Source organism: Coenobita brevimanus, chromosome 101 (genome assembly GCF_032717465.1).
Source record: "Coenobita brevimanus isolate Jiangsu-jjx chromosome 101, ASM3271746v2, whole genome shotgun sequence".
In the NCBI taxonomy this organism is placed as follows: Eukaryota; Metazoa; Arthropoda; class Malacostraca; order Decapoda; family Coenobitidae; genus Coenobita; species Coenobita brevimanus.
Window position 1 is genome coordinate 6,178,987 of NC_137054.1, and position 113,722 is coordinate 6,292,708.

A 113,722-nucleotide genomic window follows, 5' to 3' on the forward strand; every position below is an offset into this window, starting at 1 on the left:
TACGGTGGCTAATGTGTGAATACTATACATGGGCATGACAAAAATGCAATATATATACACATCAAATTCAGTAAAGAACCAAGTGAGTAAGAGAGGATGATGGAGGATTCATGCACAATATTTTAAAATAAATAATGAGTCTATGATACAGGGAACATCATTATGTAAATAACTCTCAAATAAGTTCCTGCAGACAGAGGTGCAACACTGGACCAAAGGGCTAAATTATTCTACAGGTAAAATATCATGAATCTCTCAAGACCAAGGTCTTGAGTGCAACGAACAATTATTTGTGCACGTATAATACACAAATTCAAATAGCAAGTGCCAAATTCTAAGAAAAACTACTTTTTTCCTATAACTGTTGACTAAATTATTCTTCTGTTCTAAAATAGTGGTCCTTGGCTTCACAGCAGGTACACTACACACGTCCATGATTACTGAAGTACCTCCGCAGAGGTGTCATCTACATTACACACAGCTTACTGGGGAGAAGAGCCATAATCTGCAGGAGTCCCAAGCACAAGACTCTTACACCTGCAGTGTCCTCTCTTCTCAGCACCTGAATCACAACTTTGTAAAAAGCCACAATATGCACAAGTTGCTTCACTAACTTGTGAGGGGAAAGGCATTGTGACATTAAAAATGCAACAGAACCATTCCTTAGTTACAATAATCCGTGCGAATTATTTAGATGTTGGAGGCTTCCTGTCAACGCTAACAGGTGTCTGTTGACTGGCAGGAGAAGCAGCGGTGATATGGTACACTTTCACAGTACACTGACACAATACTCACCTGTTCATGGTCAAGCCATAGCAGCCCACTGCAGTCCACGCACTGGTTACACTTAAATTATACCACTTACACAAATTTTCACCATGTTACAGCATTTTTGTGACAATAATGAAGCTAGAGCCAAATAGGTTTTACTAAGAAGCCACTTAAATTTCACTCCTTCCAAAGGCTTTGTTCATTCATGCCATTACTAAATGTCTTCTACTTTATTCTTATGAATTTGCACATTCACACAACTACTGTTCATTCTCAGTTCTTGCTACTCCTTGTCATCTTTACTGTCCCGGCTTTCGTCATCAGAGAATGTTTCTTCAAAGGACTCTGTGCTTTCTTCTTCCATTACTGCACAGAGCCGCTGCACCAAGTTGTTTGGAATGAGGGTACCTGTATCAAGATTTGGATAATTCAAAATCACTGAAACTTTGCGACATCGTGAAAAGCATTAACAGCAGAAGAGACAGGGAACAGGAAGGAAATGAAGGAACTGCATTAGAATGGCATGGACAGAGGTACCATTATATCTTTTTGTACTGAGTAGTGACATAATAACTGTAGAAGCTTACTTTACACAAATAATAGGGTCAGATAGAGTGGTTGCATCACTCATCTTGCTTGCGGCATCAGTTTTTAACCATAGCAACTGCCTCACAGTTCACATGAAAACTAAGCATCCTTTTCTACAAGAAACTCTTATCACAGAATCACTTACTTTTCTATTTAATTTCTTGTGACAGAACCTCATTACGCAAAAAAGTAGATCGTGCAATAAAGCTGGACTTGAAAACAGTGTAATAAATAATCAAGTCTACAGTATTCACTGTTCTTCACTGCGCCACATGCCTAAAGGAAGACCCATCAAATTACTAACATTATCAAGTTCAGCAATGATATTTGCCCAGGCAAAGCTGCAGCACAGAATATATAATATGCATACAAACCAGCCAACGATCTTCGTGTCTTTAAACTTGTCGACTGTGGCTAACTACATGTCTAGCAAACTGACAAACAAAAAAATCTTCAATTCATCACTAAGTGTGAATGGGGCACCTGGTTTTCATGTGTTTCATTTTTGTCAGTAGAACAACTGATATACCTGTGTACTGATCATTTCGAATGTACAGTATGGTACAGAGATCCTTTGGGTATAGCATTTTTCATAATCACTCTGAGGCGAAGATCTGCACACCTGTTATTACAGTGCATTTTTTGGCTCAAACACATTGTTATCATGCACCTGAGCTGGTTTCAGCTGACAATGATGGTGCGGTGTCTATGGTTTCTGATGGCTCTGAGGGATTCATGGATGAGGCCCTACTCAAGGAGTTAACCCGCCCCATCCCAGCAGATTACTAACCAATGACTTTCCCCAATCCCAACAAATTTTCAATTTTGTTTTTTCTGGCTAAAACCTCTGCTTTTCATGAGAAACATCGAAAATTCATAGAGAAATCGCTCACCTGAGGTTTAAAATACCAGATACAGGTAACCCTACCCCTTATCTAACTGTGTTTTCTATGGGGCTGGCTCCAGAGAAAACATGTTCTATGGGAGGGGTAACTATTCCACACCACTCATAAAAGGTATTTATTTATTTATTTGGTACAAATTTATATGTAGTACAAGAGTATACTGGTTTTCACACAGAACAGTAATAGGCGATATAAGCATTGTTTCACTTACCGAACACATCAACATACCTCACCTTTTTTGGCGATCTGATCATCATTTCTGACTGTTTCTTCCTCCACTGCTACATAAAGTTTGTCCTCCACATTATCATTGATTGGGGAATCACTCTGGCCTTGAATTTCGTACTGTGGTGCAATATGTCTTTACTGGCCAGGTCACTGGTAACAGGTGAATTGCCGAGACAATGGCATGGGGGGGGGGGGTAATGCATTGTCCCTGCCTGGCATCTGGTAGAGGGAGGTGTCCCGTGTATACGTACCAAAAATCACGCACGAAATTTGAAAAATGTGCAAATGATGGACCTTGCATTTGTGGCGCGTTTACATACGTCAACGGGAGTCACAGTGACAAAATGTTTGGACGTATATATACGTCAACGGGAGTTGGCGGGTTAATCCCAGGTGGTGGAGACCACTAACTCTCCATTCCTTAGCCTCAGAACCCTTTACCTCAAGCCCATTCCAGGTGTCTCTGCTATATGTTTCTACCTTACTGTGCCCTTTTCATCACTTTTTCTTAATCTAACCTTGCCTATGTGTGCTTCAGATACTTACCATTACAGTATATCTGTATTTAATGGGTCTTAATTGTTGTAAATGGGAAAATTTGGCCTTGGACTTAGGATGCTTGGTACCACTTAGGGCTGACCCCATAGGTTCTGTGCCTTTATTACTGTGCAAGTATGTTATTATGTGCGCTGCTCAATACCAATTATGCGCAATAACTTGGGGATCACTGTTTATGATTTACCAGTGCTTGGACTATTACTGATGTAAGGTATGTACTTTTATGGTCTCGGTTTGGCTTTAGCAAGATCCTGTCTGCTGCTATTAAGGCAGCTGTCCACTACCATGCCAGTGTCAATTTTCAACTTTTCTATAACTATGGTACATGGGCTTTAAATTTATGATTTCTATGACTTCCAGTCTTTTATAAATGCAAGTGTTCCCTGGCATCATGAAATGAACAAACTTTGAATTTTGCTCTCTGTTATCTTGTTTTTATTTACTTTTATGGAGGGAACAACCTTGTGGGTTTCGGCCTTTGGGTCCTACTTCCTCACATTACAACAAACAAACACACACACACACACAGTTATACAAGTCTGTTTGCTGATGATGCAAAGATCTTGAGAGCAGAGGTCAAGGAAGACTGTAAAATGCTGCAGGAAGACCTGCATAGGATTCATCATTGGAGTCGGATGTGGGAGATGAAATTCAACACAAAAAAATGTAAAATACTGGAAATCGGTAGAAGTACCAAGAGGCTATCACTGAATTATATGATGGGTAATGAACCAATCACAAAAGCGAGAGAATGGAAAGACCTGGGAGTGCTGGTATAGGATAGTTTGTCACCTGAAAAACACATTAACAAGACAGTTAGAGAGACGTACAATCTCTTGACTAATATAAGAGTGGCATTTCATTACATGGACGAGATGATGAAAAAATTGATAGCGGCCATGATCTGCCCCAGGTTAGACTATGCAGCAGCAGTGTAGTCCCCAAACAAAAAGATATAAACAAGATCGAGAGAATACAAAGAACAGCAACCAAGATGGTCTCCAGCCTGGCAGATCTGTTGTAAAAAAAGAGGCTGGAAAAGCTGGATCTCTCTCCCCTAGAAGAACGGAGAGAGAGGGGCGACATGATTGCAGTGTTCAGAACCATGATGGGAGTAAATAAAACTGACAGAAAAGATCTGCCTGTATGGGATGGGAGAGTAACAAGAGGACATGGAATGAAACTGAAAAAGTCAAGTTGCTTGAAGGATATCAAGAAATACAGTTTTTCATATACCGGTAGATGCATAGACCTGTGGAATGGCCTGGACAAAGATATCGTCCAGACAAAAAGCTCAAACGAGTTCAAAGCAAAATTTGACTTACTGAGAAAAAAGTCGGGACCCCATGAGTGTAGCTCATTTCGTGTATATCACAACTAGGTAAATATAACTAGGTCACGTCTTTTCATCTTTTATGGTGTATTTTTATATTTATAAAAATTACAATTCATCCACTCACTTGATGTAGTGCTGCCTACTTCTTCCATAGCCTTTACAATTCTTTTTCTGTGCCTGCCCTCGTCTCTTCCTATTTCTCCCATCTTTCCTGTCACTTCTTATTGCTTTTCTTTCCTTTACAGGTGGCTTTACATTGAGTGACAAGCCAAATGGTTTCATGTAAGCCAAGAAACCATTTACAACGCTGGGTGGTAACCATATAACCAGACCATACGTGCTCCCTACGTGTCAACAAGTGGGTTGGTGGAGGGTTAGTGCCCCTCCACGTAAAACAAATAACTCAAAGTCAAATGAACACCCCTTACGGGATTATGGTGTCTGGCAATAGATAGATAGACAGACAAGTACTGCACATGGCCTGAATAGATTATAAGTAAACTACAGAAGCAGAGGAGGAGTTAGAATCAGTGAATTGGAATGAAATGGATCTGGACAGCTTGTGGAATGCATATAGTGATTGCTTAATTGGCAATACTAAAGCAGTGTGTGGTGTGGCAGGAGTAACAACAAAGAAGAATGGTACGACATGGTAGGACGAAGAGGTTAAGAGAGCAGTGCACGAAACGAGGAAGAAGTGGCTAGAATGGTTACAGGAAAGGGGTTCAACTGAAATAAGAACTGAATATATTGAGTGCAAGAAGCACATACAGAGAATAGTAAAGAGGAAAGAGGAGGAGGTAAATGATGATCCAGGAAGAAAAATGAATGCAAATTACTCTGAAAATATGAAGTTATTCTGGAAAGAGGTGAGGAAACGTAGATGTGACAGCGGAAAGAAAAGGGAAAGTGTGAAGGATGTAAGTGGTAGTGTATTAACCCATGGGGATGAAGTAAGGACCAGATGGAAAGAAAATTTTGAAAGCCTGATGAATGGGACTAGAGCAAGCAGAGCAGCTGTTAACATGATTGGTTTTGGGGGTGTGCAGAGAAGGAATCCAGTGCTAGGAGACGTGACACTCACACAGGTGAATAACGGTGTGAAGCGGATGAAAAATGGGAAAGCAGCTGGGGTTGACGAGGTGTACGGAGAGATGATTAAGGCTGTTGGAGAGAGCGGAATAAAGTGCTTGTTGCAGATATGTAAAAAGGCATGGATGAGTGAAACTGTGCCATAAGAGTGGAAAACGGCCGTGACTGTACCTCTGTACAAAAATAAAGGTAAGAGAAGTGAGTGCAAGAATTATTGTGGCATAAGTTTATTGAGTGTGGGAGGGAAGGTACATGGAGAATTATTATAGAGATAGTAAGAGAGATATCAGAAGTCCTAGTGGCTTTAAGAGTGGTAAAGGATGTGTGGATCAAATATTTGCAGTAACAGATAGTGGAGAAGGCTTGTGAGGACAATAAAGTGTTTACGGCATTCATGGATCTGGAAAGAGAAGGAATGTGGAAGGTTTTGTGCATGTATGGTGTAGATGGTAAGCTGCTAGGTGGTGTCAAGAGTTTTTATAATGGTAGTGATGCATGTCTAAGGGTAAATGGGCATCTAAGTGAATGGTTCACAATCGGTGAGGGCGTGCGACAAGGTTGTGTGATGTTCCCATGGTTGTTCAATATACAGTAATCCCTCCACTATCTGATGTAATAGAGCCAAAGGTATGTCCAGAAAGTGGTCCTGTCCGGAAAGTGGGCCTCTGGCTCCTGGACTGGTACTTAAGGACCCTAACCCAGCCTAACTTTGAAAGCCACCTAAATAACTCCCTACCAGACATGCAGAGCACCTATTTAAACCTGTGTAAGACCCTATTCACACCAATAATGGACATAAAGCATGAAGTAAATGACAAGGAACCAAAGAATGAGGAATTAGAAGTGACTGTGCCTCAGCCAGGGTACTTACAACACATCTGTGGCCACCTTCTCTAAGGCTTTGGCAGCGGTGAAAATGCTCTTGAAGCACGTACAGTAATCCAGTGTTGTGCTGCACTTACAGTAATTCTTCGCACTGTGAGTTATAATTGTTTAACACTGCACATTGTTAACTGCACCACAACAGTTTCAACTGCCAGTTTGCACTCCACAGTTAATCCTTTGCACTCTAAATTCTAATTTCTTAACACTACACAACACTAAATTTCCGTGTGGTCTAGTGGCGAGGTATTGCAGTTTATTCACTGTCTATTAAAAAAAAAAACGAGGACGTGCACTATCCACTGCGATAAGCATCTACTCATAATCGCAGTTAGGCAGAAACTGGTGGTGAGGAAGGAGCAGTGTTGCCAGATCAGAGCTCGGCCACATTACCACACTCCTCAGTTTTCATTACCAAATTCGTAAAGCTAGCATTTATTCTTCACTAATTATATATACAGGTGGAAATACATTTAATCACTCTCCTAATAATTAACAGCATGTTGATTATTTTCAAGCTATGTAGGGTAGCAAATTAATCAGAGAGAGCAAACAATCCACCATCTCCATCCTGTGTATCCTCATACATGTGAAAAATCCATTTGGTAATGCATTATTCTGAATCATTACCAAACGAATTTTTCATCACTAAATTGGCCCACATTTGGTAATGAAAAATACCAAGTGGCAACCCCGACAGGGGAGGGGGGGAGGGGGGAGGAAGGAAGGGGTGAAGGGGCCATGGTGTAACAGCTGTTTGGCGCTGCGCCGCAATTTCAAATTACGAGTGGGAAAAAAATTGGATTTGGGGGGGATTTTTTTTTTTTTTTCCGGCCGTTTTTGGGTTTTGAAGGTCCAGGCCCACAATGTCTGGTAAGTGGTGTGTCCGGAAAGTGGGCGTCCGGATAGTACTGGGATTACTGTATATATGGATGGAGTGATGAAAGAAGTAAAAACACGAATAATGGAGAAAGGGATGGCGTTGGTAATGAATGGTGATGGATGGAATATCTCAAATTTGTTGTATGCGCAGTACTACTTCCAAATACCGCATAAGAGCTTGGTAGACCAGTGCAGAGTTAAAGTCTGTGAGCGTCGTGCCTTGAGAGTAACTGCTGAAAAGAGTAAAGTTATGGTAATCGAGTGAGGTGAATCCCAGGGCAATGTTACAGTGAATGGAGAGAGACTGGAAGTGGTGGGAGTTCAAATACCTGGGTACAGTGATAGAAAAGAGAGGAATGTGTGTAAAAGAAGTGGAAAGTAGAGTGACACAAGGAAGAAAAGTAGTTGGTGGCGCTATGAAGGCCTAGATAAGAAGCAGAGGCTTGAGTGTTGCAGCTGCACGAGGCTTACATAAAGAGGTGTTAGTGCCAACTTTAATGATTGGATGTGAGACTATGGTGTGGCATGAGCAGTGGAGATGAGACTGCTGAGGAATGTATGTGGAGTAAAGTGAGTGGACAGGATACGAAATAATGCGATTCGTGAAAGATGTGGCGTGAGGAAGTCTGTGGACACCTGAATCAAAGAGAGTGTACTGAGAAGGTATGGTCATATGGAGAGAATGGATAACAACAGAGTAGTGAAAAAGGTATATCTGAGCGAATCTGAAGGAGGGAGGAGGCGAGGTAGGCTAAGGAGAAGGTGGACAGATATGGTGGATGAGTGTGTGAGGAAGTGAGGTATGGAAGTCGGTGAGGCCAGGGGACTGACAAGAGATTGAGCTGGCTGGATGAATGTTGTGAGAAGTGCACGATCAGGGATTTGGAACCCCTTTTAACATAACAGCGTTCAGATTGACTCTATCAGATACGTTTATGTCAGGGGCGGGTAACCTTTTCAGAGCAAGGGCCAGATGAGACTTTTGAGAGCAGCCCGCAGGCTGGAGTGACATATGAGAACACAAATGTGACTATATACAAGCATTTTATTGGAAAACATGGAAATTAAAACTATATCAGGATACAGACTTCTACACTTGAAAGGGTGGAACGTGTTTCACCTGGTGGGTTAAGATCTCAAAACATCTATGAACTTGAAAAGTACTACATACATACATGGATACGCAACAAGTGTGTACCCACATTGAGAGTGACATACCTCCTCTCAATGCGGAAGTCCTATGGACACGGGCGTCTGGCAGGATGGCAGAAAGATTGTACTGTGCGGGGTGAGGGGAGTGTCGAGTTGCCAAATAGCATCTGCCAGCTGTATGTGGCCGGCAGATGCTATTTGTCAGAATTTAATTTGATTTGGCTGGGGTTCCGCAGGCCGGATTGCTATGTTCATGCCGAGCAGGTTGGCAGGCCGGAGGCTGCCCGCCCTAGGTTTGTGTGAAGTTACAGAATGTGGTGAATGTTTTTGGCATATCAGATAGAGTCACAGCTCCGGGGGCCTGAATGATGAGTGAATGGAAGCGTGGCCCATTGGACTGGGCAAACTTAGGCTGTCTCGACATGCTACTCCTCACCCTGCCCGAGGGTGGGAAAGGTGATCCAGATGATGATGATGTAAACCGCAGAATACAATTATATTCCATGAGGAGTATTCACAGCACTTTGGGGAGCTTCACCCCATGAATATTATGGTGATATTTTTATCTGTTCACAAACAAATGAACAAAAGTAGGCTAAAACTTGTCTAATAAACACATACCAAAGTAAGTTTGTTAATATTTCCATTACATGATTTACTCTAACTGCAAGTCCAGTTTCAAATTAGTAGTTAATGAAAAAGTATTGCTAGATGAAAGTGATTTTCAACATAAAAGCAGCAGCTACTACTGTACATTATTATTCCTTTACTTCTGACACTTGATACAATTAGCTATGCCTTAATTAATTAATGTAAATAAAATAAGCATGAGGTAACTGACCAACGAGCTTAATTCCATCGTGTGTCTTGAGTCTGACGACCTGCATTTTGGAGGCAGTGGAGTGGGGAGCTGAAGACAGTACATCCTCTACTCGAGCCCACACATTCAACACAAGCCCACACAGCACATGGTAGGTCCGTCGTCGCAGCCCAATCTCACACTCCAACCCACTATTCACACGACGGCAGTTCCCCTGCCTGGAAGGTTGGGCATGAATAACAGGTGTGAAATGCAATGATTGTTTCACTTTTCTTACATATTTATATGATTATGAATATTATTATACGGGTACCGTATAAAGAAACATATTAATGTATATAACCTAGACATTACATATCACTTTTGAATGGTCTTGTCCGTTTGTCAGGTAGAATATGGAGTCCCTTAAATCCAAAATCCCTTAAATGGAGGTCCCTTAAATTGAGGTTTGAGTGTGTGTGTGTGTGTGTGTGTGTGTGTGTGTGTGTGTGTGTGTGTGTGTGTGTGTATATATATATATATATATAAATATATATATATATATATATATATATATATATATACTGTATAGAGAGAGAGAGAGACTGTATATATATACTCACCAATATGCATGAGAGCAAATGTGACTAGAAGCCTTGAATTGCTCCTCCCAGTGTTCCTGAGCCTCATCAGGTGTCACTTTCTTGTACTTCTTCTTGAGATCAGAGTAGGACTCCTGTTTCATCTGCATCCCTGTGTTAGGCCGGTAGATGATGAACATCCGGTTGTTCTTCTCACGTTTCTTATTTGCCTGAGATGGTTCCAGCACTGCCAGTACTGCCGTTTTCTTATTGTTCCGAACCTAGTGATGGAGATGTGTGACTCTTAGTTTGATTTAGGAGAAAATGAAGAAAGTATTTATAAGAAACATGCAAGATCGCCTGGACAGGCGGAGTTGTACGAAAAATGAGGGAAATTTTTATAGGAAATGTGCATAAAAGCAGATATGTGGAGCTGTACCACTGATGTGGAAAAACATTCTAACAGTACCTTTGCTACAATAAAGGTAAATGTGATGGAAGTGGGCAGAATAATTACTGTAAGATAGTCTGGTGAGCTCTGCAGAACTGTAAAATGAATGAATAACAGTAGACAAATAAAGGAAGCCATTACAGTGTGTGAGGGGTGACAAAAAGGGTGATTTTAGGATATATAGTAGATGTGAGGATCAAATATTTGAGGTAAGACAAAGCCCAGAAGGAATACGAAAATGACTAAGAAAATTATAGCATTTATGGATCTGATCATATGTGAAATATAGCAGTCATTTATTTAATGTAGCATTATCACTATGTAACTGTACAGGGAGTGACAAGCAAAATGCTTTTCTGAAACCCAGTAAACCATTTACTGTACTATGTTGCACGTAATCATTCATTCACCAAACGAACACCTGGTGTTTCAAGCGGATGTGATCCACACAGTTTTGATTCTGAGGGAGAGTTAGCATCTATGGTTCACATAATTATGCTCAGATGAGCAACCAGTCACTCATATGAGAAGCCAGGCTCTAAGTCTCTACACTTCTGATGGAGTAATGAAGGACTGGATGATGGTTGGATTGCTGAATACTTGGAAACCCAATAATACTCACATAAAAGCTATGCATAATACAATTATTATAAGAAAACCTGACTTTACAGTATTTTAAAAATTAGATGAATTAAATCTGGGATTACATCAATTTGCACTGTACCAGTATTAATGGTGATACCATCTTCTGGCTTCTTAAATAAGGCTCTCTATGAAGATATGAAGCCTCTCTAACCATCATTCTGATATAAAGGCTCTCTGGCATAATATTATTTAAAAACCTGCAGCATTTTACTTACGGTTCATATTCCAAGTGGTTGTTAAGTTAATGCAACCTCTCTTTCCTAGTGATTTATTCTGCACATTACAGCTCAACAGCCTCTTGCATGTTGCCGATAAATACTATTGACCGTAAATGTAAAAAACATAGAGAATGATCAAAACTGATAAGCAAAATAAATCACTATGGAAGGGATGCGAAGCCTTATTTGTCACTTAAAATACAGGCTTACTACTGTAATCTTCTATACCAAGCTGGAACTAGGCACCAACATCTTGTTTACCTGGTGTGAAACGTAGAATCCCTCAAGATCACCAGTGAGTTCTGCCCATTTCTCGTGAACCTCAGCCCAAGAAAGCCCCCGCTCCACCAACACAGTGTGCAGCTCTGTCTTGGCTGTCCCTGTTACATGTTTACCTACCCAAGTTCTGGTCTTTGTCTTGCGGCAACCTTCACCACCGATACCCAAGTCTGGTACACAAAAACAAGTATATAAATTTAATATGCTTACAAATACACATGAATTTTAATACTGTACATCTTTAATTAAAATTATATCATTTATTAAATAATATTTTAAAATTAAACTAGTCTGAAGGTAAAATGTAAAACTTCTGGAGATGAAACATGAATATCAAAACACTAATACTGCACTCAGCTTAAAAAACCGCCTCTTGTTCCCATCCACAAGTGGGGTGAGGCAGGGCCAGGGGAAAGAAACATAATAGAGGATAAACAATCAACATCATGTCTATTGAAATGGGACACATCCTCAATTCACCCACCATTCAAGCCATGAAATAGCTTTACCTAACAAGCATGACCTTCCACACACACAATGTACTGCACAGTAATCATCATCACCATCCGGACCACCTCTCCCACCCAAGGGCAGGGTGAGGAGTAACACGTCCAGACAGCAGTTTGTCCAATCCAATGGGTCACGCTTCCATTCACTCATCATTCAAGCCCCCGAAATCCTGGCTCTATCTGATACACCAAAAACATTCAGCACATTCTGTAGCTTCACATAATGTGTAATAATACAAATTTTTTTCATTCATTCATTCATTCATCATCCAATGCTACGTTGCCCCATGAGAAGCATAGGAGCCTGGGGCTAAGCAAGTTGGTCCTGACATTTAAGATGTGAGTGATCAGCCTCACTCATCACTGTAGTTTCACATAATGTGTAATAATAATGCAAATTTTTTTCATTCATTCATTCATCATCCAATCCTAATTTGCCTCATGAGAAGCGTAGGAGCCTGGGGCTAAGCAAGTTGGTCCTGACATTTAAGATGAGAGTGACCAGCCTCACTCATCCCTGAGTAGCATTACGTGAGCAATAAACCCAAACCACCCCTTGGATAATAATAATAATAATGTATGTGGAGTACAAAGAGTGGATAGGATATGAAATAATATGATTTGTGAAAAATGTGGAGTGAGGAAGTCTGAGGACACAAGAATTGAAGATAATATACTGAGATGGTATGGTGATGTGGAGAGCATGGATACAATAGAGTGGTGAAAAAGGTATATCTCAGTGAATTTGATGGAAGGAGGAGGTGAGGTAGGCCAAGGAGAAGGTGGAGGGATATGGTGAGGAAGAGTGGTATGAAAGTCAGTGAGGCTAGGGAACTGACAAGAGAACGACCTGGCTGGATGAATGTTGTGAGAAGTGCACGGTCAGGGATTTGGCATCCCTTTTAATGTGACTGCATCCAGACTGACTCTATTGGATATGCTTAAGTGAAGCTACAGAATGTGGTGAATGATTTTGGCGTATCAGACAGGGCCAGGATTCCAGGGGCTTGAATGATGAGTGAATGGAGGCATGGCCCACTGGATTGGGCAAACATGGGCTGTCTGGACATAGCTATTCCTCCCCCTGCCCCTGGGTGGGATAGGAGGTATGGATGATGATCATGATATTTATGACGACAACGATGATAATAACAAGAACAACAACTGATGACGATAATAATAATAATAATAATAATAATAACAATAATAATAATAAAAATAATAATAATGTGGTAGGTGGGGGCATCCATCATCCACTCACTGAATGTAGGGATGCCGTCTAGCCTCTACACTGAATGACAAGCCAAACGGTTTCCTGCACCGAGGAAACCATGTACTATTCTGAGTAGTAACCATATAACCAAGATTTTTGGCCAGGTTAAGTGTCCCCCAAATTCCCCTATCTAAAATTACTTAATCATGGCAGACGTTTCAGAGAATCTCGAAGTGCCCAATACCTGCACAGGGCCCTAACCAAATAGTCAGATTCACATGGCCATGTGGAATGTAAGAGGTGTGAATGAGGAGAGCAAGAGGGTGGAAGTGGTGAATGTGTTCAAGAGTGTGAGATATGCCATGATGGCACTGTGTGAAACAATGATGAAAGGGTGTGAAATGGAGGAGTGGGAGGGTGTGAAATGAGTGAGATCAGGCATGCATGGGCAAGGGAGATGCAAGGAAGAGGTTGCTTTGTTGATTAATGAGGTGTGGCACAGTGGAATGGGAGATTACAAATGTGTCAGCTCGAGATGTACTCAAATTTAACGTCAAGTTCCAGTATGAGAAGGTGAAAGTGGCAGTGACCGTAGCGTATGCACCATGTGATGACAGGAATGGGAGAGAGAGAGAGTTTTGGGATGAGCTAGATGAAGCAGTGGGAGAAATGCCCAGGAGCTATAAAGTGATCATAATGGGTGATATTAATAGAAGAGTAGGCACTGGTCCTGAGGATGACAATGGGTTGTAATGGAGTACCAGGAGAAAATCATAATGGAAAGCAACTGAAGGATATCTGTTAGGAAAGGAGGTTGTGCATTTGTAACTCATATTTCAAAAACAAACATGCACATAAACATACACGATACAGAGGGAGCGGGGATTGTGTTGAAAGGAACCTGACTGATTACACGCTTGTAGAGATGTCAATGCTGGGAATGGTTGGTCTATGGGCTGTGTTTATGAGAAGATAATGTTTCAAAAGGAGTCTGTTAGTGTGGCCTCATATATGAGTGGTGAGTACTGTATATAAAGCAATGAGAGAGTCTATGTATAAAAGCATATGTCAGATACCTGGGAAAAATCAGAAACTGGGATGGTAAACTACCCAAGCATCCTAGTTAGCTGGGATTGTACTGTAATGATAATAATGATGATAATAATAATAATCCATCCATTCATCCATCATCCAATCCTATGTTGCCCCATGAGAAGCATAGAAGCCCAGGGCTAGGCAAGTTGGTCCTGACATTTAAGATCAGAGTGATCAGCCTCACTTATCCCTGAGTGGCATTACATGAGCAATAACCCCAACAACCCCTTGGATATAAACCTTCACCGGCTCAATTCAATTGGATAGCCGTAATTACCCACTAAACCACCAGGCGCAATAATTTTGTTATATGGTTACCACCCAGCATAGTAAATGGTTTCCTGGTGTACAGGAAACCATTCAGTTTGTTACTCAGTGTTGAGTCACTCACATGCAGAAGAAGGAGGAAAGACTGAAGAACAGAAAGACAAAAAAGGGAGTGTAAAGTCACCCGTAGGCAAAAGGACGTGAAAAGAATAAAGTAATGAAAGACAGAAGAGGAAGGATGGAATGGAGGGAGGAGAGGACAGGGCAGACACCCGAGAGCAGGATTACATCAAATGAGTGGATGGTGAGTGACCCCACCTACCAGTATAATAATAATAATAATTAATAATAATAACAATAATAATAATAACAATAATAATAATAACAACAATAATAATAATAATAACTAACAATAATAATAATAATAATTATAATGATAATAATCCATCCATCCATCCATCATCCAATGCTACGTTGCCCCATGAGAAGCGTAGAAGGCCGGGGCTAGGCAAGTTGGTCCTGACATTTAAGAAGTGAGTGACCAGCCTCACTCATCTCTAGGTGGCATTACATGAGCAATAAACCCCAACCACCCCTTGGATATAAACATTCACCAGCTCAATCCGAACGGAGCGCCGTAATTACCCACTACACCACCAGGCACCAAAATTTGGCTATGTGGTTTCCACCCAGCATAGTATATGGTTTCTTGATGTACAGGAAACCATCTGGCTTGTCACTCAGTGTAGAGTCACCCACAGGCAGAAGGAAGAGGAAAGACTGAAGGAAAGAAAGACAGAAGAGGGAGTGTAAAGTCACCTGTAGGCAGAAGGACGAGGAAAGGAAAGAGCAGACACCAGAGAGCAGCACTACATTGAATGAGTGGATGGTGAGATGACATTGTGTGAAACAAACATGAAAGGGTGTGAAGTGGAGGAGTGGGAGGGTGTGAAATGTGTAAGATCAGGCATGAATGGGAGAGGAAGATGCAAGGAAGGAGATGTTTTGTTGATGAATGAGGTGTGGCGGAGTGGAATGAGAGATTACAAATATGTCAGCTCAAGATGTGTGTACAAATTCTGATATATTCCATCCATCACCATCCATTACCAATGCCATCCCTCTCTCCATTACTAGTGTTTTTGCTTCATCACCCCATCCATAGATATATTGAACAACCATGGGGACATCACACAACACTGTCACATGCCCATACTGATTGTGAACCATTCACTTAGATGCCCATTTACCCTAACACATACCTCACTACCATCAAAAAAACTTTTGGCGGCACTTAGCAGCTTACCATCTACACTGTACATGTGCAAACCAATCCACAATCCTTCTCTGTCTATTTTGTTGTATGCTTTTTTTCAGATCCATGAATGCCATAAACAACTTACAGTCGTTTTCACAAGCCTTCTCCACTATCTGTCTCACTGTAAATATTTGATCTACACATCCTCTGCCACTCCTAAAGCCACTCTGTTCATCACTCACCAGGACTTCTGATACCTCTCCTACTTTCTCTTCCATACACCTTCCCTACCACATTCAATAAACTTATGCCATGATAATTCTTTCACTCACTTTGCTCACCTTTATTTTTGTACAGGGGTACAATGACAGTCTTTTTCCACTCTGCTGGTACAATTTCACTCATCCCTGCCTACTTACATACCTCAAACATGCATTTCATTCCACTCTCTCCTCTAAACTTAATCATTTCTGCATACACCTCATCAACCCCAGCTGCTTCCCAATTTTCAGCAGCTTCATGGCATTCTGCACCTGTGCGAGCGTCACATTTCCTGGCATTGCTTTCCTTCTCTGCACACCCCAAAAAACAATCACGTTCACGGCTGCTCTGCTCTCTCTAATCCCATTCATCAGGCATTCAAAATATTCTTTCCATCTGGTCCTTACTTCATCCCCACGGGTTAATAATCTACCACTTACATCCTTCACACCTTCACATACCATTCTGCTGTCATTTCTACATTTCCACACCTCTTTCCAGAATAACTTCCTATTTTCAGAGTAGTTTGCATTCATTTTTCTTCCTAGTTCATCATTTACCTACCCTTTTCCTCTTCACTGGTCTCTTTAAGTACTTCTTGCCCTCAATATATTCAGTTCTTATTTCAATTGAACCCCTGTTCTGTAACCATTCTAGCCACTTCTACTTTTCCTCCACTGCTCTCTCAACCTCTTCGTCCCATGCTGTACATTTCTTCTTTGTTGTTACTCTTGCAACATCAAACACCGCTTTAGCATTCCTAACTATGAAATTACTATATGCATTCCAGCGGCTGTTCAGATCCATTTCATTCCAATTCACTGATTCCAACTCCTCTCCTACTTTGGTCCTGTATTCATCTGCCATTTCTTTGATCCTCAGCTTCCAGACTTTCAGGCTTCCTCCCTGACTGCTCCTCTCTCTCCTGATCCACCTCACTCCTCTCAGCTTGATCTTGCACACCACAAACATATGATCTGACAGACCTCCACACTGTCCTCTCATGGCCCAGTACCACAAGGGCCATGAGAGATACCTCATGCACTTTGCCAACCTCTCAACTCTCTTGTTCCACAGCCACAAAATATCAATTTCTGACCTCTTCAGCCTTGTTATTGCTCCTCAACGAAATACCGAACTTAACTGCCACTGAAAATCCTTAAGAGTCTTATCTTGATATTCCTCCTTTAAATATGTTATTTTTTCTTTCTACATCATCTTCCTCCTTCTCCTCCTTTCTTCCATCATTTCATTACTTAAATCACTTCCCCTATACTATACAATACTGCTATATTTGCATTCACTATTTCTCTTGCATGCTAATTTCACTATTCTCTCCATTTCTCAATCCTTCACCCTTCTCTCAACTCAACAAACCTTTATATTGCTAAGTGATGTATTTGAAAAAGTAATACTGCATACAGTTCTTACCAAGAATTCCCATGTCATATTTTCCAGTTCGTTTTGCTTGATTAACAATAGCTGCCAATGTATCGGTAAAATATTTGAATAACCGGTTCTGAAGTTCAACTGGCATGCCCAGTATCCTGTTTAGGAACTTGCTCATATTATTATAGTCCTTGTCTAACTGGTAGATACTATCTTCCTTGAGAATTATACCAACTCCAACAAGGGCATTCTGGATGTCTGAAAAGAAGTCTCCCTTATAATCATCAGGTGGAGGAACGATGGGGTGCTCATATCCCATCATTGTCTTCATTGTAGACTCCAGTGCCAGACGTCCGTATTTGTTGTCGATGTTAAAGGACGACAGGTCTCGAGACTCTGTCGCTCGACGATCGCCATGGGTGAGTGCACCCTAGTGAATATACACAGGGAAGTTAGTAAATAATCAACTGATCCTTAAAAATAAGGTAATTCCAACAGCAACAACTTTCAAAATTTGTAAGATTAACTAAAGCACTTTACACTGTACTCTGCGGATTAGAGAAATCAACAACCTCACTCCACTATGTATATCATTATCATCATCATCCGGACCTCCTTTCCCACCTTAGGGCAGGGTGAGGAGTAACAATATCCAGACAGCCATATACATATATATCATTCTCACCTTAAATGTCAGGACTAACTTGCCTGACCCCAGGCTCCTCCACTCCTCATGGGGCAACAAAGGATTGGATGATGAATGGATGTATGATAAATACTATATATATATATATAAATATATATATATACACACACACACACACGGTCAGTCCACTACTTACGAAGGATCGAATTATGAAAAATCCACAGATACGAAAAAAATTGTGGGGTGGGGGGGGTCAGTCAAAGCAAGGAAGGATGAGATCAGACAAAGACACTGAAAAGGAGGTGAGGTGATAATTGTAGTTCAGGGAAGGGAGAAGTGGAGACAATAATGTGTTTCAATCAGAGAGAGAGAGAGATATGGGGTGCCCATCATCCACTCACTCAATGTAGGGATGCCTTATGGTCTCTCCAATGAGTGACAAGCCAAATGGTTTCCTGTACCCAGGAAACCATTAACTATGCTGGGTGGTAACCATGTAACTGGGGTTTCTGGTAAGGATGTGTCCCTCAGATTCCTCTATCTAAAATCACTTAATCATGGCAGTTCTAAAATCACTTGATCACGGCAGTTGTTTCGGAGAGCCTCGGAGGGCCCAATACCTGCCCACAGCCCCAACCAAATGGGCAGATTTGCATGGCCATGTGGAATGTAAGAGGTGTGAATTAGGACAGCAAGAGGGTGGAAGTGGTGAATGTGTTCAAGAGTGTGACATATGCCGGGACGGCATTGTGTGAAACAAAAATGAAAAGGTGTAAAGTAGATGAGTGGGAGGTGTGAAATGTGTATGACTGGACGTGAATGGGTGAGGAAGATGCAAGGAATGGGTTGCATTGCTGATGAATGAGGTGTGGCAGAGTGAAGTGAGAGATTACAAATGTCAGCTCAGGGTGTCTGTATGTCAGGTTCAAGTTTGAGGAGGTAAAAGTGGCTGTGATTGTAGTGTATGCACCATGTGAGGACAAGAGTGAGTAAGCGAAAGATAGGTTTTGGGATGAGCTGGATGAAACAGTGGGAGAAATGCCCAGGGGTTATAAAGCGATCATAATGGGCAATATGAATGGAAGAGTAGGCAATGGTCCTGAGGATACCTTAATGGGTTGTAATGAAGTACCAGGAGAAAATGATAACAGGAAACGACTGAAGGATATGTGTCAGGAAAGGAGGTTGTGCATTTGTAACTCATATTTCAAAAACAAACATGCACATAAACATACACGATACAGAGGGAGCGGGGATTGTGTTGAAAGGAACCTGACTGATTACACGCTTCTAGAGATGTCGATGCTGGGAATGGTTGGTCTATGGGCTGTTTACAAGAAAATAATGTTTCAAAAGGATACTTGGGGTTTCATTCCCTCGGGATTTATCTTGAAAAGAACATAACACCTGTCTCGTAAAATCTGCTTCCAAGAGATTAGGTGTGCTATGCTGACTCCATGCCTTTTTTTACCCCTGCACAGTTCTTGACTTTATAAATGGGTTATATTTGCCCCTGTGTTGAGTATATCTCTCATGTGTGGGGAGGCTTTCCACATACAGCTCTTCTCAACAAGGTGGAGTCAAAGGCTTTTCATCTCATCAACTCTCCTCCTCTTACTAGCTCCTTTCAACTTCAGTACCTTCGCCGTACTGTTGCATCGTTATCTCTTTTCATCTCTTTTCTGTCGCTACTTCAATGGTCACTGCTCGTCTGAACTGTCTGCTTGCATCCCTCCTCTACTATTTATATGAATAACCAAGGTTTGTAGAAATAAACTTTTATTATCATTATTATTATTATTACTACTACGGTGGGCACGTACCAGTAGCACCAGTCTAGCAACAAACTCTCATTCCTTTTCTGTCCAACTCTCTAATGCAAGAGTTATCTGTTACTCCCAGTCCTTCATTTATGCAACAGGTCAATACTGGAACTGTCTCCCTCTGTCTGTTTCCTGCTTCCTATGATCTCCAGTCTTTCAAACGCAGTGTGTCCAGGCATCTCGAAATGATTGGATCTTGAATTTGGCTCTCTCTTGTATACTGTTTTTCTCTTGGAAGGAACAATAATAACGGGCTCGTGGCCTTGGGTTCCTTCTTCTTTGCATTAAAAAAAAAAAAAAAAAAAAATATTATGGAGGAGTTCAGAAACGATACAGAGACAGGCAAGCAAGCAGTCTGACAGACCAAAGCAGTGATAATGAAGAGAAGATAACCCAGATGAATGAAGTGATGCAAAGTTACAAGGATGATGCGGAAACTACGTATGCTGAAATCGTGAAAGTAAGGAAAGACTTAGAAACAAGAGTCGAAGAAAAAAGCATTAGAAAGGAAGTGAAAAAAAATAATCCAAAACAACCCACAATTGGTCAAAGATTCAGCAGATATCAACAAATTTATAGTAATCACTGGTATAGATGAAGAAATAATAAACAAAATTTTAAGGGACAAAAAGGAGATGGCAACTATAATGAGCATATTGAAGGATGTATCAGAGGAAATATGTGATAAAGCCCATCAACCATGTGCGAGGTTTAGGGGGACACTGGTGGGGGACTGGCTGAGGCTGGGGGCTAGTACTGAGATGCGGCCTCCCAACGGCTAGCCGCTCGTGGCCCGTACGTCCTTCTGCCATGTGGGAGCAGACTTCCTCTATGGGTTTTCAAGGCCTAAAACACGCGACACTTGCCCATCTGCCAGCCAGCGATAAGGGTTCTGTTTGTATGTAGCATTATACAGGGAGGATCTACAAGGCTCCACCTACATATTGGCAGGAATAACTCACCATCGGCCATTTTGGCGCATACATCACTCTGCCGCTAGACGCCTCATACACTTATCCAATACTGTTTTTTTTTTTTTTATGCGCCCAACTCTGGGCATAGGATTCACAGCCTCCTCCCATGGCCCAGTAGTCCTCCTAAATAGCGTACACCGCTACATGTCACCACTACAGCGCCAACACCCACCATCCATATTAAATACATGCTAGGGCTGTCTCATACAAGACTGGTGTATTGGTATTAGCGGAGGTATTTTTATGACACGTCGGCGGGCCTTCTGGTAAATCAGTAAAGTCTGCTTCGATTAAATTCAAATCCCTAAACTGTTCCCTGCCCCAGTGGGGATTTGAACCTGGGTCCAGTAGGACTGCAGGCCACCTCTCTACCGACTGAGCTACCGCCTCCCCCAAATCTGAACCCTGTCACGTTAATAAGGGGTGCCTAATCAAATAATAATATACATCTTACATACATACATCATCAACATCTATGTTGCCCCATGAGGAGCCTAGAAGCCTGGGGCTTGGCAAGTTGGTCCTGACATTTAACCCATGGATTGCGCAATTACCTTTTTTTATCCCACCCTATGGTGTGCAAAAAATGAAGGATATTTTTTTTTTTTTTTTTTTTAAATAAACTTGAAGATAAATATCCAGGTCATCATCTGGTGGGGGGGAAAAAAAAAAAAAAAAAAAAAAAAAAAAAAAAAAAAAAAACTCTCCGTCTTTGCGTAGGGCCATGCGTAAGTCTGCGTAGGGGCGGAGTGGTTAGCGGTGATGCACAGCCTGAGTTGTGGCTCGCAATGTAACACTACCCAGCCTGAGCTGTGGCTCGCAATCCACAGGTTAAGACAAAAGTGACCTGCCTCACTCAGCTCTAAGTGGCATTACGTGAGCAATAAACCCCAACCATCCCTTGGATATGAACTGGCACAGGCTCAAGCTGGTTGGAGTGCCTTAATCACCCACTAAACCACCAAGCCCCATAGTTTGGTTATATAATTACCACCCACCGTAGTAGATAGTTCCCTGGTGTACAGGAAACCATTTGGCTTGTCACTCAGTGCTGAGTCACCCATAGACAGATGGAAGAGGAAAGAGTGAAGTAAGAATGACATACGAGGAATGAAGGAAGGAAGAGATGCAAGGGCAGCCACACAAGAGCAGCACTACACTGAGTGAGTGGATGGTTAGTGCCCCCACCTTCAACCATTTAATAAAAATAAAAATAAAAATAATAATAATAATAATAATAATAAAAATAATGATAATAATGTATAAATCATAATCAATGAATAGCTGTACAGTGGGGCACCAATTTTCGCGCCTAATTGGGTCCAAAAATAATGCGCGAAAGTGGAATTAGCAAAAGTTGGGGCATTGTCTTTATGGCAAAAAGGCTAATTGGTTCCCGGTTATCCTAAAGTAACATCAGATTTTCATTTTCACTTGCAATACAGTACATCAAATCACTATTGTACATTGCATTGTGAGATACAAACAATAAAAACTGTACAGTACACATTATATGAGGAGAAACATACCACAGAGACCAGGTTGAGGTGTTTAATGGATGTTGGGGGTAAGTATCCGAGGCGTGTGGCGGGCTTATTTAGCCACGCCAGACGTATTGGCGCCACCTCTTGCTGCCTCGCTACCACTCTCTCTCTCTGCCTCCTCAGATGCAACTTGATGCAACACTTCCACTCTGTGCTGAATTTCCCTTTGTGCTAGGTTCTCTTGAACAAATCCATTGAAATCTTCATCCAGGTTAAGCTCCTCTATGGCATTGTCAGTAGGGATAGCACCATGGTCGGCTGCCCCCTCGGCTTCCAATGGTACTTCCACCTCCGTTATTTCCTTAGTCTTCTGCAGGTAGCGCGTGATAAGAGCCATTGAACCGTGAGAATCCAACACAATGGAGCTAGCACGCTCGTACACAATGGCGGGAATGAGTGGACAGAGTGTTGACATGACGTCATTCAAGATGGCGGTGGGTTGCGGGCGGGCGGTGCAGGAAATTCAAAGTTCAAAATATTGTCCCAAACCCAAAATTTGTGCGCGAAAATCGATTTTTTTCAAGCGAAAGTGGAAGTTAGGGAATATTTGGTGCATGCCGCGAAAGTGGATTCCGTGAATCCTGCTGTAGCGAAAGTTGGTGCACTACTGTATAAGGAATATTACATCAGATATTTCCAGGTTAATATCTACTGTACTTAAGCAAAACCACACACATACATCCCCCCAAATAATTTTAATCGGTCTCTATTTCACAGTCAGAGCCATATCTTCTACTGAGGAATGCTGGAAACATCTATTTGAAAAATTTGTGGAATGCATATATAGGGTCTTTGGTTAGAAATGCTCAGGCTGTGTGTGGCATTGCTTGGGTAATTAGCTGGATAAAAACAAAGAAGGAGTTGGGTGAATCCAGTGAAAGAATTCTACTGAAAAAATGAGGGAGTATAATGAGTATAAACTTACCAGACTTTCGAGTCTTTTGGCCACAATGGAAGCAAAGCGACGCTCTCCAGCCAGCTCAGATATGAGGAACACGTACTCTGGAGCATTCACCTGATTACTTCTGTGTGTTCGACCTGCAACAGACATCATTATTAGCCTCTTTTTAGTATATTTTGATTTATGACAAACATCTGTCTTCTGTTCAACCCCTCAATGGCCATGAGGCAAGACATTTGTGTGCATACCAGGCTGTCAACGGGACCATTTTTCAATGTCTAAAATCCAGTTCCATTTTTTACAGATGTGAAGAGAATATTAGGTAGGTGTGGGTGCCCATCATCCACTCACTCAATGTAGGAAAGCCTTATGGTTTCTACATTAAGTGACAAGCCACATGGTTTCCTGTACCCAGAAAACCATGTCACTATACTGGGTGGTAACAACATAACAGTGATTTTTGGCAGGGTTAAGTGTCCCCCAGATTCTATCTATCTATCTATTGCCAGAAGTCTTAATCCCGTTTGGGGTGGCCACAAACAAATCGCCTCCACATCGCCCTGTCCCCTGCCATTTCACTGCCCTGCTCCCAACTCACGCCCCCCCTCTCTTATATACCTCTCCACTCCATTCCTTTATCTCATCCTCAGCCTCCCCCTCCCTCTCCCCCTCTCCACCTCACTCACATACTCTCTCCTCGTCAGCCTCTCACCCTCCATCCTCTCCAAATGGCCAAACCACCTCAGTGTGTTCCTCATAACGCTTCCTATCACATCCACATCCACACCACAACGCTCCTTTATATCCTCATTCGTCAGCCTGTCTCTCCATGTGACTCCACAGGCTCCTCTTAAATAACTCATTTCCATTGCTCTCACTCTTGACTTGTGTCCTTCCAACAACGTCCAAGCTTCACTTCCATACATTAGAGTTGGTATCACAATACTGTCATGTAGTAACTTTTTCACTTCCATGCTCACTTCCCTGTTTCTTATCACTGCTTTCGAGGAACCAGCAACCTTTCTTCCCTGCTGTACCCTTTCAAGCACTTCACCCTCCAACCTTCCATCCTTGCTTGATTCACTCCCCAGGTACTTAAACGTACTCACATTTTCCATTTCCTCATTATCCAAACTCACTGTACATTCACTGACTTCACCTCTCTCAAAAACCATCACTTTACTCTTCCCTAAATTCACCTTTAGATTCCGTTTCTTATACACTCTCCCAAACTCATCCTCTTCGTCTTCGTCTTCATTTAACAACATAGTATCATCTGCAAACAACAGTACAGGGAGTTTCCAAACACTATCCTCTCTCACTAGGGCCACTCCAACATCCACTACCCTCAGAGAAATTACCAATATGCCGGGAATCGAACCCGGGACTCTCAGGTGAGAGCCAGGCAGCATACACAGGTTCTCTCTTCATCCACTACCCTACCTTGTACCTCTTTTATTACCCCATCCTTGTACAGATTGAACAACCATGGAGACATGATACATCCTTGTTTCAACCCAACATTCAAAGAGAAAAATTCATTCAGTTCCCCATCCACACACACTGCAGCCTTAGCACCATCATACATACTCTTCACAGCATTCAACAACTTCCCATCTACTCCATATATTAAGTGATTTTAGATTCTCCTATCTAAAATCAATCACGGCAAACATTTCGGAGAGCCTCGGAGGGCCCAATACCTGCCCAGGGCCCCAACCAAATGGGCAGATTCCCATGGCCCTGTGGAATGGGAGAGGTGTGAATGAGGAGAACAAGAGGGTGGAAGTGGTGAATGTGTTCAACAGTGAAAGATATGTCGTGATAGCACTGTGTGAAACAGAGATGAAAGGGTGTAAAGGTGAGGAGTGGGAGTGTAAAATGTGCAAGACTGGGCATGAATGGGCGAGGAAGATGCAAGGAAGGAGTGGCTTTGTTGATGAATGAGGTGTGGCAGAGTGGAATGAGAGATTACAAATGGGTCACCTTTAGATGTATGTATGTATGTCAAGTTCAAGTTTGAGATAGTGAAAGTGGCTGTGATTGTAGTGTACGAAAGGAATGAGAGAAAGGTTTTGGGATGAGCTGGATGAAGCAGTGGGAGAAATGCCCATGAGCCACAAAGTGATCATAATAGGTGATATGAACGGAAGTGTGGGCACTGGTCCTGATGATAACTTAATGGGTTGTAATGGAGTACCAGGAGACATGATAATGGGAAGCAATGGAAGAATATGTGTCAGGAAAGGAGGTTGTGCATTTGTAACTCATATTTCAAACATAAAGATATACATAAATATACATGGTATTGAGAGAATGGAGATCATGTTGAAAGGAGCCTGACTGATTACGTGCTCGTAGAGAGGTCGATGCTGGGAATGGTTGCTCGTATGAGGGAAGTGAGAGGACAATGTGGAGGTCTGTTAGATCATATGATTGGGGTATGCAGCAAGCTCGGAGGAGTGAGGTGGACCAGGAGAGAGAGAAAAAGTCGGAAAGAAGGACTGAAAGTTGAGAAGATGAGGATCAAAGAAATGGTAGATGAATAAAGGACCAAAGTAGAGGAGGAGTTGGAATCAGCGAATCTGGAATGAAATGGAATTAGACAGCCTGTGGAATGCATATAGGGTTTGCGTAGTTAGGAATGCTAAAGCGATGTGATGTTCCTAGAGGTTGTATGTGCAGTACAATGAATGTTAGGTATGATCATGAGAGGGAAAAAATTTGTCAAGAGGCCCAAAAAGAGGACTTTGGAAAATTTTTAGGATTTCACCATACCAATTAGTTATATAACATGGGTTTCTATGGTACACTTTGCATGTTCTGATTCGCACGGTCAAATTCCCGGAAGCATTAGCAACACAAGTTGGGGATCTACTGTAAAATGAATCCTTTAAGAATCAGGGCAGGTAAGGCTATTTACAGTACTGACCGAACTGCTGGATGGCCCTGTCAGCAGACCAGGGCAGCTCAAGTGTGATGTGGACTCTTCTCCGCTGGTTAGCAACTCTTCTGTCACTCTGCAAGGAGATACCTGAGCTGGCTGCCTCAGAGATAATGGCTATGTCCTTCTCTGATGCCATGAACCTTTCTTTCTCTGTAACAACAAAGGACACTGTAACAACTGAAAAAAGTACATTAATTTTGACAAATATCTCCACTATCATGATAACCATCATCCCAACTCTAGTTTCAACATAAGAACATAAGGAAAAAAGATAATTACAGGAGACCAGCTGCTGCATGCTATACAGCTCCTGTAAGAATGAAACCAGACTACACACACACACACACACACCATCCATCCATCCATCACTGAATCGTATGTTGCCCCATGAGGAGCGCAGAAGCCTGGGGCTAGGCAAGTTGGTTCTGACATTTAAGATGAGAGTGACTAGCCTCACTCATCCCTGAGTGGCATTAAGTGAGCAATCAACCCTACCACCCCTTGGATATACACTTTCACCGGTTCAATCCGATTGGAGCGCCATAATTGCCCACTAAACCGGCAGGCGTCAAAATTTGGTTATATGGTTACCACCCAGCATAGTAAATGGTTTCCTGGTGTACAGGAAACCATTTGGCTTGTCACTCAGTGTAGAGTCAACTACGGGCAGAAGGAAGAGGAAAGAAGGAAGGAAAGAAAGATAGAAGAGGGAATGTAAAGTCACCCGTAGGCAGATGGACGAGGAAAGCATGAAGAAAAGTAAGACAGAAGAGGATGGAAGGTAGGATGGATGGATGATAGGAAAGGGCAGACACCTGAGAGCAGCACTACACTGAGTGAGTGGCTGGTGAGCACACCAAACACACAAAAAAAAGGACCAGAATAGCAAAGTAGGTTATCGCCTGCCCATCAATCCCTCTGGGGGTTAACTCATGCAAGAATCACTGGTCATTCATTACAAACTGGTGAGGCCATTATCCAAACTTTTTAACCACAAACCTTGTTGGGGGAGGGGGAGGGGGGGGGGAACTGCATCAATGCATTTTTTACTCAGATACAGTACTGTGAAAGCTGTCATAACACTATCAACTTGTCTATAAATCATCCTACACATCATCAAAATGATGATGATGAACCCACATACCTTTATCTAAACCCTAACTCTTGAGGAAGTTTTTTTTTTTCCCCCTCCTTGAGAAACAGAGTAGAACTGACCTCTTCAACAACCTTTACCACTGTGATGTGGTGGTATACACTACATCACACTCATAATAAACATGTACTGTACTCAACTTTCATATGTGTTTAAAACATGATCAGCTTATAAAATTATGACAAAACTATGAAGATAATCTTAAATTACTCATTTCTTATATCATCATCATCATCATCCGGACCTCCTTTCCCACCCAAGGGCAGGGTGAGGAGTAGCAATGTCCAGAGAGCAAAAACTTGCCCAAAACAAATAGGCCACACTTCCATTCACTCATCTATCAAGCCCCCGGAATCCTGGCTCCACCGGATATGCAAAAAACATTCACCACATTCTGCAGCTTCACACAGGGTATCCGACTGAGTCAATCCGGACACTGCCATGCTCACAAGGGGTGCCAAAATCCCTGATCACGCACTTCTCCTCACAAAATTCATCCAGCCAGCTCGATCTCTAGTCAGTTCCCTAGCCTCACCAACTTCCAAACCTCTCTCCCTCACACATTCATCCACCATATCTTTCCACCTTCTCCTTGGTCTACCTCGCCTCCTCCCTCCTTCAAATTCGTTCAGGTATACCTCTTTTACCACTCTATTGTTATCCATTCTTTCCACATGACCACACCATCTCAGGACACTCTCTTCGATTCTGGTGTCCACCGACTTCCTCATTCCACACCTTTAACGAATCACATTATTTCGTATCCTATCCACCCTCTGTGCTCCACATACATTCCTCAGCAGTTCCATCTCCATTGCTCTTACTCTTGACTTTTCATTTTCATGCCACACCATACTCTCACACCCATATGTTAGAGTTGGCACTAACACTCCCTCATGTAAGCCTTGTGCAGCTGCAACACTCAAGCCTCTGTTTCTTATCAAGGCCTTCATTCCAACGGCCAATTTTCTTCCTTGTGTCACTCTACTTTCAACTTCTTTTGCACATTTTCCTCTCTTTTCTATCACTGTACCCAAGTAATTAAACTCTCTCACCAATTCCAGTCTCTCTCCATTCACAGTAACATCACATTGGGAGTCACCTTCTCTCTCAATAACCATCACTTTACTCTTCTCTACATTTACTCTCAAGGCATGATGCTCACAGACATCAGCAAAACTCTGCAGTAACCTACTGAGTTCTTGTCTGGTACTTGCAAGCAGTACTGCATCATCAGCATACAACAAATTTGAGATATTCCATCTATCACCATTCATTACCAGCACCATCCCTCTCTCCATTACTCATGTTTTTACTTCTCTCATCACCCCATCCATATATATATTGAACAACCAAGGGGACATTACACAACCTTGTCGCATGCGCACACCGATCGTGAACCACTCACTTAGATGCCCAATAACCCTTACACATGCTTCACTACCATCATAAAAACTCTTGACAGCACCTAACAGCTTACCATCTGCATGATACACGCGCAAAACTTTCCACAATCCCTCTCTGTCTATTTGTCGTATGAGTACGTTTAAGTATTTGGGTAGTGTGATGAGTAAGGATGGAGATTTGGAGGGTGAAGTGCTTGAAAGGGTACAGCAGGGAAGAAAGGTTGCTGGTTCTTTGAAAGCAATGATAAGAAACAGGGAAGTGAGCATGGAAGTGAAAAAGTTACTACATGACAGTATTGTGATACCAACTCTAACGTACGGAAGTGAAGCTTGGACATTGTTGGAAGGACACAAGTCAAGAGTGAGAGCCGTGGAAATGAGTTATTTAAGAGGAGCCTGTGGAGTCACGTGGAGAGACAGGCTGACGAATGAGGATATAAAGGAGCATTGTGGTGTTGATGTGGATGTGATAGGAAGCGTTATGAGGAACACACTGAGGTGGTTTGGCCATGTGGAGAGGATGGAGGGTGAAAGACTGACGAAGAGAGTGTATGTGAGTGAGGTGGAGGGGGAAAGAGGGAGGGGGAGGCCGAGGATGAGATGGAGAGATGGGGTGGAGAGGTATATGAGAGAGGGGGGTGTGAGTTGGGAGCAGGGGAGTGAAATGGCGGGGGACAGGGCGACTTGGAGGCGATTTGTTTGTGGCCACCCCAAACAGGATTGAGGCGTCTGGCAATAGATAGATAGATAGATTTTTCAAGATCCATGAATGCCATAAACACCTTATGGTCCTTCTCACAAGCCTTCTCTGCTACCTGTCTCACTGCAAATACTTGATCCACACATCCTCTACCACTCCTAAAGCCCCCCTGTTCATCACTCACTAGGGATTCTTACATGTTTTGTATATCTATCTATATAACTGTCCACTGCCAGACGCCTTAATCCTGTACGAGGTAGCCAAAAACAAATCGCCTCCATGTCGCCTTGTCCCCCATCATTTCGCTGCTCTCCTTCCCAGCTAACACCCTGCTCTCTCATATACCTCTCCACTCCATCCCTCCATCTCACTCTCAGCCTCCCCCTCCCTATCCCTTCCTCCTCCTCACTCACAAACACTTTCTTCATTAGTCTCTCAGTCACCATCCTTTCCACATGGCCAAACCACCTCAATCTATTTCTCCTAACACTTTCTATGACATCCACATCCACAACACAATGCTCCTTCGCTTCCTCATTTGTCAGTCTGTCTCTCCATGTGACTCCACATGCTCCTCTCAAATAACTCACTTCCACTGCTTTCATTTTGACTTCTGTCCTTTCAACAAGGTCCAAGCTTTGCTTCCACATGTTAAAAAGTTGGTATCACAATACTGTCATGCAGCAACTTTTTTTTACATTCATGCTCACTTCCCTATTTCTTATCACTGTTTTCAAAGAACAAGCAACCTTTCTTCCCTGTTGTACCCATTCAGACACACTATCCTCCAATATTTCATTCGTATTCATCATACTACCAAGTACATAAATGCATTCACATTTTCCATTTCTTCATCATCCAACCCCACTGTGCATTCAGTGACTTCATTTTTCTTGAAGACCATAACTTTTACTATTCTCTACATTCACCCTTAGATTTCATTTCTTATACACACTCCCAAACTCATTCACCAAGCCTTGCAGTTCCCCTTAGTCTTCACTTAACAATACAGTATCATTTGCAAACAACAGAAGATACTGTTTCCACACAGTGCCCTTTCTCATTAGGTCCGTTCCCACATCTACTGCCCTACCTTGTATCTCTTTCATAACCCCATCCATATACAGACTGAACATCCATGGAGACAACACATCCCTGTTTCCATGCGACATTCAAATAGGAAAATTCACTCAGTTCACCATCCACACACACTGCAGCCTTAGCACCCTCATACATACTCTTCATGGCATTCAACAGCTTCCCATTTACTACATACATTCCTAATATTTTCCATATTCCTTATGTATCAAATCTGTCATGTGTTTTCTCCAAATCCATGAAGGCTTAATACAACTTCTTTCCCTTCTCCAGAAACTTTTGCACTAAAGACCTAAGGATGAATGTCTGATTTACACACATCTTCCTTTACTAAAACCTCCCTGTTCTTTTCCAATTAATTCTTCTGGTATTTCCCTAACTCTGTCAATAAGTATCCTACCATATAATTTGCCTATTATACTAAGAAGACTAATGCCCTTATGATTACCAAGCACTTCTTTTTCCCTCTTTTCCTTTGTACAAGGGAATGATTATAGGCTACCCGACTTCCAATCCTCTGGGACTCGGCTTTCCTCCCTGGCAAATCTGCAAAACTTCCATATCCATTATCCTACTATCTCTCCCCCATGCTTCTGCTTAAGCATTTCACCACACACTGAATCATTTCCTGGGGCTTTCCCCATTTTGACTTTCTTCACTGCTTCCACTACTTCCATCCTACTGATCTCTTCCTCCTTTCTTACTTCTCTCCTCCCAGCCACTTATAATTGCATTACTTTCATTCTTCATGTTTAACAATTCCTCAAAATGTTCTCTCCATCTCCTCACTTTTTCTCCCTTCTCCACTATCAATCTATCATTTTTATCTTACACTCCCCTCCTAACTTCTTCATCATCCTGTCCAACTCACTTTACCTCCTTCCAGAACATTTTCTTACATTCCCTCCACTTTACACTTAAATTCCTTCCAAATTCCTCATCCAATCTCTTCTTACTTACTAATCTTTTCACCACTCTCTCCCTCTCTACATAAAACTCTCTTCTATCTCTGAACTTCCTCCATGTACCAACAACAAATTACAGCTGCAGAGCACTTTTAGCAGAAATATATTTGTTTCCCACATGAATACCGGTGAGAAAATGAGTGGCGAGTAGGGAGCAAGGACAACTAAGGGAGCCTCAGGCTTGCTTTACAAACTAAAACTCATTAAATGGTTTTAATTCAAGGTGCTAAACCTAGCGCAATATACTGTACACGTCACTCAAAGCATCTACCTCAGTTGTTTCTGCAGTACATAAACTGCACCCTATGCGAAGGTGTTACTTTTCAACACTTTCCTACATCCACAGAACGTTCCTACATAATCCTAATGGAAATTATACTAACTCTGTATCACAGTTACATGGCTCCAATGTACTGTACAGGAATGAACAAAGAGGGTAACTAGTGAACCATCTGTTGTGTGGTGTGAATGAGAGACCATTTCAGTTTCATTTTGCATGCTTGCATGCATATGCCTTGGTCACCTAATGGTGGCTGTCCATGTTGCTCAATCTCTATTAGCCTCCCTCTTCAGTCCCTTAACCCTGAGGTCACATTCAATGACGTGGTCCCAGGACTTTTTCGGTCTACCTCTTGCACCCTACCCCCAACGTTAAAACTTCTCAATTTCTGCACCCAATTGTCAACCCCAATCCTCTCCACATGCCCAAACCACCCCAATCTACCCCGTTTCATCACAACACCAATACACTCCAGTCCCATCCCTCTTAACTCTTCCATTATAAACCTAGTCCCCCCAGGCCTCGCATTCAAGGACGCACTGCACATCCACCTAATCACTGTCATTGCTGTACACTTGAGCCTATGAATATCCCCTTCCTTTACTGCCCAGGTCTCACTACTGTACAGCATTACATTCCTATCCAGAGTGTGAGAAATAATCATACATTAAGTAAAAGTGCCTCACCATACATGCTGAACCCACCTCTGATGTTTAATATTTCCAGGGGCACATCAGCCTCAGAACGAGATTCATACATGACCTGCCCATCGTCACTCTGCACAACTCTTCCTTTGCGGCCTGTCATCTCTGCAACGTTCTCTGGGCCACCTAATTCATCAATTAACTGATCTAAAGTATTGGGTGGCAGTTTGCGGCCCAGATTGTCAATGGCCTTAAGCAGGTCTGATTTCAGTTTGTTGGCTTTCTCAACATGGTCTCTTGGAGGAGGTGGGAGCTTATCTCCATTCTCTTGCCGTCCTTTCCCATTCTTTTGTTTGCTATGGTTCTTTGGTCGACCTCGTTTCTTGGGGCGGCCCCAATTATCTGTTGATGAAGGTACAGGGGGATTGATTTACTTCAATCACTTGTGAGCTATCTTATGCACACCCATAAGGTATGTAAATACTGTAATAACTGTGTGTATATATATATATATATATATATATATATATATATATATATATATATATATATATACGCTAAGCACAACAACTTTACTCAATAAACTGAAGAGAAATAACAAGCAACCTGATCTTATGCACACCTATACAGTATGTATCCTTTTATTCAATAAACTGAAGAGAAATAACGAGCAACCTGCTGAGACTGAGCCTTTACATAAATAAGAAAAGCAAAACAACATATTTAATTCAATGAATGGCTGGGAATTACATGGATAGTTTTTCTACCTCATTACTGAGTAACAGCCTCACCTTCATCATCAAAATCACTAATTCCTGAGAAATCTGAAGATGCTTCAGAAGAGTACATGTCGTCTTCATCATCCTCTGCTCCACTCTCACCTGCAACACAACCTAGCATCAACAAGACAGTACTAACAGCACCAAGTAGACACAAATAACCATTTCACATTTCAAATCTTACTTCCACTTCTGAAAAACTACTTATCACTAAAGCAAAATTCAAAGGGCATTTTTACACTTAAAATTATTCTCTTAATCCCTTCAGCCCAAGGGATCTTTACTTAGCAGAATAAAGTTGTCTGGCACTAGCCAAAATAAACAATGGCATATATCATCAGGCAGAAAGGATTAAAGGCATGCAATCATGTGCATCATGTACAGTATACTCAGCACAGTGGGACAGCAATTATCCAAAATGCTTGGAAAACTGGACTTCCCATACCACTTATATTTCAAGTTATGTGAATCATACTCTGATATAATCAGAGCTAATACTCCATGTTCAGGTAGGCATACTGTATTACCTTCCTATACAGAGTTTATATCATCAAAAACACATTAAAACTTGATAAGCTACTAGTATGGCATGTATGGGGCATCAGCATTACCAATGTTATGTGGCTTCTGATTTTTTTTTTTTTTTTTTTTTTTTTTTTTTAGATGGTGATTTATACTCCGATATAATCACCACTAATATGGCATGTTTGAATAGACACATAACTTTCCTATACAGAGTTTATATAACCAAAAACACATTAAAACTTTGATAAGCTAGCAGTCTGGCATATATGGAGCATAAGCATTACCAATATCATTTTTTTTTTTTTTTTTTTTTAACGCAAGGAAGAAGGAACCAAAGGCCAGGGGCCTATAAATTGTTTCCTCCAAGAAAAAACAAAACAAAAATAAGAGAGCCAACTTCAAGAACTGATGATTTTGAGATGCCTGAACACACTGCATTTGAAAAACTGGAGATCATAAGCAGTAGGAAATACAGACAGAGCGAGACAGTTCCAGAGTTAGCCTGTTGCATACATGAAGTACTGGGAGTAACGGTTAACTTTTGCATTAGAGAGTAGGACAGAAAAAGGATGAGAGTTTGTTCCTAAACGGGTGCTACTGCTACGTGCCCGCCGTAGTAATAATAATAATAATAATAATAATAAAAGTTTATTTCTACAAACCGTGGTTATTCATATAAATAGCAGAGGAAGGATGCAAGCAGACAGTTCAGACGAGCAGTGACCATTGAAATAGCGACAGAAAAGAGATGAAAAGAGATAACGATGCAACAGTACGGCGAAGGTACTGAAGTTGAAAGGAGCTAGTAAGAGGAGGAGAGTTGATGAGATGAAAAGCCTTTGACTCCACCTTGTTGAGAAGAGCTGTATGTGGAAAGCCTCCCCACACATGAGAGATATACTCTACACAGGGGCAAATAAAACCCATTTATAAAGTCAAGAACTGTGCAGGGGTAAAAAAAGGCATGGAGTCAGCATAGCACACCTAATCTCTTGGAAGCAGATTTTACGAGACAGGTGTTATGTTCTTTTCAAGATAAATCCCGAGGGAATGAAACCCCAAGGATGTTTAAAGATGATGCAGGATTAAGCTGGACACTGTTAAAAATTAGAGGGTACTCCTGTGGAGAATTCTGTCGGGTTGATAGATGTAAGAACTGAGTTCTTGATGTATTAAAAACAACACGATTGCTTTTACCCCAATCAGAGATATAAGCCAAGTCAGACATTAGGAATGCCATTGCCTCACCTCTTGTGTGTTGAAGTAACTGCTGAGATGGATGCTGTGGGAAGAGAATAAAAAGTCAAGGGTGTTCATCAGTGTATGAGTGGATAGGGTTAGATGTACAGCTTAGAAGGCCATTGATAAACAAAAGAAAGAGAACTGGTGATAGGACAGAGCCCTGAGGAACCCAACTATTGATAGCTCTTGGAGAAGAACAGTGGTCGTTTAATGCAGCAGCTACAGAAGGACCAGAAAGGAAGCTGGTGATATGACAGAGCCCTGAGGAACCCAACTACTGATAGCTCTAGGAGAAGAACGGTGGCCGTCTACTGCAGCAGCTATAGAACAACCAGAACGGAAGCTAGAGATAAAGGCACAGATAGAAGGATAGAAACCATAAGAGGGTAGTTTGGAAATTAAAGATTTATGCCAGACTCGATCAAATGCTTCTGAGATGTCAAGTGCAATGGCAAGCTTTTGCCAAAGTCCCAAAAGAGGATGACCAGGAGTCTGAAAAGTAGGTGAGAAGATTGCCAGTAAAGCATCCCTGGCAGAACTCATGCTAATGATTGGAAAAAAGGTTGTGATGGGAAAGATGCTTTAAAAACTTCTTGTTAAGAACAGACTCAAAAACTTTTGAAATACAGGATGTTGAAGCAATTGTGCAATAGTCTGAGGGTTGGGAATGGTCACCCTTCTTTGGGACAGGCTGAATGAAAATAACTTCCAGCAAGAAGAACAGGTACAAGTTGACAGACAAAGACAAAAAAGTTTACCTGGGCACAGTGTAAGCACAGAAACACAGTTCTTGAGGACAACAGGAGGGACCCCATCAGGCAAAAAACAGGAACACTTGAAAACAGAACAACACTTTGAAACATTACACAGTACATTCATCACAAACATCAACACTGCTGTGCACACTTTCAATACAATTATACAAAACGCCAACAAAAGACACATCCCTAGAGGCAACAGAAAAAGACACAATCCCAACTTCACACCAGAAATTCAAGGCCTTATCAGTCAATGGGACACAGTATGACATTCCCCAACACCCCATACACAAGACACCATACAACAAATACAAGAACTCAACACTTAAATAAAAAATAAAATATTGGAACAGCAAATACCAATTTGGAACAGTTATCTCCAAACAGCTGACCAAAAAACAAACATCAGCAAACTCTACAAAACACTAAACAGCATCACACTCTCCAACAGTAACACTACACAATCACACGCTGCCATCACAACAACAGACATCATACCTTCACACAAACAAGCAAACACTCTCATCAATCATTTTTCACATGTCAGCCATCTAAACCCCCACTGCAACAACCGACGTATTATCCGACGTAAGAGACAGCTCCCCACAGACCCAGACTTCGCACCTTTCACTTACAGCCAGACAATGCACATCATTAGCAACCTTAAGCATTCATCTGCATGTGGACCAGACAACATACACGTTAAACACCTTGGACCACAAGGCATACAAGCACTTACCAACATATCAAACTACAGCTACTCACACAACATAATACCCAACATCTGGAAGCAAGGCATTATCATCACTATCCCCAAACCCAACAAAGACCCCATGTTACCTTCCTCACACCGCCCCATCACACTCCTCTGCATCTCCTGCAAAGTCACTGAACAACTGGTACTACAACTAGTTACACCATACACCCCCCTAGCCCCATCACAACATGGGTTTAGGCCAAAACACTCCACAAACACTCTTCTTACAGACCTTACACAAAGAGTTTTTGATGGCATGAATTCAGCTAGGTCACCACACAGAACACTCCTAGTCACACAACACATTAGCAAAGCTTTTGATGCCATCCCCTGCTACAACCTCACAAACAAAATATTCAACACAAATGTACACAATATCACAAAAAGATGGCTGATAAACTACTTAGCAGGCAGATGAGCACATGTAACATTTGCCGGTCAGTCTTTGAACATCAGAAACTTCACAAACGGCGTCCCCCAAGGATCTGTTTTGTCCCCTACACTCTTTAACCTATACATGCACGACATACATCTCACACACCAGAGTTCACATAGCTTCCTATGCAGATGGTATAACACTTATATGTACACACCAAAATGCAAACACAGCCACACACATCCTCCAACCTTACCTCAACACACTACATGAATGGATCACCACAAACAGGCTCAAAATAGCCCCAGCCAAATCTACAGTGAGGTTCTCACAAACTGGACAGCCAGAACACAGTCACAATCCACACCTCACCAAAAACGACATTCCCCACCCCCACACACAAAATCCGTCGTGCAACATACAATACATCAATGTCATTTAAACAACACATCACAAACATTAAGATAAATTAACAACAAGACTCAATGCCTTGAGGTCACTTCCCATTCAACATTTGGACACAACAAAAAAACCACCACCACAGTATACAAACAATATATACGTTCAGTGATGAATTATGCAAGCCCTACTTGCGCTCCTAACCTCATTAACCCCTTAACCGCGGGGTGTCACTTTCGTGACGCTTGGGAGCAAGGGATCATACCGGGGGGCGTCACTTTTGTGATTCTGTGTTATTTTGAATTCGCCAGGGCTTCCAAGTGGGGGCTTGTATCATCTATCAGTACTGCCAATGTCTAACACTAGTCAGCACGCCAAATCTCATCTGTACTCCCATCCATTGTTGACAATTTAGCCATTTCTCCCCGTTCTTGACTCCCCTCCCTACCTACCCTCCATTACCCTATCCTCTCGCCTGCCCGGCCGTGCTACGCTAAGTAAATCTTCCCTGGAATTTTCCACTGATTTCATCCATTGAAATAAGCCCTATGCCCTATTCTTATACCAAATAATATATACAAGAAAGAAATAAGGTAAGTGTAATGTAAATAAAATAGAGAATGTAAATAGAAATGTAAATGAGTAGTAATATAAGAATATGAGTATATATACAAGGAGTAATGAAACTGAAAGTTTCACTCTAGTATGTATGAATACTATGAGTTATGAAAGTGAAAATGAAAGTGACAGATTCACTCTCAATGCTAGTATACAGGACGAGAAAGTGAATGCTACGTATTTTACTGAAAGAGAAATTGAATGCCTACAGTGAGAATAAACTACTATTACTGAAGGAAACTTATGGATAAAGACTGTAGATATATATAAGTGTTATATAGTAATAGAAATATAAACTGTGAGTGTTTTTATGAATAATAAATGACAGAACACCAGCGGCGAACGAGTGCAAGTGGGAAGTCATACACGCTCGTAATTTTCATTGCTTTCACAGTGTTTTTCTTTTTTGGAGTATGGATTCCAACCTATCTGAGAATCATAGAACAGTGTTTCTAGTGATAATATCAGGCTGTGGTAATCATATTACGGGTTGTCGGGAAGTGTAAAGTGGAGACTTCGTTACCCAACTTCAGAGGTCTCCACAAGTCCTACTGTGCTCGACGAAGGCTCAATAAACATCCCACGAGAAAGCTGAAGGTATGTGCCACATGCATATGTAATTATAATATTCTAGGACTAATAACTGATTTTTGGCACATATTTTTAGAGAGCCTGTCGGAGCGCGAATATGCCTGCAAGACACGTGAGTCAGGCAAAAACAACCCCGCAGTCTAGGGGTTAAAATACACTACAACACTCTACAGACCATACAGAACAAGGCCCTAAAAATATTCACATGCTGCACAGCTACTACACCCACAGACCACCCTACATCAAGAAACCAAAGTCCTCGAAGTCAAGGATCATCTAGATATGAGAAGTACACAAATTCTACCTCCAGCCTCCACAAACCCAAAACATCCACTACACTACTTGGCAGCACATCCGCACACACCAAGGGACATCAAAACAACATCCAGCACACGATATCATACACAAATACTGTCATCTCTCCCTCCACGCCCGCCTCAAACCAGCTTCCAGACACATATCCATACTCAAATCACTCACCGCTCCATTCAGTCACTTAAAGACAACACACAGCTGCAAGTACGGGCTTCTGATATCCACCCTTCTAAATCCTATTTCCCTCGTGAGGATAGGGTCCACCTGGCCAGGCTGAGATGTAGGCATCATCCAGCCCTCTTAAGTTATCAGAAGAGGCTGGATGACTCCATTGCTGATGCCTATCCAGGATGTAACACAGCACCCCATACTATTAGGCACATTATGGAAGACTGCATTGCACACAATCACCTACGCCAACAACACAGCGTACACTCCCTGAGAGCTGTGGGAAAGCCCGGTCTCAGCCATGGCCTTCCATAGGGACTTGGGGCTGTTTGGCCAGACTGTCTAGGGAACAACTACTACTACTACTACATTTGGATGTGAGACTATCGTGTGGCATGAAAATGAAAAGTCAAGAGTAAGAGCAGTGGAGATGGGACTGCTGAAGAATGTATGTGGAGTACAGAAGGTGGACAGGATATGAAATAATGTGATTCGTGAAAGATGTGGAGTGAGGAAGTCAGTGGACACCAGAATTGAAAAGGGTGTACTGATATGGTATGGTTATGTGGAGAGAATGGATAACAATACAATGGTGAAAATGGTATATCTGAGCAAATTTGAAGGTGGGAGGAGGTGAGGTAGGCCAAGGAGAAGGTGGAGACATGGTGGAGGAGTGTGTGAGGAAAAGAGGTATGGAAGTAAGTGAGGCTAGGGAACTGACACAAGATCGAGCTGGCTGACTGAATGTTGTGAGGAGAAGTGCATGATCAGGCATTTGGTACCCCTTTTTAACATGGCAGTGTCCAGACTGACTCAATCAGATACGTTTATGTGAAGTTACAGAACTTGGTGAATGTTTTTGGCATATCCGATACAGCCAGGATTCCGGGGGCTTGAATGGTGAGTGAATGGAAGCGTGGTCCATTGCATTGGGCAGATTTGGGCTGTCTGGACATTGCTACTCCTCATCCTGCCCTAGGGTGGAAAAGGAGGTCCAGATGATGACGATGATGTGGATGATCTGGGCCATCTGATAAACTTTGTAAGGCTCTGTTTTTAAATTAATCTATGCAAAAAAAAACATTAAAAAATATTTTATTTGGACAATCTTATTTTCAAACTGTTATTGTAACCCTTGTACAGTAAAAGTCCTGTAATCTGAATGGTAGGGGACCGAGGATCTTTCAGATTATTGGGAGGGACCTTTGAAAACATTAGAATTATGTACATGACCATTAAATAAAAACTTATAATGATATGGGTTATTGCTTTAGACATCAGAAATGCACAGATGTGTAGCTGAATAGTTACAGGCAGGTACATCCAAGTCCAAAAGCAAGTCCAAGCCAGATAAATCCTTAGATAAACCCTAGAAAAATCTGAAAAAAGCCCAGAATTTTTTTTTTAATTTCGCCCTGAAAAATTCAGAGTATTGGGATACAATATTCGGATTATTGGTGGTCGAATTGCAGAACTTTTACTCTAATAAAAATAATTAAAAATGTGTCGTAAATAATGAATGCACTCAACCAATCAGCTGCCAGCTTTCAAAAGCTTAAGGCTAATCTTTTCTTAGAGAAGATCAAATTGGCTGTGGTAATGTAATATACAGTACTCAGTTTTCTGAAAAATCCTGTATTCCAAATACCTCCTGATCCTGACCATTTCAGAATTTGGGAACTGCATAATTTTCCAGTAAAAACTATGCTCAAATGCCATTACCAACTGAAGAATAAAATTACTGAAGCATTTACATAGGACCATTCCTTAATAATAGTTTTAAGTTATAACATTATCCTATCATAAAGCATTTCACGCCTTTACGTCTGAGTATAAAAAAAAAAAAATCAAGAGGAGGGCTTAAGATTATCAACATGCTTACACACATGTACCACCATGCACTTACTCATAATTTCCAAAACACACAACAATACAACTAATATCAGCATCTCCTCTTTTAACTGACACCCACAAGACACTACCATTCCATGACAAGACTATGGCATCATGTACACAAGCAATTCATTAAAAGCATTCAGTTACCTAAGGCCTGAGCTGCAGTGCCATGAAGGGGAAAGATGAGGGAGTGTTATTAGTAAAGCATGTTCTTCTATGACTGGTTTTTATCTGAATTCTATAATACTGAAACTAACACATAAAGAAACTTTTCTAGCCAAAACAAAGTTAATTTAGGAATGTGCTTTAAAGAATGCTACAATGAAGGAATGAAAATCGTTCTCAAGCCAACCCCATAAGAATGCACTCGAAGTCTCGAAGTCTCATTGTATTAAGTCATGTTATATGAGTATACTAAACCCCCCCACCCCCCACAAGAGTAAGTGGAACACAGCCTCTTCATTCCTCTTTCTCAGAAATCTGAGTTACCTTTATGATGACTTAACTGGGGCTTGCTTTTTGCCCTACTGAATTTAAATTCTGAATTATCAAATGCTGACATATCAAAGGTTTATTGTAATCCATTTAAGTCCATGCCTAGATATACAGTACTAGTATATACAATTGGATGAAGCAAGTATGAGGTCATAGATGAACGCAGCTGAAGTGGGGCTCAGTGGGGCTATCAGAAAATATACATGGGCTGCTTAAACTGGACAGGATTGATTTATTGCTGCCTCTGCCAGTAGGTTGGAGGAGGTTATTTATTCACCTGCTTTTGTATGTCTGTCTGCAGACAAGTTATCCTTCAAAACTGTTATCAGATTTCAATGAAATCCAGTTGATAGATGGGCACCAGGTTACGATAATTAGTTTTTGAAGTGAATCCTGATCCAGAAACAAGAATTAATAATAAATATTTTAGGGTCAGCGGAGGTAGCACTACTCGGCATGAATTTCAGTTCTGAGACAAAATGGGTATCCCAAGGCAATAATGTAGTGCCGATTTCAAATATGATGTTCATTTTGCTCTAGCACATACTGTTTTTCTGAACTCACTACCCTCACATGCATCCTTATACTACAGAGGTACTTCTTTTCAATGTTTTATTTGTGCTCTTCTTAAGTCTTCATATATACAGTAAAAGTCCTGTAATCCGAATGGCAGGGAATCAAGGGTATTTCAGACTATTGGGAGGGACCTCTGAAAACATTAGAAATACAGTACAGTATATACACTCTATCTATCTATTGCCAGACGCCTCAATCCCGTTTGGGGTGGCCACAAACAAATCGCCTCCAAGTCGCCCTGTCCCCCGCCATTTCACTGCCCTGCTCCCAACTTACACCCCCCTCTCTCATATATCTCTCCACCCCATCCTTCCATCTCATCCTCGGCCTCCCCCTCCCTCTTCCCCCCTCCACCTCACTCACATGCACTCTCCTCGTCAGTCTTTCACCCTCCATCCTCTCCACATGGCCAAACTCATGATCACTAATTTCTATCCAGGGGTGCCCCCTTCCTACCCCTGTATACCCAGGGATGAGGGGAGGGGGGGACAAAACGAGCTCCACCTGCCTGTACCCCAGCTCCCAACCCTCCCCCAGACCCCTACTCAATCCCCCACTCCACCTGTCATTCTTAATCCATCCCGTCCGGATGTCATGTATACATGTCCTCCCAGGGCCATCTGGGTGACATGTATTTGTGACTGAGTAATTCACGCCCTTGTTTGAATATTCAGCTGGTTATTTCCACCACACACACCCACTGGCAATCCTCCAGCATGCATCCAAGTCATGCTCCAGTTGCCTGTGTACCTCTGTCATGGATAGATCTACACAAAAATTTTTTCCTGTGTCCAGACCCTTAGGTGAGTGCCTGTGGCCACCGACTTCAACACCAATGAAGTCCAAAGGCGAGAAAAGAAAAGGCCTTAATGACAGTGCAACAGGGAGAGAACTCAAAGTGACATTATCATCAGTTGTGAGTGCAGAAAGTGACTCTTCCTCTCATGAAAGCGACAGCCATGATGAGTGTCGATATTTATGCATCGTGTGAGGAGGGTGGTGGACATGACTCCTCCAATGTGCGTCCATTGTTTCCCCTGTACATTCATCTGCTATTTCTGGTGATGGGAATGGTTCAGAGGGTACTGACGATCCTGGAGAGAGGGATATTGGCACAGATGAGGAGATGGAAGAGGAGGTAGAAGGTGGAGGAGGAAGGGAGGAGGGAGTAGGAAACGAGGTATGTCGAGCCTCGCGCTACCCCTCTGTCTATTTACATGAATAATGGAGGCAGAAAGTTTGTTTCATGATTTTTTTTTTTTTTTTTTTAATGTGTCCAACTCTGGGCATAGGCTTCACACCCTACTCTCAAGGCCCAGCAGTCCTCTCTGCATGTCACCACTTTGGTGCTAACACCCACCGTTCATACTGAATACATATTAGGCTGTCTCATACAGGACAGGTGTATTGGTATTAGCGGGGGTATTTTTACGACATGTCGCCAGGTTTTCTGGTACATCAGTAGAGTCTGATTTCATGAAATTCAAATCCTTAAACTGTTCCCTACCCCAGTGGGGATTTGAACCTGAGTCCGGTAGGACTGCAGGCCACCTCTCTACCGACTGAGCCACCGCCTGCCCTTATTTTTTATTGAAAGTTTCCATGTGTGTATGTTTGTCATAATGAAAATGTACAAATCACTGAAAAAAAAAAAACTTATATAGGAAAACATAGTTAAGTGAAGAAAGGGAAGAGGAAATGTGGTGGAAATGAGTTATTTAAGAGGAGCCTGTGGAGTCACATGGAGAGACAGGCTGACGAATGAGGATATAAAGGAGCGTTGTGGTGTTGATGTGGATGTGATAGGAAGCGTTATGAGGAACACACTGAGGTGGTTTGGCCATGTGGAGAGGATGGAGGGTGAAAGACTGACGAAGAGAGTGTATGTGAGTGAGGTGGAGGGGGGAAGAGGGAGGGGGAGGCCGAGGATGAGATGGAAGGATGGGGTGGAGAGGTATATGAGAGAGGGGGGTGTGAGTTGGGAGCACGGCAGTGAAATGGCGGGGGACAGGGCGACTTGGAGGCGATTTGTTTGTGGCCACCCCAAACAGGACTGAGGCGTCTGGCAATAGATAGATAGATAGAATTTTTGTTGCCCCACAAATTCGTAGCCTGATGAAAGAGTCAATTTGATGCAACCCTCGTGGCAGATGAACTTAGGGTTTGGAGGTTTTTCAAGAAAATTTTTGTTCGTTTTCTGGGCAGCCATCACAGTGATGATTAAGTGGAAATTGTAAAAGAGCTCCTGGTTGCAGACAATGAACTCAAATATTGCATGTCCCTTAAAAATCCATTATCTTCACTCACATCAATTTTTTTCCCAACAAGCTTGAGTGATGTTAGTACCAAACAGGGTGAACATTTTAACCAGGATACTGTGGTAATGGAACAATGATACCAAGGTAGAAATGGCCCTAGTATGATGGCTGACTATTGTTGGATGCTGACACGGGAAATCTAATCACAGCAGAAAAAGAAAGCATCAAAACGCGTATTATAAGTACAGTACCTGCATTCACTGCGAAATTTACATACTGTGGTGGAATAATACACTTGATTTTGCTTCCGCATTACTTTTACATCCCAATTAATATTTCTTGATATTAAAAATATTCCTGGCATAACCAGGCGTGAGGAGCATATTGATTTCTGACTACTGGGAGAAAAATTTCATAGCTAAATTTCAGAAAATGTGTGTGTGATGGAGAAAGATAGAGAAAAGTAAAAACATATTTGTAATCAACACTGTCAATTTACCCAAAATCATCCGTTCTCATGTCTGAACTATATAAAAAGTTGAAATCTGTCGGGTAATGTAATCCTTCTCTAAGACTGTGTAGGAAGGGCAGACTAAGACTGCGGAATTATTTACCTCTGCAAATAATGTTTGATAAAGGTTGGTTTATAAATAGTAAATTATACTGGCACTAGTGAAGGGCTTTCTAGGTGTTACTGTTGTTGCTTAACCTTGGTTTGCTTGACTGAACAGACCTGAAGATGATGTGTAAAACAAGGCGGTTTACTGATCAAATGCTCAAGAACATGTACTAAGATCAGTCATCAGCTGACTGGATATGATGAGGGTGGTGCATGGGTATAACCTACATTAGTGGGGTTAGAGGTAGAACTTGGGGTATAACCTACATTAGTGGGGCTAGAGGTACAACTTGGGGTATAACCCACATTAGTGGGGTTAGAGGTACAACTTCGGGTATAACCTACATAGGTTAGAATGCAAATGAATAGAAGAGAGATGGAAGAACGAAAATATGCATGGAAATGCTCATAACAGGGGCTGCATTCCTGTTCATATTATGATAGTCAAGGCTCGATCATACAAGAACCATCAGACTCTTAAAAATAATTAGCAGGACGATTTTATCTAGAGCCCTGTGCCACAAATACAATTACATCCCCTATCTACACACTGTATTACTAAAAAGCTAACAGTAAATATTTCTATCATTAATTTGAAACTATTATTAGGATTATCATGTCCTTCATACAACTTCAATACAGACTGGAGGATGCTTACCTGACATTTCAAAATCTGAATCTTCATCATTGTCCGAGTGTGCTTCCCGAAATCTTTTCTTTGCTGCCCGTTGTGCTGCTTGCCTCACTATCAACAAATAAGGTTTCACTTAATCAAGTTAATACTTATCATAAGACTGAGTTGCTACAGTTCACCAAAGTAATTACCTGTACATACTTAATTTATCTTCACAAACCTACATTCAAAATGCATACATTTGCAGTCTGTCATTAATGAAAAAGATTTCTTTACTGAAGTCCTGTATGTTAGCAGTAAATGTGAATATATACAGCAGACCCTTAATTTACCAAACCCACATACAGCAGATATTGGATTTAACGGATACTTTGAAGGCCCCTGGACAAACCAATGGACATTCCGGACCCCATCCATTAAATGGAAACAAAACAAAAAACACACAGGCCTTCCAGACAGCTTTGAGCCCACCAGATGCTACTGTGGACTTGAATATAGACTATCCATTACATGGGGAGTATGACCCGGGCCTGTTGGATAGTACCCTGTGTGCAGGGTGACTCAGAATGCACTTACCAACGCTGGTGGCATTTTTTCCCCACCCACTTGGGCTAAGCTGGGGAGGAGCAGGTGGAAAGCAAAGTGTCAGTTTATTTTGGGGCTACTTCCAGTAGGTCTGGGCAGGATCAAAGGCTGTGGAAACACTGTATTGCAAATGGCTGGCCTCAGTCTTGTTGTGACTTTCGTTGTGCTGACATCTCCACCTCAGTGTCTCTCGTCTCAAAGTGTGAAAAATGTTATCTAATAGTGTCTGAAAAGTGGTTTCTCATAAGGCATCACCTAACACCTCCTCTAATGAAAAAGCAAAGAGGATGATTATAGGCATTGTAATGAATATGGAAGTGATCAATGTGCACAAGAAAGGCACAACCAAGGGCGACTGCACTCGCCAGTAAGGTACCAAGAGGTTGATCCTGCATGACATCCTGACGGCCAAGGACAAAACAAAGGAGGTTATGAAGAAAATGGAAGGGAGAAGGAAAGGTAAGGATGTTTTCAGGACCAAGAAGCTGCCCAATGAGAAACTCCACAAAGCAGTCCATACGTGGTACAGGCAGGAGTGAGCTGAGGGTGTCCCTGTGCGTGGCCTGGACATCCAACACTCAGCACAAAGCCTTGTTACTCAACTTGAAGTTTTTATGTGTTGTGCTGGCTGGCTGTGGAGAATTAGGAGGCACCATGGCATCAGTAACAAGGCCATAACTGGGGAGCTGCTTGGCACTGATGTCAATGCTGCAGAGCCATTCTTCCAGCATCTTCAAAAGCTGATGAACAACAAGGACCTGCATGACTTGCAAATTTTCAATGCTGATGAAACTGGTCTCTTCTGGCATGCTCTCCCCTAAAATACTCTGGCTTTGAAGGATACTGGCAGCAACCCAGGGCATAAGACAATGAAGGAGTATCTCTCCATTCTGACCTGTGCCAATGCTGATGGTTCTCATCACCAACAGCAGTCACAGCAGGTATGAGCATGCAACTTAGGTCACTCAAAGACATCATGGCCAAGCTTCCTGTAGAGTACCACGGGAGTGCCTGGTTTCACCCCCTGAAGACGAGTGTCCGTATGGTGTGACAGACACTGAGGACGGGCATAATTGGCCAAATGTAAACAACTTTAAACCTTTGTAAAAACATAATGAGTAATGCTACAGTAAAAATGAGGAACCATTGGAAAGTGCATACCTTCAGGTCTTCCATGAGGTGGCATTGCAGACTACATGAACTTTCATTGGATGAACAATGATTTTAGAAGGATGTGTACTAAAAATATGTTTTTTCACTCCCACGACCGCTACCCAGAGCTTACTGCACTCTGATTTTCACATTATAATAACTATTCAACACTGCACATACTACAGTACCCTCGCACTGAGAGTTAGCACTGTTTGTTAGGTTAGAACTGCCTTCACGGATTTAGCAGAAAATAGCTCAAAATACTAGAAAATTTTCCTTTATATAGTACTGAGCCTTGGTTACAGAACTTGATATAGCAGAAAATTTGAGAAAAAGGATTAGGGGTTGGCTGAATTAGTTCATTAAATCTAAGCATCTGCTGTATATATAATGCTCATAAAAAAATACAGGTATTAAAATGTAAATTTCAGATAATTAAAAAACATACCTGGTTTCCTCTTTGAAGTTTTACCAGTTACTTCATCTATTATATCTTTGAATTCTTTACTTGTATCTGAGATTCCAAGGATCTTACTGATACGACTACGGTCAGGTGCAGGGAAGTGTTTTTCCACTAGTGCTTCCAGCACACCTGAAATAAATATAAAAGGAAAATACAGTACCTATATTAGTTACCTACCATGCAAAAAATATCTCCTCTTCTTTTCAGCTCCACCTCTATATGATACAATTTGATAACCGAATTCCCCAGATGGGTGTCACAAAAATAAACAAATACAGCAAATCATCATCATCATCATCATCCGGACCTCCTTTCCCACCCTAGGGCAGGGTGACGAGTAGCAATAGTCCACACTGCCCAAGTTTGCCCAATCCAATGGGCCAAGCTTCCATTCTCATCATTCAAGCCCCTGGATTCCTGGCTCTATCTGATACACCAGAAACTTTCATCACATTCTGCAGCTTCACATAAACATATCCGACAGTCAGTACAAAAGCTGTCATGTTAAAAAGGGGTGCCAAATCCCTGATCATGCGCTTCTTCTCATGACATTCACCCACCCAGCTCGATCTCTCATCAGTCCTCTAGCCTCACAGACTTCTAAACCTCTCTTCCTCATACACTCATCCACCATATCCCTCCACCTTCTCCTTGCCCTACCTTGCCTCCTCCCTCCATCAAATTCGTTAAGATACTCCTTTTTCACTGCTCTATTGTTATCCATTCTCTCCACATGACCATACCATCCCAGTACACTCTCTTCGATTCTGGTGTCCACTGACTTCCTTACTCCACATCTTTCACGAATCACATTATTCCGTATCCTATCCACCCTCTGTACTCCACATACATTCCTCAGCAGTCTCATCTCCACTGCTCTCACTCTTGACTTTTCATTTTCATGCCACACCATAGTCTTACATTCATATGTTAAAGTTGGCACTAGCACTCCTTTATGTGAGCCACGTGCAGCTGCGACACTTGAGCCTCTGTTTCTTATCAAGGCCTTCATAGCACCAGATACTTTCCTTCCTTGTGTCACTCTACTTTCCACTTCATTTGCACATTTTCCTCTCTTTTCTTTCAAAGTATCCAGGTATTTGAACTCTCTCACCAATTCCAGTCTCTCTCCATTCACTGTAACATCACACTGGGAGTCACCTTCATTTTCAAGTACCACCACTTTGCTCTATTCAACCTTTACTCTCAAGGCACGACACTCACAGACATCGGCAAAACTGTGTTAGTCGACTAAGTTCTTGTCTGGTACTTGCAAGTAGCATGATGCTCACAGACATCTGCAAAACTCTGCACTAGTCTACCAAGTTCTTGTCCGGTACTTGCAAGTAGCACAGCATCATCAGCATGCAACAAATTTGAGCTATTCCATCTATCACCATTCATTACCAACACCATGCCTCTCTCCATTACTCGTGTTTTTACTTCTCTCATAACCCCATTCATATATATGTTGAACGACCATGGGGACATCAAACAATTTTGTTGCACGCCCACACTGATTGTGAATCATTCACTTAGATGCCCATTTACCCTTACACATGCTTGACTACCACCATAAAAACTCTTGAAGGCACCTAGCAGCTTACCATCTACACAACACATGCGCAAAACCTTCCACAATCCTTCTCTGTCTATTTTGTCGTACACTTTTTCCAGATCTATAAATGCCATAAACTCATTATAGTCCTTCTCACAAGCCTTCTCCACTATCTGTCTCACTGCAAATATTTGATCCACACATCCTGCCATTGCTAAAGCCATCCTGCTCATCACTCACTAAAACTTCTGATATTTCTGTTTCACCATAATAATTCTTCCATATACCTTCCCTAAAACACTCAATAAACTTATGCCTCAATACTTCTTACACTCACTTCGCTCACCTTTATTTTTGTACAGGGGTACAACCACAGCATTTTTCGACTCTGCTGGCATGGTTTCACTCATGCAAGCCTTGTTATATACCTCCGACAGGCACTTCATTCTGCCCTCTCCACAACACTTAACCATCTCTGCATTCATCTCATCAACCCCAGCTGCTTTACCATTTTTCAGTCGCTTCACAGCATTCTTCACCTGTGCGAATGTCACATTTCTTGGCACTGCATTCCTTCTCTGCACACCCCCAAAACCAATCACGTTTACAGCGGCTCTGCTCTCTTTATTCCCATTCATCAGGCTTTAGAATTACTCTTTCCATCTGGTCCTTACTTCATCCCTATGGGGTAATAATCTACCACTTATATTCTTCACATGTTCACATTTCTTTCCACTGTCACTTCTACATATCTGCACCTCTTTCCAGAATAACTTCCAACATTCAGAGTACCTTACATTCACATTTCTTCCTAGATCATCATTTCCCTCCTCCTTTTTCCTCTTCACTAGTCTCTTTTTGTGCTTCTTGCTCTCAATATAAAGTACTCAGTTCTTACTTCAATGAACCCCTGTTCTGTAACCGTTCTAGCCACTTCTTCCTCTTTCCTCCACTGCTCTCTTAACCTCTTTCTCCCACCATGCCGTACCTTTCTTCTTTGTTGTTACTTTTGCTACACCACACACTACCTTAGCATTCCTAACTAGGCTATCCCTTCATACATTCCACAGGCTGTCCAGATCGTTCATTCCAATTCACTGATTCCAACTCCTCCCCTACTTTGGTCCTGTATTCATCTGCCATTTCCTTGATGCTCAGCTTCTTGACTTTCAGTCGTTCTCCCTGACTGCTCCTCTCTCTCCTGGTCCACCTCACTCCTCTCAGCTTGATCTTGCATACTACAATCATATGATCTGACAGACCTCTAAACTGTCCTCTCACAGCCCTCATATCAGCAACCATTCCCAGCATCAACCTCTCTACAAGCACGCAGTCAACCAGGCATCTTTGTACTTGAAATACGAGATACAAATGCACAACCTCCTTTCCTGACACATATCCTTCAGTTGCTTCCCAGTGTCATTGTCTCGTGGCAATCCATTACAACCCATTATGTCATCCTCAGGATCAGTGCCAGCTCTTCCATTCATATCGCCCATTACAATAATTTTATTGCTCCCGGGCATCTCTCCCACTGCTTCATCCAGCTCATTCCAAAACCTGTTTTTCTCTGTCTCACTCTTGTCCTCATACGGTGCATATGCTACAATCACAGCCACTTTCACCTTCTTGAACTTGAGCTCGACATACACATACCTCGACCTGACACATCTGTAATCTCTCATTCCACACTGCCAGACCTCATTCATCAACAAAGCAACTCCTTCCTTGCATCATCCTTGCTAATTCATGCCCGATCTTACACATTTCACATCCTCCCAATCTTCCGCTTCACACCTTTTCATCTTTGTTTCACACAATCCCATCATGGCATATATCACACTGTTGAAAACATTCACCACTTTCACCCTCTTGCTCTCCTCATTCACACCTCTCACATTCCACGGCAGTGGCTCAATCGGTAGAGAGGTGGCCTGCAGTCCTATAGGACCCAGGTTCAAATCCTCGCTGGGACAGGGAACAGTTTAAGGATTCAAAATCCATAAAAGCAGACTTTACTGATCTACCAGATGACCCGCCGACATGTAAAAATAGCCCTGCTAATACAATACACTAGCCGTGTATGAGACAGTCCTAGTAAGTATTCAATATGGTCGGTGGGTGTTTGCACCGAGGTGGTGACATGCAGAAATGTATGGTAGGTAGGAGGACTACTGGGCCTTGGGAGATGGTTGTGAAGCCTATGCCCAGAGTTGAGGGTGGGGGAACTGCCCATTTGGCTAGGGCCCTCGGCAGGTTTTGGGCCCTCCAAGGCTCTTTGAAACGTCTGCCATGATTAAGTGATGTTAGATGGGGGAATCCAGTGGACACTTCACCCGGCCAAATAATAAAAAATAAAGTAAGACATCAAGCCTCTCTGTTATAATTTATAGTGTTCTTTTCCAGCAAATTACTTATTACCATAAAGAATTTAACTGTAAAAAGATACATATAATACTATAGGAATGCAACTCGATGCACTAGTTTGTCTGAAGCCTATCACGCACCCTTCGCCGTGGACACAAAGTCTGAGAGCTCTCCATCCTCTCTTTCTAACTGTTCTAGAGTACGGGCTTCACCAGTAGACTGCAGACCAATCACAACACAGCGGTTAGTTTTCACTGCCTCTCTTGCCAGGCGTACTGCATGATCAACCTGCAAGAAAACAAAGGTATAATTAATATTTCTGGGAAGAAAGCTTTAAAAAAAAAAAAGGTTTATATTTAGAAAAAAAAAAAAATAGTACTATAGTACAATATATGAAGACATAACATTTTTTACATACCTGACTCTGGCCACAGACTAAACAGTCCACTGTATTATACTTAGCAAGCCTCCTATGAACAACATATAACATTTCACACCTTCACAAGTCACTACCTGGGCACTAATATTCACCATCCACATTGAGTACATACTGTACAGTGCTGCCTAGTAATATGATGCCATATTATGTGATAAATCACTTCAGCGATAATTAAAAAGTTATACCCTGTCTCAATATATTAACAAAATAATTGCAATTTGGCTACAATGATATATCTGACAGCCTCCTCCTAGATTCTCATGCAGATGTAATGACAAACAAGCCAAAATGGCTGCCCAGTGTTTACACTGGCTGTGATTGTTTTCTTTCGTTCACTTTTGTGCATAAAAGGCCAGTGAAACACCACTGTTATCACCAAACAACAGTGCAAATGCTTAACAAATAGTGCAGTGTGCAATATTAAGTGAAGTGATACTTTTTGTGAAAAACTGAAACCTGTCACTTGGAAATCGTGTCAACCTCATGTAACTATCATCCACTATCTAGGACTCTGCACAGCTGACCGAGTGAAGATGCCCGCCCAGGGTTTACACTGTGATCGTTGCCTTTATTTTATTCTGAGCATGAAATACCACTGGAACACCATTGTTTTTACCAAATAAGAGTGCCAGTGCTTAACAAATAGTGCAGTGTGCAATACTAAGTGAAGCGATACTTTTTGTATGTGAAATACTGAAACCTGTCACTTGGAAATCATGTCAACCTTAGGTAATCATCCTCCCCATAACAGGTCTCTACACAGCTGACTGAGCCACGATCCCCTCCCAGTGTTTACACTGGCTGTGACTGTTGCCTTTCGTTTTATTTTATTCACGAAATGCCACTGAAACACCATTGCCATCACCAAATAACAATGCAAGTACTGTACTTAAAAAATGATACAGCGTGTGATAGTAGGTCAAGAGTTACTGTATCTTTTTGTGTGGAGTGGTCATCAAAGTCCTCCAACTGTCCCCCATCCTGGGAGGGGGAGGGTGGACTTAGTGATGACTCATACCAGCATATGACAAACTTCAGGTTGGTGGCAGAGTTTTTTGTCTTAAGGTCATTTTAGGCTTTGCAATCGAGGTCAACCTCCCTAACCCCAATGAACCTATGTTATATCAACCTCGTTAAGCGATAATTTGTTATGCAACAGGTCTTCACATGATGCAACCCTACTGCATAATGAGGATGCCCTGTATTAGGGTTGTCTTACTCAGGTGATGGTGTTAACAGGTAATTTTTATGGGCCATGCTTCCATTTGCTCACCATTCAAGCCACTGGAATCCTGGTTCTATCTGATATGCCAAAAAACATTCACCACGTTCTGTAGATTCATGTAACGTATCCTATCTATCTATCTATCTATTGCCAGACGCCTCAATCCCGTTTGGGGTGGCCACAAACAAATCGCCTCCAAGTCGCCCTGTCCCCCGCCATTTCACTGCCCTGCTCCCAACTCACACCCCCCTCTCTCATATACCTCTCCACCCCATCCCTCCATCTCATCCTCGGTCTCCCCCTCCCTCTTCCACCCTCCACCTCACTCACATACACTCTCTTCGTCAATCTTTCACCCTCCATCCTCTCCACATGGCCAAACCACCTCAGTGTGTTCCTCACAACGCTTCCTATCACATCCACATCCACACCACAACGCTCCTTTATATCCTCATTCGTCAGCCTGTCTCTCCACGTGACTCCACAGGCTCCTCTTAAATAACTCATTTCCACTGCTCTCACTCTTGACTTGTGTCCTTCCAACAATGTCCAAGCTTCACTTCCGTACGTTAGAGTTGGTATCACAATACTGTCATGTAGTAACTTTTTTACTTCCATGCTCACTTCCCTGTTTCTTATCACTGCTTTTAAGGAACCAGCAACCTTTCTTCCCTGCTGTACCCTTTCAAGCACTTCACCCTCCAAACCTCCATCCTTAGACTCCAATAGAGTCAATCCGGACGGTCGCATTAAAAGGGGTGCCAAATCCCTGACCATGTGCTTCTCCTCATAATACTCATCCAGCCAGCTCAGTCTCTCATCAGTTCCCTAGCCTCACCAACATCCATACCTCTCTTCTTCACACACTCATCCACCATATCCCTCCACCTTCTCCTTGGCCGACCTTGCCTCCTCCTCCCTTCAGATTCGCGCATATGTACAGTCGCCAAACTTTCCACCTGGGCCACCTAGCCGCGAGAGGTGGGTAACGGGTGCTGGCAACAGTGTATATGTTTGTTCGTGTGTACATGCTCGACGAAAGTTCGGATCATCAACTCTCTTCGTCCATAGTGAACCTCTGTCAGAGTCAGAGTTCATCCCATAGATGGCTGGGTACGGAGTTAGGTGGTGAGAAAAATGTCTCAGGAGTAAGGCGCCTCTCCCATCGGCTCAGCCAGTTGCATGAAACTGGTCGCATGGAAAATTATTGTGTGCCACAGATCGCGCTGACCAAGGCCAAAGATATATGACTATATAAATTTTATAATAAAGTAATATAAATAATATTCTTATATAAATATAAACTTTTTTTTATAATACAATAATATATATTATACTATACATATTTGGCCTTGGTCCGTGCAACCTGTGACATGCAACAATTCCATGCGACCGGTTTCCTGCAACTGGTCGAGCCGGTGGGAGAAGCTGCTTAAGGGGGAGCTTGGCATAGTGAAGTCCAGGGCAGGTGCAGGACGTTGAGGGGAGGGGGTTACGTTATTCATACCGCCAGTGACAATAACTGCCGAACTAGTATTTGAGATCCATTGGCAATCTACCAAATATTTACATTTTTAACAATACTAAACATGTTCTTTTCTATGTTGTTTTTACATTGTTACAATAACATGTTAATGCACTAAATACTGGAATCACTCCAAGCCTTTCTCTCACACTCTCTTACTATATCAGTAATTCCATTTCATAGGGTTATCACTTGATACCATTATCAGTATAGGTTGAAGATGAATGCGTTTACCTAACATCTACAACCAGTTACAAGTAAGATTGCCTGCCATATTCACATCATGAATGACACTGACCAATAAACATTAGGATGATGTTCAGACACTGTTAACGGTTGCTTATTTCCTCGTTGGTAGTACTTCAGGCAGATGTGTTCATGTGTTCTGTGGTGCACCACGAAGAGGTAGGAGATTAAAATACTGTCACCTCAGCAGGCAGAGAATTTATGCATACTTTTGTCGAATGTGGTTATTATATCAGCTATGATAATGATTTACTGTACCATTTTTCATATGACTATGATCATTACAGCACATCTTTATAGTCCATTCCTCTAATGTATGACTGAATTACACATTGCAAGGAAAACTGATTGTGAGCGGTGCCGCTTATGTGTGCGGTCACACATTTACATGCTCATCGATTATTCACCGAACAACATTATCTCACATTATAGCAAGATGAAGACACCATCTCTTCACCACAGGATGCAAAAGCTTCCAGTCATTTTAAGCTCAATTTTATTGATTCATGAATTGTTTGGACATTTACATCACCATTGCCTGTGATATTACTTATGTGATTGGTAAATGCAACATAACGAACATGAAATTATCATTACAGGCTGGAACACTTTTTTTTTTTTTTTTTTTTTTTTTTTTTTTTTTTTTTTTAAAACCCCCGAACCTCGTTTTAGCCCCCGTCACCGAGGTCCGGAGTGCGAGGATATGTGATGTTGGTTGCTGACTGGCTGCTACCAAGACCTAGGTCATAAGACAAGGGCTAGGTGTTTAATAGGAGAAACCCATCTCTCCTGACGGGGGTGGAACCACGTCAAACGGATCGCCTGGCGGAAGCGTTATCCACCACGTCACCCACAGTACTGTTTCAAATATTTAATATATATCAACTATTAAAACAATTGCCGTGTTTGCACTGCAAGCACAGAGATCCACGTAATGATTAAGTGATGAGATGCTTAGGTTTTCTATTGTTAACGCAAGGTTGACTCATGACTAGCTGACTCAAGGCAGTATTCTGCCTCAACGAACGAATTTCAACCTCCGACATCTACAGCTCCTAACTCTCCTACTTAGTTTAAATTAATATCCTCCCAATGAGTAATCCTGTAACGATTAATGACCTAACTTGTCTAATCATGTCTCGGATCAAGAATGGTATTTCAATAGGTTTAATCGAGACCGGCCTAGGACTGGCTAAATGCAAAACGAACAGTCAGACACAGGTATCTACTTTTCAACCATAAGAGCCGGTCACACGACGGTTCTTCCCCCCCCCAATATGCAGTAGACATTTTTTAGCCATGGGTTTATCATGTAATAATGAAAAAGAATACGTTTTTAAATATATAATATATGTAAAGATGCGGCCTTTTGAATTAGTTTACTTATTGTTTTCAATAATTGCATTATCCAACACTTTCAAGAAGCTCCTTTGAAATTCTATCGCCTAAAAATTGTCGACTGATTACTGGGATGAACTTTGACTGAGGTTCACTAAGGAAAACGAGAGGTGATGATCCGAACTTTCATCAAGCATGTACACACGAACAAACAGATAGCCTACACTGTTGCCAGCACCCCTTACCCACCTCTCGTGTCGGGGTGGCCCAGGTGGAAAGTTTGGCGACTGTACCTATTTCACCACTCTTGTTATCCATTCTCTTCACCTAACCATACCATCTCAGTACACTCTCTTCGATTGTGGTGGCCACAGACTTCCTCATTCCACATCTTTCACGAATCACATTATTTCGCATCCTATCCACTCTCTGTACTCCACATACACTCCTCAGAAGTCTCATATCTACTGCTCAAACTCCTGACTTTTCATTTTCATGCCACACCATAGTCCGACATCCATATGTTAAAGTTGGCACTAACACTCCTTCATGTAAGCCTCATGCAGCTGCAACACACTACAAAATAAAGATTTGGCTTACCTTTGAAGCTATACAGAGGTACTTAAAGAAACGCTGGTGTGAGGACCAAAACTGACCCCACATCGATTTTTTCATACCCTTTTCCGCATTGATTAGTTCAGATGCTTCTTGGAACTTTTGACGAGCCTCCACCCACTGAAATATAAATTCAACCATAATATATTATCTGTACTTGCACATAATGTTAATATAGTAACTGTACTTGCACATAAAGTTCACTTCAATGGTCACTCTACTGACAGTTCCCTTACTACTGCGGACCCTCCACATGCATGTGTTGAGTATTAGCCTAGGGTACTAACCACTCAAAATCTGTGCACTCCACTATGTCATCATCATCTAGACATTCATTTCCAGCTAGGAACTACCTCTTCAATCTAATCCCAACTTACCTACTTAACTCTCTATTATCCCAACTAGACTACAGATGTGCTTCCTTAACCCCTAAGGACCTAAACTGTCCTGTGGGGGTTTGCGTTACTTTGACACCCTGGCCTAAAAAGCCCAGCAGAGCAATTGCAGTAAAAAACTGCATTCAAATTTTCCCACACCTTACTTGATGTAACCTACTCCAAGACCATCCCACCAATGAGTTAGGGAGGGAGGAGGGCTCCAGTCCACGAACAGAGTGAGGGGTGAGCCCCCCTTGCACTGTCCCTCCCTCTGCGTATCCCCTTAGTCAATGCCTCATGTGACATAGCCCACTCTTTCTACCCTTCCTACTAACACTAGAGCATAGAGGTGAGGTCTGACTGTAGCAGTGACTGCTCTCCTGCTCCCCCCCCCTCCACTCACCTTACCCTTTTGGCTTGGCTGCCAAGAGACGTATCCCTCACCTCTTCTTCTTCCTACTCGAATGTGCAGATAAAGGTGATATTTCCATGCTCTACACTCCCTCCCTCTGGAAATTCCCCACTCTCCCTCCACCTTCCTCCATTCCTCCACTGTGTTACTCTCCTACACCCTTGCGTGACGCATCGAATGAGGATTCATTTCCCGACTTTACTGTACTTTATAAACCTTAAATAAGACTTTGCTTTCATTGTAGCAATACCTAATGTATGTATAGTAATATGTATGTTATTGGCCCAATATAATGTGTAATATTGGGAAAGTCTACCTATTAGCGGAGCTATGCTACTCTAAACTTAAAAACAATAATATTAATTTGAAGGAAAATCCACGTAAAAAACAAAAACAGTATATCTGGGGAGAAATAAATAACATTTGAGCCATAGTTGGGCTGAAGCGTTGTTTACTTCTCCCCAAATACATACTGTTTTCGCGTATGTGTAAAGTCACGTTAAATCGAGAAACCCTTGTTACTTAAACATATCTCCTTAAATATTTGCACGTGTTAAAACGAAAACGCGTTTTTTAAACTCGTGCTAGTTGAGAGGTAACTGTACTACACAAGCCATAACGATCATTTCAGATATCATCGTACCCCTCCTGCGCGATACTTTTTTTACCTTGTGTACAATACAATGACATTTTATCAGGCTTATTATAGTATTCAAGAGTGTTTTTCTATGTCCGAAGTTATACAGTACAGTACTGCAATAGCATTTTATATGGGTAGAACCCCCTTCGAAGGGCTGGGAAGGGTATTATATCACTATCCATCAGTACGGTACATAAACCAATGGCATCTCCTTGGCAGCATAACACCTAATACAACAGTTTATTGTATTAGAATCAATAATGAAGAGGCAGAAGAGCAACAAGGTTAATTACAAACCACAGCATGAATATGGTATTCACAGATGAAGTAATTGCATCCTATCATACCAAGATTCATTACAAATCTAAAACGAATAGTGCTGAAAGAGTCTTACCAATTTTACAGATTCATCATACATATGCTGAAAATCTTCATCCAGTGGCACTTCCTCTATTCTGAAGGTGACACCATGGAAGCTGAGTTGGCGAGCTATGTACATCCCTCGCAACTTCATGTCCATAGCAACGATCTCCATTGCACCCACACCCCTATAAAAGGAAAACCACATACAGACAGTCCATCTATTTATCTATAGCCAGACACCATAACCCCATGCAGGGGGGGCCGTCTGTCTTTGAATTAGTTGTTTTACAGGGAGGACTGCCCCTCTACCATCCCACTTGTTGACACGTAGGGAACACGTATAGGTTGGTTATATGTTACTGCCCCGCGTTATAAATGTTCTCCTGGTTTAACAGAAACCATTAAGCTTGTCACTCAATAAAATGCCACTTGAAATGGAAAGAAGAGTAATAAAAAGTTACAGGAAAGATGGAAGAAATACGAAGAGAGGAGGGCCCACACAGAAAAAGAATGATAAAGGTGAAGGAAGAAAAGTGAGTGGACAATGGTCACCACCACCTACTACAGGCAATCACCTACATAAAACTCAACAAAGTTTCTTCAGTACAAATGGGGATGAGGGTGGGTTCATGGAATGTGGGAAGTTTGAGGGGAAGAGCAGGGGAAGTCGTTGAGGCATTCAGTAGGAGGTGGGTGGATGTGGCGTGTTTGCAGGAAGTCTGGTACAGGGGTGGATCAGCCAGAAAGATTGTTGGGAAGGACTGTTGCTATAAGTTGTTTTGGCAGGGGGGGACAGATGGATATGGAGGTGTTGGTGTGATGGTTGCGGAGAAATGGGTGGAATATGTTATGAATTTTTTGAGAGTAAGCGATAGGATACTGGTAGTGAAAATTCTGTTGGGCAGAAAGATAGCTGCGATTATATCAGCATGAAGCAGAGAAAGATAGATTTTGGGATGACTGAATATGTGTAGTGGGTGGTATGCGGGATGATGAGATAGTGATTTTGGGAGGGGACTTAAATGGTCATGTAGGTGAAGCAGCACAAGGTTATGAAGGAGTGCATGGGGGATGTGCGTATGGTCTCAGGAATGCAGAAGGGGAAAGGATACTCGAGTTTGGGGAGGCAACGGACATGATTGTGTGCAACACATATTTTAGGAAAAGAGACAGTAGGTTAATTATGTATGAGTCTGGGGGAAACAGCAGTCAGATGGATTATTTTCTGGTTAGGAGGGCCGATAGGAGGTTAGTGAGGGATGTTAAAGTTATAGGAAGTGAGGAGTGTGTGCAGCAGCACAAGCTATTGATTTGTGATATGGTGCTTAAAGAACAAGTGATGAAAAAGAGGACTTATGTACCTACGAGGAAAATATGGAAGCTGAAAAACCAAGTAGTAAGGGATGCCTTCTATAGCGAGTTGAGGAGAGTGGTGGCTGAACAGGGAGCTGTAGACAGAGGCGTTAATGAACAGTACAGAGCCCTCAAGAACAATTTCTTGAGAGTTACTGATGTAACATGTGGTTGGACAAGAGGACCACCTAGACATAAAGTAACTTGGTGGTGGGATGAGGGTGTAGAAGCTGCAGTTAAGGAGAAAAGAAGGCTTTTCCAGGAATGGAAGAAGGGTGGTAGCAAAGAGGAATATTTGGCTGCCAAGCACAGGGCTAGAAGAGAGGTATACAGGGCAAAGTCTGAGTCACAGAGACTATTACTTGATAACCTAAATCATGGGGAAAGGAAAAATATGATATTTAGGGTGGCAGGTCAAGTGAAGAGGGATAATCGGGATATTATAGGTGAGCAGTGTGTGAAGAATGATGAAGGAAGGGTAGTGTACCCTGTACACTGCTAAATATTTTCCATAACCACTTCTAATTCCTCATTCTTTGGTTCCTTTTCATTTATTTCATGCTTTATGTCCATTATTGGTGAGAACAGGGTCTTACCAGGTTTAAATAGGTGCTGTGCATGTCTGGTAGGGAGTTATTTAGGTGGCTTTCAAAGTTAGGCTGGGTTAGGGTCCTTAAGTACCAGTCCAGCAGGCTGGGGCCCACTTTCCAGATGGAACCACTTTCTGGACATGCCTTTGGCTCTTCTACATCGGATAGAGGAGGGATTACTGTACCTTCTTCTTACTTTATTCTATGCTCTTTTTCTTGCCTCAAGTGCCATTCTGCACCTATTGTTAAACTATTCTTTCTTCCTTTCCATTGTTTTGGAGACTTAAGGGACATATTTACAAACTCCTGTTTTATATACTTCTATCAAAAGCTCACATTTCTCATCAACATTTGTGATCTCATTTTACTCCAGTCTACCCTTTGGAAAAAGTTCCTCAGGGACGCAAAATCTGCCTTCCCATAATTACTGTATATCTATTTTTTCTGTGTTTTTCATCTCTTTCTCCTTCCTTACTCCCACCACTTCCATCTCAAGAACCAGATGATCACTTTTACCAAAGGGGCATTGGTAGGTTATGTTCTTCACGCTGTCTGGGTACTTTGTGAATACCAAGTTCAGCCTTGATGGTTCGTCATCACCTCTAATTCTTGTATTTTCTTTAATTAATTAAGTTAACATGTTTTTCTTCACCAATTCCCTCAAAATATTTCCCCATGATTCCTCTCTTTCCAGCATCAACACTTTTCCAATCACCTTCTCTACAGTTAAAATCCCCCATGATTATTAATCTATTTCCTAGTTCAATTAACATTATCAGCTTTATAATGGATTCTCAATTGCTATATTTTTTGTTCTTAAGTCAGTACAGGTTAGAATCATCACACCTCCCCCAAACTTACTTTCTCTGTCCTTCCTCCAAATATTATAATTGTTCCATCCAAATAATTTTGTATCAACATCTTGGGGCAATTCAGTCTCCACCAAGCAAAGAATTTCAGGTTTCTTTTCATTTATATAGTCTCCAATTTCCCCTTTCTCAGATAATAATTGACCTACATTACTATACTGTACATGATTTTCAGATTAGGTGCCACAATTTTATCTTTACCCATTCTTCTCTTTTTCGTATTCACAACCACCCCCCTTGTTTCCTTCACTTCTAGTTCCTCACATACCACTTCCTTACTTTCACATTCATCAATCAATCAATCAATCAATCACTTCCTGTAGCAACCCACGGGATGCATAGGGCCTCGATGAACTCTCTCCACCAATATTTGTCTCTTGCCATATCCTTCAGGTCCCACCAACACTCCTCTCCCGCTTCTCTTTTCATTGTCCTCAACCAGGTTTCCTTCGACCTACCTCTTCCTCTAGCAGTCCACTCTGGTGCATCCTGTATTAAACTGCCTTCTTTTCTATATATGTCCCTCAGCCACTTCCAGCGAGACAATCTCACATACTGTATTCATCAACTGGTTCCACTCTCGTAATATCCCTTGCTCTTTCATTTGTAACTCTGTCTTGCCACTTTACCCCAAGAATCCTTCTCAGTATCTTATTCTCAAATCCTAATACTTTCTGATCTTTTGCAATTGTACTGTACCATGACTCATGCCCATATATTAAAATTGGTCTAACCATGGACTTGTAAATTTTTATTTAGTATGTACCGAAAGCATATTATTATTCCAAACAGATTTCAACATTCCAACATCTGGCCAAGCTCTCCAGAATTTTTTGTTATGTTCTTCCTCTGTCCTCCTGTCATTTTTTCCTTTACTTGTTCCTTTACAGATTAAAAAAAAAAATTTACTTTCTTCCTCTGTCCTCCTGTCACTTTTTTCCTTTACTTGTTCCTTCATAGATTTTAAAAACCTTTCTTTATTCTTCATTCAAATCTTTTCTTATTATAGTATTTTCCATCCCTGCCTCTTTACTTAGTTTCCAGGTCACTTAGTGTGTGTCATTTACTATACTTTCTGATGACAATTCTCACTGGTCTTGCATCCCCTTTCTTATACTGCCCTATTGTCTTTAACTTCCTCAATTTTTTTCCCACTTGCTTCCTTTCTATGTGGTAGGTGGGGGTGCTCACCATCCACTCACTCAATGTAGGACTGCTTTGGGTGTCTGCCCTCCCCTCTCTTCCATCCTTCCTCTTCTGTCTTTCCTTCATTCTTTCCTCTTCCTTTTGCCTATAGGTGACTTTACACTCCCTCTTCTGTCATTCTTTCCTCTTCCTTCAGCCTATGGGTGACTCTACACTGAGTGACAAGCCAAATGGTCTCCTGTACACCAGAAAACCATTTACTACGCTAAGTGGTAACCATATAACCAAATTATAGCACCTGTTGCCTGTTGGTTTAGTGGGTAATTAAGGCATTCCAATCAGACCGAACCTGCATAGGTTTATATCCGTGAGGTGGTTGGGGTTGACTGCTCATGTAATGTCACTCAGGGATGAGTGAGGCTGGTCACTCTCATCTTAAATGTCAGGGCCAACTTGCCTGGCCCTGGGCCCCTATGCTCCCCGTGGGGCAATGTAAGATTAGATAATGGATGGATGGAAGGCTTCCTTCTGGATCAATCTTGCCCAATATTTTCCTCATTCGATTCAAGCCTCTCTTGAGTCTCACAGATCTAACCTTTTCTTCTTCCTCCGTTTCCAAACATTACCACGCATCTGTTCTTTTCTACAGTTTCTCTCACTATTTTCTTTTTTCTTCAATATTTTCACCACACTTTCTTCCACTTTTTTCTTGTTCATTTCTCTTTCTTCCTGAATGATTTCCCTTCAGCTGACCTCTTCTTTCTGTTCTTCCTCCACATGTACCCACTCTGCCCTTTGCTCTCCTAACACACTACTCATCTTTCCCATTTGATACTGCTCTCCTATAATTTTCTCCTTAATTCAATACAGTATTTTCTCATTCCAAATCTTGATCTCCTGGTTTGCCATATCATTGGCCTGTATAGTGTTTTCGGTCATTTCAGGTACATTTCTTGATACTCGATCCTCCACTTTCTATTCTAGTTAACCAATTCTCATAATTAATGTTTTAATTAAATCCATCCATCCAATCCTACATTGCCCCATGAGGAGCGTAGGAGCCTGGGGTTAGGCAGTTGGTCCCGACATTTAAGATGAAAGTGACCATCACACTTGTTTCACTGTCAAATCCTGGAAATCCCTCAACCTTTACACTGTCGGCCATGTTTGATGGTTATACTATGGCTGTTAGCTACCTGATTCCTCTGAACATTCATGTAAACACAAATATTTACTGACAATAGCTCTTTATATTTTGACAAACAGTATTAATAAACAACACTTTAAGCTTCAGAGAATGCTACAAGAGACACAACAAACATAATACCTGAAAACTACTCAAGGTTTGCAGAGGTCATTGAGACACGCCTGTTTGTTCTGGTTCCGTTCGTGTGTGTGGGTGCACATGTTTCCGAGTATTGGGTTCAGGTGCGGCCCAGCTTGGGCGTGCGATAATGGCATGCTCGAACCTCAAAATGCTCTAAAATGACAGAAGCGTGAATTTTCATCTCACAGCAAAAATGAAAACCTCTATAACCAAGTGCATGATAACCATGGGATCACTGTACAATTCTTTGGCTGTAATTAAATGAAGAAATGAATAAAAACTAATCTACCTACCTATTCCAGACACCTAAATCCCGTAAAGGGTGGCCACAAAGAAATGGCCTCCATGTCACCCTGTCCAAAGCCACTTCACTGTCCTGCTCCCAGCTCACACCCCCCACTCTCATATACCTCTCCAATCCATCCCTCCATCTCATCCTAGTCCTCCCCCTCCCTCTCTCCCCCTCCACCTCACTCACATACACTCTCTTCATCCTCTCGCTCTCCATCCTCTCCATATGACTAAACCTCCTCCATGTATCTCTCCAAACATTCTCTATCACATCCACACCCACATCCACACAACAACGCTCCTTCATTTAATTTGTTAGTCTGTGTCTCCATGTGACTCCATATGCTCCTCTCTAACTCATTTCCATTGTTCTCACTCTTGACTTGTGTTCCTTGAATAAATAAATAAAAGACATTTCTTGTCTGAAAAAGTGCTAAACGCGACAACTGTCTAACCTTTATCCTCCTAAAGGCTTCTCTCAGTTATATTATCAGCCAGCCAGAAAAAAATATTACAAGTATCTATTGTCTATAAAACTGTTAACAGTTTTTAACCTTTACACAGCATTGTATTCTCTCTACTGAATTAATTAATGTTACATCTGTCCATTATGGTGGTAGGTGGTGGTGACCATCATCTAATCACCTGATATAGTGCTGCCTACTTCTTCCTTCACCGTTACCATTCTTTATTCTGTCTGCCTTCCTGTCTTCCTATTTCTCCAATCTTTCCTGTCATTTTTTATCAATCTTCTTTCCTTTTCATGTGGCTTTACACTAAGTGACAAACCTAATGGTTTCCTGAAAGCCAGGAAACCATTTATAGTGCTGGGTGGTCACCATATAACCAACCCATACCTGCTCCCCACGTGCCAACACGTGGGTTGGTGGAGGGTTAGTGCCTCTCTCTGTAAAACAGCTAATTCAAAGACAACCAGCTGTCCTTTCTGGGATTATGGCATCTGGCTATAGACAGACAGATAGACAGAGTCCATTTTCTTAGAACATGCTCAATAATAGAATTTTTAATCATTTACCAACTTGAGGTTCCCTCTAATGAACAATAATGTCCTGCAGACACAAAATATAAAATCCTCTTCACAACAACAATTCCCTATAATATCCGATACTATGAAAGTAAAGGCAATAACAACAAATGGCTAAATCCACTGTCAGCAATGGATAAAACCACCAATAATGTACCATCCACCAACAACAGACTATAACACAAAATACAAAACAAACATCAATGATCCAATTCAAGTAAGCCACAAATTACCTCATTTGACTGTGTTAATTCAAATGCAATTAATACTAACCTCTTCTCAACAGCATTAATAAAATCGGTGAACTCAGGGAATGGAGTGCCTTTGCCCCATATCCCCAGACGGACCACGTATGCCATATTCTTGGGCTCTGAAGCTCCAGTGGCAGAGGCATACACTACCCGGGCCTTGGGAAGCCTTGTCTGAAGCTCCAGCACCGTCAAACCCGTTTTGGTCGGCTTCCCAGACCCCACAGGACTCAAGTTCTTGGCACGGTGACACTCATCAAACACAATCTATATCAGAGAAGCGAGCTAATGAGCTTTTTAATAATAATAATAATAATAATTACTAACAATAATAATAATAATAAGGATGATGACGATGATGATGAGGAGGAGGAGGAGGAGGAAAAGGTATAGTAATAACATGTCATCACATACAAAAGATAAATACAGTATTATATATATATATATAAAAAGCAGTGCAGTAAATTACATAATGTGAACAATATATTAAACTCATAATTAATTACCAATAAACAAATATATATACTTAGTTTAAGGAGGAGGAGGATGTATTGTAATAATATTCCAGAACATACAAAATATGAATATTAAATACACAAAAATAACTGTGCAGTAAATTACAGTACATAACGTAGGCAATACATTACACTCATAATTCATTACCATTACACAAATTTATACATTTAGTTTACTGCTCACATAATGCCACTCAGGGATGAGTGAGGTTAGTCACTCTCATCTTACATGTCAGGACCAACTTGCCTTGCCCCAGGCTCCTACACTACTCATGAGGCAACACAGGATTGGATGATGAATGAATAACTGTACAATACCAGTAATGGTTCACTAGTTTTTGAAACCCACACTCTGTAGCATTCAGTTTTCAGGTGACTGTAGTAGGCTATAAACATTTGTTTTTGTTATCATCTCACTGTTTTTTCCACCAACTGCTAGGGTGGGATACACTTCAGAAAGCATGGCTTAAAAAAAAAAAAAAAAAAAAAAAAAAAAAAAAATACTGGTATTAACCCCTAAAACGCGGATCGTCGCTTTTGCGACGGTCGGCCCAAAGGGCAAAACGGCGGGTCGTCGCGTTTGCGATTTGAGTTAATTTTGAATAACCGCGGGCAAGCAGGCTCAAGCTGGTATTGTCTATCAGTCCCGCCACCCGTGAGCTACTTTTAGCACACTTGACCTTTGTACTACTGACCTCGGTTGTTGCCAAGTCTCATTTTTTTTACCCACGGACGCACCGATGTGCGGCCCTCCCTCGTCGTGCGATATGGCAACACGCGGATGGCTGATACGTGTCAATCTGCGCCGTCATCTCGCAAGCACTTTTTGCTATTGGGAAACGCTTGTTTCCCCAGTTGTCACACTGTCATTTTTTCGCGCGGTTTGCCCCAGATTAGCGTCAGTCCACGCAAATCTGCCACGGTGACACCATGTCAGGCTCTAGCTCTTCTAGTTCCGTGCCTTCTAGCCCTCCGAAAAAGGGTTTTGTTACCTCTACGCCCTTCAAAACTTTACAAGTGACTACCAAGGGGCTAAGTGACTCGGCCATAGCATCTGAACTGTTGAAAGCCTCTATGGACTATGGCAGTGACGTGGGTGTTTTGTCTAGCCTGGCTGAATCAGAGACACAATCGAGTGCTGATTCAGGCCCTGAAGTGATGATTTCTGTGCCGGAGGAAACTGTGACTGTGCCCAGCACCTCTACAGGGAAGGCCCCGGTAAAAAGGGGCCTCGAATATGGAAAGGGAGAAAAAAGGAAGAGGAGCGGAGACAGCAGTGCACCGCCATTGTCCACTACGCCACGCCACACCACCGCAAGCCCGCCACGTTCTCCCAGCCCTCTTCTCTCGTCCTCCTCGTCTGCTGTCCTGTCTCCTGAGTCATCGGAGTCTCCATCACCACCGAGAAAGGGAAGTAGACGAGCAATGTTACGTATGAGAGGTTATCGTAGGCCTAGTGTTCGTGTCAGTAAAGTTAAGTCCCCTAGGCTAACTCCCACTAGGCAACTCAGGAGTCACGCCACCGCGGGTGACCTTGACCCAAGCGATAATCTCCCTCCAACCACCACCACCACCACCACAACACCAACACGGCCTGGGATAACCTCTCCCTTACCTACTATTGCCCAGCCTGCCTCACCCACTCCCACACGACCTGCCTCACCCCCCCGCCGCCCCAAGCACCTCCCAGCCTAGGCAGGGAACTTGAGATGCTTTTGTGTGGTCAGAGGGATCAGATTTTGTGCCTGAAGATCTGCCCTTTGACGAAAGTGAGTGTGGACTTCAGGCTGACTTCCCTGTGGACGACGATGGTGAATGTGTTGACTACCTGTTGGCCTTCCTTGACGACGAGGTTATGGAGCACATCTGTACCGAGACCAACAGGTACGAGAGGCAATGTGCGCCAATTCGCGAAGAAGAAGGTGAGGCTGCGACGCCATCCACGTCGCGGATGGCATCATGGGTGCCTTTGACGATCCGCGAGCTTTTTGTATTTATTGCCTTGATGTTGCTTATGCCGCACAACTGGAAGCATAAGTTGGAAGAGTACTGGGGTTCCGATGAGCTGTGCCCAACACCAATATTCAATAAATACATGAGCCGCGATCGTTTTAGGCAGCTGATGACTTATCTTCACTTCGCGAATAATGATGAGCCTTCCCAAACTGACCCATTATGGAAAGTGAGGGGAATCCTGAACATGATCAAAGATAAGTTTACGAGGTTATTGTTCAGGGGCCGTCTTCGGTTCGTCCAGTACATTCCAAGCAAACGCCACCGCTTTGGAATCAAGTTTTTCGTGCTGTGCGACTGCAAGACGGGGTTCATCCTTGACTTCGTCATCTACACCGCCAGCAATGTCGACTTGGATAAGACTGACCCCCTTGGATTCTCTGGTTCTGTGGTGAAAGGGCTTTTGGAAAAGTACTTTGGCGAGAATCATGTCCTGTATACGGACAATTACTATACAGCTCCAAAACTCGCCAAGTACCTTTCTGAACATGGCGTCGGCGCCTGTGGCACTGTCAGAAGTAACAGGGCACATTACCCTGCCTTCCCCGAGGCTGAAAAGTCAAAGCGGGGAGACGTGCACCTGAAGAAATCTGACAAGATGCTTGCGATCAGGTGGCATGATAAGAGAGTCGTGAACATGCTCACCACAGTACACAAGGGTGAAATGCTGGCAACAGGGAAGGTCGACAGAAGGACTGGCGAGCCTGTGATGAAGCCTGATGCTGTAATTGACTATAACGTCAATATGCGGCTGGTGGACAAGTCGGATATGATGATTGGAGAGATTGACTGTCTGAGGAAAAATCGTCGTTGGTACAGGAAGGTGTTCTTGCACTTGATTGACATGTGCATGTTGAACGCCTTCATCCTGTATAAAATCAAGAACAGGAAGCTAGCCAACTACTCTCTCAGAAGATTCTCCAAGACTTGTGTCTACCAGCTGCTTCAGCGTTATGGCCAGGTGCTTTCAACAGGTCCCAAACGCCACCCTCACACACCTCCAGACCGCCTACAGTGTATGGCCTACCTTCAGCGACACCGCCTGGAGCCACTGCCAGCCACTGCAAAGAGGGGGAAAGCACTGAGGAGGTGTCATGTGTGCAGCCACACTACCAGGCAGGAAAGAACTTTTAGGCGCACCTCCTTGCAGTGCAAAGAGTGCAAAGTTCCCCTCTGTGCTTACCCGTGTTTTTTCGACTACCACAGCCTAAGTAGATTTTGAAAATAAAGGTAAAAATATTGGGAAAAATACTGAGAGTGACAGTGATAATATTGTTTAGTTTTCTTTTACGTGCTGACAGTGACAGCCTGATGAGTGTAAATTAGTGTATGTACTTGTAAAAGCACTGACAGTTACAGTGTTTTTTGTTGTAAATAATTGTACATAGTAATCATATAAGTATTGCGAGTGACAGTCACTCCAGTGTAAAAAGATAAAAGCATATTTTCCTATTCTATGTTCTGAAAGTGAAAGTTTTTTGTGTATAAAATATTATTTTTATAACACTGGACAGTGACACTGATGAATAAGGCAAAAAAAAAAAAGATACAGTGAAAGTGAGCGATAGAAATGAAGTGCGAGTGGCCGACAGGAGCGAGAATAAAGTGCCTGCCGTAAGGCTGAATAAACTCGCGCCGCGGTGGTCTTCCTCAGTCCCAGTCCACAATACTGGCAGTGACATTGATTTTTATTACCGTAATAGTGACAGGCAAACGTTTGCGAAGTCCTATGATGGAAAAAAAAGGAGTATACGTGTTTTTTGCCGAGAAAAGGCAAATGTGACAATACTGACGGGAAGATCGCCACCGCGCTGCATGTCGGCCGTGCGCTCCGTCCATTTTAGCCTTATTTTCAGTTCTTATTTACAAATACGGATTCCAAACAACCTGTACGTTGTTGTATAAAGTGTACTGTGACAGATTGAGGCTGTGGTAGAAAGAAAACCGGGTTTCTGGAGGTGTGAGAGTGAAGACTTTGTTACCCAACTTTGCAAGTCTTCACAAGTCCTTGGGTAGTCAACGAAGGCTCAACATGTGGCTCAGGAGATAGCTGAATGTAAGTAATATATGCCATAAAAATTTTAATGCTCTAGGGTTAATCTATGATTTTTGGCTAATATTTTTCCACAGGTACTCAGACCCCGCTACAACCCCGCCACAGGGGGGGGATCGCGCGTACACAGCCGCGTTTTAGGGGTTAAATACAGGGTGTCCCGAGAGTTAAGTCAAAAACTTTGGGAAATGATAGAGGAGGGAATTCTAAGGAAAAAATGTTATATGAACATGTGTCCAAACCCCAACCATTACGGAGCTACAGTTACTGATGACCTTATGGGTGAATTATGAAGGAGACCATTTACGCCCATAAGGTCATCAGTAATTGTAGCTCCGTAACGGTTGAGATTTGGACACATGTTCATATAACATTTTTTGCTTAGAATTCCCTCATCTGTCATTTCTCAAAGATTTTGACATAACTCCAGGGACACCCTGTATATGCATGTTTGATATGTTGGTGAGTGCTCGTATGCCTTGTGGTCCAAGGTGTTTAAGGTGAATGTTGCTTATGTTCTCTGGTCCACAAGCAGATGAGTGCTTGAGGTTGTTAATGACGTGCTTCGTCTGGTTGTAAGTGAAAGGTGCGTAGTCTGGGTCTGTGGAGAACTGTCTCTTTCGTCGGATGATACATCGGTCTTCGGGATGGGGGTTTAGATGGCTGACTTGTGAAAAGTGATTGATGAGAGTGCTTGTTGTCTGTTTGAGGGTATGGTGTCTGTTGTTGTGATGGCAGCGTGTGATTGTGTGGTGCTGCTATTGGAAAGTGTGATGCTGTTTTGTGTTTTGTAGAGTTTGCTGATGTTTGTTTTGTGGTCAAGTGTTTGGAGGTAATTTTTCCAGTTTAGTGCTTGCTGTTCTGATATTTGAAGAGTTTGCAGATGTTTGTTTTGTGGTCAAGTGTTTGGAGGTAATTTTTCCAGTTTAATGTTTGCTGTTCTGATATTTTAATGTTTATTTGAGTGCTGAGTTCTTGTATTTGTAGTACTGTGTCTTGTGTATGGGGTGTTGGGGAGTGTCGCAGTGTGTCCTGTTGTCTGATGAGGCCTTGAATTTCTGGTGTGAAGTTGGGGTTTTGTCTCTTTCTGTTGCCTTGAGGGATGTGTCTTTCGTCCGCATTTTGTATAATTGTATTGAAAGCGTGCACAGCGGTGTTGATGTTTGTGATGGGTGTCCTGTTTAATGTTTCAAAGTGTTGTTCTGTTTCAGTTATGAAGGCCTCCCACATGGCTCTCTTATAATTAGTGTATGTCTGTCTGACCTGCTGGGGTGATTCTGGTTTTGGCAATGATGATGATCGAGAGGTGGTCAAAGCCAAGGGTCTTGACCACTCTCCAGGATGTTGTGAGGGCGAGGTTTGAGGAGCAAAAGGTGGTGTCTGGAGATGATGGGAGGAAGAGGGCTTGGTGTGGGATATGGGTATGTTGATGGAGGTTGTTGAGGATGAAAAGATAATCTGTTTGGGATTGTTGTATCAGCCCTCTGTCTGTATCAGGGTTGTTGACATCACCGCCCAGGGTGATGTTGGGTATGTTAGTGATGTGGTGCATTTGAGGAGAATAATTGTGTGGTACTGTGGGGATGTTGGGAAAGAATGTATGTATTGGCAATTGTTATGTGTGATTTGTTCCCAGTGTGTATTTTAACTGATTGTATTTCTGTTGTGGTATTATGTGCGGAGAGAAGTGATTTTGTTGGTGCACTACTATCTGAAAAGCTGATGGATTGGTGTACAAGGGTGATGAGTCGACTGCCACTGCTGTCGGCCCGGTCTTGTCTGATGGTGGTGAAGTTATGAAATGTAGGTGTTCATTGTATTCTGTGTAGTTTTGTTTGAGTTTGGTTGGATGGTATGGTCATGCAATTTGGATGGATGTAAATCGCAGGGTAGGTCATAGCCTCAGGTTCACCCCAGTGGACTGCAGGTCACAGCTGTCCTTTCCTGCTATCCATCCTCCTCCTTTCAAAGGACAAAGAGAGATGAGGGGCATTTGTAGACATCGGAAGCAGAGCTACCAAGCTAGAGCACACCCTAGCTCTAAAACTGGGATGCATTTTTGAAAACAGATCTCATGAGAAATTAAGCACTACAGCAACCAAATAAGCAAAAAGATTATTACAGAACAAGAATTAAGCATTACAATGAACAAAGAAGCAAAAAAACAAGCATACAATGAAAGAAAAGACTTAAATTCTTACTGACTGCATATAGTAAGCGAATGATCATGTACCAAGCAATCATTCAATGAGGGTGTGCTGTACACTGATGATACCACAAGAAGGTATCCCTCTCCAGAACTAAATAAGATGGTGAAATGGATATACAGTACCTGCACATCAAAAAGACAGGATAGGAAGAGGCATGGTAGGTCAGGAAGAGATGGATGGATCCCTATTACCCAGGAAACTGAAAAATCAAGCTGGTTGGAAGAAATGTGCACAATACTAGTATCTTTTTTTACTTCATATAGCAGGTAGTGCGACGTGTATCTACTAAGAGTCCATCCATCCATCCATCATTCAATCCTATGTCACCCCATGAGAAGTGTAGGAGCCCAGGGCTAGGCAAGTTGGTCCTGACATTTAAGATGAAAGTGACCTCCCTCACTCATCCCTGAGTGACATTACATGAGCAATAAACCCCAACCATCCCTTGGATATAAACCTTTACTGGCTCAATCCAATTGGAGTGCCATAATTACCCACTTAACCACCAGGCACCAAAATTTGGTTATATGGTTACCAACCAGCAGAGTAAATGGTTTCCTGGTGTGCAGGAAACCATTTGGCTTGTCACTCAGTTTACAGTCACCCACAGGCAGAAGGAAGAGGAAAGAATGAAGTAAAGAAAGACAGAGAGGGAGTGTAAAGTCATCTGTAGGCAGAAGGACGAGGAAAGAATGAAGGAAAGAAAGACAGAAGAGGATGGAAGGAGAGAAGGAGAGAAAAATACAAAAAATATATATGCAGACAGTTAGGCCTGTGAAGAAAAATTAGGATTCCAGAGGCTTCATTGGTTAAGTGCATGTATGTCTGGCCATTTTACTAGGCATGCTATTTTGTCCTCCCATTAGATGGTTAGTGTATCAACTTTTTCCTTGGTTTCTGGATCCTACCTCACCCTATCAGCAGATGATGAAAAAATCAGAATAATTATGAATGCTGGTTCAAGATTCTACCCACCCTATATGTGTGTAGGAAACAGGATTATGATGAGAAGGAAAGATGATCAAGGTGATGACTGCATTACCAGTATACTTCTAGTACTGACTGCAGATCTGTAACATATGTTCACACTTTCTAAGGCTCTATGCTTTGAATGGGACTGATTCTTAAAATGTGTTTTCAATGTATTCATCCCTTACAACATATACCAGTTGTTATTGCTGTCATTTGTCTATCTGGCCAAGTTGACCTTCTGACCACAGGTAAACAAGTGCTTCTAAGGGACAGTCCTACAGGTACAGTACAGCACATACATTGTGTAGAGACCTGGCATCCCCTTGCAGTAAACAGCACCTCACCATGGACAGACCAGGGTCCTTCCCACAAAGGTGTAAGGTAATATGATTTGGATCTGTGCAGACACCGCAGCTACTCCACCCAGGGTGCACAGCACCACTATGAGTTGGCTTCTTGTCAGCCGCATCTGGTATTGTGCTGTAATAACTCATCTATAATCCATTCCTTTACTGCTCCATAAGCAGCACGGAGGCTTGGGGCTCAACTTCTTTGCCCACACGTTTAAGAGGACCGACCAGCCGCTTTTCCGTAACTGGTAAATTGTGAACAATAATTTTCAACCATCCCTTGGATGTAAACCATTTTGAGCCATATATGGCAGAAGTCTCTTAACCTACTAAACCATCACGTGTCCACTTGCTATATGGTTCCCACTAAACACAGTAAATAATTTCCCAGGTTACAAGAAACCATTTGACTTCTCATTCAGTTTAACTTCACCTGATGGTGATGCTATAACAGTGTGGACAATGGGTGCTTCTATCTACCATGGTAAAGAAATGGCAGATATACTTTGTACATATAAAGTACTGGTATGAATGCTTAAAATTCTTGATGTGGAACAAAGGAATCCCTCAGAATATCAACACTATTCATATATATATAAATGTAGAAAATACCTGATGCACTGATACTCACGCATCCATCAAAGTCATCACCACACCAGTTGAGTATCTGCTTTAGTCTGGTCTTGTACTTGCCCTGGCCACTGGATGACTCTCCAATGAGAGCTGAGTAAGTAGCAAAGAGGACTCCTTTCTTAACGTTGCCATTGAGATCGGAGTTAATTTTTCCGTACTTCATCTTACTGAGGAAGTAAACACTGATGTGTGAGGCACCAATGTCTTTGAGATCCCTCTCTGCATCGTATTTCAAATCATTAGAGACGGATACCCAAATGGACTTCTTACGTCCCTTCAAGTAGTTCTCGTAGATTATGCCAGCAATGGTTCGTCCCTTTCCAACTCCTGCACCATCACCTGAGGAAAGAAAGATTAATTTTCTCTTCTTTTAACCAATGTAATAACAGAAAATAAGAAATAAAGAAAGGATGAGTACAAGTAGAGCTGGGATAAATGGGAAAAACTCAGAAAAAAACTTGAAGAAAAAATTATATATACAGGTCTCCCCCCATATTCGTGAGGGTTAGGGGACAGATTCCCGTGAATGAAAGGATCCGGAAATTTTGGAAGCTCCCCCCAGAAAATGCCCATACAGTATTAAATTACCCCTGTAAGCCCCTAAACACATTTTAGTGACCTGAAACCAGCACAAGACATCACAAACATGTACTGTACTACTGCATACACTACTATAATAATAAAGAAGTTGTTAATGGGTATGGTTATAAGCAACTTAACCTTCTCCTCAAGGCTCATCATTTTCTTCTAGCACTTAGGGGTGATGTGCTCAGCACTAGGCAGGCAGCTCGCTTAGGGCCCATACTGGAGAACAGTATTGCAAACGTGGAAGCACAGGTTATAATAATACAGGGCACTAAAACACACACAAAATAGGGCAGTTATTCACTCAACACTACAGCACAGCACTGCAATACCAGTTATTGTAACCTCTGCATTCGTAACAGCACTATAAGGCACAATAAAGATAGAAAGTTTGATACCTGTGGGAAGCTGGAACGCTCATGAAAATGGCTGGGCAGAGAGTGAGACAGAGGTAGGGTGACATGGTAGTGTGGCGGCTTTGTACAGAGGCGACAGGACTGGGCGAGCAAGAAAGAGCAGGAAGGGACTGACACCACAAACGCGACATGAATCTGCCCTGTTCCTACCCTGCAGATTCCGATTTGTAAAATTTTTTCACAAGGGATGAACCCACGATCACATGGGTCACTTGTATATATACGTCCGTTATATTGAGATTTCACTGTATAGGAAGTCTCATATAAGCATTCATTTGGCAGCATGACCTTTGACCCTGAAGGGTCAAACGCAAGATCACGGATTTTCAAAGGGCGTTACTTGAAAACACTTGCACCATTACCTTAGACTTTAACTGCGCACTAACACTAAATGGCAAAAATGAGTCAGTATTCAATAGCAATAAAATAACTGCTGTCGGGCGAGGTTTGTTGCGCCTAGCACCACTTGTATTACTCTTCTTTCCTTTTCAGGTGGTTTAACATTGAGTGACAAGCCTTATGGTTTCCTGTAAGCCAGGCTGGGTGGTAACCATATACCTGTTCCTTACATGTCAACAAGGGGGTTGATGAAGGGTTTTGTCCCTCCCAGTAAAACAATTCAAAGACAAATGGCCACCCATTACAGGGTTATGGCATCTAGCTATAGATAAATAGTTATTAAGCAAAACCCATTTTTCAGCATTGGCTGCAAGCTAGGCCCTTTTGAACGGGGATGCTTATTTTAAAAATATAAAATTAATAATAATAATGGAGAGCTACCTATGAGGAACCCAGCTCTATTTCCATCAGGAAGGAAGTGGTTGTGCTGCTGAGAGGCATATGTGATGCTCTCAAGCTGGAGGGCAGAGAGCTTCCCTGTAGCGATGGATGACTCCGGTATATCCATGGTGTACCAGACATCTGGGGGCTCCACTGATGACATGGATGCTGTCTCCACCACCTGATCTGGATGCTTGATGCCAACCTTCACTGTTGACACATGTGAGAGGCTAAAGAAATGCATCAAGTACAACATCACACTACATATGAGATGAATCTTTCTCAAGCATCAACCTAAAGTCATTAATTTTTCTCCACTACGTGACCTGGATACTAAGTGCCAACCTTAACTGCTGATATATGTATAAGATTAAAGAAATAAACCATACAGTACAAAACAACAGTAACTTCCTCTTTAAGTCACCCTTCTAGCATTCTTTTTGTCACTAAATCCTCAGTATACTAAAAAACCACTGCTCCTTAGTAAATTAAAGAACACTTACTGTACCTATTAAAGTATTATTATTATTACCAAAGAAGCTGATCTGCCAGTTCCTCTAAATTTACAGTAATAACAGTGTGTATCAAGCTGTGATAACTTGGATAAAACAAGGAATGTCTATACCAAATACTAGGACACCCTATGGACTCATTATATCATTTACAAGGGCTCCACCATGCATAGGCCTTGGTCACCCACTGGCAGCTCTCCACACTGCTCAATCTCAGTCAGCCTCCCTCTTAAGCCCCTTATCCTTGAAGTCACACTCTATGACTTCATCCCAGGCCTTTTCAGCCTGCTTCTCACAACCCTACCTCTGACGTTTATACTTCTCACTTCTTGCATCTGTCATCCTCCATCTTCTCCACATGCCCAAACCACCTCATTCTACCTCACCTCATCACAACACCAATACACTCCAGTCCCATCCTTCCTCTTAACTCTTCAATCATAAACATAGCCCCCCATGGCCCTGCATTCAAGGATGCACTAGACATACACCTAGCCACTGTCCTTTCTATACATCTAAGCCTATGAATATCCTAAAGATTAACTGCCCAGGTCTCACTACCATACAGCATTACACTCCTAACACATGCCGCATGCAAAGATCCATTTGCATGGAGGGAAAGCCCTCTCAATGTCAGGAGAGGCAACAGCTCCTTGAACTACCTCTAACCACTCCTTACCCTTAATCGCGGAGCTAGCTTCAGTCCCACCTCTGGCACATAACAAGTCCACCAAACAGCAAAACTCTTCCACACACTCAAAAGACACACCAGCAAGATCAATCCCTTCACATATGACAATCTTTACATGCTCTCCCAACACAATGCACACACAAAATCATCATTATCACGCCGTCTACCTCTAATACCACTACATCTCTTAAGCACCCACTTATTATAAATACTGCACAAGATTGAGTTACTTCACACAACGTGGCAAACTGCAAACAACAACTCCCCCTCTGTTTTGACAATACCACCACAAGCCATATGTGTCATCATTTTTGTCTGCACTTACTCTCAAACCCTTATGACCCATACCATTTCTCCACTTCCTAAATCTTTCCTCTGCCTCTCTTACACTCTCTGCAATCAACAAGTCATCAGCATACATCTCCTGTGGGAGTCCGTTTCTGAAGTCACAGGAGAGAGAGCGTCAAGCAACATGATAAACAACAATGGGCTCAGGACTGACCCTTGATGTATGCCTACAGTCATGGAAAACTCATTACTCAAATCTCCATTCACTCTCACCTGGGTGTATGCACCCTTATACATACGCATACCAACTCTAACCAGCCACTCATTGATCCCAGGCTTTCTCACTGCCTACTTCGCCATCTCCTTGGGGACTATCAAAGGCCTTCTCCAAATCAACAAAAACAATGTACAACCCCTTTTCTTTCCCATACAGTTTTCCTGAAGCTGTCAGACAATTAATACGGCATCAGTGGTCCCTTTGCCTGGCATAAACCCAAACTGCATCTCACCAATGCTCAATCTTTCCCTAATCATTCCATCTAGGACTCTCTCCTACCTTCATTATCTGGTCCAAAAGATTTATCATCATCATTCGGACCTCCTTTCCCACCCTACGACAGAGTGAGGAGTAGCAGCATCCAGACAGCCAATGTTTGCCCAATTCAATGGGCCAAGCTTCCATTCACTCATCATTAAAGCCCTCAAGATCATGGCCCCATCCAAAACCAAAGTCCTCTACCCAGGGGGCAATGCCTTTGCCCTTATATATATATATATATATATATATATATATATATATATATATAAAGTATAGGGGAGTCGAGTGATAGAATGAATGTCAGTCTGTCTTGGTACTTATCCATCTATAATTTCATTAATCTAGCTTTCTATTTGGTATTCACCTTGGCATTTCCAGTGCAAAATTATGTTCTGATCTTTGTGAATGGGGCTACATTTTCCCTGTACTTTTCTTTGACCTGTCACGTACTGTACAATAGTAGCTCACTCCAATATGCTGAGTGAGTGTTGTGTGCGGCGTATATGCTTATGTGTGTGTGTATGTGTGTTAAGTGCTGTAGCAGCTGGGAGGCAGCAGTGTTATTACGGCCTAACAGTGGATGCCTTCATTATACTCGAAATGTTTTGATGTGAATGACTGTTTTTGGGAAATTCTGAGCAGTTAAGTATGCTTTGTTAATTGCTGATGTTATGAAGCAAACATAGTTGACAATGGAGTAGTGATACTGAGGGAAGACGGTAGAGACAGCTATATACCCTGCTCCCAAACAGCCTCACTAAACTGAACGTCAGTTGTAAAGTTCTGTAATTTACTTTGTGTGTGTATATACATGTGCTACACATTTATATTCTTGTAGAGGTATTTAGAGATTAGTAAAAGTGCATAACCAGTGATGGCGATAAAGTACACTCGACCCTCAATTTGGAGGACCCCTACTTTCCGGATTTCGGATTTCCCAGACATGGGCTGAGGCCGGACAATATTATCAAATGCCGGTACAAGTCCAGGATTCTCACAAAAGTCCGGCCATTATTCTCTCATACAAAACTATAAGCAGTCTGCTGCACAACGCAGTATAATTTTAGCAAGGTTTTGACTCGATAAAGGCCATTTGTAACACACACGAGAAATTTTCATACATAAAACGCATCTTGGCCACCAAAATGCTTCACCCCACCAGTTCCTAACTTGTGGCAATATCCCATTTACCTCTTACCTTTCTCAAATGCCACTATAAATAGTTTATTGCATAACACAGTAAAATTTAAGGAAGGCTTGGACACAGTAAAATTCAAAAGTAATAATAATAAAAAAAAAATTCTTACGGACAAAGGCAATGGGATCCATTCCTACTCACTTAGCTTACCCAACTCGGTGCAACTAAATACCAAATCAGCACTTTTCACTGAAAAATAGTTTTAATTTTTTTTGCCTATGTGGCTCATACACAACTAATTATCTGAAATCCACTAAAAAAAATTGTACTTAATATAAATGAATTTAAAAAATAGGTTTCAGAGCTAAAATGCACCAATGTTAGCAGATATTTCCCCTTCACATCGTCAGCACACCTTGACAGACTTCTATGTTGCATAAATATTTATTTTCAGTACATTTATACAAAACAAAAGTCCGTCAAGGCAAGTTGTTAGGCTAGAGGCAAAACACTTCTGCTAACTTTAAGAAATTTTCGCTCTGAATCCTGATTTTCTATTAACAATTAAATTAAGAACAAATTTCTGACTGAATTTCATATAATCAAGTGTGCAAACCTATATGGTGATAAAGATTAAAATATTTTCCAATTAAAATTGCCAATTCAGTCCAAGATCGAGATCACATTCGATGATTGCATGCTTGTATCTCGGTTAACTGATGAGTGGTTGGCTCACCTTGTGGTGTTCCATTCCTTGTTCATTTTTCTCTTTTTCCTCAGCTTTCTGACCTTCTATCATACCCTCCACATTCTCATCAACAACTGTCTAAACACCCATTCTTAGGGTTGTAGCTAGCAAAATACTGCTACTGTGTCAGTTATTATTACTGTTACTGTGTCAGTGTTATTATTTTATGTACTGTAAATGTTCCAGAATATCGGAATAACTGCCGAACAATATTGGAGAATTCGGACAAAGTATGGTAATAGTCCGGGGAAAGGTATGTGGGGCTGGACTTTTGCGATTCCCCGACTTTTGGGGTTCCCGGACTGGTCCCCCCCCCCCCTCTTTAGTCCGGGAAATTGAGAGATGAGTGTAGTGTTCAAGAGTATGTTTATTTTACCGGTCGGCAGTGCAGAAATGACTCATGTCATGTTTCATTTGGTTTGTTTGTTATAGTATATTTTTTCAGTTAAGGAAGTGAATGTGTTGTCTGCAGGTACTAAGACATCAAGGGCAAGTTACGGTGGATTCATACTACACTGAGTTGGAGGTGTTGGGTACGAATCTGACAAGCTCATGGTACTTTTAGGAATTCAGGGTAAATAAATTGCTGTAAACGTATATTGTACTTGATTTTTTTGAAATTGCCTGTGTCTTGTTTGTGATTTTAATATACAAACCAGCAACTGATTTGGAGAAAGTGTATTTCTACTTTTACTGGCTTTTATATTTTCTTAAATGAATGAAAGAACATATTTTATTAAGTTTTCAATTCATTTCAAGAAAATAATATTTCTCTCTAGATATTGATACATATTAATTATTCTTTAATTGAAATGAACACTAATTCTCAAAGTATTGTATGAAAGAAATCAGACAGTTCATAAAGTGTCAACATGGCATCATGGAATAAAGTAACTTTTTGTAAGGAAAGGGCTGTTTGTTTTTCTTTTCTTGTAATGTTCTCTTAAATAAAATTACAGAAATCAATACCTGATCAACAGTAGTGAACTGAGATCATGAAATTTAGTGCATATTTGAGTTAAAACTACTCATATCAAGCAACCTTTCTGCAGTCTTGGTCCGGACAAACTGTTTTTTTCCCCTAACTGCCCTTCCACAATTACGATGTGTCTTTAACTCTGCAGTGTCTCATATGCCACGAAATACGGTAATTGTATTTATCAACTCACTAATTAAACCCACTCCTATATCTTCTGAGGCCTTCAGCTTTTCAGCTGTCAACCCATACACACCAACCACCTTCTCCAGCTGCATCCTGCCTACTGCCTTGCTTACAGTAGCAGCATCAATCAAAGGCCAAGGGCCATATTTGATGTCATCTCCAGCAACTCAAGCCTATATAATAATACAAATCTTACGTACACTTTGAGGGCATGTAATCCGCATACGTCTCAGCAATGCCCATGTCATCATCATCCTCCACGTCTTCTTCATGAGCGGGCTGTGCCAGCATCAGTGGGTTCACCTGCATCCCCATCTGCAACACACACACATACAATACGCATCACTACAACCACCTGCATACAAACTGTCATTCTCTGTATGGTGTTTTCCAACCTCATCACCTCTCTGGATTACACACCTAACATATAGAGCTTTGTCCTAATATTTCTAGCTATTGAAGTACACTGAACTTAAACTACAGGTATTTCAGTATCAGTGATAAGTACATCAGTTAACTCAGCTTTAGAACATAAAAGCTGCTGATAAATATACTGGTAAGAACTAAGCAACAATACTGTAAAATTAAACAAAGAATTGTCACAGTAAAAGCTAATTATTCCTCAAAAAGATCACAAAGTAGTATTAAGATAACCTAAAACTGAAAAGTTTGCCAGAAATGATGCTTGGAATGGAAACACCATAGTTTACCTCCATTAGTGGTGTGCTAATGGATATGGTCAAATCCATTTCTTTTTCTCTTTCAAAAGTTTCCAAATATGGTATCAAAACTACCTATAACAGTATAGATTAGTACTGTACTGTGTTGACGTCCTCCCCGCTTGCTTCCACTCCCTGCTACTATGGGGATTTTGGCACCATCTAGAAAATTTTTTAGTGCTGTACTGTATTGGGATAATCAGATTATTGGTGGTTGGATTCAAGGACTTTTACTGTACACACTACTAAAATTCCCATTCTGTTTATACCCTCAAATTGACTGAAACGGTGCCTTACAGCACAACAATTTTTTAATCAACCTACTTAAATTGCGCTGACTTAAAGAATGCACAAAAAATAAATAAATAAATATTTCATCCATCCAGCCATCATCCAATCCTACATTGTCCCATGAGGAGCATAGGAGCCTGGGGCTAGGCAGTTGGTTTTGACATTTAAGATGAGAGTGACTTAAATAAATAAATAAAAAAATACTGCGTGCAATCAACCTCCAGTTACCAAATAATTTTGTTAATTATCAAATGTCCATATCTTATATTACACAGTAAATCCGGTGGGGCATTCTCGTGGAGTTTCATGTCTGCACAGAATGGGGGAGTGAGTGAGAGAGAGAGAGAGAGACTGTATATGATCCCATTATTGTCCCTTTGTATTTATTTATTTATTTGCTTTTATACTTTTATGCCAAACCTACTTAACAGGAAACATCTCACTTCTTAATTACCTTTCTTGATCCTTATTTACCACCTAGTAACCAGCTCCAGCATTCAGGGGAACAAGGATGATTTGCAGAGACTACTGCATCCCGTTTTATATACAGTGACTACATACACCCTCGTATGACCTTACACAACTGAACAGAATGTCCGTAGCTGTTATTCATGGAGGTATGTTGTACCCCTTTAACAGTGGAGACCTTCCTTTGGTTGAATAAAACCTTCCAGTGATGCCAAAAATAAAATCCTGTGCCCCTTTTGAATTTTGGGTGTTACTGGTGATAGGTTTAACACATTAAAAGCAGGATACTTCCCTCAGGTGGACCAAATAATACAGCAGATGCCAGGATTCTGCAGTATCCCTGTCACCCTTTAAGGGTTAAAGAATATTTTATGACTACGGCACTAATTCTGATACCCTATCTTAAATCTTTACACACACCTACTCCAAGAAATATCATAACATGGGTAACAGTACTGAATGCAAATATGCTGTTATATATGGTGTGACATCTACTAGAGCAAGTTAACAGCCAATTTTCAATGAAGTACCAACTTGTACTGTATAAAAGTAAATACAACAGATGATCGCTCAGTACAATAAAATGACAAAAATACACCAACACAAAAGAAGAAAATGTTAACCATATATATATATACCATAAAAATTATGCAAATTCAGTGATGAGAGAGACGTCAAAAGCAAAAGGCTGAATGGTCTGAATGTGGCAGCTTTGGGCTATAAGCAGAAATGGCAGCTGTGTCAACAAGACTACAATAACATAATCCTCTATATAAAACGAAAACACAGACAACAGCAAAAGAAAACACTGGGACAACTACCAGGTATTAGGTATTCCAACAGAAAAAATTCCAGGATAATTCACTGTTCGATCATGCAAAGACCTCACTAATGATGTAAGACTGTTTAGCTATGACCTGTCTACCGTTTTCCACCATTGTCAGAAAGCAACTTAAAATATAATACAGTACCAAACCAATAGTCAAAGCTTGTGCTTGTGTACTGGTGGGAAAACAGTGGTGGGCCAACTGTAAATTGTATGGCACAGTATACTCTAAGGGAAGCTATCTAAACAAAATACAGTACATTCCAGGGTACACTGTGCAGAGAAACAGAGTTAGACTGACTGACTCTATTACATTCCCAAGTATAATATATTCTAAAGGGCAGAATTATGAAAATTTTAAAATATTATCAATGGCATAGAAGTATTAGCTGCAATGAGATGAAATACTGACAATCAATTTACTGGTGTGTGGATGTGAAAAAGTACATGGAAGGAGCTGAGGGCATTAAGTGAGAACTGGTAAAGGCTACAAGCACAGTACTAGTATACAGAGGGTATCAACAGTGCAGCAAAGAAATAATAATAATATTAACAGAAATTAATAATAAAATTTTCTCCAGTATGGGAGTGGTGATGAAGGAACCAAAGGAAACCACCACCAAGCACTTTGGGGTTAAAGAAGAACAATCTGAATAAATTACCAGTCGAGGCAATGGAGGTGTTCTGGTTCACTCTTTGCATCAACTGATGGCTGGTCTGAGATGCTTCCACAATCCCACAGAGCTCAGTGGTGGTTGTAAGCTGGACTATTAAGCCAATTTTCTTGCGTGCCAAAAACTAACCAACATTAAGGAGGGGAAAACACACAAGGGAAGACTGAATGGAAGGTTTATAAGGATAAGCTTACTGCTATCAATGAAATGCGATGGCAAGGTTTTGAGAAATACATGTGGGGAAGGAAGGAAGGGTGGATGGATGAATGGGGGGGGGGGAGAGAGAGAGAGAGATAGAGAGAGAGAGAGAGAGAGAGAGAGAGAGAGAGAGAGAATCTTATGCTTTTGGTTATACTGGAACTGTCTTGAAGCATGGATGAGTTAATTCACTGTTTCTACTCATTACAACACTATACCTTCACTGAAAAAGATACTGTACCTTCAAGACGCACACAAGAAAAGGAATAGGTCTAGTGTAGGGTGACTTACCATGTGTGCTTGGGGTGGTGGTGGTGGGGGAGCATAGTATTTCATCATTTCCATGAAGTTAGCAAGCTATGGGACACCAGGAGGGGAGAGAAAAACTATCGTCACTGGTTGGGGGTTGGGAGGGTGAGTCGGAAATGGACTATTCTAAGATCAACCAGGGATTACACACTTGTCCGAAATACAGGTCACATAACAAGTTCACACAAAACTACACTACTAATGGTATGTATTCTGTACCAGGAAACTGCTAAGAGGGTTGATATGTTGTCCCACATTGTGTGGTATCTACTGTACATGATGCCCAGTATGGCATCATACTTACCACATACTTAATTTAAACTACAAGGATCTGATCACAGATAATACAGTATTGTACTAGTGGCAAATCTACAACTGTACAATACAAATATACCAGAGTGAGTTCAGCCAACTTCATACAGCATAAAAGATGGAGGTGAATAAGAAATTCTAACAATCAGTGTAAGCTTGGTAATGCCTTCAATGACATTTCATCAAAGTATCCTGTATCCCAACTGCATGCACATGATCAATATCACAATAAAAGGACAAATGCCATTTAACTTTTATCATTTTTCATTCACTCTATCAACCCGACATCAAAGACTACTCTTTATGTAATTCTATTAATTCTAGGTTGGCAGTTCATCACAGGGAAAAGAAAATTCTGAGACATTCAGCAACTGAATAAAGCCTAAGTGCTCTGAAACTAATGGCCATCATTCCACTGCCAGCCAAATATAAACAAACTGGGTCCTTACCTACAGCGGATAATTCACACCAACAGGTTAGTGTGTTATAATAAACCACACACTTGAGCACATGAGATGATACAGTACTAATACAGATACTGTATCCATCCATCATCCAATCCTACATTGCCCCAAGAGGAGCGTACGAGCCCGGGGCTAGGCAGTTGGTCTCGACATTTAAGATGAGAGTGACCAGCCTCACTCATCCCTGAGTGGCATTACATGAGCAATCAACCCCATCCACCCCTCGGATATAAACCTTCACTGGCTCAATCCGACTGGAGCGCAATAATTACCCACTAATTCTCTGTATTTACTTTGCAAGATACTGTATGCTACTTTTTACATTATATTCTCATAGTTATCATTAGGATTCATATTTTAAAAACATTTCCTTTTCCCTAAAGCCTAAGGTCCCATAAAAGCCTCGTTGCTAATGGCCACTCAGCCGAAGTTATCCATTTTCTTCCATATGCCTCTACCAAAACGTACCTTGCAGTCCTTCTTAACATGAATGCTATAAAAATCAAAACACACACACATACACACACTGGGTGTCTGAGTCATGAGACAAACGTCTGACAGAGCAAACAAGTTTATCCAGTTTGTGGAAAAGGAGAGCTATATTTGTGACAAGTACCTGTATTGTATATGCCTCCACACTAATTTCAACATCAATAGACTGAGTGATAATAAGAAGATGGAAGGTCTGTATTGTAAAGAAGTGAATATTAAAAAAAAATCTGCTAACCCCAAAACACCAGTAAGACAATAGGGGCTTTGTTTATAACAACTATATCCACCCACTGCTCCACAGCCAAATGCAAAATCTTGTGGGCAAAGGATGAATTCTGAGTCCCCAGATTTTGAAGATTTTTAGGATAAATCCATGGAGATGGAGTAAAGGTTAGAGAGGAAAGTGATGGCTAAGCAGAAAGTTATGAAAAGGTTAGGAATTGTTGGAAAGAATACAGGTAATTCGTAGATATAAAGATTTTGGCAAAATCATCATAGAAAGTTGAATGCTTATGAGAAGAGACTGGCTGAGTGGGATGAAATGGAGGAGAGAAAGATGTAGGCTCAGAAAGAATAGGTAGAATATAAAGCAAATGTGAAAACTCAAATAAAAAATGGAAGGAAGAGAACGAAACATTAAAAAGAAGTGCAAGGGAAAATCAAGTGCAAGCAGACGAGGTGGAAATATAATGAAGAATATGCAGAATGTATGGCGGGTGGATGAAACAAACAGAAAAATTGCATTAAATAAAATAATGGTGGAACAAAAGAGGACTAAGGAGAGATAGGAGAGAGAAAAAAAGGAAGAAAAAGTGAATTTTGATTCAGGAGTATAAGACATCATAAGAAAGAGGGAGAACATGGTGAGAGAAACAGCAGACTGGAAAAATGTGTGATAGGTTTTGGAGATAATCTATCTAAAAAAAAAGAGAAAATCAGAAATAATGATGGAAGAAAGGAGACAGAGGAAAGCCAGTGAACTGATTAAGGAGTCTGATACAAAAAAGTATTGAATGGAAGAGACTGATAGCCTGAAGGTTGGTACAGTACAGACAGGGTGGGGCAAGACCAGTCAAAATTCCGTTCAAGTCAGTAAGGATAGCAGTAGAAGTGATGAATCTACATGAGGGATGAGAGAGAAAAATACAAGGGGATAGTAGTGACAAGGGACTTGAACTGGGACAAAAGAAAGAATATAAGAAAGCTAATATCAGAAGCAACGTGAAAAAAACATTTTTTTTTTTTTTTTTTTTTTTTTTTTTTTTTGAGTACTGAATTTGAAAATGGTGAAATGGTGTATAAAAGAGAAGACAGTAAGAAAGTAACTAAAAATCACAAGGCAAAAGATGTTACATATGGTAAAATAATACACTAGGAAAACAGTATATTAAAAATAATGTATAATAATATACACAAAATAATATATATATATATATATATATATATATATATATATTTATATATAAAGAGTTTACAGGGCAAAGTTTGAATCTCAGAGACTTGTACTCGGTACCCTAAACGTCGGGGAAAGGAAGAGAATGATATTTATGGTGGCACATCAGATGAGGAGGGAGAACAGGGATATCATACGTGAGCAGTGTGTGATGAATAACGAAGGAAAGGTAGTGGTGAACAGTGAAGATATTAAAGAAGCCGGGAGAAACCACTTGTTGAATGAGGAGTTTGACTGGGACACAGAGAGTTGGAGCCACAAGTTCCAGTGCTTAGCCCTTGGCTTTAGATTGGCGCTGCTACTGTGAGCATGGCAACAGGCAGGATGCAGATGGGGAAAGCAGCAGGTGTGTCTGGGTTTACTGCTGAAATGCTGAAAGCCTCAGGAGATATACGAGGGGGGTTAGTCACTGACTTGATAAATATGATTACATGTGTGTTGTCCCAGATGGTTGGCTGAGGAGTATACTTGTAAATGTGCCTTGGAAAGAGGAAATTATAGAGGAATAAATCTTTTGGACGAGATAATGAAGGTAATGCAGAAAGTTCTAGAATGTATGATCATATCATATGATTGTGGTATGCAAGATCAAACAGAAAGGAGTGAGGAGGGCCAGGAGAGAGAGGAGCAGTCAGGGAGAAAGACTGAAAATTGAGAAGCTGAGAATCAGAGAAATGGCAGATGCATACAGGACCAAAGTAGGGGAGGAGTTAAAATCAGTGAATTGGAATTAAATGGATCTGGACAGCCTGTGCCGTGCATACAGGGATTGCGTAGTTAGGAATGATAAAGCGGTGTGTGGTGTGGCAAAGAGGTAACATGAAAGAAGAAAGGTACGGCATGGTGGGAGAAAAAGGTTAAGAGAGCAGTGGACGAAAAGAGGAAGAAGTGGCTAGAGTGGTTACAGGACATGGGTTCAACTGAAATAATACCTGAATGTACTGAGAGCAAGAAGCACGTAAAGAGACTAGCGAAGAGGAAAAAGGAGGAGGTAAATGATGATCTATGAAGAAAAATGAATGCAAATTACACTGAAAATAGGAAATTATTCTGGAAAGAGGTGCAGAAATGTGGAAATGACAGTAGAAAGAAATGGGAAAGTGTGATGGATGTAAGTGGTAGATTATTACCCCATGGGGAGGAAGTAAGGACCACATGGAAAGAATATTTTGAATGCTTGATGAAAGGGAATAGAGAGAGCAGAGCCGCTGTAAACATGACTGGTTTTGGGGGTGTGCAGAGAAGGAATGATGCAATAGGAAACATGACACTCACACAGCTGAAGAACGCTGTGAAGCGGCTGAAAAATGAGAAAGCATAACCATATAACCAACCCATACATGCTCCCTACGTGTCAACAAGTGGGTTGGTGGAAGGTTAATGCCCCTCCTCGTAAAACAAATAACTCAAAGTCAAATGGCCACCCCTTATGGGATTATGGCGTCTGACAATATAGATAGATAGATCTAAGGCTGATGAGGTGTATGCCGCGATGATTAAGTGTAATGGAGAGAGAGGAATTAAATGTTTGTTGAAGATATGCAAAATGGCATGGATGAATGAAACTGTGCCATCAAAGTGGAAAAAGGCTGTGAATGTACCCCTGTACAAAAATAAAGGTAAGTGAAGAGAGTGCAAGAATTATCGTGGCATAAGTTTACTGAGCATGGTAGGGATGGTAGATGGAAGAATTATTACAGAAAAAGTAGGAGATGTATCAGAAGTCCTAGTGAGTGATAAACAGGGTGGCCTTAGAAGTGGCAAAGGATATGTGGATCAAATATGTGCCTTAAGACGGATAGTGGAGAAGGCTTGTGAGAAGGACTATAAGGTATTTACTGCATTCATGGATTTGGAAAAAGCATATGACAAAGTAGACAGAGAAGATGGATTGTGGAAGGTTCTGCGCATGTACGGTGTAGATGGTAAGCTGTTAGGTGCCGTCAAGAGTTTTTATGATGGTAGTGAAGCATGTGTAGGGGTAAATGGGCATCTAAATGAATGGTTCACAATTGGTGTGGGCGTGCAACAAGGTTGTGTGATGTCCCCAGGGTTGCACAATGGATGGTGTGATGAGAAAAATAAAAACATAAGTAATGGAGAGGGGGATGGCACTGGTAATGAATGGTGAAGGATGGAGTATCTCAAATTTATTGAATGCTGATGATGCAGTACCATTTGCAAATACTGGACAAGAACTTGGTTGACTAGTGCAGAGATTAGCTAATGTGCATGAGCATCATGCCTTTAGTGTAAATGCAGAAAAGAGTAAAGTGATGGTTACTGAGAAAGAAGGTGACTCCCAGTGTGATGTTACAGTGAATGGAGAGAAACTAGAACTGGTGAGAGAGTTCAAATACCTGGGTACAGCGACAGAAAAGAGAGGAAAATGTGCAAAAGAAGTGGAAAGTAAAGTGACACTAGGAAGTAAAGTAACTGGTGCAACGAAGGCCTTGATAAGAAACAGAGGCTTGAGCGTTGCACCTGCACGTGGCTTACATGAAGGAATGTTAACGCCAACTTTAACATATGGATGTGAGACTACGGTGTGGCACGAAAATGAAAAGTCAAGAGTGAGAGCGGTGGAGTTGGGACTGCTGAGGAACGTATGTGGAGTACTGAGAGTGGATGGGATACATAATAATGTGATTTGTGAAGGACGTGGAGTGAGGAAGTCTGTGGACACCAGAATCGAGGAGAGTGTACTGAGATGGTAAGATCATGTAGAGAGAATAGATAACAACAGAGTGGTGAAGAAAGGATATCTGAGCGAATCTGAAGGAGGGAGGAGGCGAAGTAGGCCAAGGAGATGGTGGAGGGATATCGTGGATGAGTGTGTGAGGAAGAGAGGTTTGGAAGTCAGGGAGGCTAGGGGACTGACAAGAGATCGAGTTGGCTGGATGAATATCGAGAGGAGAAGTGCACGATCAGGGATTTGGCACCCCATTTTAACGACCACACAGAGGTGAAAATTACCGTACACAGAAAGACTGAGAAAGCAAATCAAGGTACAGGACTTTAAGGCATACTGTAACTGACCCCTAAAATAAAATGAGGTCATTTTTACTTTGCTGCTGTCATCTATTACCCATTCTAATTGGCTTAGGAGAGGTTTCTCAAATGGGAGGGGTCAGATGTAGCCCTATTGACCTACTTCATTATTAGGGTGTTCTGATCTGTTTAAAATTGTATGGTGGGAAAATAATACATTAAATAAAAATAAAACCAAAATATCAAAATGAAATAATGCAGGAAGAAATCTAACATATTTAATAAGACTGTGCTAATACAGTGATATGTGGCTATGAGGTCATCACAAAACACAAAAAAAACATATTCCAACTGGCTAAGAACCCTCCGTAGCACCTCTTCCTTACCAGTCCATTTCTGCATATGGCCCATTATCCTCTTGTGTGCAATTCATGAAATTTATGTTGAAATTACAGCAGATGAGCAGCATAAAGGAGAATGTTAAAGGGTAATTTCCAAAATACAAGGTCTGTCCAAAAAGTATCTGACCTTAGGCTTAAAAAAAAAAAAAAAAAAAAAACAGATAGATAACCTGTTGTGCTAGGACACTAATTCCCCTCAAAGTAGGACCCTTCTGACATGGCACATGTAGCCCAGCATTCTCACCACTCCCTGAAACACTTTCCAAAGTTTATTTTCGGTATTTCCTGCAGGCACTTTGTCACATTCATCATGATCTCTTCTCTTGGATGAACACTGCTCAAGACATGTTGGAGTATGCAAATCATGATCCAGACTTTCTGAAGACTGTTATTATTGATCATGAGACTTGGGTGTACAGGCACAACCCAAAAACCAAAGCAGTCATCCAAGTGGACGTATGCAGGGTCGCCTCAGCTATATATATATATATATATAAAAGCATGACAGGTCTGCAGCAAGGTGAAATGGACACGCATGTTGAAAGTTTTTTTTTCGACTACCATGGTGCTGTGCATCAAGAATACACACCAGGTAAAACTGTCAACAAACATTACGACACCGACATTATCCATCGTCTTCATGACTCAATTCGGCTGAAGAGACTAAACCTTCAGAAAGCAGCAAGTAGGAAGCTGCACCATGACAATGCCCCTGCCCATTCTTTTCAACTGATTCAGGAATTTCTGGCCAAGCACAACACTGTCCACAGGATTGGCAGGCTCACTACTTGCCAAACATGGCTCTGTGTGATATTTGGTTATTCTCAAAGCTCAAAACTCCACTGAAGGGTTCCCAATTTGGGACGAGAGAAGAGATCATGACAAATGCAATTAAGCACCTCCAGGAGATACTGAAAACTGACTTTGGAACATGTTTCAGGCACTGAAAAGAACACTGGGCTATATGTGTCAAGTCAGAAGGAGTCTACTTTGAGAGGAATATGTGTCCTAGCAGAACAGGTTAGCCTTTCTTTATTTTTTTTTTTAAGAGTCTACGGTCAGATACTTTCTGAACAGACCTCGTACATGGTTACAGAGGAGATGCTAGAATGTCAACTAGGAAGACAAGAAAACGAAAAGAAGTGTTACTGACATATTCCGAGAAAAAAAAAAAAGAGGAGTTTTAAAAATAAAAAGCTGAAGTTACTTACAATTTGGAGGGAAGGACTTACTCATGGTATGACAAAATAGTATGCTATCATGAAAGAAGAAAACCGATAAAAGAAGAAGGTAAAAATAAAGCAACCTAGATAAACTGATACCACTGCCATTCTCTGCTGAAGGATTCTCATAATGAAAGTAGGTACAGTACAACAAAACTGATATTAATTGAACACGGAATACAGTTGACCCAGCACTTACCCCTGGGTACATTCCCATCAGCTTCTGAACCTGTGGTGCTCCAGTCTGTGACATAGACATTGCCTGCAGGAGAAAACCAAACTGCTATAACAACCTAAGAGTAACTGGTTTGGTAAATAAAAAGGCATCTGCCAAAATGGAAGGTCTAACACTACTGAGAACATTTGTTAAATATACTTTTGGTATCTATAGCCATGATGCCTTAATCCCAGAAGGGGCAGCCACAAACAAAGCACCTCCAAATCATTCTGTCCTCTACCATCAAGATGCCCTCTCTTCAATCCACACCTCCCTTACTCATATACATCCCTATTCCACCCCCAATCTCCCCCTTCCCCTACCTCCCTCCACCTCTCTCAAACACACTTTCCTAAAGTCTATCTGATCCCTTCTGAGAAGAGAAGAGCCTTAAACTTTTAAAAGTTGGAAGCTGACTGGTTGTGTAAGTGCATTCATTAATAAAGATGTATTTTAAACTTTTATTATAAGAGTTACAATAACCATTTCTGATGATAACATTGCTCAAATGAAATAGAGAAATCCCTCCAAGATCCGATGTAATAAAGCCAAAGGCATGTCTGGGGCCTGGGAAAAATACCCCTGGACAGGTACTTATTGACCCCAACTCAACCTAACTTTGAAAGCCAGCTAAATAACTCCCTACATGACATGCACAGCACCTATTTAAGACCCCATTCACACAAATAAGGGGCAGAAACCATAAAATAAATGAAAAGGAACTACAGAATGAGAAATTAGAAGCAAGTATGGAAAATATTTAGCAGTGTACAGGGTACTTACGACACGCCCGTGACTGTTGCGAAGATTAACCCGCCTCCTTTATGGCTCTGACAGTGGTGAAGGTGCACTTGAAGCACGTACTGTAATCCAGTGTTGCGCTGCACTTAATCCTTTGCACTGTGAATTACTGTATAACTCTTTAACACTGCACATTCTGTTCTTACTTGCGCAATGCCAGTTGCAACATGCCAGTGTTGCACTCTGCATTTAATCCTTTGCACTCTGAATTCTAATTTTTTAACACTGCACAACACTGTAAATTCCCATGTGGTCTAGTGGCAAGGTATTGCAGGTTATTCACTGTCCACCACAAACGTGAGCATGTAGGCAGCCATGGTGACAAGCGTGCAGTCATGACGGCAGGTAGGCGGAAACTGAGGAGGATGCAGGGGAGCTCTAGCGGACGTCACCAGAACTAAACACCAAAATACAGCTGTTCATCACCGCGTGGCAAATTTCGAGTAGAGATGAACAAATATCAGCATTTTTTTTTTTCTTTTTTTTTTTTTTAAACCCAAGCCCAAAATGTCTGGGACTTAGGCATCCGGGTCTTAACTCGTGGATTGCAAGCCACAGCTCAGGCTGGGTAACGTCAAGTTGCAAGCCACAGCTCAGGCTGGGTAACGTCACATTGCGAGCCACAGCTCAGGCTGTGCTGGCCGTGCATCACCACTAACTACTCCACCCCTACCCAAACTTACGCATGGTGCTACGCAAGGACAGAGTGAATTTTTTTTTTCACCAGATGATGCCCTGGATGTTTATCTTCAAGTTTATGATAAACAAAAACAAATTTTTATCTTATTTCTATTCATTTTTTCACTACTTCCGTACATAAACTTATGCATGGCCTTACACAAAGAGGGATAGAGAGAGAGAGATTTTTTTTTTTTTTTTTTTCACCAGATGATAACCTTGATGTTTAACTTAAAGTTTATTATTATTAAAAAGAAAAAAAAAAGATCCTTCATTTCTTGCACACCATGTGTAAGACACACTTAAATTTGGAAAAGCAAGTCTAAGGAAAAAAGTTTTGACTCCTACCCAACACCCACAACAACCTCAGTTTGATATAGTCACATGCATAGGGATTTTTCAATCTATCTCTTAAGTGTGAGGGAGGGGAAAATGCATCTTGTATGCCAAAATAGAAGGTGTATATATAGTTATCTGCATAGAGTAATTTAACCCCTCAAATGGCCGTCGGCGTCGAATGGCATTTAGCCGATAAATGGCCACAGGAGTTGTTTGAGCACGGCCTATAAAAAACTGCAAAAAATTATGGGATGTGAAAGAACGTTCTGAACATCTTCAGACTGACCTACACTACACTCCCATACACCTTATCAAGCTGTTCAACCTGCTGCTGTGATGAGTGAATTTTTTATTTTTTCGCTCCTGGCCATGCCTAAACATGCAAAACTACACCAATTATCTCGACCCAGGCAGAAAATATCATTTTTGTCCTCTCTTGCAAAACACACACAACCACCTGGGTGGATATGGAGGGATGGAAGGAGGGGAGAAGTAAGGCTGTGGGCAGGATTCTCCTCTTCTGTTAACAGGCCCTTTAACCATGCATTTACTCGTGGCTTGCAGTCTGTTAGACATCAAGTGGCCATGCAGAAACACAATTCACCATGACCGGGGATCTTTCGACGTTCGGTAGAGTGGAGGACAGCCGCTATCGCCAAACATGTACTCATGGCTTGTGGTCTGTGTTTGATGATGGTGGTGATTGGGAAAGACTTAGTCTTGTGTTCACGCAACATTGAACATTTTGTGGGATTGCGTAAGGACGTTTTGACACCACTTGAGGGTTACAGTCATTTTACTTGGGTGCTGGAGGTTCGTTGGGAGTGATGAGCATGCGACTTTGACCATTCAGTACAGGGGTGGACAGACATTTTAGCTCTAGTTGTGGTATACGGACAACTTCTCACTCACAGCTCAAGCCCAGTGGCCACGATACCGAATGTCTCAACACATCGTATGGCTGGCCGAAGTTCTCGGGTATTTTTATGTCTGGATAATAGCAAGGTAATTCGGATAATGGTTTAACAGAGCCCAGGTCCATCATCTGGATAATGAGCATCCAGATAAATGGGGGACAACTGTATTTCCTATTACTCCGAGCTGACAAATAACAATGTGATTACCACAAACTTTTCTTTCTCCTTTCCCTTTTTATTGGGGAACTGTCATAGCTGTTTTAGTCCACTGAACTATACCTTCTTCCCAGGCCAATCTGCACATCTTCCATATCCATTCAATGATCATCTTTCCATATTAATTCAATATTTTATCATAAACTCCATCAATACCTGGTGCTTTCCCCATTCTGACTCCCTGCAGTGCCTCAAGCACTTTCATCCTACTAATCCCTTCTTCCCTCTCAACTACTCGTTAATTCCTAACCCACATACGCTCATCCTGCTTTCGTTCTCCATATTCTACAGCTTTTCAAGATTTTCTCTCCATCTGATCACTTTTCTTCTCTATCCTAAAGAAAGTGGATGGACATAGTAAATGAGTAAGAATGTAAGGGGAACAGAAGCTGATGAGGCTAAGGATTGATAGCAATCAAGGGAGTTAGATACAGAATTGTGAAGAAGTCTATGATAAAGGATTAGAATTTTTTTTTTTTTTTTACTTGGAAGTTAATAAAATGACTATTTGGCTGGTGTATATGACCTGCATTTATAAAGAATACTTATAAAAATATATGTGGTGAAGTGGGCAATGAGAAAGCTTGGCTTGGAGGAGTGGCTGGTTAGGGTGGTTAAGGCTATGTATGTGGGTGTTCGCACCCAGGTAAGAGTGAATGGAGATTTGAGTGATGGGTTTTCCATGAATGCTGGTGTGCATCAGGGGTCAGTTTTGAGTCCCATGTTGTTTATCATGGTACTTGAAGCCATTTCATGTGCCTTTAGAAACGGACTCCATTGGGAGATGTTGTACGCTGATGATTTGGTGTTGATTGCAGAGAACGAAAGGGAGGCGGAGGAAAGGTTTAGGAAGTGGAGAGATGGTATGGGGCACAAGGGTTTAAGGGTAAATGCAGATAAAACAAAAGTGACGATATCTAGGGTTGGTGGCGGTACTGTCAAAGACAAGGGAGAGTGGCCATGTGCAGTTTGCCACAAGGGCGTGGGAAGTAATTCCATCTTGTGCAGTGTTTGTGATAAATGGGTGCATAAGAGATGTAGTGGTATCAGAGGTAGACTGCGAGATAATGCTGATTTTCTGTGTACGGCGTGTCGGGGACAGCAGGTGGAGATTGTTAGACATGAAAGGATTGAACTTGCTGGAGAATCTCTTGAGTGTGTGAAAGAGTTTTGTTATTTGGGAGACATGTTGTGTGCTGGAGGTGGGGCTGGAGCTAGCTCTATGGCTAGGGTGAGAAGTGGTTGGAAGAAGTTCAGGGAGCTCTTGCCTCTTCTGACATTGAGAGGGCTTTCCCTACATGCTAAGGGGTCTTTGTATGCAGCATGTGTTAGGAGTGTAATGCTGTATGGTAGTGAGACCTGGTCAGTAAAGGAGGATATCTGCCAGCTCAGACGTACAGAAATGACAATGATTAGGTGGATGTGCAGTGCGTCCCTGCATGCAAGGTCTGGGGCGGCTGGGTTTACAATGGAAGAGTTGAGAGGTAGGATGAGACTGGAGTGTATTGGTGTTGAGATGAGGAGAGGTAGATTGTGAAGGTTTGGACATGTGGAGAGGATGGGGGATGATAATTGGGTAAGGAAGGTGAGAAGTGTTAATACTGGGGGTGGGGTTATGAGGGGTAAACCGAGAAAGACATGGGACGAGGTCATTGTGACCTCAGGGTTAAGGGACTGAATAGGGAGGCTGCAATGGATCGTGCAGCATGGACAACCGCCATTAGGTGGCCAAGGCCGATGCATGCATGCATATTGGGGCCTTTAAAAACAAAACGAAACAAAACAAAACAAAACGACACGCGGATGATTAGGCTTCTAAGTTGAGCCAAATTACAAAGGCTAGAATATGCGAACAACTGTGCAGTCTCTTTCACTTGGAATGCAGCTGATTGTCTCCCTCCTCATATTTTTCCTCTTTGCATTTTCCTGGTTTCTATCTCACTTTAGTTTTTGATGGGAAACAGAAGTCATTATCATCACTATCATGACTTTGATGATACCAGTGACAGTGATCAACTGTCTTTGCAAAATATTGGCTCTGCCAATCTACTGACATGTCCAATAAATTCATCAATGGAATAAGGTTTATTCCCAGGCTTCCTCACCTGCTGCATCATGAGTTGAGCAAGAACCGGGTTGTTCATGTCCAGTGAGGGAGGTCGCATGGCCATCATACTCTGCATCATGCTCTGGGTGGTGAGGGGATTCCCAGCCATCATACCAAGCCCTCCCATCATGCCCATGCTTGCCGCTGCTCCAATACATTCAAGCCACAGTACAGCAGTTGATGTCATGGTGGGGGAGGAAAAAAAAAAAAAAAAAAGTAGGAACATATTAGAAACATCAAAGAAGTGCTGTTATACGGCATGCAAAATTTTAATCTTAACCCTATCATACACGGACTCCAATCGAATCATTAAATACCATCCTGTACAACGCATCATGATGCATGTCAAACAAAGGAGGACACAAGTTTCCCGCCAGTCATTTTTTTTTTTTTTTTTTTTTTTAACCCAATTTGTGTCATGGTGCGCTTTACAGGTTATTAAACAATCTAACAACTCAAACCACCTACGCCTGAGAGGATTAAGAAAAAGTCTACAGGGACAAGCAAGAAGCCTACAAAAATGACTTTGGCATATCTAAGTCTGCATAGACAAAGTACAATAATAGGTACTGATACAGTACAGTAAGAATATCTACATTTTCATAATCTGGAATATGGTATAGCAAAATATGGTTTTATATATATATATATATATATATATATATATATATATATATATATACATACAGCTACCGCAAATTGACTTCGGACCTCCCACCACAAGGTATTAAAAAACACAGATATCAGAGTATATCACAATGTTTGTTCATGAAATACCATTCATTAATATGAAATCATGTTTCCCATGTTTTTCAGTACCAGTTGGATGCATTCTGGCATGGAATCACTTAGATCTCGAAAGTAATCTAAGGACATTTCTTTGCACCAAACATCTGTCAGTTTAGTCTTGAGGTTGTCCAGATTAGGTGTCTTCTTCTCTGCCATGATTTTCTTCATCTTTGTCCAGCAATTTTCTATCGGATTTAGATCCGGACTTGTTGCCAGGCCAGTTGAGGACCTCAGTCCGATTATCCTGAAGCCATTTTGTCATCTTTCTTGACTTGTGACATGGAGCTGAATCGTGCATGAAAAAGTCGCACCCATGAATAGCAAAAAATTTTAACAAATGATCTTTCAGAACTTGAATGTACCAGTCACCATTCATCATCAAGTTCTTAGGAAGAAAGCAGAGGCCTCCCCTTCCCATTTCACCTGAGAAACATCCCCATACCATTACTGATTGTGGGTGCTTAACCCCTTAAATGCTAATCTCATCGATCAGGCTTTATGCCCAATTTCTTAAGAGGACGAGCAACACCGATCATACAACATCCACAAAAAACTGGCGGCAGCTGGCTCCACCCCAGCTGTGACGTAGATGGCTTCTAACCAATCAGAACTAGGTGTTGGACACACCGGAGGGGGGACCCAGGCCCGTAACCAGGCGGTGGGGGGTGTATCCCCCACCTCCCTCTCGCCACGTCCTTCTACTCCACTACCTTGTTACTACCCTACCTCCCACCGTTCTTACCACCACAACAACCCCTCCCACCCCCTCCTCATGCATCCCCCCCTCCCATGTGGATCCCCCCACCACATCTCCCTCCCCAGTCAACTGGGGGGAGGGTATTTCCCCCCTACCCTCCCTCCATGTCCCTGTACTCCACTTTGGCCCTGCCTTTGTGTCTTGTGGTGGTCTCCTCCCATCCCTCCATCCCCATCCACCCCCTCCTGGCCTTATCAGCTCCCCCTACCCCCCACCCCCTACCCGCACCCCCTAGTACCTCCCCGGCCTCGAATATTTTGCGTATTTTTTACGCTTTATGGCACATGTTTTTGAATCATTACCTGTAATTTATTGGTGTCTGCATACAGATATCCACACCACAATTATTTTAGCTGTCTTTAGTCCAAACCCACAAGCAGTGCAGACTGCCTGACCACTTCAGCTATTTTCACCACAATAAGGTAAATAAATGACATGTTTATCAGTGCACAGTACAGTATTATTATATATATTATACCATCTGATTATTACAGGGAATGTATAATACAGTACAGTACACCTCTTCCCCACTATTTGACAGGGATGCGTTCCATAACAAGTGGGTGAATAACAAACTGATCGAATAACGAACCAATTTCTCTCATAAGACTGTTCAGAAATAGGAGGGTTAGGCTCCTGACCACCTTCGTCATTCAAAAAATATTCAATAAAGAAAAAATACTGGTAAATATGAATGAAAGTGACACAGGGATTTGAGCTGTTTTCTTATACACCTACGTTGTCAAGGAAAATTATTTTGGTACTACATATATTTCATATGACTGACATTTGATTTTTGATTTTAAAAAATATTGGAGAACAAACAAAATATACCTACTTAGTGATATTACGGAAAGCCGCCTGAACGCCTTCAACGGCGTTTTCACTGCCGATCCCGCTGACTGGACATGATGTCACCACACCAAACAAACTCAAATGTATTCAATTTAAAACCATAAATAGCAGTGGAAGCCTAACTGAAGGTGCTGAAACCTAACTGGAGGGCATCACCCCCAGGACCACCCACTGGTTATAACCTGCCTAACCTATAGATGCAGCGCACAACTCTGAGGTTGTCATTATCATATCCTGGCAACCTAGCATTCAAAAGTGTGTCTGATTTCGTTTCATATTATACACGAATCATATTATTATGCACACATATATTTTACACGAATATTATTATACACGAATCAAAAGCATCTCACATTATACACGAAATCAGATGCACTTTTGAATGGTAGGTTGTCAGGGCACAATAATAACAACTTCCGAGTTGCATGCCGCGATTATAGTGCAAACTAAGAGGTGCATTATGTAAAACTGTCGCCAAACCAGTATCGTCCATTAAAGGCGTTCGTTAATCACTGGCGCAATTGTCACCCAACCATGCAATGGTGAAACACACACTAAGGTTGGTGAGCATGTGACTGTGCTTGACAGGGGTAGTTGTAGGGGTCTTGGGTGGAGCCATGGTAGTGTTGTAGTATGTCACGAGGTCAAATGGAAATGCAGACGGATGAAGAGGCAACCGATCAGCAGGGCAGAATGCAGGAAACTGAGACAGCTCAGCCGGTCTTTCTGGCAGCGTGCAGCTTGAATTGTCGAAATGGTGGGGATAACCATGTCGAACAACGAAAAAGGGTATAGATTTATAAATGTCAAAACAATGAACTGTTGCATAACAATCGGTCAAAAAACGAGGGCTCAGTGTACTGCAATGGTAGTGAAAACAGTTTAAAACCTGTTGGTGCGAACCGGACTAATGCCTGATATATCGGAATAGGTCCAAGTTAGCAGGGGGAAGTCCAGATGTCGCTTTTATCGGAATCTTGCTGTTATCGGAATGGTTTGGGCCCAATTAGTATGTCATAAGGAGGTTTTACTGTATTCAGTCATCTATAGCCTATTACTTAAAGTTTCAAAGAAATTCTTTCGGCAATCTGTATCCAAGACATATTTCCCATTCTGTTTATTTTCAATAAGCTCAAAACTATACAGTATAGTTATGGCATATCTACTCAATAACACAAGGTAACACTCAAAGCACAAATCTATAGTGAGAACAGTGACAAAACAAAGAGAAATGAAAAGCACATAAATCCATGTGGTTTACCATATCTCTTGAGGGCACTGTCAAAGAGAAGGCAAAAGACAGGAGACAATCTGCAATTCTTTATTCAGTTGTTTAACTACCAAAGCGTGAATACATCTTGAGCTACTTCTGCTGTTATTCTTACCAATAACTAGTATACGGAGATTATTTCTGCCCCTAGTCCTGCAAAATACCTTCCCATTGTCAGGTCACTCTGAGGCCTCCACAATGCTTTTTTTTTTTTTTTAAATAAATGAAATACAATAAAAAAAATAATAATAATAATAATAATATACTCCTCCAATAAAACATTTGGATAGAAACTTGTTCACTATATCACAGCAACTCAGGTGAATCAACATGTAACAGGCAGATTAAGATACCACCTCCACACAAAATGGCATCTAAGACAAACATTCTCAACAAACTTTAGCCTACAAAGCTTAAAATAAAACCAAGCTCACTAAAATACTGCTTGAAAGCTGAGAAAGGTAACCCAGACAAAAAACTGTATTCAGCAAATAATCCCGTACCTTAAGTTGTGTAAACTCTAGTTTGTATAAATATATCAATTTATACAGCTATTCTTTGACTGGTCCTCATAGATACATAGTGTAAGCATGCCAAGAATAGGAAACACACAAGTGGCCACAGTTGGGTATCAGCCATATACATTCCAGAACTTCCTCCACTATTCTGAATACTGTGATAACAGTATCAAAATTCTAGACTTCTTACCTATGTCATAAAACAACTAACATTAACATAGTTTGACAAAAAGGCAAAAATTATACAAAACAGAAGAGCTGGATATTCAAACTAATCACACCAGTAATACAATATAATGCTACTGGGGAAAAGAAAAAGTGTTAATATTCCCATATGGTCCTGCCTTACTCAATTTTCAGTACAGATATAGGTTTATGCTCACTGATAAACTTCACTTGTCAATACTTCTAAAAACTGTGGCCAATTCAAAAAAATTATCATTAATTAACCCTCACTTATCTAGTACATAAGCAATCATTGCACATTTGCAAGTGGTCATTTTTTTTTTAACCAATTTTATTATTATACAGAATTTATTTATTTCAACACTAACCAAATTGGAGATGAAGTAAGTCAGGATCACCAAAGGACCAGTAAAAAAAAGAACCCATTATAACCACACCTATTACCCACACATGAGGATCATCTCTCATGCACAGGTAAATAAGCATCATATGTTAACCAAAAAGAATGAAAATGGAATGGAAAAAATTGGAGTATGCATATACTGGTTAACTACAAAGTCAGCACACGAAGGATTTACTTGTGGCCACTTGTAATTTACCTGCAGACAGCGCTGGATTGTAACCCAGGCCAAGACCAGGCATAGACACCGGCACATCTGCTGTAAAAATACAACGGAATTTTCTCTATCATGCTAAGAACCTTTGCCTAAACTTTAGCTGTCAACTGCATGAACTGCAATACAATAAGTGAACAAACCATATAAAGGGAGTGATCTAAAAGTCTGGTGACTAGTAATAGAATCTCTTTATTAAACATTTGACTTATAACATTAATCCCCTTCAAAAACTTCCCTTATACACACATAAGTGAATGTTCCACTACCCATGCCTCTGCTGAAAACACTGCTGGAAGTCCTCCTGGTTTAACTTTTTATGTGTTGTCATTATGGATTTGACATCCCATACCATATCACAACATCCTTTTTCCATCATGCTTTTCAATTTAGGGAACAGTCAGATATCAAACTTAGGTGGATGTGGCACATACAATGTGGTTTTCTATTCAAGATGTTGACAGCCGCTCACTTCTTACCTCATTGCAAAGCATACTAAGTTCCTTCCTGGAACCTTTGAACCACTTGAAAATGATTCTACTGCTCACAAATATGTCACTGTCATTGCTTGTTCTTGCATGTATCTACCTTGTTCACATGGTAGCAGCTCTCCATGATGCATGACCTAGTGCACAACTGTTCAATGCCTTAGTCCTGAAGTTATTTTGTAGGACCTCATTTTCCTAGGTCTAACTCTTGGTGCATTATCCAAAAAATTCAGACACAATGATCTTTTCCCCTATTTTTTATCATCCATTCTTTCCACATTTCCAAAGCACCCCACCCTAATCCTACAAAGCACATCACCAATGCCTTCAAATCCCAACTGATTTCTCAGCTGTTCATTTGTAATTCAGCCAGAAGCTCTGTCCTTTCTCTGTCACTGACCATTACAAACATATGGGGTTCTGTTGTTGTCCTGTGAATCACATCAGAAAATTTCACATTAAGTTTGCTAAAACTGCAAATATATCCTCATATGAAGCAATGACATGGTTTACTGTCAGGTACTGTATTGGTGTCAAGGATGCTGGCATCTGGAAGGGCACTTGACAATACCATCACTCACAGGCACTGCAGTCAAATGAATTACTGAATTCTAACACCCTTAGTATATATCTATATGCACAGAGAGAAATCATGTTCCTCCCAAACTAAACTGCTTTCCTAGGTTTTAATTAAAGAATATCAATCCAAATACCTCCAAGTCAGACAAGAGTTACTATGAGCTACTAGCATGTACATACATATGGAACACACTACATACTGAGAAGGCATCTACAAGACAGGTATGCAATAGAGACTTCATCACTTCCCCCCTCTGACTTCCTCATAGCTGACATTAAAATTTCTTCAGCTGATGTATTTTCTGCCATCACTGGCCTTAATACTAACAAGGCATACGGGCCTGATGGGGTCCCTCTCGTTCTCAAGAACTGTGCTTCTGTGCTTACACCCTGCCTAGGTGAACTCTTTCGCCTTTGTCTTTCAACTTGTACCTTTCGTTCTTGCTGGAAGTTAGCTCTCATTCAGCTAGTTACAAAGAAGGGTGACCATTCCCAACCCTCTAACTTTTTAACATCCTGTGCCTCAAAAGTTATCGGGTCAATTCTTAACAGAAAAATTTTAAAACATCTTTCCTATAACAACCTTCTATCTGATCATCAGTATGGGTTCTGGTAGGGATGCTCCACTGGCGATCTTCTCACCTACCTTTCAGACTCCTGGTCATCCTCCTTTTGGAACTTTGGTGAAGGCTTTGCCATTGCACTTGACATATTAAAGGCTTTCGATCAAGTCTGGCATAAATCTTTAATCTCCAAACTACCTTCTTAAGGTTTCTAGCCTTTGCCTTCATCTATAACTTCCTATCTGATCGTTCTATAGCCAGTGTTGTAGATGGCCACTGTTCTTCTCCTAGATCTAACAACAATGGTGTTCCTCAGGGCTCTGTCCTATCACCAACTCTCTTCCTTTTATTCATCAATGACCTTCCAAACTGTATATCTAACCCTATCCACTAGTATGCTGATGATTCCACCCTTCACCTTTCCATTCAGTTCTCGCAACGTCCATTTCAGTAGTTACTTCAACACACAAGGGATGAGGCTATGGCACATCTAATGTCCGACTTGGCTCATATCTCTGACTGGGGTAAAAATAAACTTGTTTTTAATGCATCAAAAACTCAGTTTTTACACCTATCAACCCAACACAATCTTCCACAGGAGTACTCACAAATGTTTAATAATACCTAGCTCAATTCTGCATCATCCTTGAACATGCTTGGGGTTTCATTCACTCAGGACTTATCTTGGAAAGATCATATTGCATCTCTTGTAAAATCTTCTTCCACGAGATTGGGTGTGCTAAGCCAACTCCATACCTTCTTTACCCCTGCACAGTTGTTGACTTTATACACAGGTTTTATTCACCCCTGGGTAGAGTACAAATCTCATGTGTGGGGAGGCTCCCCACATACAGCTCTTCTCAATAGGGTCAAGTCAAAGGCTTTTCATCTCATTAACTCTCCTCCTCTTACTGGCTCCCTTCAACCTCTGTCTCTTCGCCGCACTGTTGCATCTTTATCTCTTTTCTATTGCTACTTCAATGGCCACTGCTTCTCTGAACTGTCTGCTTGCATTCCTCCACCTCTACAACGGTGCGTAGCATCCATCTAGCAACATACAGTAATCCCTTTATTATCTGGACGCCCACTACCCGGAGTGGACATTTTAGGCACGGGCCTTTGGAACCCCAAAATGGCTAAAAAATATTTTTTAAAAGAAAAAATCGGACATTTTTTCAACCGTACTTTGAAATTGGCGCGCAGCACCGGACAGCTGTGTTTACACACGTCTCTTGCTTCCCCCTCCCCAGTTACCACCTAACTACCATCCTGACTAGACGCTCATCGCAATGGATGCTGCACGTGCTCATTTTTGTTAATAAACAGTGAATAAACTGCAATACCTTGCCACTAGACCACATGGGAATTTTCAGTGATGTGTAGTATTATGAAATTAAAATTCAGAGTGCCAACTGGCAGTTGAAACTGGCGTGGTGCAATTAAGAACAGAATGTGCAGTGTTAAACAATCATAACTCGTAGCACAAAGGATTAAGTGCAGCACAACACTGGATTATTGTACATGCTTCAAGAGCATTTTCACCACTGCCAGAGCCTTAGAGGAGGCGGGTTAACCTTTGTAATGAACAGCCACAGACGTGTTGTAAGTACCCTGTACACTGCTAAATATTTTCCATACTCACTTCTAATTCCTCATTCTCTGGTTCTTTTTCATTTATTTCATGCTTTCTGTCCCTTATTTGTGTAAACAAGGTCTTAAATAGGTGCTGTGCAGGTCCAGCATGGAGTTAGTTAGGTGGTTTTCAAAGTTAGGCTGGGTTAGGGTACATAAATACCAGTCCAGGAGGCAGGGGCCCACTATCCGGACGGACCCACTTTCCAGACATGCCTTTGGCTCTATTACATCAGATATCGGAGGAATTACTGTACTCTCATCCCATTTCTGTCCAACTCTCTAATACAAGAGTTGACTGTTACTCCCAGTCCTTCATTTATGCAACAGGTCAATTCTGGAACTGTCTCCCTCTGTCTGTATTTCCTACTTCCTATGATCTCCAGTCTTTCAAACGCAGTGTGTCCAGGCATCTCAAAATGAACGGATCTTTAATTTGGCTCTCTTTTGCATTATTTTTGTTTTTCTCTTGAATGGAATGGCTTGTGGGCTCTTGCCTTTGGTTCCTTCTTTCTTGGAAAAAAAAAAAAAAAAAATCATTGTTGCTTCTCCCATACACAAAGTCGGCACGACAGGGTGGTACCACTGGTGAGTGCAGCCCCTGCATTTTACACCAAACTATGACATTTATATCTCTCAACTGCATTTGGAGAAAGCATATGACAGGGTGGATAGACAAGGAATGTGGAAAGTATTAAGGATACGTGGAGTAAACGGAAAGTTGTTGAATGCCGTGAATAGTATGTATGAGGGTGCTATGGCTGCAAAGCATGTGAACAGTGAACTGAGTGAATTTTTCTATCTGAATGTTGGAATGAAAGAGGGATGTGTCACATCCCCATGGCTGTTCAGGCTGTACATGGATGAGGTAATAAAAGTGATAAAAGGTACGGCAGTGGATGATGGAGTGGCAATAATGAGAGGGGGCAGTGCTTGGAAACTCTCAGTACCGTAAAACGCCATAACTTCGGACGGCGTCCAAACTTCGGACATTTCGCAAAAAAATGTAATAATTCAAGTTTATTGGAAGAGAGTGCGATATTTGCAAAAAATAATGATGTGGGTAGGTAGGGTAATCCTCTAAGACTATTATGTATTAATCCTATTAAACTAGCTTGAATATGTGTGGGTGAAAAAAATTCATGAATCCATTGGAAAAAATAACTGAATTTTCTTACCCTGCAAAACTTTGTTCACACAGAACAAACAGTTTCAATTGTAAAAAAGTGAACAGTACGATTATATGTAGAAAAGTGCTGTAAGTACTGGGAAGTAAACTGTTTCAAAATATATGCATGGATAATCTTGCTATGCCTGCTTTAATGAATACTTCTTTATTTTGCAGAAAAAATTCCTAACTTCGGACAGACAAATTATTTGAGCCAAATAATGTCCAAACTTCGGACAGACAATAATATTAATGGTAAAGTGATGCTAATTATATAAACAGAAAAACATGGCCTAAAACAGCGAAATCTCCTATAAAGAGGAAAAGAGCCTACACAAGTAAAGTGTCCAAAAGTGCCCTGGAAAAGGCTAAAGATGACATAAATAACAAGAACATGAGTGTGCGCAAAGCAGCTGAAAAATATAAATTAAAAAAGAGCACATTACATGATTACCTGATACAAAAACATTGCAAACAAGTGGGACGTAATACTTCATTGAGCCATGATGAAGAGTTACTGGTGTGTCAGAGAATCCTCACATTGGCAGAATGGGGATTCCCACTCGACAATTTGGACCTGAGGATGTTAGTGAAAGCATATTTAGACAAACGAGGGGTGGTTGTGTCACGATTCAGTAACAATGTACCTGGTGTTAAATGGGCCCATTCCTTCTTCAAGCGCCACAAACAAACCCTTAGTAGACGATTGTCCCAGAATATAAAGACTGACAGAGCCAGAGTGACAAGAGCCATGCTAGCCGAGTTCTACAGTAACCTGAAAAAATCACTAGAAGGTGTGCCTCCAGAGAACATAATAAATTTTGATGAGACCAATCTTACAGATGATCCAGGTAAAAAGAAAGTCATAGTGAGGCGGGGCACTAAATATCCAGAGAGAATCATGAACTCAACAAAATCCTCAATATCTGTTATGTTCTCTGGAACTGCATCTGGTGTGTTACTCCCTCAATATGTGGTGTATAAAGCTATCCATCTTTACGATACCTGGACTGAAGGGGGCCCTCCTGGAACACTATACAATAGGTCCCCCAGTGGATGGTTCGACTCGTGTTCATTCGATGACTGGTTCCACAAAATTATCCTCCCCTATGCTAAACGCAATACAGGTAGAGTTGTCATTATAGGAGACAACTTGGCAAGCCATGTATCACCTAGTTTTATTGAGTTATGTGAGAAACATAATATCTCCTTTCTTCTCTTACCACCTAACTCCACGCACTTGACACAACCTCTCGATGTTGCTGTGTTCCGGCCTCTAAAAGTGCACTGGCGTAAGATCCTCGAGAACTTCAAGAAAACTACTGTTGGTAGGCTGAGTGCTTCATTACGTAAAGACTGCTTCCCAGCACTACTGACCGAACTGGTGGATAAAGTTAAAGGGACCATTGCTGACAACCTACGTAGTGGGTTTAGGAAGTGCGGCATTTATCCTCTTGATCCACAGAAATCCATCTCAAGACTTCCAGAAGATTCAATCCAAGATACAGCTGATACTGGTACACCAGGACCATCTACCAGTACTGCCTTAGACAGCTCAGTGTTGGAATTGTTGAAGGACATGAGGCATGGAACCAGTCAGTCAAGCTCAAGTCCAGCTATAGCGAAACCAAGGCAAAAGAAAAGGTTGAATGTGTCACCGGGCATGAGTATTACTACAAGGGCACTACAAAATGAAACTGAGAGCCAGCATGAAGAGTGTGAAGTTGATGATCCACATCCCCAGCCACTGCAGCCACAAGAGGATACAGCAGAGATAGCAACACAGCCTTCCACTTCCACATCTGCACCCAACCATGAAGCACAAGCATCTCCCCTGACAGTCACCTCTACCCAGATTATTGGGGATAAAGTTGTTCCCTCAGATTGGGTAGTTGTGAGGGTTCCCTTTGATACCAAAGACAGATATAGGCATTATATTGCTATCATTGTTAAGGTAAAACCAGAAATACATGTCAGGTTTCTCAAACACGTTCAGGGTACACCTCACACATTTGTATACCCAATGGTTGATGACAGCAGTGACATAGACAAAGAGGATATACTGAAGGTGTTACCAGAACCAACACTTGACCGAAAGCAAAAAAATGATTTTTGATGTAGATGTGAACCTTTGGCCTAAGTAAAGATAATAATTTTGATATAGATCTGTAAGATACCATAGTCAGTACTACCAGTACCAAAGTTATTGCCAATAAGGTGCCTTAACCAGTAATGAGGTTTATTTTAAAGAAAAAAGTGATACTATATATTTAGTTACAGTATTTTATACTGGTAGTTAAGGAATAGTTTTTTGTACTGATGTACTACAGTTAATATGTTCCATGGTGCCTTCATAACATGTGCCAGTGTGTGCGTGTGTCTGTTGATTTGTGTGTGTGTGTCTTTAGAACCTGTAAGAAATGTTCAACATCATATTATGTTATTTCGGTATGCATTTGTTGAGTCAATGAGGTAGATACTTGATAATTAAGTGAAGTTTTGTTTAGGAAAATGAGGACAGTTCCTCTTACAGTTTTGGGTATATGCAGTGCATTTTTATTTTATTTTTTCATCTCAAAAAGTTCGTGAATAGTTCTTAGTTCTATTTACGGCCAGAATACCTCACTACAATGTGATATGATGCAATTTAATGTGATATGAAATTACGAGCTCCAAAAAGAAGATATTTTGGGATACTTCTCTATACATATGTATAACTCTGGTCACGAGTGCCCAATATTTTTTACATTTTTTAAAAACTTCTCAAGTGTCCGAAGTTTGGCCAGTGTGTCCAGAGATAGATCCCATTAACCATTCTCATGTTTAAAGGGAAAATACATGGATGTCCGAAGTTTGGAAGAGCTGTCCGAATTTAGGAAATTTGTTCCTAACTTCGGACACTTTAAAATGAAAAAAAGCACAAGTTTATCTTGGCTAATTTTTTTAAATATATGGATTTAGTAGGTACTCTCCCTGGCTACCACATGACACCAACAGGAATAAAATTGCACCATTCTACAAGGAGTTATTCATTAAAACACATAAAAAATGTCCGAAGTTATGGCGTTTTACGGTACTGTTGTTTGCATGATGATACTGCATTGTTAAGTGAAGACGAAGAGGAACTGCAAAGCTTGGTGAATGAGTTTGGGAGTGTGTGTAAGAAACGGTATCTAAAGGTGAATGTAGGGAAGAGTAAAGTTATAGTCACTGAAAAATATGAAGTCACTAGACGTACAGCGAGGTTGGATGAGGAGGAAATGGAAAATGTGAGTACGTTTAAGTACTTGGGTAGTGTGACGAGTACGGATGGAACTTTAGAGGGTAAAGTGCTTGAAAGGGCACAACAAGGAAGAAAGCTTGCTGGTTCCTTGGAAGCAGTGATAAGAAACAGGGAAGTGAGCATGGAAGTGAAAAAGTTACTAAATGAGAGTATTGTGATACCAACTCTAACGTATGGAAGTGAAGCTCGGACTGTGTTGGAGGGACAGAAGTCAGGAGTGAGAGCAGTGGAAATGAGTTATTTGAGAGGAGCCTGTGGAGTCACACGGAGAGACAGAGATGACTGTGTATATATATATATATATATATATATATATATATATACACACGTTTTTCAATCATTCATTCATTCATTGCCAGACGCCATGTATCCCAAACGGGGAGGCCAAGGGCTTAGAGTTAATTGTTTTACAGGGAGGGGCACTAATCCTCCACCAACCCCACTTGACACGTAGGGAGAACGTTATGCCAACAGCATCTGGTGTTCCCAGGCGGTCACCCATCCAAGTACTAACCAGACCCAACGTTGCTTAACTTCACTGATCGGACAGGAAGCGGTGTACTCAACGTGGTATGGCCGTTGGCATATATACATGTACATATATATATATATATATATATATATATATATACTAAGCCCAAAGGTTCCAGTAATTTGAATATTGTGGAAAAATAAATTAACTTACCTCCTAGTTCTCACTGTCACCTACGAGGTAGTCCCCTAAGGCATGTATACAGTGGTCCCAGCATTTTTTCAACGAGTCCATGCATCCCTGGAAGTCTTCAGGCGTGATGGTCTTGAGTACCTCCTGCGATTCTGTCTGGACCTCCTCAATTGAGTCAAATCGACACCCTTTCAGTCATAATTTCAGCTTGGGCCATGGGAAACAGGAAAAAGTCGCAGGGGGCAAGGTCAGGCAAACAGGTTGGGTGGGGAATGACTACCATGTTTCTGGAAGCCAGGAATGGCTGGACAACAATTGGTGTGTGGGCAGGGGCACTGTCATGATGCAGGACCCAGTCCTTGTTCTTTCACCATTCTGGACGTTTGCGACGGATGTTCTACCTCAGATGCTGCAAAACTTCACAGTAAAACTTTCCGCTGACAGACTGACCGGGTGGGACGAGTTCCTTGTGAACAATCCCTTGAATATCAAAGAAAACAATCAACACTGACTTGACACTGCTGCACCATTGATCTGCCATTGTAAAACTGCCAAACCACCTACACACCACATTACAATAGTAAACGTAGCTCAACAACATATCCATTCACAGACACAGCCGGGACCACACTGATGCATAAGGGGTGCTGCTGACTCCTCCTAGTGGCAAAAGGCAAAACTGCAAATGGTTGACTCCCTCTGTTCAAATTACTGGAACTTTTGGGTAGCACTCAGAGTGTGTATGTAATATATACGTACATACATACATACATATATATATATACAGTATACCTATCTATCCATTGCCAGATGCCATAATCCCATAAGGGGTGGCCATTTGACTCTGAGTTAGTTGTTTTACAGGGAGGGGCACTAATTCTCCATCAACCCACTTATTAAAACATAGGGAGCAATATATATACAGTACTGTAGGTATATATATATATATATATATATATATATGAAAACACACACACAAACTGTGATGTATCATGTTCAGCTTTATCACACATCACATGGCCTATTTTGTGTATGAAACTGCACCAAAAAAGTTCAGAGTGACTGCATAAGCTTTATTGTAGAGTACAACGCAAAACTTTGATTCTGAAATTGGAGGATGCTTGTACAGGTCCTGAAGGGTCTACTGCAGCTAACAGATAATGAGTTTGCCTTCCAACCTTCATAATCTGTGTCTGGCAATAAGACGCCTTCAAATGACAACTCATCATATCTTAGTCTTCAGCAGGAAGAACTGAGGATTCAGCAGGACAGCCATCATTACCCATTAGTTTTAAGACATTTATATCTGGTAGCCCAAGAGACTTAACTCAAAGGCACAAAGGTACCAGGCAAGATTTTTGGAAAGAAAATCTGAACATTGGAATTACTGTGAAGACATCTAATGGGCTTGCAGGTCACAATGTGATATTTGAAGTTCAACTCTGTTTAACCCCTAAAAGATGGGCATCACAATGTTTTGACATACACTCAGGACGGGCATAAACGGTGGGTGCGATATGATGGGGGTTTGTGAGGGGTGGAAGGGGTGGTGGGTGGTTGTGCAGTGGTGTAGGAGGGGGTTGGCTGGGTGGTTTGGGAAGGTGGGGGATGGGTGTGGGTGGGAAGGAGGGTGGGGGGTGGGGGTTGAAGGGGTGAGGTGGTTTTGCAGGTGGGGGTGGTTTGGGAGGTGGGGGTGGGTGGGAGGGGAGGCTAGTAGGCAGGGGGTTGCGGTGGTGCAGGATAGGCAGTGGGGGTAGTGTGGGGGATTGTGGGGTAGTGGGGGGATTGTGGGGGAGTAGGGTGTGGTTGGTAGGATGGGGGGATAATGGGGACATGGGGGTGGGTGGGGGCACTGGGGGGTGGGGGGTTGGGGAGGGTAGGTTGGGGGGTCAGGGGTGGTAGGGGGTAGTGGGGAGGGTTGAGGGGGCTGTGGGGGTGGGAGAGTGCAGGTAGTGGGGGGGTTCAGGTGGGGAGGGTGGGGGTTGATGTGTGGGTGTGGTGGTAGGGGGGCAGTGTGGGTGGGGTGGGTGTAAGGGGGTGGGAGGTGGTGGCGGGACAGCATATTCGGACACCAGTCTCTTAGGGTTAAAACACCTATCAGGTGAAGTCAGAATTTGGGGGACTTGAATTATAAGCAAATGGAAGCATGGCCCATTCCAATGAGCAAACTTAGGTTAATATCTCATTCTCTATTTTTTTGTTTTGTTTTTCTGGTTCTCTGCAGCTGACCTCAGCTCACACTGGGGTGAGAAAGAAGGTCTAAAGAATGATGATTTAACACCAATTATCAATCAATTTGGAACCCCCCCCCTCTCACCCCACTCATCTATGGGGAAAAAGAGGCAGGACGGTACTTATGATAACAATGATGATTTAAGATACCACAGACATCTTTACAAATAAAATCTACAGTATATATCCAGATACTACAGTACTTAAGTACCGTATAATTTAAAAAATAAATGGGAATCTAAAATCACCAAATGATGATAATACTCTCTAGAGATTAAAGTGCATGTCTTTTAAGATACTGTCCATATACTTCACAACAAAAACAAGATCTGTACTGAGAGGATACTGATCAAGATTAGATTTCACAATTAAACAGCAGGAAATTATAAATACAGAAGAGTGCAAGAGAAAAATAGATAAAACTAGACAAGTACAACTAATCCAAAACAGAAAACAAATACAGTATGAAGGAAATGAAGATGGAAGGTAATAGAAGGTAACATGTAGTGATTTGCATAACATGCCAAAACACTGACAGACAAAAATCCCCATTCAGGACACAAAGACCCTGAAATTATTCTGTAAGTACAGTATACTATAAACCAAAAAAATAAATAAATAAATAACTACTAACATATACTTCCCCAAAAATACAAACATGAGCTCACTCCTTGTCAATATTTATACACACAAACACACCTCTGGATGGTTGCATGGGGGCATCAGGGCGGAGGACTTGGTAGCCAGGAGAGTAGGCAGCCTTAGTGACCAATCCACGCTGCAGCAGTTGTTGCTGTAGGGCAG

The 113,722-nt window shown here is 41.6% G+C and overlaps 1 protein-coding gene and 1 non-coding gene across 2 annotated transcripts; both read right to left on the reverse strand.

The window, feature by feature from the left end:
- Nucleotides 1-708: 708 nt before the first annotated feature.
- Nucleotides 709-102,351, reverse strand: sno (Protein strawberry notch). Its single transcript, XM_080284538.1, has 22 exons — nucleotides 102,295-102,351; nucleotides 97,319-97,464; nucleotides 92,245-92,307; nucleotides 84,692-84,757; nucleotides 81,425-81,539; nucleotides 76,148-76,357; nucleotides 74,365-74,705; nucleotides 65,646-65,887; nucleotides 58,783-58,936; nucleotides 56,945-57,079; nucleotides 51,712-51,859; nucleotides 47,632-47,775; nucleotides 45,471-45,557; nucleotides 33,232-33,321; nucleotides 32,501-32,842; nucleotides 26,180-26,344; nucleotides 23,272-23,384; nucleotides 17,402-17,789; nucleotides 11,350-11,537; nucleotides 9,817-10,055; nucleotides 9,236-9,432; nucleotides 709-1,179 (listed from the first exon to the last, which is right to left on the reverse strand). The coding sequence occupies exons 1-22, from the start codon at nucleotides 102,335-102,337 to the stop codon at nucleotides 1,055-1,057; spliced, it is 3,741 nt and encodes a 1,246-aa protein (XP_080140664.1). The 5' UTR covers nucleotides 102,338-102,351; the 3' UTR covers nucleotides 709-1,054.
- An 8,136-nt stretch (nucleotides 102,352-110,487) lies between these two features.
- On the reverse strand, nucleotides 110,488-110,606 carry LOC145415264 (5S ribosomal RNA). Its single transcript, XR_013900042.1, has one exon. It is a non-coding gene; the product is annotated as a 5S ribosomal RNA (ribosomal RNA).
- Between the last annotated feature and the right edge of the window lie 3,116 nt (nucleotides 110,607-113,722).

What these genes read in the sequence shown, in the direction of transcription:
- sno (XM_080284538.1), bottom strand. Translation starts at nt 102,337, where the DNA reads ATGCCTGGTCTTGGCCTGGGTTACAATCCAGCGCTGTCTGCAG. An exon ending in TTCAGATTTTGAAATGTCAG is followed by an intron (nt 33,322 to 45,470) that starts GTAAGCATCCTC and finishes GTTGTGTTGCAG; the next exon opens with GTGAGAGTGGAGCAGAGGAT. An exon ending in ATATGACATGGGAATTCTTG is followed by an intron (nt 11,538 to 17,401) that starts GTAAGAACTGTA and finishes TTTGTGTACCAG; the next exon opens with ACTTGGGTATCGGTGGTGAA.